General features: G+C 37.5%; 1 protein-coding gene across 2 annotated transcripts; it reads left to right on the top strand.

Annotated features, from left to right (window-relative positions):
• Nucleotides 1-56,144: 56,144 nt before the first annotated feature.
• On the top strand, nt 56,145-139,385 carry HSD17B12 (hydroxysteroid 17-beta dehydrogenase 12). 2 transcript variants are annotated; one of them, XR_015797024.1, is made up of 12 exons: nt 56,145-56,395; nt 73,721-73,767; nt 81,292-81,367; nt 99,973-100,083; nt 106,200-106,264; nt 108,148-108,192; nt 112,662-112,696; nt 124,774-124,855; nt 130,795-130,860; nt 136,366-136,405; nt 137,314-137,463; nt 137,592-139,385. XR_015797024.1 is itself a non-coding variant. In XM_007429265.4 (11 exons), the coding sequence occupies exons 1-11, from the start codon at nt 56,224-56,226 to the stop codon at nt 137,694-137,696; spliced, it is 954 nt and encodes a 317-aa protein (XP_007429327.1). In that variant the 5' UTR covers nt 56,149-56,223; the 3' UTR covers nt 137,697-139,381. The 2 variants fall into 2 exon arrangements, 1 of the variants encoding a protein (XP_007429327.1); XM_007429265.4 differs by lacking the exon at nt 136,366-136,405 and having other exon boundaries at nt 56,149-56,395; nt 137,592-139,381.
• Nucleotides 139,386-144,179: the final 4,794 nt, after the last annotated feature.

Raw genomic sequence — 144,179 nt, 5'->3', positions numbered from 1 at the left:
TACATACATACATACATACATACATATAAATAAATAAAGGCTGCTCATGGAGCAAAGGTGTTATATGTGCTGATCTTGAAGCACCTAAAATCGCCTACGCAGCCGCATTCTGGACCAGTTGAAGCTTCCGGATACTCTTCAAGGGTAGCTCCATGTAGACCAAATTACAATAGTCTATATGGGAGATGACCAGGGCATGAGTGACTGTTCGAAGGGCCTCTCGGTCCAGGAAAGGGTGTAACTGGGCATATTATGCTGAACATCAATACCAGCTATCCAGGCAACATAGGTTGCACCATTTCTTCTGGGTCCTCTGGCCAAGCCATACGTTTTACAGATAGAAACAGCATCGTGTGCATGTATGTTGCTTGTATTAGATTCTCTGCATGAGCTCATCAGATCACCTATGCCTGAAGGACATATCTCAAGAAGCCCATGACATGGGATTGAATTACTTCATTAACTCTTTCTGTGCTAGCACAGGATTCTGTTACAATTTTTATAATTGTTTAGGCCTGACCCTGAAGGGGAGAAAGAACTATACAGCCAACAATAAATCAGCACTAAATTCAGTACACATCATTCATATCAGACAATCATTCATTTTGCTTAATAAAATTCATCCATAATCTGGATAATACCATTAAACATATGGCTGCTGATTTAGCCCATGAACATTTTGACTCAAACTACTGAAACTTGTAGGCAGGCAGAGAATTAAATGTATTCATCAGTAGCCTCAGGAAAATGGAAGAGAAGGCTTTCTTAATCTGTTTTATCTTCTCATGTTTTTGATAAATCTTCTTGCCATTTAATAGGAAATGACTGGTTGGTGAATGCTTACACTCTAAAGGAAGCAAATAGGAAAATCAGTTCAGAAGTCTATCATCCAAGCTTTTATGAATAATTGTGCATATTGCTAGGTCAGATCCTATAAAGTTTAAACTCTAAGTATTGAGAAAATTCACATTTTTGGGGAGCATGGAAGGCTAAGACCATCATCTTCTGTGCCTTTAATCAGGATTAGACCCAATTGTGAGCAACTGCAGAGGGACCAGAGTGGCATAAGTGACAAAACATGTGTCATGATGCAAATATTGGGACTTATTTACCTGTGTAGACATTGAGATACAAGTATCTAAGGCTAGGATTTGTGTCATGTCACCATGTGTATGTTGTCAATTTTGCATCCTTGGTGGTTGCAATCACTACAGGAACTAATCATGTATTTATATGCTCTTGGCCCAAATGTTTTAGTTTTATACTTAATAGAGGCCTAATTTAAAGCTCCACTGTGAGATTTTAACATTTTCTATATTGTATTAGATTTCTATATATATGCTAACATTCACCATGTTTCCATGTTGTTTAGATTTTTCCCTTAGCAGGAATATTTCAATACTGATATATATATTGTCTGTCTACTATGCTACAAATATGTTCTGTGATGTACTGCAAGAAGTATATTTATTTTATATTTATTTATTTATACATCACATTTATATAGCCGCCCATCTCACACAAACTGACTCTGAGCAGTGTATATGGATATCCAATCCAGCAATCTGAAAATTATGAATGATGCCAGTGAAACCTCTCATGTTAATCTGTTTTCCTTATTGATACCTGTCTTTTAACATTAAAATTTCAAAATGCTAATCAAATTATTAATCAACTCACACTTAATGTATAACCTTGAAATATAATTGTCCATAGAAACCAAAAAATAAAAATGTTAAGGTGTGGATCAATTTAGAGCTTTCATTTTACACTATTTCTTGAAAGTTTAGAATTTGGATTAATAATGGAGACAAACAACTGTGAGGAATATATCAACATCAACTTTTGGAAGGGACATTAATAAAAGAACTTGCTGATCTAACTCCAGAACCAAGCTTTTCTTCTCCTCCTTTTCCAGATGATAGATAAACAAAACTAGATTAAAGATTAGGAGAAATAAACTGGATATATCCTAGCTGTCTTGACAAGAGAAATATTTATTTCAGGGACATATAAAAGTTCTAACATTTATAAATAAAATTTTATACTAGGAAAACTGACACAATTTGTTGTTTTTTGTCATTTTTACCGAGAAACTACATGGGAAATACAAGATGCATCATATCAAAATATTAACAAGTGTTACATCAAGGAAAGCATAAGAAATCATGTATGGTTCATTAGCTGAAATGTTATTCTGAAACACATTTCTGAAGATATAGAAGATGAACAATTCTTATTTTTACAACCCTACACACATTTAAGTGGACTTAACTTGGCAGTATCAAGTGCACTTAACAGTGTGTTGGATGGTAGAAAGTGAAGACTGGAGAATCTGGTGAAGTTAATGAAAGGCAATAAGTAACAGCTGCCAAACACAAACAGGAGGAAGGGTTGTACTTTTTGTGATTGTCAGCTGGTAGCAGGAGGGATTTAAGAAACATTTTGTAAATCTCCATTAGAACAGATTTAACATATTGTTAAATTCACATGAATGGTACACCTGTGCAGTGCATCACCATCTGGCAGAGGATGGTTGCTGGTAAGGACACATTTGGATCCTCAGCTTCATCTCCACTGAATAAGAAGATAATACAAGAACCTAGGACACAATCCAGCTCCCGCCGAGGTCAACAGTAACTCCTTTGTTGCCTTACCACTTTCTGCACAATCATAATGCTGGAATGCTCAGATGTGCATTGTTTTATTTGTCCTTGCAGTTTTCTTGGCAAGGTTTTTAGAAGTGGTTTGCCATTGCCTCCTGCCTTCCTACCTTCCTAGGGCTGAGAAAGAGTGACTGGCCCAAGGTCACCCAGCTGGCTTTGTGCCTAGGTGGGACTAGAACTCACGGTCTCCCAGTTTCTAGCCTGATGCCTTAACCACTACACCAAACTGGCTTTCTGTGCAATGTGGAAATCAGTGGAGTATATTGTCCTAAATACAACTATGCTGAACATAATAGGCTGTGACCGCATAATCCTAATATATCTAGCTATCCTCTGTAATTCCATATTGTTATAATTCTGAATTCAGTTTTACTGAGATCTATGCTCAATTAACTTCAGTCTGGATCTTGCCCAGATTTCATAGTTTTTACTGATGCAAGAGTATACGTATTACCTGTAACAGATTTTTTTAAAATGGAAAGAAAAAAAAATCAGAAAGAGTGGTCAGGAAAAAATAATAACAATCTCTACATCTTGAAAAGATATGTAGACAGCATAAAGAGGTAAAAGATCTCTACCAGCTTTCTCATTTCGGAATTGGAAGTGCTATCAGATCTAACTCACAAACCAGCTGTACTGGGACTTTAAGAGATGACTGGACGGACCTGAGGGCACAGGCAGATGACTGCATTAAAATACAATCCATTGACAGAAAAGTGTGCCTGCATAAAATTGCCTGCTTGACAGCCAAACCCCATTCTGTTTCAATAACAAGGCTGGCAAAGGATGATGTCCCTATAGCCTTAATGCAGGGACAGGTTCAGGAAAACAACTGGTGCATTCCTCCAGCTTCATTTTCCCTTCCATCATCTGACAACAGGAAAAACAACCACCAATAGCTTTTCCGAACAGGTGATGGAGTGGGGCTGGGTGAGTGTAGGTGGATGCTTTGGTTTAGCCACTGTTGAACTGATGGGTCACAAACGTGGAGGAGGTATGTGGAAGAAGCAGGAGGGAGCTCTCCTGATGCTCTGAGGAACATCAGGAGACCTTCTTCCCACTTCACCATGCATCCCTATTCCATTCCTGTGACCTGTCAGTTGGGCTAATGGGCACTTAGGTGAGGTAGGAGGAAGTGACTGGTAATGCCGAACTCTGTCCTTGACTAATGCTAGGAGAAAATGGTCCAGTGGGTTCCTAGTGGCTGTAGCCAGTAGCACCCAGAATGGGCAGAATGGCCCTGCTCACTCCACCAAAGTAATGAAAAGTAAAAGAAAGGCCACACAGAGATTCTTGTTGGCAGAAGCAGTGGGGAACCTGTAGTGCACTTATTAATAACAAAGCCAGCAACACACAGTTGTCAGAACCCTGCTCTCTTTCCTGAATCAACCTTCTCTGTACCACAGGTCTACTCCTATTTTTTAAAACATAGGTCTAGTGCTCTTTCGGAAGAGCATGAAACCTTTATTTATATAAGGAATCTGCACAATACTTGACATGTGTTTTGGAAAATGCTGGTCAGGCATTACATAAGCAGATGCCTCTATGGAAGCCAGATGTTCATCCTTTCCTTATAGCACATGCCAAAATGGCCATGGGGGCAGTGCCCAGCAGCCAGAAATGAAAAGTCAAGCCTATAAAAGCTTAAAGCAATTAATAGGAGCTCTTGATCATATCAGCAGTCACATCACTGATGAAGCCTGTTAAATCATATCCATGGCAAAAATTTCCATTGTGAGAAGAAAAAACTTCTGTTAAGCTGCCTCAGCTGTGGGCTGGGGATGAAATGAAGGCAACATCAGAGGACATGGCATATAAAAATGGTTACCAGGGCATGGTTGGGTGCAGGTAGAGGGCTGTGAGTGGGAACTCTCAGATAATTTGCACCTTATAATTATTAAATGAAACCAAAACTTTCAGACATTATCTCTGTTTCTTTGAATGCCTCCTCTGAATTTCAGTACAAGGTTGTCCCAAAACACTTTGCTCCTCCAGGCAAAGAACAAAATGATCTTGTTTCCACATTCCATATACAAGTAGCAGCTGGACCAGTAGTTCAATTTACATCAGTACTGTTGGGGGAACAGCCTCACCTGAAGCAGAGGTTAGAATAATGGGCCTCAGGTCAAATTGAGTGGCATATGTAGTTCTATCCTCCCACAGAGGGACCAGCTGGGGAGGAACAGTTTAAGAAGGCAGCACCACTGCTCCTGAGCATCTGGCATCTGAGGTAATTTCCTTCCTCTGTCCGAGAGTATGGGTGATTCCAAAATAATAGGTTTTAAGCAGATTCAAAATCAGGAGGGAATGGTATCTGTAATTCCCAAGTACAAAGTTAATTTAATGACAAAATAAACTGAAAGAAGACAGATACTGTTTTTTAAGCTTTATGCAACAAATTCATGTAATTGTAACAAGACTAGAAAGCTTGCGTTCCTTACTTATGTACGGAGACAGAAAAATCTATTTTTTGAAGTTACTGCAATCTTAGAGAATATAGCAATCACATAGTCATTCTTGAGAAGCAAATTCTCTGAATTTGAAAAAGAATTGCACTAGCATTTAAAAATTGTAAGAGTAATCTGCCCCAAAATAAACCCATGGAACACTTTTTTTCATGCACATAATGAACTTCCAAGAATATTTGAGTGGAATTGAAGCTCAATGGCTGTCTCTTAAAAGCAAGTCACTGTGGACATTGATTGCTTTGTGGCTAAAATGTATAGTGTATTATATGATGCAGAAAGAGAACTAACCTCAGAATTAATAGATACTTGCCATTTGATAATACCACAGTACATAAAAAATGCAAGGGTTTCTGTTTCTGTTTATTTTTAAAACCAAAAATAGAATTAAACTGCATAATTTGAAACGAACACATTTAAGGGGAAAATCATATGCAAACTTTCTTGAGAGGACGCTACTTCCTTTGGACAGCTGTGAAAATGATGGCAATGTAAAATACCCCAAAGTAAATATCTAATTTATATGAATCACTGGACCATTGGTAAGGTTCAAACCCTGCATCCAATTGTCTGGCAGGACTCAGTGGGGATTATTTCCCGGTAGACATCAATAGGATTGCATTCAAATGGACTTACTTCTGAACAGGTATGGATAGGATTGCCTGGGAAGACTGCAGTTTGTCTGCCTGTATCTTTGAGTCTAAGCCCTACTGAATGCACTTCTTATTTCTGAATAAGCATGCATAGGAACGTCTCGTCAAATAGCTTTTTATTTTGAGTAACACTGTCACAACCTTTTCAAAATACAGTATTTTCTGGCATTTCTTAGTGGGAATTAATTGTCCAGATTTCATAAAGCTAAAGCTCTATGCATAATGAAAGGATTTTTTTCTGAAAATTGCACAAATAATAATAATTAAAAAGGGGGGGGGGAGCTCACTTTTAACCGAATGGTTCCTATTTTTTAATTTTATATCTTTAAAAACTCCATACCTAGTTATTATAATGCTTATGTAGTAATTTGCCTCTAACTAAACAGATATCAAAAACATTTTCTCCCAAAGGACAATCCATACATTGTTCCTTAAATAGTCTTAAAGTGCAATTGATTTTTATATCAATTTGCTCAGCTTATGTCTTCATTGATAGTATTAGGCTTGTATTTGATAAAAGGATTTAGCTAGATTACTATGAAAATTTCAATTACAAAACACAATATAAAAACATTTTGAAATGGTATTTGATTTTTTTATTAAATATCATTAGCATTATATATTTTATATATGAAGTATTTTAAAGAAAAAAAAACTTTGAACTTTGACTATTACCCAATGTATAACTTGAATAGGAGTATCCTTTCCTGTTTCATTTATTCCAACCTAAATTTCTCATTAACAGTTACTTTTTAAGGCTAGTATAAGAAGCAGAATATACTATGTAAGTAACATAGTTAAATAATTTAACTCCAAAGATAGAGCTGGGTTCTATATTGGAATCAAATAAAGGATATTTCTGTAAATGCTTTTTTCAAGTATTTTCTGGGCTTTGAGTCCATCTTTTGTGTGACTTCTCAGATTTCCTTGTTTGTATCAAGAAAATGCAGTATATGCAAACCATGCTATAAAGAACAAATAAACCTGGCTGTTAAATAGATGTGTGTTTAGATTTTAGATGCCTAATCATAAGATTATAGGATGACTCTACCTACCTACCTTTTAGATAGATTATAAAACTATTTTCCTACTGGATAACTTAAACTATAACTTTACCTCTTCCATTTAAAAGTTGGCTTTATATATATATGAAGGAAAATTCTTACCACTGAAACCCAAAACACAAGCATAGTAACATATAAACATCCTTTTCTTATCTAGTTCCCCAAAACTGTATGGTATTTTTAAAATACATGTATCCATCACTGTAACACTCAGAATATAGAGAAATGTTGCTTTAATCAATTCATTTGAATCTACAGCATTATAGCAATGTCAATAATCTGTTATTGTATTTTACCTGAGCTTTAATTGTGATTAAAGCCACGTTTAAAATTTGTCTTTCCATGTAGGAAGCACTGCTATTTATAGAACGATATACTGGTACTTTTAATTATCAAAAGCTAGTGCTCACTTAAGTTTACTTACGATGGAAACATTTGTTAATGTATCTAAGAAGAACTGCCTAAATCTTTTCCAAATTAAAGACCGTACTGTTTTCCAAATTAAATGGAGCATTATAATAGCAGGACAATAATAGTATTTTGGATAGAGATCAACATTATTAATTAAAATGTAATCTATGTATTCCATGCTTGCAAATTTTACATGAGGAATGTCTGATCTATTTAAATTGTTTGCAGGATTAAGAGCAGACAATGTTGAAATTATTTCTTCAACAAATGTTAAATATTTGCTTTTGAATGAACCAAATGTATTGTTCAGATTGTATGATATATCAGATGGTAATACGATCAGATCCTGATTATGAAAATAACACTTTTTATGTTGTAAGGAAAAAAGAATAGATTTAAGAATAGATTTTCCTGCTTTTTATGAAGTCAACTTCTTTTTTGTTCATAAACTAGGGTTCTAAGGATGACCAGTGAGGTTTTTTTTCTCTTTCAGAAACATATCACTTCATACTGCAATTTGCTTCTGAAATTTCCATTCATTTCAGTAACAATTGCCTGTGATTCAAAAACAGCATTTCTAAAAATAGTAAATTTTCCAAAAACAATAAATCCTAATGCAGATAAATATTTAATTTTCATTGGAATCAAATGGATTTATGTATGAGTCATGTATTTATATCATGAAACTAGGTATAACCAAATTTAATGGGGCTGCATTAGGACCATTACTATCCGGAAGTTTCAGATGGCCCATTTTTTTTTAACATGTAGTGGCATTCAGTAGTAGAACTGGCAAAATAATGAAGGATCCTGCTCATGAATGGGTAGGCAAGTTCCATCTTATTAACTAAGTATTCCACTTGGGTGAATATTACAAAACTATCTGAAATCACTAAACTAATTCACACATCACTTGCCTCCTTTGATTTGGGCTTAGCATACAATGTAAATGCAGTTGCTTTGCATGTTGTTCTGATTTATAAACCATGAGTTATGTCTTGGCACGTCTGTGATCCTACCTAAAGTGCAGCAGCCACTCCACTCATGAAAATACATTTTACTTCCATGGGCTAAAGCAGATTTTAAGGACACAGGAAGGTCAGCAGTACATGGTGTTAATGGAACTCAATTTCCTAAAGAACTTATGATGGTTTAAGTATATTAGATTCATGAGATAATTTATACTTAAAGTTCGGCTACAGTTGCTGGGATCACACATTGTGGTTAGTCACGTATAAGCAAATTATACCAAGGTTTAGATGATGTGTGAATCCAGCCAATAATTCCAGTGAATGTGATTTGTTTGGTTTTGCATAGTATGAAGTAGGAATCCAACCACAGCATTATATGAGAACCAGGCCACCACAGTGTATTAATCAAGCTATGATTGGAACATATTATACTTAGTATTATATGCTATACCAGATTTGTACTAATGCCACACTCTTTACAAATTTTGGCAGAAGTAAATCTGCCAAAAGCAATTTAATTAGTTTTTCAGGAATCAGATTTAAGATGCTGGCATAAAATGGAAGAACTGGTCTACAAACTGAATCTTAGGACCCTAATGCTATAGCCCAGCAGATTGTTTAGTTATACATAGACTGTGGTTTCTTTAATTTTGGCTTAGGGTGTTTTATGATTTATGGCTCAGAAAACCTAGTCAATTATGTTTATTCAATAACCAAGGTTAAGCAAACTATTATTTTATTTGGTGTTTATTTGGTGAAATATAGCCAATATTTCAGTGTAGAACCAGTCTGATGATGGTTAAGGCACCTGATTGTGCCTATAGATGTAGACTTTGTATGGACATGTATAATGAAATATGGGACTCGTTTATACAAAATACAGTAGGTTAAAAAAAATGATAATCATATAAATCTATTAGAAATATACATGTACTTGAATAATATTTCCATTAGATAAGCATATATATAATTCTAATTGTTTATTGTTATAATAACATATTAACACTTTTTCTCTTTGTTGTATTTCACTTTTTTGTAAAAGCACTTTTTAGGTGTTTTTTTTCTTATTTTTGTAATTAAAAATTATAAATAAAATAAATAAACGCACCTGATTAGAAACCGGGAGACCATGAGTTCTAGTCCCACCTTAGGCACAAAGCCAGCTGGGTGACCTTGGGCCAGTCACTTCTCTCAGCCCTAGGAAGGAGGCAATAGCAAACCACTTCTGAAAAATGTTGCCAAGAAAACTGCAGGGACTTATTCAGGTAGTTGCCAGGAGTCAAGACTGACTGGAAGATATGTACACACACACAAAAATCAGTACCAAATGGAAAATAGTGCCTATGTATGGGTATGTGTGTGTACATATATGTAGGAAAGGAAGCTTGGGAATAAGATGATTTTATTGGTTGTTTTCCTTTAAATAAACCTAAACAAAAATAGTCATACAGTATTAGTTGTTTAATTCTTCACTTATTCAGGAAAAGTATGTCTAACCTTTCATTAGAAGTCTATCCTTCAGAGCTGCTCAGAGTTTAAATTCAAAATAAAATAATGTGTCAATATAAAAAGACAGATTTTATTATCTTTTATATTAACTCTACGGGACATCTCTTAATAGCGTTCTGTGATTCTAAGACTACCTGGGCTGTAAATTTATGGATGACCATTAGATAGCAGCAAAACATTAGCATTTTCTGTATCTCTTTGTTCCCATTTAAGGATGATCTGATTTTTTTGCAGCACAGATAAGTGTCGTACGCAGCCAACCAAGTGCATGCAGTTATCTAGCCTGACAGCTGCCAGACCCATACTGTATGCCACTCTACATTTTAAGTTTTTTAAACATTATTTATTTATTTATTTAAAAGATTTATATGGCCACCCATGTTGTGGCACACAACTCTGGACAGGTAAGAACAGCGATAAAAACATGCGCAATTAAAACAATGCAAGATAAAAATTAAGAATATCTTAATTTTGAAATAATTAAATTTTAAAATAATTTTGCAGTGCAAAGCCTCTGGAGCAGCATTTCTCAGACTTGGCAACTTTAAGATGTGTGGACATCAAAACTCCCAGAATCTCCCAGCCAGAATACTGGAATTGAAGTCCACACATCTTAAAATTGCCAAGTTTGAGAAACTCTGCTCTGGAAGATCTTTGTTTCCAAGAATGCCCTTGGCCTCAGAGGCATTCTGAGCAAATAAAAATAATGGATGATTGCAACCAAATGTTTTCTTTGTAAACATTAAGATCTGTCCAGGAAAAAAAAAATACATAGGTAGCTACTTGATAGTCAATATCCTGAGGTTTATTTTTTAACTAGTTCATTTTTAAAATTGGTGTTTCATGACATACCACATCCATTTTGGCAGCTAATTGATGAATGTCGGCCATGTTATTAAGTAGCAGTGATATGGTATCCCTAAAAAATTGGGGGAGGGGACTGTTCTAAGGTGTTGAATTAAAATCCACCTAGGATGCAATATATTATAGAACCTAAGCATCAGTCAATACAATTTGAGGACATTGTCTTAACCATAAATTCAGTTGTTCAACAAAATGCCCTCTCCTTCAGCATTATTATCTGACATTCGGGAATATACTACATTGGAGAGACTTGAGCCCTGTTCAGGCATCAGCTTTCCATGCCTACCATCTGGCTCTTCACTGACATCACTAATGTAACAAGGAAGTGGGAGGGGCTGTTCATTACTATTGGAAAGGTGAGTTGTATTTTTCTCAGTCAGAGCTGAATAGGGCTTAGTGCCGAACAGTGACTTACGTTGAGACATTTTTATTACACTGTGTTTTATATTTATATATTTATGACCAAGTCTGGCTCTTTACCAGTGTTTTTCAAAATTGGCATCTTTAAGATGTGTGGGCTTCAACCCCTAGAATCCCCCAGCCAGAATTCTGGGAGTTGAAGTCCACACGTCTTAAAGTTGCCAAGTTTGAAAAACACTGCAATAGATTAAGACAAAGCCAATGAACTAGATTATGGTTTAATATGATATGTTACCTAAGCTAAGGGTTATGACATAAGCTTTCATAACAGAAACGTATAGTTTATCAGATAACTAAAAAAACCCATGATCCATTTGTTAGCTTTTAAGTTGCAATAGGACTCTGTTGTTTTTTTCAGAGGAAAGAATTTGAAGTTCCATATCCCAGTAAATGTTTCTCAGCATGCAGAACAATCCTGTTTACATAGAAGTATATTATAGCATTTAATGCAACACATTTCATTATACTTCCACTGTCCCCTAATTATGAATTTTATCCTGCTCAAATCTAATAATTCCTTCATTTAATTATTACTCCTTTTAAAGAGGTTAAAGCAGCATTTTAATCTTGCAATCATGCAGTGGTGAGTAAACTAGGCTGGGAGGTAGGTGGATTCATTACTGCAGTAAAGTTTGTTTTAATTAAGTTTTGGGGAGTAAGATTCCTTTGCGATGACAGATTCATGCATAATGTAAAATGAGAAACAATGGTTTGCAAACCAAAATGGGTTTACAGATCATTCTAAGCCATAATTGTGGTTTCTTTGATTTGTCTACTATAAAGCTTTGTAAATCAGGATTTCATAGTTGGAATTCCAAGTCATGATCAAGCTTAACATTCTGACCCATTATTTTCCAATTTTATGCTCTCCATAAGTTCTTCACTATGATTCCCACAATCCCTGGCATTAATCATACTGGCTGGGCTGATGGAAGCTGCAGTCCAGAACAACTTGACAGACCCATATTAAGAAAAACTGATGTAGTGGTAGCCCAAACTGGCTGTGACACAAAAACTTTTTTAACCAGATGGCTATTCATAGGTAGGGCTATGATCCCATGTTTCTGGATTTTTTTCAGTGGACTTTTAGATTATTTTTTCCTACAGTTTTTACTATTAAGTCATTTTTAAAAAATTATTTCAAGTTACTGACTTACATTTTAAGTTAATATTATTTAAGTCACTACCACCTGCATGCAGTTTTATTTATTTATTTAGAATATTTATATGGTTGGCCATCTTAAACAAATAACCTTGGGTGGGTAACCAGCAATGCACAGAAAAAACCCTATTATAAAACCAATACAAAACAAGATAAAAATACCATTCGGAATATTTAATAATACAATAACTGAGGTGCCTCATGCCACTCCAAAAACACATATATCAGACTCCACTAACAATTTGGCTCTAATACTTGAGGAAAAAGCCACATCTTCATAGCATTCTGGAAGGCCAAACAAGGTTGGGGCCATCAAGATCAGTTTTGAGTTATCCTGCTCATTAAGAGACAGGTGGTTTTAAACCTGAAATAAGTAAAAATTATATGCACCTACTAGTATGTTTAATAGCCATTCAGTGCCAAAAAGAATGTATGTTATGTTATGTTATGTTATGTTATGTTATGTTATGTTATGTTATGTTATTGCATACTAGTCGCAAAAATCTAGGTTGTAACAATCTATTAAAATTGCAGCTGATGTAGCATTCAGGGTGGCAAGCATTTTAAATCTGCTGTTCATTATTGTTAAACATATCAAATATAGATATACAGGGAAGCTTGAGTTTATCCTTAATCCTTATATTCTTAATTTTTTCTTCTTTTTGAAACTTGGCATATCAGGGAATTCAAGCTGGCTCCTGTCTTGCTTTAGGTTTGCATCTCAAAATGCATGTCTTAGTTCATGGCAAGAGTATACAATTTCCAGGGGCTTATGAGTCCATGTTTTGTATAGCGTGCCGAGCACAACACCCTGAAAGTGGGCCCAGCAGGACTCGCTTTTTAGAAGATTTTAAGTGATTAAATGATAAAATGATGTACTGTTGGTATATGACTCCAGAAAAATTGTCTAGAATGTATAAAGGTATTTCAAATTTATGTTGGAAATGTGGACAACATGAAGGGTCATATTATTATCCCTGGTAGACTTGTAAAAAAGCCAGAAATTTCTGGGTTCAAATACATATAATGATATAAAGAATTTTAAAGCTCAACATTCAACTGAAACCAGAACTTTTCTTGCTGGGATTAATGGACAGCCAATTAGAAAAGAGCCATGGAAGATTATTTTTATATATGATTACTGCTGCAAGATTATTATATAAGCAAAAATAGAAAGACTCTGAAATACCCACAACAGAGGAATGCTTGGTGAAGATGACAGAACTAGCAGAAGTGGCAAAATTAACTTGTTTGATTAGAGAAAGATCAACAACTACATTTATCAGTCATTGAAAATCCCTCATGGACCTTTGGCTGAAAAAAAAAATGAACTTGTGATTTATGGGTTTACAGATTAGAAAGGGTAGCTTATGGAAAGAAGGAAATTATGATGTAACTTTAGAGAGAGAGAGCAAAATATAAATGTATTTATAACATCTGTCAAGAAGATCAGAAGCCACGTCTTTATAATCTTTTCCTTTTCCTTTTCCTTTTTCTATTTTCTATTTTCTTTTTTCACTATTTACTATTTTTCTTTATTATCTTTATTTTCTTTTATGGTTTTTACTTCGTTAAAAATTTCTTCAATAAAAATTCTAAAAAAAAAATCATTTCACCTTTATCATCACTGTGAAAGACGTAGATTTTTTTCCAGTAAAGATTAAGAAGTGTTCTTGGAATCCTATGTTTCTTTACAGACAAATACTAATGTTTTAATAAAATCAGTTCCAGCAAGCATTAACAGAGCAAGTCTACTTTCTTCAGTTGCACAATTTGGTCTTAGACTTGGCCTAAGAGACTGTATCTGGAGATTTACATGCAAAAACTTGTTGGAAAACAAAAAGCTTGGGAAAGGATGGTGTGGGGTTTTAACCTGTTGATATCCCAGCAGATCTCATTGCTTTAACTCTTCCTTCCTTCCTTCCTTCCTTCCTTCCTTCCTTCCTTCCTTCCTTCCTTCCTTCCTTCCTTCCTTCCTTCCTTCCTTCCTTCCTTATGGGACGGGTCATAATTTTACCTTTAGTTTGATATAGATTACGGTGTTAAGGGACTTTGGATGCAGTGAATTCAAAACTTGGCTACCATGACCCTGGAACAGCCCATTTGGGGCTTTCTCCTAGCCCTCCCAGCACAAAAACTATTGAAAGTAGCTTTACATTTTTGGAGTTAATTGGTGGAAAGAGATCTCTCCAGCGTCCTGACTCTCTCTGGCCCGTGATCTAAGAGTTAGAACTGCTCCATCGCTGTTTATTTACTGGCTTAATCAGAAAATAGAAATCCATAGAAGGAATTTTGAAACTAGAACTACTAAGTTTGTTTGTTTGTTTTTTCCTAACTTTAAAAATAAAACAAGCTGAAGCATAAAACAGGTGAAGGGAGAATAAACACAATGTGACTGAAAATGTCACAAGCCTATTTAAATCTAGTAATGATCTGTGGAATATTTTGCCTTTGTGACTTAGCACTAGTCTAAAATCATGCACATTAAACTACCATGCTTCATATATGATACATGGACATGTGCGCGAGAGAGAAACAATAGAGCCAAATAGCAATCCTCGCTCTGATTTTATAAATTAAGCTCACATTTGTGGTTGATTTTGTGCAAGAGAAAGTTTAAATACAAATTTAAAAATGGGTTCAGCTATAGGGTTTCAAAAGATAATTTAACTCACCTTAATGCCAGTGTTTTAAAGAAGTTTATAGAAAAAGGAACTTGAAATAACCAATTCTGATACAAGCTCAACACGAGTTTGTTTTAGATAAGAAGAGTCAAATGCCTAACTTTGTTTGCTAGTATTACACTGTACATTGGATAATATCTAGGTTCTAGAAATCCATCACACACAATTCTGTAACTGATTTTATTGGGACAACAATATTTGCATGTGAATAAATGAAGATGTCTTCTTCAATAGCTTTAGCATCATATAACATGTCTTTCAGAGGTTTTTTTCTTTTTAGTTCTCTTAAAAAGTATGTTTTCTTAATACTGGCAGTAGTAAGAAAATATAGCAAGTTTAAATGCAATTATTAATTTTTAGGAATATACTTAAAGCAATTTAAATAGAGATCCAGGGCTGCTACAGAGCAAAAGTAGCAAAAACAAACATTTTAGAAAGTAGAGTATTCCCACCTTTCTGTCTTAAATATGAAAGTCAAAATCCCTGGCAGATAACATTAAAATGTATATCTGATTTTCAGAATGTTCTGTAATATTAGAAAATTGAAAAAAATATTTCCAGGAACCCCAAGTCAAGAGGGAGGATTTAAACTGTACCTTAGAACGTCAAGCCTTCTGTACATTATATTTACTCTAAATTGTGAAAGTCTGAGCTTGCTTTCTCTTGGGAATGGCTGTGGGTTCCCCCAAACTCTAGCTCTGCTATAGTGTTACAACCTATATTAGCTTTGTACCAGATAAGGAGATTTTAATAAGCCAACATGAGGAGAGTAGTTGCACTGGTTTGTTGTTGCTTTTTAAGTCAGGGAATACATATTAATTCAGGTCCTGGAGGGCATTTTTCTTGTCAAAACTAAAGAAAACATGGAGATGCTGCATGAAAACCAAGCATGGTACTCATGCAGCTCATTCTTCGCAGGTTCAGGTAAAGATATAAATCAGTGTAATACTAAACTAAAATAGAAAGAAAAAATAATAATAACCAATAAGTTATGCGGCAAAAGTAAAGAAGAGAAAGAATTGGGGAAAATATTTGAGCCAGTGTTATATTTAGTTATGTTTAAAATGAGGGAGAAATGGGCCTTGTCTCAGTGCAATATAGCTGAACTTCCACTGGAAGGGTAAATATAAAGAAACAGTTATATCAACATAACTTAATCAGGATTAAAATCTGGAAAAAAGGCAGTTTCAAATCTGATTTAGTTCTTGCACTGAAATCCCAAGTTTTCCCTTTAAAAGACAAAAGGAAAAAGTACTAATTATTCCTTATAAATTGATAGCCTTTAAAGAGCCTTATTCATGCCTTTGTCTTTGGGGTATTGTGCATTCATTGCCTAAATAATATGATATTAAATGGAGAAAGAAAACAAACAAAAAAATATGAAAATAGTAGATACGCAGTGATTTTGAAAAAATAAGTAAAACGTGTGTATTACTATACCAGTATTCATACAGCATTATTGTACAATGTTATGAACCTTTTTTGAAAATGAATGAACATTTCTTCAGAAGGATAATTAGCAATATGATACTCTGTTTCACTTTTTTTCAGCAAAAACCATTAGGACTTTTTCGGCTTCATAAAAAATATCCTGTAGACTTTTTGTTTTCAAAATGCACTTCACTAATAAAGGACTTTTTTAAAAATGGAGGAAGGTGAAATCTGCATAATTTTAAAAAAAAGCTTGCATCGGTTGAATTGATGAACCGTCTTCATATGGCCTTGCACAGATACATAGATTCAAAAGAGTCATTAAACTTACTTTTTTTTTTTTTAAACACGTTCTTCCAATATCTTCTATATAGCAATCTGGTGGCTTCAATTTTTTTTCCCCTGGAAGTAGCATTCCTAAACCCTTTGTAGTCCTGATTATATTTTAACCATGTATAGGTTTCCAGGACTGTATCTAATTACCTGGCAAATTTATTGTTATATTTCTTTCAATTTATAGAAGATATTGGAGATCATCATTTCAGGCTTTGTGATGGATAAAATGTAAGCAAATTACAGATAAAACTCTATTATTATTTAAATATTTTCTTGGTTTGAAAAAATAATAGTTGTATGATACCTTTATAATGTTAAATTTGGTGCCTTTAGGATACTAAGCCATGTGCATCTATTTATTTTTTGCAAAACGTTTCAGCATTTTTCAAACTAGTTAAGGATGATAAAATTATTAAATATGTATCACAATGAAGTGAACAGTCTAATATTAAGGAAAAACAACTCAGCACTCTATTCTCAAACTGTGTTTATGTAAGTCAAATCTATTTCAGAATGCAAACATAAAATACAATGTGGAAGGTAATCTTAGATTGTTTGTTGAAAAAGGAAGTATAAACAATAATTCTTAACAGGCGAAGATGTGTTACAAATGTTTAAATATCTACTTTGATAAGGAGCACTATCAGTTATATTTCTATGTAACCTTTAATGAAATGAATGTATGCAATGCCTCTTTTTATTCATTTCTATTGGATCTGTGTACTGTATAGAAAATTCCCAGGGAGTTGAATAAAGCTTACGTTTAAAAACAGATTGATTGAAAATTGGTTATGATGTAATGATGATTTTGATATGCTGTGTTTGATGGCAGTGCTATTCCATAAAAGCTAATTTCACAATATAGAAGGCACACAATTTAACCTATATAAAAGATGGCTGTATTACAAACTTAATATTCCTGACGTGTTTTATATTACAGATTATTTTATGCCATACTAAACCCTGGGGGATAAGAAATAGTTTAAGAATAGAATATTTTGTTGCCCCTGAGTAGCTCAGCTGATTTTATAGGTTGTTTATTCCATTCTGATTATCTAGAAATATAAAATATTAAATTCTGATTAATAGAATTTGATGTTTATAGTATAGTTGTAATAGGAAAATAAATCTTAAGCAGAAGGCCCTACATGTTCATATTGTTCCAAAATCTTTTAAAGCCAGAAACAAGGCATTTTTAAAAAATAATACACTGTTTATAAATAGTTCAAAAATTATTATTTCAGTTCCTGTAAAATATACATATTCTAAAATATATTGGAAAGTGTAATTGATGCTTTCTATTATCTTACTGAATAAACAAAGAGAGTTCTAGCTGAAAATAAAGATTGTCAGGAAATCTTATCCGTATACTTATCAAATATTCACTCTCATTTTTAACCGATTTTTAAACAATTTTGACAATGAGATTGTTTGTACTTTAAAGCACATGACATGTTTTCCCCCTTTGATTCACATGGAAAATTATATGAAATCTTTGCTCTCTTATTTATGAAACTTTGGAAAAAATGTAATAGGAGTGTGCATTCTGTGTTAAAACTTTGTTATTCTACCAACCTTTAATTTTAAACCATTATATTAGTAAGAATAACACTGAAATACTAATGTTAAGATATTTTAGTCTCTGATTTTAAAAAAAAACCTTTTTACTAATAGTATAAAATACATGTAACTAATACTGATAATATAAGTATATAAAATACATGAGAAAGCTATCCATATATTGGGACAGATATATATCCCAAGAGAGAGAGGTTTTATGGATATATATTGAATATGGTACAACTAAGTCACCTATATTCCTGGTTTATTAGCACATCTTGTGTTCTGTGGACCTTTTCATGGTTGCAACCCATGTATTCAAGTGAAAATATTGTGATTCCTGTTTAAAAGAAGAAGAAAAAACCCCAAATGCTATATATCTGTAGCTGTTGAAAGGGTTTTTTTAAAATAGAAATGTTGAAGTCTTTGCTGTTGAAACTGGGTTTTTCTGTGGAAACTTTCTGAATAAAATATAACCAAAGAAATAGTACAGAAAAAAATGTCGTAAATAAGCGTACAGGTGTTATTGATAAAAAAAAAAATCACATTGGCTTTGGAGATTATATTACATATTAACAGTGTCACAAGACTAGGAATTTGGATTTTTTTCTGAACTACATATTAGCTTGAAAAAACTGCTTTAAGATTGAAAACATAATGAAAATGTTTTATTAACTTTATTAAGATGCATGACAGCACTTTATAGGCCAGCTTTGTTGAAAGGAAGGAAGGAGGGAAGGAAAAGAAATGGCCTATTCTGCTTTGCTTTCATGTCCTAAAATCAATGATAAATAGAAGAAAAAGCAGTTCTAAATTGACAGTAAATGACTATGTTTCACCTACTTGTACAAAATTAAGTGTTGTACAAAGAACAGATTGCTCTGAGAAATTTGAATTTGTTTTAGAAAGGATTGACCAATCACTTTATGGGAACTGTTAGGCAGCTAAAAGTCAAGAGAATCTCTAGCCATATGATAGTGACTATTGCAGCACAAATTATAATACAATAATTAGAATGGTTGTTTTGGGGAGGGGCAGTGTTATTTCTGGCTGTTACTTCAAATATACTGAATAAAAATCAGGGAGAAATATATTTTTCAAAATATTAAATGCCGGTTATAGTTAAGATTGATAAGGCCTCTCTAAAGACATGTTTCATGGCCTAATCTGTTTCTTTTAAAATACATACTGTTTCAGGGTTGCATTTGTTTTTAGTTTGTTGCTATTTATAAAATTAGTTTGCCAGTTCTGCAGTCTCCAAAGTCTTTCAAAAACAGTGTAAAAGCATACTAATATTTGGGATACATACTCTCCATTTATAAGGCAAAGAAATTATCGGTTTTTCTAAATCTTTATTTTTGCTATATTGGGGGATAAAAATATTCAGAACCTGAAAAGGAGAGTTGGCTATTTTAAGAACTGTAGGTTGACCAGGTTTTAATTAAGGAGTATGAATTCCATCTCTTTTCTCCAAGGTGCACAGAAGGATTGTAGTGATTATGTACAAAAACTCTCAAGACTTGCAGAAAAACAAGAAAAGCACAAACCATTCAGATTAAACTTCTGATGACTGCAGTTGCAGATTTATTATTGTTCTTGTTGATGGTGGGGGTGGTTGCACAGCCAGATGTTTAGACTGGATTTGGCATTTCTGTCCACCTATGGAGTCCTTCCCAAGGACCTGGGATAGGCAGATCTTGTTTTTTGATGGTGTTAAAGGTATCATCACAGGATGTAAGCTACTCCAAGTAAAGCTGCCTTTTGCAATTGACTGATGGTTTTTGTTGTTGTTACTATTGCTATTAGTGAGGAATGGTATATATTCTATTCTTTGCTTAAAATTCTCAGGGATTTCTTTGGAAGTTCTGTTCTCGGTGTGGGGGGCAGGGGCGGTGCGTGCTTCATTCCGGCAGGTGAATGGTTTTAAGGCATCTCCCCATGCCAGCTGTCCGCACTCAGCTGAAAGGAGAAAGGAGATAAAATGGGCTGTGGAGTTTGGTGGCAGAAAGTTCGTGTGGGTAATAAAGGGGTTAACGAGGGCGGCGAGCATGTGCAGTATGGGAGTTGTAGGCTGTCAGCATGCTGGGAGATGTCGTAAAATCGTCTCGCTTCCTCCGGCAATGGCTGCCTGCCGAAAGGATGAGGAGCGTTTTTCTCTCTGGGAAAAGCCCGTTTTTCACAAATCCTAGGGGAGCAGAGTGCACACCACTGAAGTGATATAAGTCTCAGGATAGGTTGCTGTTAATTAAGGAGAAAACAGGGTTGGCAGAAAGAGAAGAATTGCTTTAGCCGGCTCTTCGGTAGTGATGAAAATGTCGTGATCCTGCCTGCTTTGCTGGCTGGAGGTCATGTTTGTGTGTTTGCTTTGTGTCGTTAACAGAGGCTCTGTCTTTTCGTTTCGTTTTTAAGATTTTCATCTTTATCTTGTATATTTATTTTTTCGTGCTGGCTTTTTGCACTGTTTATCGTTGGTGTATAAATATATCGGTTAGTCGCGTTTCCCTTTTTTCCTTAGAGTAGAATGATTAGCTTGTCTTCTGTATCTTTCCAATGTGAGACCGTTGTGGTGGTTTTGGACGAAGCGTCTTGCTATTTCAGTTTTACAATTTCCCTTTGTTGGTAGAAGCATATTGGAAATGGCTGGTTTCTTGGGATTGCTGCTTAAAACCTGTTTAGAAATATTATAAGCTTTTTGGATGGACAAGTTCTGCCAAGTCCCCTAAAAGTTACCATTTTAACTTAAAACAGTTATAAATGTGTTTCTTTATACAACAATATATAATTGCACGAATTCATATGCAAAGTATCCATTTATGTAGAGACATGAGTTTGTAATATTTCTGATACGGTAACATAGAGGAGGTATAAATGTGCAATTCAGTGCTTTCCTTGATATTTTGGCCAGCTCCAGTAAATATATATAAAGCCCAAGCCCAATATTTGTAACTATCTACAATTTAACAACAGGAAACCAGAGTTAATGAAAATCAGGCTCTAAATAAATTGTGTCCCTGTATTGCTTCACTCATTATGCTAATCCTGGTTTTGGACCAACCATGGTATTTTGATTTATATATGGGATTCACATTTCCACTAAGCCAGACTACACCAGCCTGACACTGTCCAGTTACGTGGACTACAACTCCCAGAATTTTCATCAATGGCCACTTTGGCTGGAGAATCCTGGAAGTTGAATGTCACACATCTGAAGGACACACAGTTTAGGAAGGCTGCACTAAGCCAAACAAGACGTGTGAACCCATCCTTTGAGTTTTATTGGAGGACAATAAATTGCAAAAGTCCTTTGATAGGATCTTTTTGGTGTACTCTGGGTGTGTATTCTCTGTATCAATCTTTGGAGCCTGACTTACATTTAGGAAAGTCATGATTAGCTATGCAGATATGAATGATAAACACTTGAAGTGGCTGGAGATATGAAGCCCCAGAAACAAACTGGACAAAGTTGGGAAGGCTTTTTTTCCCCCTGATGCACTGGATCTTTTTTCTGTTGTTATTTTACATGATTCATGAAATGTTTAAGATATGAAGGAAATTAGCCTAAATTTGAAAATGCTCACCCAAATCAAGAATTAAATGAACATGTAAGAGGGTAGAGATTCTTGCTCAGAACAAGAAAACCTATTTTCAAATAAAAATTAGTAAAATTATTTTTTAAAAAAGGAACAGAAGAACTAGAAGCTGCTGATAGAGATACTTCAGATTTAGAAAATAAAACTGCCTAGACAATGTTTTATGTAGCGAAATAGTGCTTTTAATATGTATATTAAACTTTTTCTGTTTAATATAGATGAAAGCCAGAATGTGTACTTTGTTTCTTCTATTTTTATAATTAATTTTTTGCTTGCCTGCTTCTTCCAAAGTCAGAAATGAAGGATTCAGCACCTTTTAGGTCCAGTAGTAAGAACAATTAAAACCATTTAAAAATAAAGGAAATTGATGAAACCATGGATGAGCTTTTAAGATTCTTGACTGTCTATGTTGTTATTCAGAGTAGACACAAAATCCAGCATTTTGCCACTATAGATAACATGGACATATTTTCTTTGTTAATGATATTTCAGTAAATGTATTCATTTTGCTAGCTTTCTATGCAATTCCAGTTGTTGACCAACTCTGAGTGACTTACAATCCTACTGTATGTAATTGTAATGATTAAAATGTTGAAAAATATAACTCAAGTTAGTCCTGTGGCAATACTAGCGGCAAGAGATTACTCAAACTCTTGCACAACAGGACAGTTTTGGATTTAATGTCATTTCTGTTTAAGGTATTAAAATGCCTGCTACTTCACTGCTAAATAAAATCTCTAGAACATGTAGCATTAAATATCAATAAAACAAATTTATGGAAATGAAAACAAACCTTAGCAATAAATTAAACAAATAATGTTCTAATTCAGATTTTATGATAATGTTAGATTTCAGCCATGGTTTGTTGAGAAATCCATGGTGTCTAGTTAACAATTATTAGTAGATCAGAATGATTCTTCATATTATACTGTCAACACCAAAGAACTCTTTTACAGTTTAGTTAGGCCTATCATATCTGAGCTGTAAAGCTCTGAATGACCACTAGATGGCAGCAAAGAGATTTTTAAAAAACTGGTCATTTGCAGCCCAAATGTGGTAGCCCTAGTTTATATATGAAACATTAGATAGAACAATTATAAAAACTAATAGGCAAAAAAATTCAGATGAAAAGCAACTTCACTGTTCTCCTAAAGAAGAAACTTAAATCTTGGGCAATGACCATGTTCTTAATCTAGGGCCTAAATTTAAAATTGCTTTCAGTAGCTTTTAAGTAGAAAAAATAGGATAAAGCTATTTTAGACAGAATACAATAAAATAAAGCGGCACCAGATGAAGTTCTCTAGGAAAGATATTCCATACACTGAAAATCTTCACTAAAAAACCAAAAAACTATGACGCTGTTGCAATCTGCCTCTCCTCTGCTGGCAGATGTTATATTTGCTCAAATTTATGGTAGCAGGCAGCCCTCCAACTACTAAAGTCCCAAGCAGTAAAGGATTTGAAAATGCCAAACCACAAGCAGATTCATATCTGTGTACTTACGTTTTCCCTGAAGTAGGTAAATGCCATGCATGGTTTGCAATTAAAGAAAAAGAAACATGGTCTCACGTTTTACAAGAGACACAGCGTTATTGCCCTGATACAGTTGCTGATTCTTACAATTTGAGAAAGTACCCTAAGGTTTATTCCTAGGGAGGACAGAAAAGTCACCACAAGCAAGATTCACTCAGGCTGCTAGTCTGCTTGTATTACTTTCTATCAACATAAACCCATCCTAAACTCCTCACACCAATGCTGATATTCTCCAACATTTTTCTTCTTCTCTTCCACTAGGATATCTTGCCCCACTTGCTTGGATCATGTCTCTCACAGCTGCTGCTTTACCTCATAGAGAAGCCAATTTCTTTAGTGAAATTGTATGTGCTCATTGCAAAATAAAGCTCTATCTTCTTTTCTCATCTTTCTTAATCACAGCTGTCACCCTATTCCATTCCCATAGTTGGCAGACTTAGGAATCATAAAGCCATATAATTTCTCTCTTAGGATTTAGTCTTGTTTCCTGGCACTAATCTAATTGGTTGAAGCTTTCAAGTAATGACGAATCTTTCTCAGATGGTGTGTAGCTTTACCTGCTTTTGAAGGAAAAAAAGATGAAATAGAGTGTCGTCATATTGCCGCACCCTAAATCCTTTGGTAATCCATTTTACCTAGTTGTTGAACAAAGAGAGGACCTATCCCTGTAGGACATATAGTGTAGGAACCAAAGGGCCAAACAGATTATTGGTACTGATTGAAACCGACCTGTTCCAGAAAGGAATCTTGCTCAAAACATCAAGGAGTATTGACAAATTTCCGAGTGCAAGACGGATTCAGTTCAGGTAATCATTGCATTATTTTCAGAATATTACATGCTTATCTTTTTTATGATGAGATCTTCCCAAGAAATAATCTTCCCACATACAGTGTAACCTGCTTTAAACCATTTGGAGTGAACAAGAGTGTCCAATACTCGCAAATATATTTAATAGGTATTTACTGTCTATTAAATATTGCCTTTACTATAGCTGAGTTCTGTGTTATATCCAGGGGATGTACAGATGGAAATTTGATTGGCTGCATCCAAGTTTTGGTAAAGAGGGATCTATTAAATTGAGGTTTCACTGTATCAATGTCAGACTGGCTGCTCTGTAGTTTCCTGGGTTTTTCTTTTAGCTCTGCTCTGGCTATCTGGGACTTCACCTGTTCTCCAGAGTTGCTGAAAGGTGCTAGATTATCATCAGTAAGGATAGGCCAGATGTTTTAGTTGAAAAAATGGTTGTTTCTGATAGTGAAAATGGTTCTGATAGTGAAACAGAATGTGTATTTGAAGAGTTCTGTTTTGCCATTGGAACAAACACTTGTTCTAAGCATGAAGCAAAATTTGACTGTTTCAAGCAGCATTGTTCCAAATGCACTTACACCGGGCTGTTGTCTTGTGGATTGTAACTAGTTTAATTTTTTTTTTTTTTTTGGCCAACTTTTTCTAGTTTAACCAATTAACTAATACAGCAGCAGGGACCTGCTCAGAGACATCTGCTGGTTTGAAAGTTTTCATCAAAATGCAAAAGCAGCATTGTGATACAAACACTACCCTTTCAATACAGGTGTGTAATGTCACAATGCAGGTTTAATAGAGGTGGAGCTTTCATCATTCCCCTCCCCGCCGTCTCCCCATGGATGCCTCTGGACCTACGCTATTGGTTCAGACTGGATGAAAAATACTAGAATGGAATGTTGAGAAGATGCAGTTTAAATACAAGGCAGGCAGAAGACCACTCACAGCTGCATGCTATGAAACTGGTAGGGTTCATGTGGGCAGATGAGTAGGTGGTATGTGTGTTGTGTTGTTCTTTATTTTGCTTGCAGATAATGCAGAACTATTTGTATGTAAGTACAGCTGTGTTTCACCCACAAGCATTCCTAATGCTGCTGAGGAGGTCCAAATGAAAACACTGATAGTACAATGTTAGTAGTACTCGTTTAGCAACTGCCTCGTTTAGTGACTGTTCACAGTTACGACAGTGATGAAAAAGTAACTTTGTGACCAATCCTCACATTTAAAACCTTCGCAAGTCTGAAAAGCAAACGAAAGCTGAAGTAAGATCATAAGCACAGTTGCGGTTTTGCTTAATGACTGAGTTGCAGGCCCCACTTGTGGTTGCTAAACGAGGACTACCTTGTTAAACTTTGATTTACATGTCCACTCTGTATATGCTGTTGTGGCCTGAGGATAACAAACTTCAGGATGCATTTAAGAATGGAAAGATATTACATTGTTGTGAAGAGTTTGTTGTGCTTTGGTAGGGCAGCAAAAATCTGGACATCACTTGGTAGCAATAAAGAGTTTATGTCTTCTGTTCTTTTTGTTGCTATCTAGTGGTCCTCTGGATTTTTGCAGACCAAATATGGTGGCCTTAAGCTTTGACATGATTGTATATTATGTACATGCTCTTATGTCCTTGTGATGTTCATATAGTCTTGTGGTCCTTTTTATTTTTGCAGCCAGCAGCCTTCTGTATGTGCAGAACAAAGAACAACACAGTTGCTTTCTCCTAGGCTTGTGCCAGGTTGAGAAGCTGCAAGGAAAAAAGAAGGAAAAGAATGCCAGATCTACTGCTTGATCTTGCTAAGTAGTAAGTGAGGGGTCAGTGGGTACAGAAAAATTGGTCATTTAAAGAGCTAAATCTTTAAGTAAGCCTCATAGAGGATATGTACTAATTGAAAAGAATACCAAACAGATTATCTGTTTTCTTTGTCCTGTAACTGAGTGAGCCAGGGAGCTTATTAAAATTGGAAAGACCTCTGTTTGTCCTTTCTGTTGAGGAGAGGAGGCAGGGTTTTTTTATAACAGTTTCTACCTTATACTGAGTCTTCAATAGATGAAATCAGAATGGATTCTAATTGTTTCCAACAGTTGTTTTAAGGTTTTAAAAAATGTTAAAAATAATTCTTTGGGCTGAATTTTCTACAATTCATGTGATAGATTGCATACAATATCCCATCTACCCTTGTGGCCCTTGGGTAAGAAACAAAGGAACCAGAAGCTTCTCCCAAGATAATACTGTTTCTCCTAGCTAAATCACCTGAAATATTTCATATTATTCAGTACATTCCAACCATTCCAGGTTTTTTTCTGTCAATTTTTCACCAAGCTCAGAATATGTTTTATTTTTCTTTTTGTCCACATCTCAAATGGGTAGTTAGTTTCACTATCTTTGGATGTATTTCCTCTGGACCTGAAGATTGAAATTCATTCAAAGAAAATAAGTTTCCTGGAGAAAGAGGCCTAGGTGACACTCACATCCTCATCACCTCTGATATAACTTACTGGAATGCATTCTATATATGGTTTCCCAGAAGCTGCAGTTGGTACAGAAAGCAGCAGCCTGCTTGCTGGCAGGTGGGAGCCACTATTTGCATATAGCACAGGTGCTGTAGCTCTCACTGATTACTGATAGTCTTCTAGATACAGCTCAAAATGCAGATTTTAACCAGTAGAGGCCTGTGTGACTTGGTGCATAAGCAGGACTGGATTGTACCTATCTGTCAGGTCTACACATCCTGTTTCAAAATATATACCAACTGCTATATAGGCCAAGATAACAAATGTTAACATTTATTAAAGAAAAGGCAGAATTAGAAAAGGCACATGGGAGATTTGGTTCTCCATTATGATCCCAGCCCTGTCAAACAGTCTTCCTCTGGAAATCCACCAGTGCTCTTTTTCCTGACCTTTAGGAAAATTGGTGAAAACAATTGTTTAAAATAACTTTTAATATTTGAGATGAGTGTCAATTGCAGGATACCTAATGGTGATGATGATGATTGCCATTTTAATTATGCATTTTTATAGGGTTATATTGTTTTATTTTTGTTGCATATTACCATGAGTCATTTGGGAAGTGTGATGGTTAAATAAAGAAATATATATGTATTTCAGATTGTATTTGTATCAGCCTTAAGCTTTAATCCTGCTCCTTCATCCTGCCCTTCATAATTGTCCAGTGAAACATGTACCTTTCTTTGAAAAAACTTATCCAAAATAAATGAATAATATTGCCTTTTCTTTATTAAATGCAAGCATTTGCTTTCTTGGTATATAGCAGGGTGTATATATTTTGAACATGCACAAATAAGCCTTTTTTTATTATTCATCCTTTGCCAGATTAAATTCATTCTGGAAGATAATCTTTCTAATACCATCTCTACAATTCTAAGTTATCTGTATGTTACCTTAGTGACTTGTCCTTCTTTTAACTTGTATCTGTCCTTTTATTCTTTCCAGCTCCATGGAATGTTGGTAAGAAATTATGTAAACAGATTTGGGACTCTGCTTGTATGTCTGTCAGCAGGAGAATTCTCCAAACAGGACCACGTTTGGTAGAGAGGAGCAGGGGGAGAAGCCATAAACAAGAACTGTGTTTGAAAAATAAGCTGGATTTGGCTGAGAGGAAAAAAAAAAATCCCCCAATATATCTATATGGAAGAGGGCACTGGAAAAGGATTGAGAGTAGCAGAGATCATTGTACCTGTGACTAGATGGACACAGAAACAGAATCATCTTAGGGCAGAAGAAAGAGTGGTTCTAAAAACACCAAGGAATGACCCTACTATCGCAATCTTCCCAGCAGACAAAGGTTGAACAACAGTTATCATAGACAGAGTACAGTACGTCCAAAAAGCAAAAGCACTGTTGAATATCAAGGAAAGCTATCATGTCATAAATTTACAATCTCATAAACCCAGTACAGAAATTGGGCAATCAAGTCAAGAAAACCTTCAATAATCTAACCAAAACAGGGCAAATAACAAAAAAAGAACAATGGCATATGAAAAGCTGTGGACCAATCTTCCAAGACTTCTATGGATGCCTTAAAATACACAAACCTGACATACCACTTCACCCAACTGTGTCACTACCAGGGACCCCAGCGTACAATTTAGCCAATGAACTCACCAAGAAACTCAAGACACCAAGAAACTCCAATAATCCACCTCTACAGCATTCATGAAAATTGAAGATCTAACAACTGAAGATGAAATCATGCTTTCATTTGAATCATTGTGGTCTTCACTTCCATTGATTCAAAACTGGTGAAAGAATCTATTAGAGCACTCCAAACCTTAACAGAATATACAAATATTGAAATATCAAGACTTATTGAACTGATAGACATGTGCCTCACCACATGCTTGCAGTTTGACAGATGAGTATATAAACAAATTGGGGAACATCAATGGGATCAACCATCTCCAGATTCCTAGTAAAGATAGTGATACAATGTTTGGAAGTAGCACTATTCTTACACACATAACCCAAAATATGGATCTGTTACATGGATGATACTTTTGTTATAATCAAGAAAGAACAATTAAAGAACACACACAAGACAATCCATCAACACCTTTGATGGAATCAAATTCACAAGAGTAGAAGAGAAGAGTAACAAACTATGCTTCATGGATGTTATCAGCAAAGAAAACAATGATAAATTACCAATCTAGGTGCATGATGAAGAAACACATGCTAACCAAGTATTCAACTGCTACAGCAACAAACAGCACACAAAAGAAGCTACATGAGAACCCTATTCAGACAAGCAAAACTGCATTGCACTAACTCAGGACTACAGAAACCAGAAATAGATTATCTATATAACATGTTCCAATGCAGTGGAGATCCACATAACCAACCTATCAGCCTTACTAGGTAGACCAGTCCATGAAATCACCTCCACGGGATGTCTACAATTTTTATTGAGATTGGCTATAATAACAGAAGTCTGATTTTGCTGTACCTCCTCCTTATAGTTCAGTGAATTAGGAAGCTATCTGAGCTGCTTCCAAACATTATCTATATGAAACTTGTTGCCTTGGGAATGGAATCTGTATCTCCGTCAACATTGTCTTCCTTACTCTCTATACAACCGTAGCATAACCATCACAACCCACAAAATGGATAACTCGTCCATACATCAAAACATTTCAGAAAGCACCAAATGGGTTAATACAACCCCTTGGCATCACTGTAGCCTACAAAGCAACAAAATCCTTCCAAAGATCCTAAGCAAACCCAAAGACCCATTAGCCAAAGGAGGCAGAAAGGACTCCTTTACAACATACAATGTAAAGACAGCAGAAAAAAATATGTAGGACAAATAAGTCAAAGATTGGCAGAACACATCCATGAAAAGACACACACAAGGCAGGCAGAAGACATCATGGTTCCACATGCTGGTTCAGAATGTAGTGGTGCGAGCAGTGATGGGCATGCCTCAGTATGCTCATGTGACATTTCTGCTCCGCAAACTGCATTGGTTGATTGTCTGCTTCTGGTTGTGATTCAAGGTGCTGGTTATAACCTATAAAGCTCTACATAGAACCAGTTTATTTGAGGGACCACCTGGTTTCTGCCCAGCTGGTACACGTTGGCAGAGTTGGTGCACTCTGGGTTTCCTTCTCCCTCCCTCCCTGTTCATATGACCCAAGGTAGAAGGTATATAGTTTGGCCTTGTCTTCCCAGAATGCACAGGACCAACAACCACCCAGATATAACATAAGGGAAGAACAGAAACACACACTTAGAGGCAACACACACATTGTTATCCCCAGCCCTGACTCAATTCCCTTTTCATGTTCTATCCCTCTTTAAAAACTGCCAATTTGTGAATGCCAAAAGCTTAATGGAAGAGGATCCTCAATGAATCCAAAATACAAACATTTTTTGAGATGGATGGGCAAATTTCTAGTTTTCCTCAATTTTATTTTCCTAACTTCCTATTACCAGTTTGCAAGTTCAGCAATATCCATATTTCCGATGTACCTTTTATTTGTTTGTACTTTACCTTAACTTACACATTTAGTGTACCTCTGTTGATTTGAAAAGTTCATTGCAGAATTTGAAAAGTTTTAATTTTGTTGCCTGACTCATTCTAGTTGGCTTAAATAAAAATGAATAAATGTGACTCAACAAATTTCCCTTCCATTCTTAGAGAGTAAGACATATTTGGTAATAGACTATTGTATCATTCTTGAAATCAAGATGAACCTATTATTGCATTACTGTGTATATAAAAGATGAACAAATCATAAGCATGTGCAAACGATGATCTCTGAGGCACAATTGCAGCACAGAGGTTTCTTCAGTTCCTAAATTTCACAATCTGAATGTTCCTGGTTAGATTCTGCTTAAGTAACATTATTTAAAATTTCACCAAATAGTCCAAAGCTCCACATTTAGTAAGTTACTTCCAACAAGCTTAATTCATGCCAGCTCTAAACTGGCACCTAATAATTTAACAGACATTCATATGAGTCCATTCAATAGGAGTTAATTGTGATGTCACAATACTTGTATCTAAAACGGTTCTTTGCAGAACCTGGCTTTTCTGAATGTGTATCAACAATATTGGCTGTTAAGAGAAGAGACAAAAACATATGGAAAAAGCTGCTCAAGACCACCTCTTTTATTGTGTATTTGTCAGCCCCACTAGGTATACCAGATTAAGAAATCAACTCCACAGGAATATTAAAACCACTTTTATTGAGATTGGCTGTAACAACAGAATCTTGTGAGTCTGATTATGTTGTACCTACTACTACTACTAATAGTTCAGTGAATTCAGTGTCTGAGCTGCTTCTGAATATTATCTGTCTATTGTGGGCTTAAAATATATTACACCCCTTGTTGCCCTAGCATCCTTCATATCTCCATCAAAGTAATCGTCCTTACTCTACAGTATATGAGAGTTCCCTCTCACATTCTCTGATCCAAAAGGAACATTCTCAGCAGTCATTTCTGGACTTTTATTGGTGGTGGACGTAATAGGTTGCCAGAATTCTAAACAAGTTTTAGTCAGGAAGACCCAGTTTAATTATTTCAGTTACTATTTATACATTAGTTAGGGAGACTATATAATGATCATTAGAAAATGCATTCTTGTTTATATTGAGTATTTTTTAGTACTCAGAGATGTAGATGTTATTTCTATATACCCCAGGAAGCTGCTATTTAGATTAATTTTTAAATTTCTTGCATATTATCCACTTATTTATGTGAAATGTTTAAATCATTGATCATATTGACTCTGTTTAGCTTTTGTAAAAACCTTTTCCAATACCTTTAAAGCTACCAGAGTTTCAGAAAGTGTTAAGGTATTCAGATAAAACAAAGAGTGCAGCCAATACTTTAAATGAATATATTGCCATCTACCTGTTTTAGGTAAATTATATTGCTGTTGTACTCTTAGAAAAATCTTAAAAGTACCATTGAAAATCAACCAATTGTGGGTAACTGTTGCATTTTCTGCTCAAGTTTTTTTTTAAAAAATTTGCCCCACCATTTTAAAATAGGGTATTCCAAACTATCGATTTCTTGAGCAAGTGCATATCAATCTTAGTACTCAAATGTAGCTAATCACCTTAATTGTTGGAAATACCACAGAATTCATACTCTAATTGGAACTGAGTACTTGCCAGAATTCAACAGGGTCAAATAATAACTGTCCCACTTGAATAAAGTATCTATTCAGTGCCATTTTCATTCAATACCTTACAAAAGTTAACAGATATGCCAAATGATAAGTTTAAAATTGGGAGAATGTAAAGCACCATTGTCATATGAAAGCTGCAGCTTTCAAAGAGAGACCTTTGGTATTGCACCATTCCATTAAAAAATTATCACTAACATCAATTTCCATAAAATAATTGAGAGAAATCAACACAAACAGCTCTCTAAAAGTGTATGACAAACCTGAAGCCATATTCCTTTTACTACATTTATTTTCCCTCACAAACTCACAAGTAATCCATCTCTTAATATCCTCTTTTATCTGCCCTATACAGCTAGAATTAATATCCTCAGATATTTAGTAGAATCAGAACCATAAATTATTCTTAAAGTCTTACATGCTTCCACGGGTTATTATCAATTAGCAAACTACACTGTGTGCACAATTAGGCAAGTGACTATTTTGACCACATCATTTTTATGCATATTTTCCACCTCCAAGCTGCATAAACATGAATGCTTATTGGACATAAGCATATCAGGTGATGTGTATTTGTGTAATGAGGGAGAGTGTGGCCTAAGGAGATCAACACCCTATATCAGGGTGTGGATAATTATTAGGTAGCTTCTTTTCCTCAGGCAAAATGGGCCAAAAAAGAGATTTAACTGACTCTGAAAAGTCAAAAATTGTAAAAAGTATTTTGGAGGGATGCAACATGCTTGAAATTGCTAAGATATTGGGGCGTGACCACAGAACCATCAAACATTTTGTTGCAAATAGTCAACAGAGTCGCAAGAAATGTGTTGAGAAAAAAAGATGCAAATTAACTGCCAAAGATTTGAGAAGAATCAAACATGAAGCTACCAGGTGCCCATTATCCTCCAGCGCTGTCATATTCCAGAACTGCAACCTTCCTGGAGTGCCCAGAAATACAAGGTGTTCAGTGCTCAGAGATATGGCCAAGGTAAGGAAGGCTGAAACTCAACTACCACTGAACAAGACACACAAGTTGAAACGGCAAGACTGGGCCAAGAAATATCTGAAGACAGATTTTTCAAAGGTTTTATGGACTGATGAGATGAGAGTGACACTTGACGGACCAGATGGCTGGGCCCATGGCTGGATCAGTAATGGGTACAGAGCTCCACTTCGACTCAGATGCCAGCAATGTGGAGGTGGGGTACTGGTATGGGCTGGTATTATTACAGATGAGCTAGTTGGACCTTTTCGGGTTGAAGATGGACTCAACACCAACTCCCAAACCTACTGCCAGTTTTTAGAAGACACTTTCTTCAAGGAGTGGTACAGGAAGAAGTCTGCATCTTTCAAGAAGACCATGATGTTTATGCAGGACAATGCTCCATCGCATGCATCGAAGTACTCCACTATGTGGCTAGCCAGTAAAGGCCTCAAAGATGAAAGAATAATGACATGGCCCCCTTCCTCACCTGACCTAAACCCTATTGAGAACTTGTGGGCCCTTCTCAAATGGGAGATTTATGGTGAAGGAAAACAGTACACCTCTCTGAACAGTGTCAGGGAGGCTGTGGTTGCTGCTGCACAAAAAGTTGATCGTCAACAGATCAAGAAACTGACAGACTCCATGAATGGAAGGCTTATGACTGTTATTGCAAAGAAGGGTGGCTATATTGGTCACTGATTTTTTGTTTGAAATGTCAGAAATGTTTATTTGTAAATATTGAGTTGTTTGTTTGTAAGCCGGCCAGAGTCATGAATATGAGATGGGTGGCTATATAAATTGAATAGACAAACAAACCAACCTTTGGTAGGTTTACCAAGACAATCTGGTGACATTCAGGTTGTTCACGTAACAAGGACTGAATACAAGTTGTTGCTATATTAAGATGATATCTTGGGCTTTCTAACGATTATCAAAAGATCTTTGCCCAGATTTGTAGATCTTTGCTTACAATTCTCACTTTAACAGATGAAAATAAATGAGTGAGATGGGGGAATTTTCGTTTTTCATTTAGTTGCATAATAATTCTGCACACTAATAGTTGCCTAATGTGCACACAGAGATATGCTCCTAAGAAAGCCAAAACCTCACTTTTACTTTCTTAAATATTCAGGTTTGAGGTTTATTAACATTTTGGATTGACCGAGAGCACTGTAGTTGTTCAATAATGAAATTCATCCTCAAAAATACAACTTGCCTAATAATTGTGCACACAGTGTATTAAATTTATTCCAGTTTATGGGGTGCCCATCGTATGATTTACAAATCTGGGCAAAGATCTTTTGATAATCGTTAGAAAGCCCAAGATATCATCTTAATATACCAACAACTTGTATTCAGTCCTTGTTACATGAACAACCTGAATGTCATCAGATTGTCTTGGTAAACCTACCAAAGGTTGGTTGGTTTGTCTATTCAATTTATATAGCCACCCATCTCATATTCGTGACTCTGGCAGGCTTACAATGAAAACACAAACAGTACCAAAAAAATTAAACAGCCATACAAACAACACAAATATTAAAAACAATTAAAGATGTACAGTGCAATTCCCAGGAAAGCACAGCCATTCAAGGACAGTACAGCCATTTTATGATGCCCAGGCTAGATGGCAAAGCCAGGTCTTCAGCTCTTCCGGAAGGCTATCAAGGTTGGGGCCAGCCTGACCTTGGGGGAAACATTCTCTAGAGGATGGAACCTGCAACAAGCCCCTTCTGCTGGACCTGATGGAACAGGTAGATGTCACTGGGGAGGGGCAGTCCCTCAAATAACTCAGCCTCATGCCATGTTAGGCTGTATAAGTTATCACCAGTACTTTGAATTGGACCTGGGAGCAAATTGATAACTAATGCAGCTTGCAGAGCAGACGTGTAATGTGTGCAGATTTAGCCACACACATAACTGCCCGTGCTGCTGCATTTTGCATGAACTGAAGCTTCTAAATACTCTTCAAGAGTAGCCCCATGTAGAGTGCATTACAGTAATCCATATGGGAGGTGACCAGGGCATGAGCAAGTGTAGAGCCTCCTGATCCAGGAATGGGTGCAACTGGCACACAACTCAACGCTATGCAAAGGCCCTCATAGCCATGACTGCCACCTGCTCTTCAAGCAGGAGTTGTGAGTCCAGAAGGACACCCAGATTGCACACCAGGTCTGTCTAGGGAAGTGCAACCCCATCCAGAACCAAAGGTGATAAATTCCTCAATCCAGGTGGCCCAAAAACCCAAAGTCTTGCTAGGGTTGAACCGAAGCCTCTTGTTCCCCATCCAAACAGCATCCAGATACCAAGACAGGATGTTGGCAGCATTGCTTACTTCACCAGAAGCAGAGATATACAGCTGGGTATCATCAGCATACTGATGATATCTCATCCCATGGCTACGGATGACCTCACCCAGTGGCTTCATGTAGATGCTAAATAGGAGCAGAGAGAGTACCGAACCCTGCAGCACCCCACAGTTTAGGGGCCGAGGGTGGGACTTCCTGCCCCCAGTCAATACCAATTGAAACCAGCCACTGAGGAAGGAAGAGAACCAGCTTAATACAGTGCCACCCACTCCCAATTCCCTCAGCCAGACCAGAAGGATACCATGGTCGATGGTACTGAAGGCCACTGAAAGCTCAAGAGCAAGGATGGAGGCAGTACTCCTATCCTGCTCTCACCAGAGGTCATCAAAAAGCACGACCAATGCTGTCTCAGTCCCATACTGAGCCTGAAGCCTGACTGAAAAGGGTCCAGATAATCTGTTTTGTCCAGGGCCCTCTGAAGCTGTTCATGATCACCTTCTCCACAATCTTCTCTAAAAATAGGGAATTTGGATACTGGACGAAAATTGTCCAGAATGGTTGGGTCCAGCAATGGCTTCCTGAGGAGAGGGCAGACCAACGCCTCTTTAAGGTGCACTGGCATCATCCCCTCTCTCAAAGAATTTACCAGTGCTGAAACCCAACCATATGTCACCTCCCTGGTAACTTTTGCCAACCAGGAGGAGCAAGGATCTAATAAGTAGGTGACCTTGTTCACAGTAATTAAGGACCCTGTCTGCTTTTAGCGGAGCTGTCTTCAGTTCGCCATTTCTTCCCTGGAAGTCCTATCTAACAAGTTCTCAGTTTAAACAAATCTTATTTTGAAAGTAAAATATAAGAATCTTAAAATAAAAATACTGTAAGAAAGAAAAAAATGAAAGCTATAATCATGGTCATTCCACCAAAATCATCCTACAAAATAGAAAAATGAATAAAAATGAACTGAAAAAAGGTATAAAAAGTTATTTTTTAAAAAAGAAAAAAAAAAGTATGCCTACATACTTCCCATACTCTGGATTCCCAACAGAGACACGTAAGCCACAGACATATCATTCTCCTTCTCTCCCAAGCTATAAAAATCAGGGAAAGGGAAAAGAAGAAAAAACATTCCTCCATCTTCCCTGAATGAATCTCTTTCTATATCTCCATCATCTATACCTACTGTATATCTATAAATATGGTGTTTCAGTCCCTGCAGTTTAGAAAAAGTTTTTATGTCCTGTTGTCTGGCTTTGAGATGCACTTGATTAAATAAAGTAAAATAAAATTCCTTATGCTTGGAGCCAAGGAAATACTATTAATACCAAAACATTCCAGGGTAACTGCTTTCCTGGATGACTGCAAAATATTACCACATTTGGGCCTCCCAAAACACCATGACAGGATTTGGGAGAGAGTTAGTCCTACAAATATACTGATTGTGGCTTTGCATTGGAAAAAGAAGATGGAGGATTAGAACATTGGTTCAGGCTTTCAGAGTATAGTTACAGTATATACACTATTTGCTTGTTATATAGTTTGTGGTAGAACTGACATTTCCCAAATAATGTATGGTTATATGATTGTGAGTCAAACTGACTTAATAAGGAAACAAGAGAAAGAAACGACATGCACATCTGAATTCAGCAGATGGGACAGAGATTAATGTTTCGTATTTGGGATTTTTATTCTCGTAAGCTGCCCTGAGTCACTGTGAGTGAGTTGGGCAGCCATATAAATTGCTTAAATAAATATATTGCTTAAATAAACTTGAACCAAAAGGACCCAGGGATACCATTTGGACTGTCTTAGAGAGAAGCAAGAACCTTATCAGATGGACCAACCACAGTCAAGGAATATTCCAAAAGATTCCAGGTGAGCTGAAGAGAACTGACCAATCAGCAAGTTTAATCTTGTATGATGGGTTAAGTAACCCAACCATCAGGCCAATTTAGACCAATTTACAAAGGTATAAAAGATGACCTGTGTCAAAGTAAAAATTCAGAGGAACCCCACCAACATCATCACTGTTGAAATGGGATTTCTCTGTCTCATTGTTCTACTATCTGTTCCTAAAATCTTTAGGTTTCTACAGTAGTTGGACTGGCCATCTGACTAGAGCTCACAACGTGGATAAAGATCTTTATATTCAGAAATATAGGATCACTTTCTAAACTAAGACAACTAACATGGATTTTTGCTTTGTTCTTATACTGTTTCATTTGTTTTTGTTTGAAATAAAGCACTGAAACCTATTTTGAGATCTTTTGAGTCTCTTTCTCTCTGCAGAATACCAGAGCATTAAGAGGATACACGTCCAAAACAAACAACTGGAAATCAGAGAAATAGCAAGGGCATTCTTCATTTACAAGGTTTCATAGAGTGTAACTAGCTCCTCTTGAGTTAGGAGGCTCTTAGGTTTGAGGTAATTTATACATGCTAGTTTAAAAGGAATGAGGGAAAGATGTCAAGAGCTGTCAAACCATTTCATATTTAATCTTGGTATTCTGGCAGTTGTGTCTGAGTCAGAATGTTGCATACGAAGCAGAGTGCTCACTCCAGTAGTTGGTCCCTCGTTGGCTTTGCCTTCATTAAGTTTTGCCTATTCATTTGTCTCCGAGTTATTCTGGCCAGTTATGTTACATTTTTAAATTCTTTCTCTAGATGTTTTATGCCAATTTCCTTCCTTAAGTTTTCCAGTTTCAGTCTCTCAATTAGTTGGTACAGCTTTTAAAAATTAATTTTACCATTTGCTCTAGATTGTTTAGGGATCTTAATATTCCTGGCTTTTTTAACCAAATTCCCATTCTTATTAGTTCAGTTAAGCATCATGGTGTTGATACTACACTTATAATCTGTATGACTTGTTTTTTAATAGGAAAATACTGTCAAACTTCCTGGCTGAAACTCAGCTCAGCATGAGCCACCCAGATGCTCAACATGACATGGCTACATAAGAATCTTTACTGCATATTAGTGGGAAAAAAGCCATTTTAAGCAGATGATTGACAACATGGGAGTACACTTCCCTCTCATACCCTCTGCAATTTAAATATGACCTTTGTTTTTTCCTAACTTTCCCATATCTTAACAGACATCTTGCTTTGTACTTCTCAGGCTTGATGTTAGATAACAATTAACTATTGACATAATCAGCATTCTTGTTCTGGAAAATCCTCACTCCCAACATAATTCTCATGCATATGAATGCAGACAACTAATTTATTGTGCTGTTTCCTTGGAAAACAGGGAGGAAAAACAGAGGAAAAATTGAATTGGTGAAGTTTGTCAAATTTGCTGCTCCATATTTCATAAATCTATGGGTTAACTCTATAGAAAACTGAAGGGAGTGCACACTGAGGGAGGTGTTGCTATTCATATTATGATTTTTCAAAACATATTCAGGGAGGCTTATAAAAGAGAAGATATTGTAAAAATAGGAATTTCAGTTACACTTACATAGAATGGGAACTTCCAGCTCATGTTTTGAAAGAAACCCACATTTCTAGATGCAAAATGACTATGCCTCAGAAAAGTTTATCTTGGAACTGACCAACAGGGAGAAAGCTTTGGATTTAGTCCTAAATGATGATCATGAATGGATGTGAGACATAAGTGGAACCAATTGGACACAGAAACCATAATGCAATTACATCTAGCATACATGCAAGTGGGGTCTAACACAATCACATTCAACAGCAAAAAAGGGAAAGTTTATAAAATATGAGTGGACTGCTGAAAAAGATTGAAAGGAAAAGTCAAGAGGACCAAATCTCTTCATAATGCCTGGAGGTTATTTAAAACCACAATAACTGAGGCTCAGCTGGAAGATATTCCACAGTAAGAAAGGGTCAAGCAGCATGGTTCTCTAGTAGTGTCCATTAAGGTATAAAAAGAAAGGTTCCCTTCAGAAAATAGAAAGCTTGCCTTATAAGGAAACACAAGGTAAGGCAGAAAACACATAAGATGTAAATAATGTGTGTGTGTCATATATGAGATGAAGTATGGTCCAAACACAACCCATTTTCAGTAATGAACACAATAGAAAAGCAGGTCAACAAGGACCATGTCTGATGTTATGGCTCCTGGGCATCAATTGATAAATGGGCTAGAGGGCTCAGCTGGTTCTGCTAGACAATCAGGGAGGCTGACTGTAAAGTGATTGCAAGAACCAGCAAAGTGAAAGAAATAGTCAATTGAAGAAAATCAAGCAATCATGAAATGCTATTTTGAATTAAATCCTAAAATGAGAGGATTTCAAAACAGAATGTTTGGTATTTGGGAAAATAAATACTCAGACTCAGATATGGATGAAATTAATGGATCAGTGAAGATTTATACTTAGAATAAAAGCTTTTACAGATATTGAATTGAAAAAATTGGAAAAACTAGCAGAGAATGCTAATAGTATTGATAACAACATGAACGAAACTGAAGATCATTAAATGAACAAAATTTTTGAATAGCAACATCAAATGTTACCAAGACAGAGAACAAATGATGATGAAAAATATGGAAACACTGAACAAAAAATATGAATGTCAGCTCCCTGGCAGACAGATGGAAATGAAAAAAAAAAAATTGAATATATGAATAACTCAAAAATCATAGGAAAAAGCATTGAAATAATTGAAAAAGAATATCAATATGCAAACTTAGTAGCAGACAATATTGGAACAAATGTATTGTTTCATTATTGGTTGAAACCAATCAACTAATTTATAACATCATAGTAGGACTACTATGTTGCAAGGCAAAAGCTAATTTGACTGGAAAGAAAAAGCAGTAAGTTATAACTGATATCAGTGATTTGAAGAATTTGAAGGAAAGAACATTTAAAAAATAATATGAAGGAAGAGAGCCAGTTTGGTGTAATGGTTAAAGGCACCAGGCTAGAAACTGGGAGACCATGAGTTCTAGTCCTGCTTTAGGCACAAAGCCAGCTGGGTGACTGTGGGCCAGTCACTCTCTCTCAACCCTAGGAAGCAGACAATGGCAAACCACTTTTGAAATCTTGCCAAGAAAATTGCAGGGACTAGTTCAAGCAGTTGCCAGGAGTCAACACTGGCACCAAAACAAAAAAGAAATTTCCCAGAAAATTACTAAAAACAAAGACAGGTGAGGGCCAGATATATGGGTGGGAAAGATTTTATCTACCCACCTATTAAAGTACTGCAGAGAACTATATAAATAAGACGAAAGATAAGAGTAATAGGAGCCTACAAATTACACCTCTGCAATTAAAATGCTAAATATTAATAGAGGATATAATTATTCTGCAGCTTTGCTGTTGCATGATATCAAACATATTGGGATCCATTTTCAGATTTAGAAATTTGCAGAAGGCAAACTGCTGAGCTAAAGAACAAAAAGAAAGTGATTATGAAAGCAGAGAGTCCAAAACTTCTGTCATCCCTTCAAGGCAGGCCAGATCAGGAAACAAACACTGCAAAGACGACTGGCATTCCACTTTATTGTTGGAGGATATATAGGATCCTGGGCTCCTCCTAGCTTTCAGCTCTGGTTGAAAGCCTACCAGAGTTTCCCTCTGCCCCCTCTTATACCATACAGAATCTCTTTCTCCCTCCTTTCCCAGGGCACGAAGGTCATTTATTATCTCTTTTAGTTATTTATTTATTTTTATTTATTTCATTTATTTACTAATCAAATTTCCATGGCCCCCCATCTTTCCAAAGAAATTCTGGGTGGCAAACATAAAACAAATCCCAATGCATTAAAAACACCAACAAACAAAACCCAAGTTGAGGCCCCTATAAAAATATCAGTTCTCCCCATTAAACCTACAGTACATATACAGCCAGACTTTCACTACATTAGCATCCTAGTCTCAGTGCCTGGGGGAAGAGCCAGGACTTCACAGCCTTCTGTAAGGCCAATAGAGTGGGCTGTCTGCATTTCTGGAGGTAGACTGTTCCACAGAGCAGGTGCTATGACAGAAAAGGAACCATTCTAGGGCCCACCAGCTGATACCCCTTCACTGAGGGGACCTGGGATATGCCCACTCTGCCAAATCTGGTAGGATGAGATGGAGAGAAATCATCTGGGATAGGTGGTCTTGCAATGCTACGTAGTGCTTTAAAGGTGACAACAAAGCACTTCGATTTTCAGCCAGAAGCCTACTGGGAACCAGTGCGGCTTACATAACAGCAGTGTTACATGGACATACTGTTGTGCACCCAAAACTGCATATACCACTATATTCTGGATCTGCTGAAAATTCTGAATGATCTTGAAGGGCAGCCCCATGTAGAGCAGGAGGTGATTAATATGTGAGCTACCATGAGCAGTGCCTTCTGATCTAGGAATGGGTACAACTGATGCATGAGATATACTTTGGTGAAGGTTCTCATGGCACAGCTGCCATCTGCTCCTTGAGCAGGAGCTGCGAGTCCAGGAGAACCCCCAGATTGCGCGCCAATTCTGCTAGGGGAATGTAACCCCATGCAGAGTTAACAATGGAAGTTCACTAGATGCAAGGGATCTTGAAATCCACAGCCACCCAACCTTGTCAGGGTTAAGCTGAAACTGGTTCTTCCCCATCCAGACTTGTACAACCTCCAGGCACTGGCAGAGCACCTTTTATCTGCTAAAGACTCGCATCCTTTGCCAACTTGTCCTCTGTTCTCCTCTACACCCACAACCCCTTTCAAAACCAGTCTCCTTCCTTTCCTGCGGGCCAAGATGTCTCAGGCATGTTGCCATGGGAAATGATGACAGACTCATTTCCCCCACCCTTGCTTGTTAGTTTCCCAAGGTTAAAAGCCAAATCTGGCCCCTCCCTTTGCATGGCAATTAGTACTGGAGAGTGTATCATGGTGGGAAGCACTGAGTTTTCTTTGTCCTGGGGTTCACAATCTATTGATAGCAATGGTAAGTGATGAGGAAAGGGTTTGTGTGGGAATTTCAGGTGGAACTTATGTGCAAGGTGTGTGCATCAATGTTGGTTGCACTGTCCCACAACCTTTCCAATTCAGGGTAGCCCTTCCAGTGAATAAGAAATTCCAAATACCTCCTCCTGCAGCTAGCATTCAGAATGCATTCCCCTCTTGGGGATGAAAAACGTGGGTGCGGACACTGGAGATTTAGAAGAGCAAATAAAATCTTCAAATATCATCCAGAAACTCCTTCAGTGTGGCTAACTCTTGAGTAGACAAAGAGTATTGCTTCTTATTTGAGATCTGGCTCCTGACTTCAAGTTGATAGTACAGTCACATGCCTGATGAAGAGGCAATGTAGTTGCTTCCTTCTCCCCCAAAACTTCAGCAAACCCTGCATACTTTTCTAGTCAGGAAGAATATTCAGAGAGCTGAGCAGGAAAGGAAGAATGATAAGCTTGGGAAGCTTGTAAATGGTGCTGTTGACATTTTTGAGACAGAAAAGAAATAGTCTCTTACTCCCAGTTAAAATCTAGATTATGGCTTTGCAGCCAATCAATGTCCAGCACAATGGGAACATGCAAGGAAGCTGTCATGTACAGTGGCAAATGGCAAGTGGCCATTTACTGTTAGTTGCAAAAGTGTTGTGCATTGTAAAATAGAACCAGCTTGAAGCACTTGCCCATCAATCGTTTTCCAAGCATAGGTTTCTCTAATAACTGTTTTGACAATATAAACTGTTGTACCATGGTCTTATCTATGAAATTGGCTGTTGCACCTGAATCTTCAAGAGTGCAGAGTTGTATTTCTATATCTGAGGGTGTTCAAAGAGTAATAGGGATAATAACAACTGCTAATGTTGTTACATGTTGTAACAATAACTTCAGCAAGTTGTTCTATAAACATTAGAGTGACTTGAGGATCTGATTAGACTAATTAGAAAATAGTGAGGCTTTCATGATTGGTGTCAGACCTTTCAGGTAGGTCAGGTCAGGAAATAGACACCACAAGGACTACGGCAACTCCACTTTATTGTTCTAGAGTATAATAACAGAATCTTGAAAGCCTGCCAGAGTTTCCCTGTGCCCCCTCTTATACAAGACAGAATCAAGGTGGGGTTATCTTGAGTCTCTTTCTCATGCTCCCTCCTTTCCCAGGGTTGAGAGGTCATTTATGGTCTCTTTTATCTGCTAATGGCTCTTGCACTGATTGTCCTCTACAAGTTCATCCATTTAACAGAAAGCAGTAGTATAGTATACTTTACTGATTGATTAGTCATTTGACCATATCAAAACATAGGCATCAGCCAGAGTAAGATACAATAAAATGGAGTGAAGTGAGGTACAGTAAAATAGGATAAAATAGACTGCAGTGAGATAAAATAGATAAATGTAGTAAGGTAAGATAGAGTAAGGATAACAAGTAGGATAAAATAGTATAAGATAAAATAAAGTGCAGATATATATAATAAAATGAATATTAAAATTAGAAGACAGTATGTGTTTAGGTGAGTTCATCACCTTTGCATGCAACCTCGATGTGTTCTATAAAATGTGTTCTCTGTTGGACAACCCCAACTATAAATTTGACGGTTCTAGTGGCTACATATTTGTTTGTGCCCTGAAGAAAATAAGATAATCTTTTGTTAGAGTCCCAATATATAATTCTGTCAAGTAGTGTCTATAAGTACTGAGCCCTTATTGAGGCATATAATTGACAGTTGACCAGGACATGTGCAATGTCTTCTATTTCTGATGCTCCACAAATACATATTCTCTCAGGATATGGCACTTGGTGGAATTGTCCGTATTTGACCATAGAATCTAACTGCTCGAATCTTGCTCTGGTAAGAGCTGTCCTATGGTATTGAGTCAAACCCATTATCAAGTATTTTTCTGTTTGGAAGGACATTTTATTTTTGGCCAGCTATTTCAATGACCTGATGTTTGCAAGTGACTCAATATTGGTTTGGGCATTAACATCCAGAACTCTTTGTTTAAATATTGCTTTGGCCTGGTTGGCTGAGAATAGATATTGTGTTGAGAAGCCAAGATGGGAGATGATTTGGAGAAGTTGATTGATCCATGTGGTGGGTTGAAGTGTGGCCATCTGTTCTTCAAGGCACATTTTTGGTAGTCTGTCAGGTTCCGTTGAGAGGATCTTCCACCAGTAATTAAAGACTTTGATTACTGTTAGGCTATAAATGGAATGGACGCCAATTTCAGCTCTTACTGCTCCTGTCAGTCCCTAAAATAGTTCTTAGAAAGCATGCTTGATTTTGTTCCAGTAAGGAGACCTTTGATAGTCCCCACAAATCTGTACCCTATCTTAACATTGGTACAATTTTCACCTTGTGGACCTTTAGAATGGGGAGCAGAGAATGTGGGTGGCTATAACTATGTAATTTAGTTAGCTTTTTGGAGCTTGTTGTTGCCTTTATAGAACTTTGTTTGAAGTAGTTAGCCCAAGACCCTGTATCTGTAAAAACCACCCCTGAATACGAGAAGTAGTCTATTTGTTTTCTAGGCTCTCCATCCAAGTGCCAATTGTATCTGGGCCGTCTTTTTCCAAAAACCACCACTTTGGATTTAGGCTTGTTAATATTCAGAAAGTTGGAAGTGCAGTAGGCACCAAATTTCCCCATCAATCTTGAGAGTGTGCCATCAAAAGCGTGTCATCTACATACAAAAGGATGTTGATGTGTCTGTTCAGGATCTTTGGCGTGTGAACATCCATAGAACGGAGAAATTCTGGAATGTCATTGACATAAAGATTAAACAACATTGGGGCCAGAATGCATCCTTTTCTTACACCTTTGTAAGTGGGTATGCTCTGTGTAAGAGAGCCACTAACTCCAGTACAGACTTTCAGGCGTGTATTTGTATAGAGGGCCTTTATCAGGTATAAAAGTCTAGGTTCCATATTTATGAACCCAGCCTGTTCTTCCACTAGTATATTCTTCTCAATCACCCAATCCTCTATTTTTCTCAAGAGATGTTTTGCGTACATCTTAGCAGTTATATCAATGAGGCTTATGGGTCTGTAATTCTTTGGGTCTTTCTTATCTCCTTTTTTATGAACGGGAACAATGATGGAGAGTTCTCAACCTGCTGGAATATGACCAGTGTTGTCTACATATGTAAACAGCCCTCCCAGCAGTGAAGCGCACCAGTCAGTGTGTGACCTGAAAAGTTCTGGGGGTAGAAAGTCTTCACCAGGTGCCTTATTGGGTTTCAGTGACTGAATAATGTATTTAATTTCTGTCACCAACACTGGTGGCCAAGGAGGGAGATTATCAAGGGTCAGAAACTCAGTAGTCATCATTTCTGGATGTTCTTGTTTGGAATTGGCAAATAAGTTAGCATAAAAGTCCTCCCAAACTGTAGCTGGGATGGGGATATCAAGCAGAAGCTTATGCTCCTTCAGCATGCTGGATATGATATTCCAAAATATAACTGAGTTGGACCCTTTTGCTGACTTTTCTAGCTCAGACCAAACTGTAGCTGTGTGTTGAACCTTCTTTGTAGCTATTAGTTTCTTGTAATTACATCTGAGCTTTAACATCTTGGCATGATTGTTTGGTGTGGGGTTTCTTTGGACCAAACACACAGCTGCTCTTAGGATCTTTCTTGAGTGAGAGCAATCATGGTCGAACCAATTAGATCTTGTGTGCTGTTGGTTCCTAGCTGGTAATTTTTCTATTAAAAAGTTTCTTAACATGCAACACAAATTGGCATACATGGTAAATGTTTCGTTTGGGTCTTGAGTAGATATAACAACTTTTTTCACCGAGGACTGGGCCCTCTCAGAGTTCATAAAACTGGCAATTGCCTTGATGTCCACCTTAGACCATTTGAGCCTCCTAGCTTGCCTCACTTCAAGGTTAGCAAGTAGCCTCTTGTCATGTGATACAGGTTGTCTTAAATCAGAACTGCCATAAAAGTTAACTGCAATTGGTTGATGGTTGCTGTCTTCCCTCACGTAAACTTGAACATCTGAGAATAAGTCGATTTTGTCTGTTGAGGACACTGCTTGCATTCCCAGCATGGAAGGTGGAGGGATATATAAAGCAACTGTCTTGCCTTCTAGGATATGGAGATTGCATGTATAGATTAAGGAGATCAATTTAGAGCCTGCCATGTTCCTTTTAGAGTCTCTGGAGTACCAGGGTGGGCCATTTGATAGATAGTCCTCAGGTATGATGCCCAGCTGGGCATAATCATACAAGGAAGCCCCCACTCTAGAGCTGAAGTCTCCCAGTAGAATCATAATGGCTTTAGGATGTTTTATGTTTAAGACTGTTTTTCCTAATTGCACCCAGGTGTCAGGAGAGAAGCCAGGAGAGGAATATGGGGTTAGATATACATTTAACAGCACTACTTCAAATTATTTGTATTTAAATTGAATAGCTAGGAGATAAAAGGGGTCATCTCTGAGGACCAGTTCCTGCCCTTGCCAGCTCAACTCTGCCTTGGCAAGAACTCATAATCCACCTGAGGCCTGCCCTTTTGTCTTGAATTTACATGCTGGTGTAGACTAGGATCTAAAACCTGGTATGTGAGCATCTTCATCATCAGTGGTTAGCCATGTCTCTTGGACTGCTATGATGTCAGACTTGGACAGAAATTCCATCAGATCTCCATCTGACATTCGGTTCTTCCATCCAGCTATGTACCATGTCAGTAGCCAAATGGAACTTCCTTGTTTGTTGTCAGAAGGGGTAGCTGGCAGTAAGTTGGGGTCTGTGGTTGGAAGATGTGGCTCATGCAGTCATTCTACAGGTGAAATGAAGTCCAGAATTCCTTCAGTATCTAGGAAGACACACTGGTTGAAATTTGGCCTACCTTCGCTGCTCTCTTGCTGCTGTGTGGAATCAGATAAGTTTTGTAATGATTTGCACATAAAATAATGAACATTAGCAAATTGTTGTACCATGTCTATATCATTGATCAAAGGGGTTGTCTCAGCCCTGGGTGATGGTGTTCTTCCTGTCTCGTGGGCTACCTTTGTCATGATTTCCTGTGGTTCCTGAAGCACAGGTTTGCCTGGGGAGCTTATTGGATGTGTTAAGCTGCAAGTGTCCATTTCATGTTCCTGGTGTGGCCCACCACCTAGCTTTGATTGTGATTCCCAGAGCTTTAGGCAGTCGAGACCCTCCTCTTGTTGAACAAAAAGCATCCAGCTTTTTGTTCTTTGAAGTTTCTGAATGTTGTGCTGTTTAACAGGAGGCAATGTAGAGGAGTTTGGATCTGCTCCAGGGGACTCTGCACTGATGATTTGCATATCTAGATTCCACAAGTCAGAGGAGGGGGCTGGGATGTCAGCAAGTCCTCTCTCAAAGTAGTTGCAGTTGCTTTAGGTAGTTGGTAAAAACAAATCTATTAGAGGTTTGGCTATTTTACATGTTGCCACTAAGGTTTCTTTTAGATCATCCAGTCTTTTAATAATGTCAACTTGTTCCAAGTCTGACATGGCACTAAAAGAGTTAATCAGATTTTTTTCCAGGTGGCCATCTGTACACTGTCTTCTTGTAGGTAGCACCAGTTGTTTATCTGGGCAGTCATCCCTCGGGGGCAATGCTCCTAAAATGTTCTTGAGGTTATCTGAAATGGAGTGGTCGCTCCATTTGTTCTTTAAAGTGACAGTACTCTCTGGGCCAGGTTGGCCTAAGGGTGGGCTGAGTTCCTCTGAATGAAACACGTGTATTGGAAAAATTGAAAAATATGCAAAAAGGGCCTCATTTTAAACAGCATGCTGGAGATTGTGGACTGCCTGAATGTAAGTAAAATTTGCTCTCAGCCTCTGTTGGGTGGGAGCCATTCAGCCTCCTGTAAATCAATCATCTGCTTTTTGCAACATACAGGTGAAACTTGAAAAATTAGAATATCATGCAAATGTTCATTTATGTCAGTACGGCAACTCAAAAGGTGAAACCAATATATGAGATAGACGCATTACATGCAAAGCGAGATATGTCAAGCCTTATATCTCTGCTTGTAGATCCCACTCTAGAGCATCATGTCCATCGGATGGATTAGAGGGGATTAGATTACTTACAGGAGGTGGCTGCCTGCTTGTTAGGTAACTGTCAACTTGCAGCTGTTTTGTGGGCTTGGATGTAGCTTGCATGGCAGAATGTGTCCGGTGTCTCTTCCTTCTTTTCCCCATGACAATTGGTGGTGTCCTGAAGTTTTCTCTACTCTTTCTGTGTGCTGAAGGTTCCAATAGGGCAGCACGAGGCTGTCACACTAAAAGCATGGGTGGAGGGGTAATTGTAAAATAAAATAAGCTGGTATTTAAAACAATAGATTAAGAAAAAGGATGATAAAAACAATCTTTTGGAGGAGCTCTTTACAGCAGTAAAGAGCTCCTCCAAAATCATCACCTTCTTGGCTCCTCCCAACCAACAGAAAGCAAAACTTCAAATTTGCAGAAGATAAATTCTTTTTTCCATGTCTATGCCAATTAATTCACTTCTTCCAAGTTAGTTTGAATTTAACTAACTCAAATTAAAGTCAGTTGACCTAATCTCTTTTTTTACCAGTCAACTCATATCACAATTTTCTTCATCTCTCTCTCTCTTTTTTTGTGTGCCACCTGTATATTCCTCTAGTTTCCCTTTTTCTCTCTCCCATTGATGCCATATTCTATCTCATGCTTCCCTCTTTATACCATACCCTGTAATCCTGGATTCTTTTTATTCTCTAAGTCCAATGCACTCATCTTCCCTTAATATTTCTTTTAGTCCATAATAGAGCTGCCCCCAAACTTTTTGTTTCTTTCCAATCACGTATCTGATTGGTATGTAAGTGGGCATCAATGGTCCAACAAGGGCAAGCAAGCAGATAGAGAATTAGCCCATACTGGGACTAATGAGGTAAAATGGTGAGCACCATAACATTTGAAGTCTTACCCTTTGGGAAGACTTTCTGATCTTTTAAAGATAATTTTGGCACAATATAAGAAATAGCCCCCAGTTATTTTCAAATAGTATGTTCAATTCCCAACATGTTTTAAACGAGTATCCTTTATCAAGAAACACTGAAAATAAACAAATGAGAATAAACACAAAATACACTATTAACAGTTTATCAGTTATACCACAGTTTATAACTAGAATAATTCCACACACACCCCATATACAGAAAGTACTTGAAAAGGATCAAAACAGCCATATATGTAATGTGTAATATTACAAAGCAGCCTTATGTGTAATTAATTCATAATCATCCAGAAATGTACAAATATTTTTAAAATCTAGTAATCAGACTGAGACATCCTATTCTTATCCTGCTGAATGAAAGTATAAATGCAGAAATGGAGTACATCCAATAACAACTGGTGAACAACTGGTGTTCATGCAGAATATATTGCCAACCCTAGCAACAAATGATTTTTTAAATATAGAAATCTTAATTCACAGAATCTTTATCTCACCTTTCTTGTGAAGATTTCTACTCCCATTTGTTCCTATGGGAGGAAGGAACTCTGAAAGTAACAGGCCCTAGTTCATGAAACAAACTTTACAACTCAGTGAGGATATGAACTCATTCCCACATTTGTGTTTTTAAATCTTATCAAATTAATATTAGACCTTCTCAAATTAACATTGCACTTTTAAACTACTAATTAAAACCATATCAGATTTATTCATAAGGAATCACACAAGAATAGAAATATGTTTTTGGTCATTCATCTCCTGATACCTTTCAATTTAAAGAATAGGCGTAGGAAGATCTTTTCCTGAAAAGACTATGCAAATATATTGATCAATAGATCTGAAATATTTTTGATTTAGGCAGAAAAACTCATATAACCAGTTGCACGAATGAAACAATTTGGGTGTGTCCCAGACAATTCACGTGATCATTGCATATAATTATTCTGTACAGGTATTAACAGGTTCTCTTCTGCTCAGCAAGTGTACAATTGTCTCTGAAAAGTTGCTGTTTTTATTAAATGAATTAACCAATACCTTCTGTTGTTGCATTAATCAGCTTTTCTAAATAGGGCACAATCATTTATCAAGGCTGCAATGGATTATTTTCCTACTATCACCTAAATGTGGAGTCAAGCTAGAGAAATATGGACTCTGAATACAATCCCATATTCAAGACACACAAATAATTAATGCTAATCAGGGGCTGTAGAGACCAGCTTTGTGCCATGGGTAGGGGTGTGTGCAGACTAGAATTTTTTGCTTTTCAATAGGTTACTGAGCGTCATATGAAAAGAAAGTTTAGTGCATCCATCTTCCTTCCTTCCTTCCTTCCTTCCTTCCTTCCTTCCTTCCTTCCTTCCTTCCTTCCTTCCTTCCTTCCTTCCTTCCTTCCTTCCTTCCTTTTTCAAATTTAGTTACTGCCCATCTCACTGAAGAGCAACTCTGGGCAGTTTACAGTAAAACAAGAATAAATGTTAATTAAAATACAATAAAAATACAATAAAAACCCATGTTCATACATAAATAATGGTTCCAAGATACTGATGGTAAATAAAGGTTACAGGAGCATCTTCAAGGTGCCAGCTACCTCTTCTTGCCCCACACAAGTTGACAGAGCCAGGTCTTCACCTCTTTCTGGAAGGTCGGGAGAGTAGGGGCCCACCTCACCTCTTGGGGGGACAGTATTCCATAGGGTGGGGAAAACAGCAGAGAAGACTCTCCTTCCTGGCCCCACCAGTCAACATTTTTTCATTAATGGGGCCTGTAACATACAGTACCTTCTCTGCCTAACCAGTGGGACAGGCTGATGTAATGGGGATGAGAGGTAACCCGGCCCCATGCCATTTAGGGCTTTAAAGGTGATAATCAACACCTTGAATTGGACCCAGAAGCAAACTGGCACCCAATGCAGCTCCCATAGCAGAGGTGTAACATGTGCCATCCTTGGAGCACCAAGATTGCCTGCACAGCCACATTTTGAACCAGCTGTAACTTCCAGATACTCTTCAAGGGTAGCCCCACGTAGAGCACATTGCAATAGTGTATATGGGAGATGACTAGGGCATGAGTGACTGACTGGAGGGCCTCCTGATCCAGGAAAGGACATAAGTAGCGCACAACATGTAATTGAGCAAAGGCCCTCCTGGGTAGCAGAAGACCCTCAGATTACACACCAGGTCTGTCTAGAGCAGTGTAACTCCATCCAGAACCAAAGATGGTAAACTCCTGGATAGAGAGGAGCCCCCAGCCCATAGCCACTCTGTCTTACCAGGGTTCAGCTGAAGCCTGTTGTGCCCCATTCAGACCTCCACAGCTTCCAGGCATCGCAAAAGGGTAGTCACAGCATCACTCAAATCACCCAGGATGGAGATGAATAATTGGGTATCATCTGCATATTGATGATACCTCATCCCATGGTGGTGGATGATCTCACCCAGTGGTTTCATATAGATGTTAAAAAGTAGCAGGAAAGTACTGAAGCCTGTGGCACCCCACAAAGGAGGGGCTGTGGGCTGGACCTCTCACTCCCTATCAACACTGATTGGACCAGCCCTAGAGGAAGGAGGTAAACCAGCACAAAACTGTGCTACCGGCCCCCAACTCCCCAAGCCAACCCAACCCAAAAGGATACCATGGTTGATGGTATCAAAAGCTGCTGAGAGGTCAAGAAGAGCAAGGATGGATGCACTATCCCCATCCCGCTCCCACCAGAGATCATCCAAAAGTGCGACCCATGCTGTTTCCATTCCATATCTGGGCCTGAAACCCAACTGAAAAGTGTCCGATAATCCATTTCATCCAGGATCCTCTGGAGCTGCAACACCACCACTTTCACAACCACCTTCCCTAAAAAGGGGAGGTGAGAGACTGGGTGAAAATTGTCCAGTACGGTGGGATCCAGTAATGGTTTCTTGAGGAGGGGGTGCACTAGCACCTCCTTAAAGGCAACTGGAAACACTCCCTCCCTCAAGGAAGAGAAAGCTTATCACAAAATTGGTAAGCTTGATTTGAAAGTTGACTTCAAATGTGGTAAGATGTCAGGCCCAGCCCAAGAATGACGATGAGGCAGTCCAGTCCAGTATAGTTGCTTTATTAGCTTGCACTTTATAGACAGAATCTCGCCAGACTAAACCTATGCTAAAGCCTGTGGATAAACCCCATGAGACTCTAGAGTCTCAGCTTCTTCATCTTCTCATGGTCCTGCTGCGGGCCGAGAAAGTGCTTGCCCTGCAACCTCTCCTGGAATGCTCCCCCTCCCTCATGATAACCTTGATCCTCCATTCCAGTATCTTCTTTGCACATGCCTTCCATTACATAAGAGTAGTATTATGATGGAAATATGACATGTGTGAGAATAAATGGAGTACCTAACAAATGCTTCAATGTTGAGGACAAAGCATTACAAGGATGTATGCTGTCTTGCTGGATGTTTAATATTTATGGAATAAATGTATAAGGAATGTTTATGATAACATTAGAAGTGTGTTGAACAAACATGCACTTTTTATCCAGACCATGCAGTATTATTGGCTGAGTACACCAATGATTTTCAGAAGTGCTAGAAATATTGAATATTGCAACTAGTAGTTCTGAAAATTAAAATATCAGTAATCAAGATGTGTTTGTAAGGAAAAGTCAGTTCTTGCAAGTTGCACATAAATGGCATACATTTATAGCAAGTAGATGAATTTATGAGCTGTAGTAGAATGTATACTAAAGATACAGATATGTAACTGCTGATTATAATGTAGTGGGTAATATGTTGTCTGTAGCAAGGAATTAAAGTTTGTGGAAAGGAGTAAAAATCAGTATGTATGAAAGCATACTTCTACCCTCTTGATAATACCTCAGTGAAAGTTGAATATGTCAGGAGAAACAAAAGAAAGTTGAATGCAGTGGGAATGGGGGGATCACAGGGAGTTTCTGGAACCTGCATAAGATTTTAATCTTATCATAGACTGAATCAGGTGGTGGTGGTGAGGTGCCCCCGCCCTATGGAATACTCTTCCCTCAGAGGTGAGGTGGGCCACTACTCTCCAGACCTTCCGGAAAAGTTATTAAGTGTTCCCCTTTGGTCATTAAGCAAATCACCACGGTTGTTAAGCAAAACATCACGTGACCATGACTTATGATTTTACTTCCATGTTCTCCATTAACTCTACTTATCACAAGGCAGTTGCGAAGCAAACAAATGTTGATCATGTGCCTGTGGGACACTGTGACAGTCATAAGTGCACGCTGGTTGCGAAGTGCACATATGGCAATCACCTGACCGTGGGAGGTGAGGATTGGTTGCAAAGCTATTTTTGTTTTACACTGTCATAACTTCAAACAATTGTTAAATGAGGCAGTTGGTAAGCGAGTGTGTATGAATGTGAATGCATGAATATGACAATATTTTGCAGCTTTCCAGGCAAACAGCTATCTAGGAATATGCCAGCAAATATGAATGATCTTTCCTGATCTTCCTTTTAGAGTTGTAAAAAAGCATGCAATTTAATCAAATCTAGGATATTACAAATCAAGGGATAAGAACTTTTTCCTGTATCCTGCAATTTTCTTCCTATCCTTGGATAGTGGATTAAGGAAATATTATGATCCTGAAACTGCCACAAGTTTCTTAATTAATTCTTAATTTGATTTGATTATGTGCATCAAGTCAGTATCAACTTTTAGCAACCACACAGATAGATTTTCTCCATGACAATCTATCCACAAACTGGTCTTTCAGGTCTTCCAGTGGTGCACCCATCACTGTTATAATTGAATCCATCCACCTTACTGCTTTTCATCCTGTTGTCTTTCCTTCCACCTTTCCTAGCATTATAGACTTCACCAGAGAGGTAGGTCTTTGCATAATGTGCCCAAAGTATGATAATTTGAGTCTGGCCATTTATGCCTTATTGAGAACTTTGGGTTGATTTGTTCAATGATCCATATGTTTGTTTTCCTGGCTCTTCATGGTATTCCCAGGAATCTTCTCCAACACCAAAGTTCAATTCTTAAGTATTAAATTAGCTAAAACCCAATTTTTGATTGGAAATTCCAGTAGTCCTCAAAGTAAAAATCTGTTTAGAAAACTATTTAGTTCTTCTTCTGTATATATTTAAGAACTAGAATATGAAGGGGAAGGGGGTCCACTGAAGTACAACTAGATTTTCAGTTAGAAATAAGAGTGGATATCTCTTGGGTCAAGTTATTTTGCTACTAGAAGTCTCTTTAGCAATAGCTATTTTTTTGTTATCACATTTTTTTTATCCTCAGAGATTAAAAAAATTTTTTTGCCTTTCCCATTCTATGGATTTTTCCATAGCTTTTTAAACCACTATCTCTAATTTTTTAAGATTCCAATATTATGGCTTTTCTTTAAACTGACTATGCTGGTAAATGGGAACAAGATTCTTCCTCTGAATACTATATTACTATAATATTATGATATGATTTGTTGTGACCTTGACTAGGATCAGGTTGTTTTTTTCCAATATAAAATTGTTTTGTAATTTTTTGTCCTCTGTAATAATGTTGTCATTTATATTGTGGAATCTCAAAGGTTTGAGAATTATATCTGAGAGGTGAATGGTTTTTTTCTAAATTGAAGAAGTTGAAGTCTGTAATGTTTTGCTGAAAGAAAACTAATATTCTCTCAAAACTAATATTCTCTCAAAAACTATTTACTTACAAGGAATTGTGTTGATCAAATTCACAAGTGGAAATTAAAAAATGACCAGAGAAATGACTCTGTACTAATTAAAGAATCTTCAAATTTCACAGATGAACAAGAAATTTTGGATACAGTTAGTTATTATATAATATACAATGGTGATAATCAGATAGCTTTGATTATATTTTTGGATCAACTGGAGATAAACTAGGTATTTTGCATAAATATTTTGTGAACCTTTTTCATTTACAGATAATAAATATAATTGCTAGGAATTTTAATTTAGTTTTGTAGCCAGCAACCATCAACTGACTGAAATTAAGTTTCTGTGATTAGTTTCCAGAACTGAAGTGCTCTCCATTCATGGAGAAAATCTATGTGGTCGCTAGAGTCAAAAACGACTTGATGGCACATAATCATAATCAGTGCAACCCATTCAGGATTTTAATTTTGTTGATATATGGAGACAATTAAATATAATGGAAAAAATATATCTTTCAGCTCCTTAAGGCATATTTTTATGCTTGGGTTATTTTTTAATATCTTAATCTATAATGAATGTGGCCAAGATCTGTTCTGTAGGTTCTATTACTGTACAACATCAGATCATCCTCTAGTAAAAATTGGTTTGATATTCTTACTGTGGAGAGCCAGGGTCTTGGAAGAAATTTAAGATGTAAAAATGCTGCTAAGAGATATTCCAAGAATTTGGAATCTGTTTCTGAAGTTTTGGATTTACTGTGGTTGCTGTTGCCAAAAAGATGATGTTTTCCTGGAAAGACATTTGTGTGCCAAATACCAAAACTGGTTTGATGAAATGTGCCTATCCTCAGCCTTTGAAAGGGCTTTTTGGCATCAAGGAAAGACTGGACAATATAGCGAAAGGAGTAGGTTCAATTCATTGTTTTACAAACTGAGCTGCAGCAACGTCTATACGAATATGTTGTATTTGTACTGTGCATATAACTTGTTTTTCTGTTGGTTTGTTCTAATTGTATTTTAATACCTTGTTTTGTCTCACTTGCATTTATATTTTTTCCTTTTCCTATTTGTGTATGTAGGCAGTGGAGAATTTAAGAATACGTAGTAAAACAAGGGGAAGGTCAGGAATGAATGGACGATGAACGAGTGTGGGTTGAATATAAAAGACACCAACAAGATAATACTACTTTGGCTATAAAGAGACCGAATGAGGACAGATTTAGGGGGAAAAAACCTGTAAAAAAGAGAAATCCATCCCCACGCCAGTTCCACTATTTAGCCTCCACGCGATAAATTCTCTTCCGCACCGGTCTGCTCATAATTATACCCTCTAATCACAACGAGGCTCCGCATGAATGATATTAGTCTCCACCAATAGGAGCCAGAGAAACAGGCTCCACCGGAAGAGGCGTTCGCCACATGGGCGCGCGAAGCGATTTAAGGACCATTATCCTCGTCGGTGGGGGAATTTACTTCAGATTACTCCTCTTTTGAAAAGAAAACATCGCGAGATCAAGCGCCATGTGTTCCACGAAGTATCCAATAGCAATCCTACGTTGTATTAATTAGCCAATAGCTGCTCTTTGGGGCTGTTCTGTGGGAGGGTCCGACGGAAGCGAGGAGGAATCAGTCTTGCTGGCCCATCATTCCAGGTGCTGTTGGCGCAGCTTTGGGAACACCATGGAGGCTCCTGCTTCTTTTTTATTCTTCCGTGCCGATCTTTTCTATTGGATCGGAGTGTTGGTCGGTGGCTACTACGTTTATAAAGTCCTTTCTGAGTTAGTGGGTATAATCCGCCTGCGGCTGGTGGACAACTTAGCGGTACTGGGCCCGTACCTGAATACCTGGGCAGGTGAGTCTATTCTCTTCTTTCCCCGACGCTTCCCGCCCGGTTTCTGGCTTGGGTCGCTGTTTTGCGCCTTTTAATTCTGCAAGGCTGCTCCAGAGACCAACTGGCGCCTTTTCTTTTCTTGGTCTTTTTTATTCCACCAGTTTAAGTTAATTGCCGGTTTTGCCCTCGAGCAGTGTTCCTCTTTTAAATCGCACCTAAGCTTTCCTCCCTTTCCTAGGGGCCTTTGTCTTGTCTAACGCACCTGTGTGATACTTGGGGTTCCCGCTTTGGAGCTAATACTTCTTCCTGTTGCTCTTTGCCAGGAAGGACAGTGCGTGCTCAAGGTCACTGATTGTGCACTAGTTCTTCCACATGTTCCTTTTTATTGCTGTACTTTGCCTTTGGTTGCACACGAGGAGAAAGAAGGCTGCATCTTATTTGAAAACGGCTTTCCCCCTTTTTTAATTTAGTGTCTGCTTTTGGCTCCATCTTCCTTAATAGTATTGGTTATAGATGGGAGCTATAGATGTAGTGATAAAAACATAGTCTTACAATTCTGTACCATTGTATTGATTGAAAGAAATAGAAATCCAGTAGTCTTCTGAATTGCATGTCAAAGGGATACGGGCTGGCTTTCACTTTTCCTTTAATCTCTTTTCTAGAAGATCTAGTTAATTAAGCTTACATTAGGAGTATATTACCGATAGAGTGGAATTCTCAGAGCTAAATCCTTCCTGTTTTTACAGCCCGTAAGTTTGACAAAGTTAAAACTCTATATTATATCCTACTTTAATATAATTGACATGCATTCAAAATGGTGTATATGTTTTATTAAAAAATACTATGTATGATAATGGGAATATAAGCAAAAATGCTGAGTGCTACATTGTCATGAAACAGGTTCAAACTACATTGTGCAACTTTTGTACTTTCCCACAGTTGGCCTTTCTTTAAAGGAAGGTGCCTCTGTTTCAATCAGTAGCAGTATATGAACTGAGGTGTTGTAACTCACATTTTACAAAATGTTAAAACATATTGTTACATGCGGTTTTTTATCTTTAAAGTAATTTTGCTCTCATAAGAGTACTTGTAATGACTTGCTTTAATAAGAGACCACTTGTCACAACTTGAAAATGATGTTCACCATAGTTTACCATATTTGCAAAAGTTTAAATTCTTTAAATAATAAGGGTGTGACATGAATTGTTATATATTACAGGGAAACACTATTTGACTATATTTTTGTTAACACTCTGGAGGAATGCTATCATGTTAATCATGGAAAAAGCATTGTATTTCCATCTTAAACACATTTTGTTACTACTTTCTGTTTCTTTTCTATCTACATCATTTAACACTTTTTTTTATCTATGACACACTGTTTTCCTTTCTCTGTTGGTTTTTATTCTATATGTCAGTTCTTCCTGAACATATCAAAAGTCTTGACCTGTGCAATCAAAATGATAATCAAATCCAGAATTTGTTTCCCAGTTTAGTCAAAATTACTCTCAATAACACTTCCTTGCGGTATTTCCCTGATACATGATATTGAGAGGTGTACTGCTTTTCAACCATACATCTAAGTAATTCATTATTATTATAACTCTCTGTCCTATTCTCCCTTTTAAGCCTTCCAAATATTCATATTAGTTGCTCTTTTCTGTATTTTTCTACCTCTGGAATATCTTTTTGTTGAGATAAGGTGACAAGAATTTCAGGCAGTATTTCAATTATGGGTGTATGTTAAACGTATATAACATATGATATTTTGCTTTACTTTCAATTAATTTTCAAAAAGGATGTTTGCCCATTTAACTGTTACTCTGTATTTTTAAATGAATCTATCATAAATTCAAGAATTGTAGATCATATCTAATTCTTGTGAACTAGATTTTTTTGATGTGTGTGCATTTTAAATTTAAATCTTTATCTTCTATGTTCTTAATTTTTTAAAGATCTTGGCACCATGAATACCAAGGTGGCTTCCACAAAATGAGCATCCTTCATTCTTTATCCTTACTCTATCCAGATCATTATAACTATTAGTTTCCTTTCCCTCCCCCATTCTATAGTATTCACTTTTGTCTTTGCCCATCACTGGACATTTCTACATCTGAACCCTAGCATTTTTCTTTCAGTATTCATTTGCCCTTTTTCCATTTCTTTCTTCAATTTTTTTTCTTCTTCTCTTGTCATAGCAATACAGAGTCTTGGATTCAGATAGATGGCTTGCCTTCAGTAATGAGAATCTAGACTAAAATATGTAATATTCAGTCCAAAAAGATTAGGAGCAACACAGAACCTTCATACAAAAGTATCCTTGTTATTTAACATTATAATGGATCTATTTGGAAGAAGAAAATGGCATAGCACATGTGAAAATAACTTAGTGCTTCTACAAAAGATTTGTGCAATTTCAGAATACGTACTCTGTAGGAACTACTTGCATCACTGCATGTCAACTGATATCTGTTATAGTAGATTTGTGGACATTTTTAAGGGTACATTATTGACAACAAATATTTCAGTTTTCTCGACAGTGGTCTGTTGTTTTCATTAATGTACAGTATTTTTTTTTTTAAGTGAAGTTCATACATGTCTGGGCCTGCTTGCTGAGTTCTACCTAGAAGTTATAAGTACAGAACCAAAGTGGATGAATGTGAACTTTCACAGAAATTTATCACTTTGGTGATGTGCTGAAGAGATGCTTTACGTATTTGGTTTCCAGTTAAGGGAATTTGAAATTGGCAGACCATGTAGTTTGTCAGTCAAAAAATATGAATTGTGTTTAGTGCCTTAAGCAGTGTATGTAATCTCATGGTTGCCTGTAATCTGTAGCTGAGCAGTACAGAGTGAAATCAATCACTTATCTGAATTAATGGTTCCATCTCTGCTAGCTGGTAAATTAAAATACAGTGGGGATGCCCTTTGAAGTGTCTGTATTTGTCAGCAGTTTGCTGTGATTTGAGAGAGAGCAATCTTGATACAAGCACCCCAGTTATGGAATTGCCTCCTTGGTCAGCTCAAAGTATGTTTCCTATCTAAGACTTTTGATAAATTGTCTGCTGTGTTTGGTGATAATTCTCCTGCAATTCAAATGATTTACAATTTTAATGTGCAGAGATTTTTTTGCTAAACTGGGTTAGACCTGATTAATAGTTCAGTAGGAAATTACTGGAAAATACTAAGGTAGTAGATTAGAATGAGAATCAAAAAAACATCCCAGAAGAAGGCAGTGACAAATCACTTCTGTATTGAGGTAAAGAAAATTATGTGCTCATGTGGTCACCAGGAGTCAAGCTGTACTCAAAGGGGATTTTATTTTATTATTGTACTACTGTGTATCTTTAAGTTTTTGTAAACAATATTTACCTGCATGTATTTGCAACAGTATCCCCCTCCCCCAGATCTATATGACTCCTATTCCGGGGGTGTTGAAAACTTGCTCCCAGACTTTGGGGTAGGATGGTTGCTGAGCCTCTGTTAGTTTTGGTGGGGGGTATTGTGTTCTGTTTTGGGGACATTGTATTATTCCAGATGTTTATCATATTTTTCTTTTGTTTCTAATTGTTTGTGATTTTTAATATGTAAGCCACTCAGAGTTGTTTGGATTCAGGTGGCCTCTAAATCTAATAAAATACATAATTTTAATGAATTGTATTACTGCTTTCGGGTTGTTTATTGCTGAACAAAATGATTAACAAATAAGTTATTCACTCTTAGGTTATATTATCATATTTTTACCTGGCTATGCTCATTGAATGAGAGAAGATGTAGTATTCATATAGGCCTATAGTGGAGCAAATTTACTTTCTCAGAGGAGCAATTGTACAGGTATACAAAGATAAGGCTACCTCATTGATATATGGTTCATTTTGCTGCGATGGACTTAAGCTGCCTTACTTTCTATATGTTTACTGATATCAGATCTTGGTTTGCTTGTTTTTTTCTTGCTGTCTACTCTCTTGCCTTTGTAATTCTTTATTCCCAAATTTCTGGTACTATTTCTGTTCTTTTGCTGCTGCTGCTGCTGCTGCTGCTGCTGCTGCTGCTGCTGCTGCTGCTGCTGCTGCTGCTGCTGCTGCTGCTGAACCTTCTCATATGCTGTTTTCCCTTCAGATCAAGGAACAGCTGATTGGTATAACACTGACGTCATTCATTTATTGTGCCTGTTTTAGTTGGAAAAGAAACATAAGTTGAGTGTCATCATTATATCACTATTCCAGATCCCTGCTTTGCGGGCTGCCTCAGGGCTCTATTCTCTCCCCACTCCTTTTTAATATCTACATGAAGCCACTGGATGGGGGGTGAGGTATCATCAACATGCAGATGATACCTAGTTATACATCTCTGTCACTGGCTGTCCAAGTGAAGCTTTTGAAGCTTTGTCCCAGTGTCTGGATGGGGAACAACAGGTTGCAGCTTAACCCTGCCAAGACTGAGTGGTTATAGGTTTTGGGTTCCTCAGATCCAAATTCCAGGGAATTGGAATGTTTCCATCTTTGGTTCTGGATGAGGTGGCACTACCCCATTTAGATTTGGTATGCAGTCTGGGGGTTCCTTTGGACTCAGAGCTCCTGCTCAAAGAGCAGGTGGTAGCTATGGCCAGGGGACCTTTTGTGCAATGTCTGATGACCAAGTTGCATCCATTCCTAGACTGGGAGGCCCTCCTCAGGGTCACTCACACCTTAGTCACCTCCCAATTGGACTACTGCAACATGCTGCCCTTGAAAATCTTCTAGAATGCAGTGGCCCAGGAAGTTATGGGCACAACCTATTACACCCATGTAACACCACTACTCCACGAGCTGCACTAGCTCCCATTAGGCTTCCGGATGCAATTCAAGGTACTGGTTATCACCTTTAAAGCCTATATGTAAAGGGCCAGGGTACTTGTAGGGCTGCCTTTTCCCAAGGACATCTGCATGCCTTATACGCTTCCATAGGGAAGGGATGTTCCAGGTTCTCTCTTTTAAATCTTGACACCTTACAAAACCTAGGAAGCATGCCTTTGTGGTGCCTTCCCCTGTTCTCTGAAATGATTCCCCACCCCCACCCCAATTCTGTTTGTCTTTAGGAAAACTGTAAAGACCTGGCTTTCCGCCCCAGGCATTTGGGGCCAGTTGAGTAGAGTCCCCTTTTGGTTGTTTTTATTATTGTGCTTGGACACCATTATATGTTCTGTATTTTATATTTACATTCTGTGTATGTTTTAACATTTTGTGGTTGGGGTTTGTTTGCTTGTTGGTTGTTATGTGAGTCACATAGTTTAAATTGGGCAGCCTTATAAATCAGCAAATAAATAAGGCAAGAATATACCTACAAGATGACTATGTGATTTTTGCATCAAATCCTACAACTACAGTGGTACCTTGGTTCACGAACTTAATTCGTTCCGCGACTCTGGTCGCGACCCGAATCAAATTTTCCCATAAGGTTCAATGTAAATATGGTTAATCCGTTCTGACCCCTCTGAATTTTGTCGCGATCTGATTTTTGGTCGCGTCCCGAATCAAATTCCCCCATAAGGTTCAATGTAATTACGGTTAATCCGTTCTGAACCATATGTTTTTTTTTTTAAACCGCAAAAATATGAAACAAAATACAATATGAAGAGAGAGAACGCTAACCTTGCTCGACGTGACTTCTGGCGTGGAGGACAGGAAGGCGGGTGGGGAGGCAGTTATTACTTGGAGGGAGAGTCCCCCTCCCTACAGGAAGCTGCGACCACGTGTCACGGGAGGGAAAATGGCCGTGGATCCTGTTCGTCACCCGATCCGGCGTTCGCGAACGGAGGCAAAATTTTGCGAACGGAGCTGTTCGTGACCCGAATTGGTCGTAAACAGAAGTGTTCGTGAACCAAGGTACCACTGTACTTCTCAAGGTAATATTGGATTCTTGGTAAGACATTTCAAATTTCTATAGCTTATTACAACCCATACCCCATCCCAAATATTGTGCTGATGCTGTATTAAGTATCTGGCTGGATATCAGTAATGTAAATTAGATAATCTCTTTTAAGTCATAATCTTGTCTTATTTTGGTGTTGGTATTTACTACTAGCATCTCTAGAGGAGATTAAAATGGCAATCCAATCTTTGCTGGGAGCAGTATACGAATTTCTTTAAATATATTTGCTGATTGGGGTGAAACAGTATGTAATGGCCACTAACTATCTAGCGGTACTACTTTTTGAAGAGGTATTATGCCCATTCTCCTGAACCTTTTTGGTGACAACAGCAAATCTTTCTTTCTTTCTGTCAAGAAGGCAAGGTACAGATTGATCCTATGACTGGAAAATTTGAGATGTACCTGAAATGAGAGAGAAAAAAAGTTCCATGCTTGGAACAAAACAGGCTTGGTCAGAATTTTTCATTTGAATAGTTTAAAAGGGTTCTATTTCATGGGAATATTTCAAGTCTGCCTTAAGGAACAATAGAAAACTCAAAACAAGTCCCTTGCTTTCTTATTTTTTGTCTATAGCCATAAAAGTAAATGAGATATTGAGAGCTATGTATACCAAATCTGGGGGAAAAAATAAGTCATGGGGAAAAATTTTAAAAAGAAAGGTTACATATTTTTAAAGTGCCCACAATAAACAGTGGAAATAATAGTGAAGCATTCTTTTTATTCTAGCCTGCCTGAGTAGCTATAGAATTGACTCATAGAACTGACACAGCCAGAGAATTGCACAAATAATATAAAACTGAATTTAGCAATGAAATAATAGTAACAGGTTAATTTCAATACAATCCATGGACAACATTCCCCCCTGATGTTTGGATAGCTCTGACCTGCTGGACTTCTGTAAGGCCCTGCACACATGATTCTTACCCCAGGTACTGGGCTAGAACATGAGATGAACCTGTACAGAATGAAAGGGCTGTACTATGTTTGGACTTGGCTATTCTGTTTCTGTTTATTTTGTTATTCTATTATTCTGTTCCTTGGTTCCTGATCTTTGCTGAGTTTTGTTTTCAGTTCTTTTGTTTTCATGCTTCTGTACAACTGCAAGCTGCTCAGAGTTGCTTTGCAAATTGGATGGCCATGTAAATAAAAGAGGTAGATGGGTGGGGGGATGGATGGATGGATGGATAGATAGATAGATGGATAAATAGCTGTATGCTTTTCTAGTTGTTTTCTTGAGGCTTTTAATGGACATCCATGCTTTTTTTGACAACTTACTTGCCAACTCAAAAAACAAACAAAAAACCAAAGTAATTTGTGCATTTGCTAACCTGAAAGTTCAACAGCATGGCAATACATTCTGAAATGCATGTACACCATTTTGCATTTGGCAGTCTAATTGAAAACAGAATGAGGAGCACACAACCATAAATTCTAATTTCTATAATAAAGTATTTAAAACAATATTGAACTTATGTTTCTGACAGGTAGAGGTATGTATTTAATTCTCTCTCCCCATCCCCCTTTTGCTCACCAACTTTCAAGGAAGAATAGTGTGTGCACATTCAATCTTAACCAGAAGATCTAACATGTATAGTTAGTTCCCTTTTAACAGTAAACTTTTTGTATGCTCATCTAGGATGAACAAAAACTCATAGCTGGTAGGCAAAGACTGATTTCTTTTTTTAAAATTGGGTAGTGGGAGATAATACACAAGTGTTTCAAGCACTGGCAAAATGTTATTTCCAAATTAATAGCTGTAATTAAAATAACCACTGATAAGTAGTATAATTCCTCAAAGTAAAGGGCAACTCTCTTAGCCATCAGCAATAGCTAACTATCACGGCTCCTTGGTACATCCTTCCTTCCAGTACAGTTCTTGCTGACTAAACAGTGTTTCCTAATTAGTGACTAGGCTTTAAAAATATATGATGAAAAGAATCAGCAATGGCTCTAAGAATATAATTTGTGAACCTGTCTCTAATAAATGGGTGGCTATGATACTGATTTTTTAAACTATTGTTAAGTTCCCCAAAGAGATGTACAAGACAAGTGCTGTTGTCTGCTGTTTTTGTTACAAATCCATCCTCTTTCACTGTATTCTAGAAGATCCCTTAAATGACTCCTTGAACAAATTTAACTAGAAGCCGTCTTGAGGTAATGATTTTCTAAAGCTGAAATACAAATGTCATGCATATGTAATATAAATTAAGAAATGTGCATTTGCCGGTTACCTAGCAGTTCCTCTGAATCCCTTAGGCAGTTTTGATAAAGCAACATAAAGAATGACCAGTGTAATAAAGAGACTATTGTATGTCTAGTGGCAAAATATTTTGTTTTGAATTTAATTATTCCTGTAAGAGTATATATTCAGGGGTCAGCAACCTGGTGCACATGGGCATTACTCATGATACCCACATACGGCATCTGTGAGACTTCCCAAGTAAAAAAAATAAATAAATACCAGAATTTTGTGAAATGTCAAGGCTTAAATGCTGAAATATCATAATAGTTGGTCATGTTTAATTTTATTTTGATTTTTTGATGCACCCATGCAAAAACATATAGCATCCTGCATCTGAAAAAGTTGTTAACCTGTTGTAGAAAAATGCTTTTAGAGTGTATTGCTACCTCTGCTGGCTAATTTGTGAACTGACTTTACAATTTCTATCTATATAGAAGTAGTGTTCTTTAAAACTATTGCCTTCTGTGTAGATTTTCAACCAAACAGTTCAACAGAAAACTGGTATTTTTGTAACATCTCTAATTAGAAATGGCCTCTGAACAATATTGAAAAAAATCAGTATGAATTATAAAAATTATATTGTAGCTAGTTTGTGTTCTCACATAGTTTCCCACTTAATTAGCCCCAGTTGGCCAACTTGCTTTAATATTTTTATTTTTGAAATAGTTGTTTGACAGATTTCTACCCCATATGGAGGAAAATGCAAGGGAATGATTTGCTCTGCAGATGGATCTCATGTATGCTTTGGTGATAAGTAGAAATGTGAGCAAAATTTTCCTGATAGAGGCGTATAAAAAGCTTATTTTAAAGAAGAAATTATCTTTTTAAAATGCATTCTGATGTGCATTTTTGTTTAGCACTTGGGACATCAGGTTTAAATCACAGTTTACTCAGGGAACTTGCTTTTGTCCAGTAACTGTTTTTCAGCTTAGTTAATCACCAACATTTTTGGTGGGGTATATACTGTTATTTATTGTCATCTTGTCGCAATGATGACAAACTCTGCCAAAGCAATCTACGGGCCCCACAGATGCAGAGCTCATTTTGGGTCTGGACAGCTGAGTTTTAAGGAACATCCCATTTAATTTCCTCAAAATAACATACTCTCTGCATGTATATATTTGTATTGCCATGTGTGTCTAAGGTCTTTTATGATTTTTCTGATTACTTCTTTTTGGTTGGTATTTTTGTACTTAAATTTCTTAATGAAACAAGATTTTATTGTATTGGACATGAATGCACAAAAGCATACAATAAAGACAGATATTTTCCACTGCATCTGAAGTCCACTAAATCAAGGTCTGTAAAATCAAGTGTTTATTGTATGAGTAATTACTAAATGCATACACCTGGTGTGTGTGAAAGATAGGGATCTCATGCCTTGTGCTGCTTTTCTGGTGATAAGTTTAAGAAACAAAAACTGAAATAATTCTGTAGTGTCATATTATGGCCATTCAGTGTTAAGGCATGTGGCTATAGGTTTCAGCCCTTCTCCACCACACTTGGGAGACAGTCCAGTCTCATGAAAGAAGCAAAATGAAACATTATTAAAAAGTATTTTTTAAAACCCAACCTCTTTAAATATACCTTTAAATATCCAAAAATATGAATATTCAGTAGTGAGGAAGATCAGTTACAGGGCTGTTGAGATTTCATGCAAACAACAACTTGACTTAAAAAAGGAATTTACAGAAGAAAAAGTAATACCCCCAGCAGACCACAAGACACCACTGCTTTACTGCAAAGTAGTGTTCTACTAGCACCTTAAAGAAAGATATTGGAGAGATTTCCAATTTATTACAGTTCAGAAAAGATTCCACATTAAAAAAAAAAAGGGAGATATTCTCATGCCCAGCCTGAAGAATGGAAAGGCTGAAAATGCATACGGATTTGTAAGTGGTACAGGCAAATAAAAGACAGGAGTTTCAAACACAAGCACAATAAAACATAAATTAAAGTAATGTAACTTCCTGTCTACACTTATCTAATTCTACAGGAATAGCAGTTTTCTGAGACAGATATTTTCTTCTGCTTCAAATTATTTGAACTTCACCCTCAATAACTTTTATAGAAAATATGCATGGATTTTTGCACTTCTGCTTATAAAATACATAAATGGAGTACAGATAAAGGCTATGTGTAAACAAAGTATATACTCTGTATCTTGATCTTCAGCTGTCCTTTTAATGCTTTCTCCTGCTAGATGTTGGCAGCTATCAATATTATTTCTTTTCTTGTTTACTATCTGAAACAGAGATACTTTGTTTTTGCCAAACTGCATATAGATTTTTCAGACATGTGTATCTTCCATTACTGAGTTTCCCTTGAATCTTTCCTTGTATAGTTAACTGAAATAGTTGGTATTTCTGATTGAGTATCATGTGTCCCAAGCATTCCAAATACTTTCACATATTCTGTATCATTGCCTGTTCTATGGAGGACTGTTTCATTTTGTACATATTCAGCCCATGATATTTTAAAGTAATGTGTAAATCCACATTTCAAAACGTATTCTGTGGAGTCCTATTAAAACCTTTTCTCCTGATGGTAGTTTGAGTCATTGTCCATGCTTTGCTCCATATAAAAATGGTCATAATAGCAGGCAATCCACCAATGGACTTTCAGTTTTAAATCTCACCAGCAAACAAGCAAGTTTACTTATTTTTCAAAATAAGTTCAACCCTGCTCCTTATTTCCATGTATGATCCTGTTTGTCAAAATACGGCCAGAGTATTTTTATTATTGCACCCTCTGAATTTGTTTTGCATCCACATTGAACACATACATAGTTTAGATGTATTTCACTAAGGAAAAACGTACTTCTTAAATGGTCCTTTGTGTGATGTGCAAAATCTTAAATGAAATAAATCTAAAATATTCAGGATGGATGCAGAATTCATACATTTAAATTCAGCAAGGAAAAGCATCTATGATAATTTTTGCTTTGTATACAGTACTGAGGCTTTCTAAAAACCTAGTGTGCACTATGAAAATGACAAAAGCAATTTGTTTCATATAGCAAGACATTGCATAACTATATAAAGTACTTTTAATTTTACTTTTGGTAAAATTATAACTCATAGCTCTTGCATCATTTTATCTAAAAACAGAGCTACAATAAAGCTACATATTTATTCATGCAACAGTGGCTTTTTGAAGCATGAATAAATATAATCTTCACTAAAATTAAATAATTTTAGTGAAGACTTCGCATTTTCAAGTTTTTAAAAGTGATAGAGTTCCAGAAATTAGAATTTAAGCAAAATTCTGGATGGATGGGCTGAAATGTGGATTGTGTTCTTTATAATATTGATGTTATTTACAGCTTATTTCTCTTGTAAAATTTAAACTAAGCATATGCCTAATGTATTGGTATTCTAACTCATTAGTATATTCTTTCCAGTGGCAAATAAAAGTATAGAATAACCTTTTTTTCCCCCTCACCTTCACTGTACGAGTATGGGACAAGCATACTGGCAAGGAATTACATTGGTATTCTGGTAGTGTAGCCAAGCCAGACAGGTCTGCAGCACACTAGTCTATTTTTAGACTGTAGCTTGCCATTTTTATCCAGTGAAAATGCTCATCAGTGTCTAGGTGACAGGCCATCAGTTTCTGTAAATGTGTCAGAGACCACTTTTTTTTTCTTCCTATCTTTCTATTTTGCTTTGCAGTGTTCAGCTCAAGGTAGAGGGGCAGATTACTTTAGGTTTCAATTCATGCACTGAACTCCCCAATTCACAGTTCTCTAACGTCATGCATTTCATTCATCTTTTTCTATTCACAGTTGCTTACGCATCTCTGCTTATTGTCTATTATGGTTGAATTGTTCTACTGTTCAAACACTAAAGGCATGGGAGGGGCAAATTAATCAATTTAGATGCCTCTGCTATAATTCTCAATTGAATTTTTTTGCACACATGCATCAACACGTCCACAAAATATGCTGAAGTTAAATCTGTGTCAGTATCTGCAAATAAGGTGTTTTGCTTTCCCTCCAAAGCATATTTGAATGGTAGGTACTGATTAAACATCAGTATGTGCAATTGACTAAGTTGAACTGGTTGTGCTCTGTCTGTGAGACTAGATTCATATTTCTGCTTGGGAATGATATTTCAAGATAGCCCTGAGAAAACCACAACCATGGTTTCTTGCTGACCATGGTAGCGATAAATTAACCTAAATACAATATTTAGTGAATACCTGTGGCACCTTTTTGCATGCTAAATGTATATTTCATGATCCTGAGTTATTGCTTTGATCTTTCTGTGTATAAAACATAGGATGTTAAAATCAAATAATGGATTTAATCTCTAATGCGCACACATATATTAACAGGAATTCTTAGATATATACATACAGTGGTACCTCAGGTTACGCACGCCTCTGTTAACGATCTTTTCGGTTTACGACCAGCTCCGGCCGCAAAAATTTACCTCAGTTTGCGAACTCCGCCTCGGGTTACGAACCCATTTTCCCTGCTGCCACGCGGTCGCGGCTTCCTGTGGGCGAGATCGCGGTAGCAAGGAGACGTTCGGTGAGGCTTGTGGTGTGTTTTGTGGCGTTTTGGAAGGTTTTTGGTGTGCTTGTCAGCATGGCTCCAAAGAAAGTAATTTGCTTTGGGTTGCGACCAATTCGGGTTGCAACCAGAGTCACGGAACGGATTAAGTTCGTAACCCGAGGTACCACTGTATTTGGGTTAAACTTAACTTGAATACAAATTACCATTACTGAGCTTTGACATGGCCACATTTCTGTACAATATTTGATATGTGGTTAACTATAGATTGATTCATGGCTATAGTAGCTACCCTGTCAAATAAGATGAAAATGTTATGCTGCATTGAATTCCGTTTAGTTGAGTATAGGCTCATGCCATTTTTCCTATAGAGGCAGCATCCAGACATTAGTGTGTTGCACTGGTTTTCTCCATTTCACCAAGTTCTGTAATGCCTAATATATATAAGTGCATGTCTTTAAAAAATAGTCCAACTTTCCACCTTGGATTGTTGACTTGTAGCATTAGCATTGAAACACGGATAGATGGTGTTACACATCAAATGTCTCTGCCATGTATTTCCACACTGATACTCATACGTTTCAACGTAAACCATATTCCTTTAACATTGGCCGTAGAGCACCTTGACAAAGTGAGAGTCCTGCTACTTTCTTAAGAAGGAAATTGGTTTAGTTAAAACATAAAAGAATTTTAAAAATGGTCAAATGATTTACTTGACAATTAGCCAGCTAACTATAAGATAAGGGATTAGCTCAAATAATAGCAAATAAGTGCAGGTGGTACAGATTATACCTAAGCAGTGAGAAAGGTTTGACAACATTACTATTTGAATCATTGTTATACAGGCCAAGCAGTGGTCATACAGACCCTGAACTCCCTGATGGTGGACCAAACAATTTAGCAATGCCAGTGGTTAGAGTTAAGCTGATTAAGAAGGTAAGACTATTGGGAGCTGGGGAAACAGAATGAAAGATAGATTTTGTCTCCTGAGTAAGGAAGTGAAGCAGTGTGTTCCTTGTATGCTACACTATGGCTACATTAAGGTAAGGTCACAGGTTCATAAAGGAAAGCTGTTAGGAAATCAAGGGTGTCATTAGCATATACACTTTATAACAGCATTATTTTGTCTCATCCTAACTTTGTTTCATAGGTATTTATAATCTCTCTTTCACTGAGATAGTTTAGACCAAAAATGAGTAGCTCATTGCCTGTAGCATCTGCAGAACCTCACAGAGTGGGCACAGCTAGATTTTTCAACTTTTTTGCTGCAAAAATCAAAACAATCATTAGCAACAAAGAGATGCAGAAAATGAACTTTCTGCTGCCAAGCTGTCAGGTTCAAAGGGAACAGCATTATGTTTGCATTTTGCTTTCCTGGAGGTATTATTGTACTAGAGAGGTTCCCTAGTATGATCTAGCAGAGCTTTAATTAATAACATGTTATTGGTCAAGGAAGGGTGGTATATTTAGTATATTTTTCAAGTATCCTGCAGACATATTTCAGTACTAAAAAATGGAGCCATTACATGATAATTATGAAATCAATACAGGAATACAGTCTGAAGGACATTTCAAAGCATTAAAATTACACCATGCATACTTGGAAAAATAAAAAGAAAATGTCCTGACATCAAAACAACACTCTTCTCTGTACTGAAGAATGATCTGTAACTGAGGTATTGCCATCAAGAAGGCCCTATCTTTATTAGTGAGGGCAGCTTAAAGCAGCCTTCCATGAAGACTTAAAATGCATATTGGTTCATGTGGACATTTGTCCTCAGCTGAGAAAATAAAAGGTAGGCAACTTGTTTAATTTGGCCTGAAAATCTACTGAGAAATACTGCAAAGTAGAAATAATAATTACTAGTTCTGAAGCTCATGGCGTGTGTAGTTATGAACATGGAACAGGGCTATTTAAAATTGCTTTTAAAATTTCCAGTTAAACTAACCAACTAATCTGTAATGTTTCCCATTCCTCTATAATGTCCTGACATCTGTCTTTTTAGTTTTGGGTTCCACGGTGCTTTAGAGTCTTAAACCTATTTCAACCTCTATTATTCATCCAAAACTTGCATCTATAGCTTCAAGTGGGAGTGAGGAGGCAGGGGGCAACTATGAGAAATATTCCCTTATACAGGTATGATTTTGTTTGCATTTTTCTTGGTCTAGCTACATAAACTTACATACTTGTGGTCCTTTTATATAAAATCCATGATGTCGTGATTCTTTTGCACAAATTTGATGATGTCGTGATATCTTTGCATAATTTATGTGTGGGAAGCATAATGAATAAAAGAAAGATAATGTGTGAAGTCTGAAGGTGTACTGTTGCACTGTGAATGAAAAAGATGACATTTTTAAAATTCACATTTGTGTCATTTTTTGTACCAAGTTTTTTTTGGGGGGGTGTCTCTAAATGTAATGTATTAGTACTGACTTACTAACTTGCAGGCTCTGCATACTTACCTTCTTTGTTCTTACTAAAATATGACTTGGCATATATTAGACTCCATTAGCTTTTACTTCTAGGGACTTTAGTGGCTTCTAAATTTGGCACTGCTAAGCTGGTGCTGTGTTTGCTTGAATCAATCGGGGCTGCTATTTTTAGCAAGAAAGGAGAATTGAAATAGCAATTTTCTTTCCATGTAATAGATCCCAAGAGGAATATTGATGCAAGCTCTCTGTCATTGCATATATTTCCCCACCCCAAAAGCACACAGACAAAAGACAGCTGTCAAAGCTTACTGCAGTATTAATCTTTAATCAATCAAGTGTTTGTGCATTTAAGTATTAAAGGGGCAAAAAAGGGCATGAACTGAACCAGTTTCAAATAGTTTGTATAGAGGGTAATGGCAGGTAATAGGTAGAGGTGAACATTTTGCCTTCAAGCGTTCCTATAATGTGCTTTTGATTTCTTGATTTTGATAAGAATAATCAGATTATTAATAAAAGTAAATCAAGTAAGCTAAAGCCACATATATTTTAACCAGGACAAGTTAATTTTTAAAAATTCATTTATGACTGCAGAGAATCTAATTTAATGATTCTTTTACAAGCAAACATTGCTGTTGCTCATATACCACCAACTAGGAGGTACATGCAGAGCACTAACACAATCCATTGATCTTTGAGTTCTGTGTAGGGATAGGCTGTGCTTGAGGCCCAAAGCTAAATAGTGCCTCAAAACAGGCACACAGAGTGTACCTCTCAGTATCTCCTTAAAGAAGTTTCATCTTTTACTGGAGTCACAATGTAGTTGTGTAATCCCAGAAAAATAGGCAGTTAAGTTAATGAGGTGCTGATGGTATGCCTGTGTCCACTCTGAAGCACCTTGATGCAGCATGTCAGCACCCTCTTATCAAGCATGTATTCTTCTGGAATCATACAGCTCCATGAGAGCCCGGGAGAAGGGATTGCTTACTTAAAGACTTCTTTAAACATGTGCAGTATCCGTGCCCACCTTTGCTCCAGAGATCTTTTCAGCTTCAGTTCTGAACCACGGTACATTCCTGGTCATGAGCCCACCACTCTTCCACTGCATAACTTTACAAAAATTTCCTGGTCAGTGCGAAACTGACTGTGTGAAATACTGTTTTCCGAAAAGCCCCATATCTTGGCTGTTAACTACTACTGTACTAAGTTTTAATGAACTTAATTGATATTTCTCATAAGATCCCACTTTGATCTTATTTTTTGTGACATTGCTGTATATGCGTGGTTTTTTTTTCCCCAGACATAGTTGATTTTGATGGGTCACAAACAGAGAGGGCTGCTGGGAATGTGCCAATCTTTATTTTAAATGGAGGGCAAATTTTCTAACTTCAAAACCAAATTGTATCCTTCTGATCTAATCTCTACCATATACTTCTATATTGTGTGAAGTTTGAATTATGCAGAGTTTTAGCTAGAGTAGACTTTTTCCTCACAAGAACACTTACAGAGCTTGTAGAGATTTTGCCCTGACTTCATGCTGCTATACTGAATATTCCTGTGCTGTCCCATTTCACTGTCATAAATTAGTTCTGCAGAAATCCCAGAATGCAAAGAAATATCTAAGCTAATACCTGGTTCCAAAACCAAGAAATAATATATCTTATATGAGATAGGAGAGGTTAGAAGAGTGCTCATGATTCAGGCAAAGGTTGGGATATCCCAACCTTTGTTCAACAGTGATAATGCTGTTTAAGATTCAGAGACTTTAGAACAGATATTGGAGCTGCAGAGTCCAAAAATATCACTGAAGCTGGTTCTGTTTCAGCTTCCATCCCATGGTCTAAGCCCCAGGCAAAACAGTCTACCCATGTTCTACATTCTACTCCTGCTCAAAAAACCCAGTTCAGACAAGCCAGGTTACTTTGCCTATTGTGAAGCAGTGCTGACTGGCAATTTGTGTTAGGGCTATAAGGAACTTGCTATTTGATGTCAACTTGTAATGGAATAATTTGCATCCAGATATTGTTAATTCATTCACACCAGTCTTGAATTCTAATTTAGAGGGAGATGATAAGCATTACAATGCTTGAATTAGAAGAAAAAAATGGAAGAACATCCTTAAAGCCCTCTTGTAATGAGAATATTAGTATCTAGCATTTGTTTATTTATGCTATTCTGTACTTTGGAAATCTTAATTCACTCTCACAATTCTATTCTCTCCCCTGCCCTCTCTATTTTATAGTTATCACAGGAGCTACTGATGGAATTGGAAAGGCCTATGCAGAAGCGGTAAGTCTTAAGCTTTTATTTCTCAGCCCTGTCCCAAACTGTGATTCTATGCATTCTGTGTAGTGCTGGTCTGTTTTAGAAGTATTTCCCTTTATAAACAGTAATTCAAGGATAAATGTATTCTTTTATTTATATATATATATATATATATATATATATATATATATATATATATATATTAAGGTGCTACAAAATATGTTTAAAAGTCACAAGTAAATTCATAGAGAGCCAGCTGATGTAATGGTTAAGGCATCAGGCTGGAAACCAGGAGACTGTGAGTTCTAGTCCTGCCTAGGCACAAAGCCAGCTGGGTGATCTTGGGCCAGTCACTTCCTCTCAGCCCTAGGAAGGAGGCAATGGCAAACCACTTCTGAAAAACCTTGCCAAGAAAACTGCAGGGACTTATCCAGGCAGTCTCTGAGAATCAGACATGATTAAACGGATTAAAGACGTGCCTTTTCTGCTGTGGTGCCTGCCCTGTGGCGCCTGCCCTGTGGGAACATCCTCCCTCCTGAGATCAGGATGTCCCTGACCCTTTTGGCTTTTCAGAAGGCCTTGAAAACCTGGCTTTATGCCTGGGCCTGGGGCCCTGCATGTGCGAAGGGCCCCATTTCATGGTTGTGCTGGCAATGACACTTTTTAAAGATCTCTTGGCTGTATTTATACTTAGTTTTCTGTATTGTTTTAATTGTTTGATTGTTTTTATTGTTAGCTGCCCAGAGTCACTGGTCTGAGATGGGCGGCTATATAAATTGAAAAAATAAATAAAATAAATAAATAAAAAATTCATTTTGGATTAGAATGGGAAGAATGAACTCCACTTTGCAAAAGAGGGGTTGCTGTGCTTATGGTCAACTTATAGTGGCATTAAAGTTAGGTTTGTTATTCCATATGTAAACTTAATCAAGTTTATTATTCCATATGTAGAATTGGAAATTCCCTTTTAAAATTCCCTTCATGTTTATTAAATATGAGTCACTGTGAATTATTTTAATGCATTTTGTGCAGTGGTTTCAAATTCAGAAATTTCTAGAGTAATTGAAGCATTCTGTTTTGAACATAGGACAATTCATATTAAAAATATTTTGTTCATCCCTATTGTATATGGTGATATGTACACATATTTGTACACCCATATAGTGTCTGAAAAGCAAACTTTTGCAATGCAAGCTGTATGTATGTATGTATGTGTTAATTAATTAATTAAATTTATATGCTGCCCATCTCCCCCAGAGGGTGACTGGCCTATATAGGCAGTACCCTGATCGTACAAGTATTCAGTTCCAGGAATTCTTGCATACTCTATTTGTTCTATATATTAGATTTTGTGCTATGTGCACGTGCAAGAAGCCAGCTGTCATTTTTGCATCCCTTGTGTAAATTTAGGTTACATAAGTCAGTTCTTTTATAAACAGGAGACTGACTGTACACAGAAATTTGCACTCTATATAAATATGAAAGATACATGCACCTTGTTCTGTATTGCCTTTGGCCCACCTCAAGTCTGAACAGAATTGAAATCTTTTCAATTAATAATTTATTAATACCTTGAATCTACTTTGCATATAAGTTTTGAAAATGATATTCTTACTCATTGTATTCTCCCATGATCAAAATTATTTTTTTTTAATTGATTATGCACCATCAAGTTGGTGTTGACTCTTAATGACCACATAGATTTTCTCCACAGCAATCTCTCCCTAACCTGGTGTCCTGTCCCAGACCAGGTGTGTATGCACATGCACGTGCACACACACAGACACACAGGAGTTTGATTGTAAGGCTTTACTTTAAATGGTGCATGTACAGGCAGTAGCAGGCAGGAAGCGTGTGTAATCACATGCTCAGTTTTGAGCTGTCCCAAAATCCTTTGGAAACTTGCCTTAAAGAGTTTCTAGTCACCAAAGTCCAAAGCAATGGGCAAAAGCATTGTTGGGGCACAGTCCACGAATCTCAGCATTGTGGGTTAGTCGTCAGACAGTCCAGGTCCAAAGAAACAGAGTTTCCACAGGCAGGTCAGAAACAAGCATAGTTCCGAATAGCAGAGTGATTGCTCTTAAATAGAACCTAGGGAACTTAATCAAGGCTGAGAATAGCCCTGGCATGCAAGGACACACACCAAACACCATTGCTTCGCTCTCCATTGCACATGGTGCGCTCTGTAGCTCCAGTTCCTCATCCTCCAACAATGGACACAGCTACTCCTTGGTGATTGCTGGGTGGATCAGCCTCAGGTGATTGAATGGTCAAAACTTTCTCAGGTTGAAATCCACCCGGTTCTTCCAGAGCACACTCCTCTGTGTCCAACTTCTCTGAGTGAGAGCTGGCTGTGACACCTGGTCCTTCCGGCCTTCTAATGGTCCACCCATCACCACTGTACTGAGTCCACTGCTGCTTGTCATTGTCTTCTTCTATTTCCTTCCACCTTCTCTAGCATGGAGCCTTCTCCATTAAGTCTTCACATAATGTGTCTAAAGTAGGATAATTTGAGCCAGGTCATTTGTGCCTTGAGTGAGAACTCTGGGTTGATCTGTTCACTGATCTATTTGTTAGTTTTATTAGGTGTCCATGTCTCAGGAGTCTTCTCCAACACCAAAGTTCAAAGTGTCAGTACTCATCCTATGCTGCTTTTTCAAAGTCCTACTTGCTTCCATAGGATGTCACAGGAAATGTCATTGCTTGCACAATTTTGATCTTTGTAGATATAGACACATCCCAGCATCTGAAAATTTTTTCCAAGGCTTTTTTTCCAAGTGCTACTCTGCAGCGTATTTCTTGACTGCTTGTTCCTTTATTGTTGATGGTTGATCCTAAAAGGCAGAAGCTATCTACCACTCTGATACCTTCATTGTCAGTTCTAAGGCTGGTTGTTCTACCTGTTGTCATTAGTTTGGTCTTCCTATTTAATTTTAGTTCCATTTTTTTCACTGCATGCAGATCCTTTACATTTTCAGCTATGCAGAGTAATGTCATCAGCATAGCACAGGTTGTTGATATTTCTTCCTCAGCTTTTAAAACCTTCCAATCCAGCTTCCCTTAATGTATATATTCAGCATAAAAGTTGAATAAATAAGTATATAATCTTGTCCCACTCATTTGCCAGCCAGGAGCCAGTCTATTTTGCCATATTCTGCCCATACTATTGCTTCCTGACTGTATATAGGTTTTGCATGAGTATAATGAGATATTCTGGGATTCCCATTTTTGTAAGTATCTGCTATAGCTTGACATGATCAACACAAAGTCCTTTCTATAATCAATGCACCACATTCTGACTTTTTTTTTTTTTTTTGGTATTCTCTGACTTTCTCAATTATCCAGCATGCATCAGCATTAATGTTTCATGTTCCTCAGCCTTTTCTAAACCCAGCTTGAACATCTGACATCTCCTTTTCCATGTAGGGCTCTAATCCGCATTGCATGATCCTAAGCATTATTTGGTAGTGTGTGAAATTAAGGATATTCTACAATAATTTGCACACCCTGTTAAGTCTCTTTTTTTGGTATTGATATGTAGAATGATCTCTTCCAATCTGTTGGTCACTGTGTCGTTCTCCAGATTTGCTGGCATAGCTTGATTAGAACTTGCCATATTACATCAGTTCTGGCAGCTTTCCAGCTTGGTAATGACGAGCTGATCTAACTTCATCTTCTAGGATGAGAGGTTCATGTAAGCAGGGCCTATCTTCTAAGGTATCGGATGTTGACATCTCTCCTATGCAGTATTTCAATATACTCCTAACTTTGTTGATCATCTTTGAATTGGTTACTATCTGTCTATTGGTGTCCTTTAGCTTAGCGATTGAAGGTTGGAACCTCCTTCTGTGTTCAGAGACCTTTTGGAAGACTTTCTTTGTTTTTTCATATCTGTTTCCATCTTCATTGTCTGTATGGATGTTGTTGTAATACTGCTTCTTGTCGTCCAACAGCTCTCTGAAACTCTTTGTTAAGTTTCTTCCTGAGATTTTTGTCTTTCTTGACTATGGCTTCCCTTCTCATCTTGACAATTTCCATGATTTGTTCTGCCACCCAGTTTCCTTTCTTCTGTTTCTTCATCTTTGCAAGTCTCTTTTCACATTCATGGTTAATTATTTTGTTAAGTTCATTCCACAGTTGAGTTCATTTCACAATACCTCTGATTCTCTATAAATGAGACTCAGGACTTCAAAGCAATTCTTGATATTCTCCTAGAAAATAGTGGGAATATGCTCATGATCATATTGTGGAAACTGGTTGGCTTTCTTCTTCTTTAGTTTAACCTGAAACTTGCACATGAGCTGTTTGTGATCTGTTCCACAGTCAGCACCTGGCCATGTCTTTGATGCTGTAACTGAGCAAGTTCACCTCCTTTTAACAATAAGATAGTCATGTTGATTTCTGTGTATTCCATCTGGTGATGTCCATGTATACAGATGTTGTTTTGGTTGTTTGAAGACCTTGTTAGCTATGAAGAATTCATTGAAGTGCCAGAAATTAATAAATCCAGCTTCATTTCAGTTTTCTAAGCTGTATCATCCAACTACATTTTTCTCCTTAATATTTTGGCATTCCAGTCTCCAATCACAAGCAGCACGTCTTGCTTGCATGTTCTTTTGATTTCAAATTTACGTTTATCATAGTACTCATCAACCTCTTGTACACCAAATAATTGATATTATTCAGTCATTGATTGCATTGTAGCCAAGTACTGTTCTTGCTATACCTTTCCTAACTATAAAAGCAATGCCATTCTTTAGTTTTTCATGCCCTGAGTAATAAATAGTGTGACTTTCTGACTGCAAATGTCCAATCTGGGTCCATCTCAATCCACTGATGCCTAAGATGTCAATTTGTAGTTGTTTCATCTTTCACTGTGCTTTCTCATATTCACACTTCTTACATTCCATGTTCCCACTATAATTCTGTCTTTGCAGCTTCAGATTTTCTTTTCCTCTATGGCAGCATCAGCAATAGATGTCCCAAAGGCTTTAATCTAGTTACGTCATAAACACCATTAGTACTCCGAAAGATCCTCAGCATTTCCTTAGTAGCTTGTTGAATGCCATCCGACCTGAGGGGCTCATTATCTGACACTATATTATCAGTCATTTTATATATTCTATCCATGTGGTTTTCTTGGTAAAAATACAGGAGTGGTTTATGATTGCCTTCTACCATGCAGTAAGAAATGATGCCTTTGCTATCATCACTAAAGTGATCATGGAGGCCGAAGTTTTATATATAGCTGCTGCCCAATATAGGTGCCTGCTTGCTTTATAGCTGAGCAGCTGAGATGACCTTCAAACCTTAGGTGACTCTGCTGGGAATCTATACCCTTGGATACACTCCCGATATTCACTGTTCATCCCTCCCAGGAACAGCCTTCCCCCGCTCTCATGTGACAGTAAGAATATTATTGTAAGAGTGGTATAGGGGAGTTAACTACATTCTAAGTTACAATAGGTCACCATGGAGGAGTTTTTAATTATATATTTTTTACTTAAATGAATTTTAAATTCTTTAATGTGGCAGTTTTGAAATAAATTATGTCTTAAAGGATATTTTTTGTTTGTATTAGCATAGTACGCTTCCATTTTATACTGCATTTGAATAAATATAGCAATAAGATGTACTAATCACATTTAGAAACTGACACTTGAATGGTAATTCAGTAATAATAGTACTAACTTATTTTATACCTATAACTAAGCTCATTATAAAATACGGAAAGTAAATTCTTCATTGTGGATGTGAAGTTTTCCATATTTGCAAGATAAAAAACTCTAGTTATAAATACCAATTCCTATACTGCTCTAAAAAGTTCAACATGTTTACTTCTGGAGGATTTTTTTCTTTCTTACCTGATAATGTATCAGCTCCACAGGCTCTCAGACATTCTGGCCATACATTAATTTGAAAGGGGGAAATCCCAACTAAAGTGAAACAAGAGATATGGCAATATCAAATCCCAATTATTGAAGTTTTCTTGGATGAACTGTTTAATCATGGCGCTCAACATTCCATTGAATTTCTCCACTAAGCCAATTGGTGCTGGTAGGGGACTGACATGAAACTATTCCATGCCATAAGTAGCCCATAACTTCTCCATTGCCCTTTACAAGAAAGTAATTGCTATATCTGTCATGATTCCAGCAGCTATCCTATCCTGGCAAACAGATCAATCAAGGCTTGACTTAACACTCTTAGCGTTAATCCAGTTTAAAGATACTACCTCCATCCGTTCATCAAGTTAATCTAGAAGGCTGCCTAACTCTAAATGAATCTAGGCTATGTAAAACATTAAAAGGAATAGAAACCAAAGAAGGAGAAAAAAAACTGTGTGTGTCCTGGATGAAACCATTTTGCTAACAAATAAAATTGTAAAAGGTGCTTCCCACTCACCCTAACCCAAGGTCTGAGGAAGAGTCAGTTTTCAGAGGCTTTTTAAAAATAGGGTGATGGCATAGTCCCCAAGAGTCTATACATATTGCTTTCCTTAAGGTGACTGAGGCTAATAGGCCCTAAGATGTCTACTGCCACTTTCTGGACAAGCAAGAGTTGCAAAGGTGCTTTTACTCTGTTCTTGCCATTTCCCATTCTCTGCAAATATTACAGGATTTTACATATTCCATCACATCCCTGCCATATCCAGTCCAGTAAAAGTTTTGTTTTATTCTCTCTTTGGTTCTTCCCACTCCATGTGTCCATTTGGGTGTGGTTATGAAACTTGCTAAGCATAACTAACTGTCTCCAAGGCTTGTACCCCTTTCTGTGTTCTTATGGACATATTCCTGATACAACAGTTTTCTATTGATGAACCTGGAGTTCTGAACTTTGCTGAGGGGTTGAGAGTTGTGTTTAGATTTGTATGATAAGACGGATTAAAAAGCTGAGATTAAACCCTGTTTTCTAGATTATACAGAGAAGAATAGATTTGTCTCAGCTCCAGTCAGTGTAAAAAGAAATTAAAAATCTTGACATAATTTTCTAGCTAGACTTTTACCTACTTCCCTATAAAATAGCAATTTTCCCAAACAGAAGTTCCTCTGTTTCATTTACCTGAACTTCTTTCAGCGTTTTTAGGAGAATCCATTTTAATAAAGCGTTGCTTCTGGCTTCAGTTCAGCTATGGTTTGCTCTTAAACAAACATACTTTTCCTTTCTCTAACAAAGGGGGTGGGATGGGGAAATTTAACTTTGTATGTACTTGACAAAGAGCATCTGTTCATTGGTAAGTTTGGGGGGATGTCTGAGCCTGTCGCCTTGTCAGGAGAGTATATTCACAACAGCCTAGATATTCCATCTACAAATGAAAAACTGATTGATCAGTAATCATTCATCTTAGCTAAAGTTGGCATATTCACTTGGATGCTGTATAATAGGGCTTTTTTCCCGTATCTGAAACAGTTATTTGGAATTAGGTGGATACTAAAGTTTCCTTCTGGCAGAATCTTTGGATTCATCTCCATAATTGCAATCCTTAATAATGATGCTGATCTTGTATAGAATTGGAGTTAATCCTGGTGTATTATTTTCTTTTCTCAGTTAGCAAGGCGTGGAATGAAGGTGGCTCTTATCAGCAGATCTCAAGAAAAACTGGATAAGGTTGCCAGTGAAATAAGTGAGTAACTTTTTTGTTTTTTCTTGACTAATAGAAAATCTGAGTTGAATTTGACTCCTGATGACTTCAAGAACACGTCCATGTAATTTTCTTAACAACAGAAGTATTTTGCTTTTGTTTTTTTTCCCAGGATTCCTTTTTTAAGCCACTGTGGAATTTTCTGGTGGTCTTCAGTCCAAGTACTAACCAAGCCTGGCCATACTTAGATTTATGCAATCAATTCTTGGTCAGCATAAAATGGAGGTGACAGGAAGGAGTTAACTCTACCTCTTTTGGCTAGAAGGCAGGGCTTATATTTTACCAGTCAATGGCCAGAAGGGTGGGGCAAGAGAGCAAAGATGCAGTCTGGATTAGTTAGGTCTTTTGTGGCAGCTTCCTCTCCTGCTGGTCGCATCATGGGCTTCCTCCCCCAGGTGGTAGACATGGCCAAGTTATGGGTACCAGAGACAGCAGTATATTATACCCGCAGTGGCTTTTCTTCCTACACTGAGATGGCCCCAAGCAGCCTGTGCCATGGCTCAGGCAGCCCGGGTGATTATTAAATGGATTAAACTGAGGAACGTTATAATTTGGGTTGCTCCTTCTGGAATCTTTGGTTTTGAGAACCATATTCAAGGTTCTCAGAGGCAATAGGCAGCCCTAGAGTCTGAGGTGTTGCTCTTCCTTTAGGTGTTTCTTCTATTAAGGAGGCTATATAAATTGAATAAATAAGTAAATGCAAGATGATTAGAGACATCAAGAACATTTAAATCATGGAAGCATAGATATTACAATGAGTTGGTGAACGCTCTGAAGATCGTCTATTCCAACTCTACTTGAAGGAACTGTCACCAAAATTTGAGTGTCAGCCACAGTTCCTGTGGGAGCGTGTCCTTCGCATGGTCCAGCAGAGTTGCACTGATTTTGTCACTATATTTCTGTCAAGGCATCCCAGGATCACATTTGCCTTCATTACAGATGTATCCTATTATTATTTAGAAAATAGGCAAACTATATTTAGAAAATGAGCAAACTACCTCTTTGCTCCTTGATGTGAAGTCATTGTATATTTGGTTATTTCAGAAATTCTTATTCAAATAAGATATTGAGTCTGAAGGAGGGGCTCAGCAACTTTACTAGGGATTGCAAGGCGTTGCTGACTTGTTCCCTTCAAAGCCCAACTCTGCCATGAGAAGACATTTTCAAGATAACTTATCAGAGATAGCCAGCAAGGAGTGGAACCAAGCGAATTTGGGTGATCTCCTCAACAGAAAAATCACAAAGTACCAATGAGCTACAGCAAACTTCAGTTTCAAAATGTCCCCTCCCAAGTGAGGGAATAGAGGCACTGAGAGATCCAGTGAAACATAGAATAGATGGAGGGCTAAACAAGTCCATGTAATAGCACTGAATATCAGTGGAATGGTGCACTGGAATTCAGAGTACAGTGAGTCACATCTCTATCCGAGATCAAGAAGAAGCAGCACAGGTTGAAGTTGCTAAAGAAGGGTAGGACTTGAGGAGATATCCTGAGGTTCAAACCATTGAATAGGGTTCAACAGGTAATCAGTCTTCAGAGTGAAAGCATTGAAGCTCATGATAATCATCATTCCAAATGACCCTCTGATGTCAATAGACCAGTCGGAGGCCTATCCACATGTTCCCGTTGTACCTGCACATTGGACTTTTTTCTCAAGGTTGCATAGTTCCAGTTCAGAACTTTGATTTTGGTTTCAACATCATGGCACCACACATACCCATGTCTCCCAGTTCAATCTCTAGTATGTCCAAGTTTAAAAGAAGCAGGAGATGAGAAAGACTTGGAAGAGCCTCTGGCCAACCAGTGCTGAACAAGGATTGACAAATGCTTCGGCCTGACTCAGACAGTTTTCCTGCTCATATGAATCCCCCTTACTCACACCAACTTTGTAAAGCAGGCCAGGATTATACAGTTGTCCACCAAGGTGATGGCAACCTTGATAGGACACCTGAGGACTTTGGGAACATATCCTTGCTTTTAAGGGCTTCCTCAGCTAAGCAGTGAATAGTATCAGCACATCTGTCAGATGCCCTTAGGAGCATGGGTTCTTCCTGATGAACTTGATAAGGAATTTATTCATGTCTTCAGAGCAGAGTATGATCCATCAACCCAGAAGAGAGGATCTTTTTCTGTCACAGGAATACACAATGAAGCTTCAGAATGCAGTGAGGGAGACTTAATCAAGAGGCAGCTTTTCTTATGACATTAGTAAGAAGTCAAGGTTGGAATCCTGAACATGATGCCATGGACCATTTTATCCATCCCAGACAGTGACAGTAGTTCCTTCTACAAGTCCAGAACTAGATCAGACACCCCCACACGCACACATACGTTTGAATGAGGTGATCAGATTCTTATACTGATGGTTAGTTCCAATCAACCTGATCAGAAAAATATTGCTCAAGAGAAGTGTCAGGGACCAGATGACCATAGACAGCAGCCTGATGTGGGGAGTCTACTTCCAGATTTGTTTAGCCCAGGACCAATGGCCCCGGTAGGGTTCAGCATGGCCTGTTAACAAAACTAGCTTTGAAAGTATGTGGTAGGGATAGCATGAGCCTATTGAGTAGGGGCATGATATGCAATGAAATGAAGGTACATTGACAGTCTGCATCAACGGCCAGGATAAAACAAAACCAAAGGGCCTCTGGAAGGGGGCTGTATGCCTGATGAAATGATTGGAAAAGCATATCCATCTTAACTTGCAGGAGATAAAGGAGTTACTAACACAAAGAGGTTCCTAAAAAGAACTTAGCACCTATCTCATGGAGAACAGACTCCACTTACAGATGTTCAGAGAGTTGGTAAACCCCTCAGTTGATCTGCTCGTGATGACTAATTTTTTTCTAAGCTGGTGCAAAGAGTAAAATATTAATGGTATGAATAATTGTGATCACTTCTTCCTGCCCCAGGAGGCCTTGGGTTTCAGGTATAGTTGAGATGAGTGGAAAGACACTGTGACACCAATGATACACTTAGCCACAGACTGGTAAAGGACCTTGTACTCAAATAGCTACACCTTTGCACCTGGAAACTGAATTGCAACACTTCCTGAGTCCTGGGCTTATAGACTTTGTGGTAGAAGAGATCTTGGCATGCAGATGGCCAGCAACCTGAAGGAGAAACCAGATAGACTAGGGGAGTTTGAAGAATGGTACAGGAGAAGATGCTTGTGGCAATAACTGCTGGGGTTGCAGAGCTGTGGGGCTTCCTACAAGCAGGGCTCAGTAAGAGGCTAGTGGCTAATATCCTATATGGGCACATCACCACCCTGGGTTCTGCCCTGCCAGAAAGATGAGCAGCCTTCTCTCAGTACACTCCTATGTGTACTTTCTTCCTCAGGGTTGCTATTTTTATTTATCCATCATATTTATATAGCCACCCTTCTCACACAAAGCAACTCTGGATGGTGTACAACAATTAAAATAAGTGAATAAAAACAGGCATTATAAAAAGATAAGTTATTATTAGAATAATGTTATCACAGATTTTTTAAAAAATAGATTTTAAAATATACAAACCCCACAGAGAGAGCAGAATATCAATTACGGTGGAGCCATCTAAGAATGTCTCCAGTTCCCAAAGACCCCCAAGCCTGATGATACAACCAGGTCTTGAGGGACTTCCTAAACATCAGCAGGGAAGGGGCAAGCCTAACTTCAGGGGAGAGAATGTTCCACAAGGAGAGACCCATGGCAGAGAAGGCCCGCCTCCTAGGACCCACCAAATGCAAGTCCCTGGCCGATGGAATGTGTAGCATACCTTCCCTGCTAGATCTAAAGGGATGGGCTGATGTGATCTGGGAGAGGCAGTCCCTCAGATAACCCGGCCCCATGGCATGAAGGGCTTTAAAGGTCAAAACCAGCACCTTGAATTGGACCCAGAATCAAATTGGCACCCAATGCAACTCACAAAGCAGAGGTGTAACGGGTGCTCTTCTAGGAGTGCACATAACTGCCTGCACTGCTGCGTTCTGCACCAGTTGAAGCTTCTGGATATTCTTCAAGGGCAGTCCCATGTAGAGTGCATTACAGTAGTCCACTACTCTAGGGCATGAGTGGCTGTGTGAGCAGAGCCTCCCGATCCAGGAAAGGGTGCAATTGGCGCACAACACAGAGCTGTGCAAAGGCCCTCCAAGCCATGATTGTCACCTGCTCTTTGAGTCATGAGTCTAGGAGGACTGGCACTGGGTCTGTCTGGGTCAGTGCCACCCCATCCAGCACCAAAGATGGTATAGGCAGGACCCCGAACCCAAAGCTACTCAGTTTTGCCAGGGTTCAATTGAAGCAAGTTCTTCCCCATTCAGACCCTCTCAGCTTCCAGACACTGGGATAAGGTGTCCACAGCATCATTTACTTCGCCGGGGCAGAGATGTATAGTTGGGTATCCTCAGGATATTGACAATACCTCACCCCGTGGTGATGGATGAGCCACCCAGCACCCTCATGTAGATATTAAATAGAGGGGGATAGAGAGGGAATCTCTCCTCCACAACTATCACCGACTGGAATTGGCCCCAACACGGTGCCGCCCACCCCAAATCTCCTGAGCCGATCCAAAGGATACCACAGTTGATGGTATTGAAAGCCACTGAGAGGTCAAGTAGGGCAAGGATGGATGCATAACCTCCATCTGGCCCATGCCAGAGATCATCCAGAAGTGCATCCAATGCTGTTTCTATCCCATACCCAGGTCTGAATCCGGACTGAAAAGGATCCAGATAATCTGCTTCATCCAAGGCCTTCTGAAGCTGTTGCACAACCGCCTTCTCAACCACCTTATCCAAAAAAGGGAGGTTAGATACTGGATGAAATTTGTCCAGTATGGTGGGATCTAGCAATGGCTTCTTGAGGAGGGGGCACACCAGAGCCTCTTTGAGAGGCAACAGAACAACCCCCTCCCTCAAAGATGAATTAACCACTGCTAGAGCCCAATCACACAACACCCCCCAGGCCACTTTCACAAGCCAAGAGCAGCATGGATCTAGGGAATAGGTGGCTGAGCTCACAGCTGGGAGGCCCCTGTCTACTTCCTCAGATCCAGCAGCTTCAAACTGTTCCCAGATAACCAGGCAAAGCTGTACCCCAGGCATCTCCTCTGGACCCGCAGCAAAACCAGCGTCCAGTTGTGAACTAATCCAAGCGACTAACTGACAGATGCTGAGCAAATTTCTCTGCATGCTCCTGCAAAAGGTACTCCAGGCCCCCTTTACCCAAAAGGGCCCGTGTCATCTGAAACAAAGCTACAGGGCAGCAGTTTGCAGATGCAATAAAGGCGGAAAAGTATTGTCATTTTGCCGCCCTTACTGCTCTCAGGTAGGCCTTAATAGCGGCTCTAACCCATGTCCGGTCGAGTTCGTTCTTGGTTGAGCAGCAGCAACTCTCTAGATGTCTCTTCTCTCATTTCATCTCCCTCAGCTCCTCCGTAAACCACAGGGAATGACAGAATCCACGGGAGGGGACAGGTCACATGGGCACAATCCGATCCAAGGCCTTAGCCGCCCTCTTATTCCAAGCAGCAACCAAGGCTTCAGATAGACCGTGCAGCAGACCAGCAGAAGGTACCCCCAGCTCCCTCTGAAACTCATTGGGGTCCATCAGTTGCCGGGGGCAGACCAATCTACTGGGTCCAGCCTCCCTGCAGTGGGTAATGGTGCTAGAGAATCCCATGGAAATCAGGGCATGATCTAACCATGACAAAGGAGACACCAAAAGCTCCCCCAATTTCAGTTCATATAGCTACTGCTCTGACAGGAACACCAAGTCTGGAGTGTGACCGCTATCCCTCTTCAGGCTCTGGATGACCTGGCCATGAACTCCCACGCTACCTCAGACCCCACTCTGAGATCTTGTGATCCTTGGCCTTTTCTAAAGCCAGCTTGAACATCTGGCATCTCTTTTTCTGTGTAGGGCTCTAATCTGCATTGCATGACTCTAAGCATTATTTTACTAGCATGTGAAATTAAGGATATTGTATGTTAGTTTACACACTCTGTTAAGTCTCTTTTTTTGGGTATTAGAATGTAGATTGACTTCTTCCAATCTGTTGGCTACTGTGTTGTTCTCCAGATTTGCTGCCATAACTTGGTTAGAACCTTGACTAATTGTTCTTCTGTTGCTTGCCTTATTTCAATGGGTATTTCATCAGTTCCTGTAGCCTTCTAACTTGGTAATAACTGGAAGGCTGATCTAACTTCATCTTCTAATACTAGAGGTTCTTGCAAGTAGGGAATATCTTCTAAGGTACCTTGGATGTTGACATCTCTGTTGTACAGTGTTTCAGTATACTCTTTCCATCTTCAAATTATGTCTTTTGAATCGATTATCTGTTCATTGGTGTCCTTTAGCATACCAATTTGGGGCTGAAGCCTTCTGAGTTTTGAGATCTTTTGAAAGACTTTCCTTGTTTTTCCATGTCTGTTTCCATCTTCAGTGTCTTTACAAATCTTGTTGTAATAATACTGCTTCTTGAGCATTCTAACAGCTCTCTGAAACTCTTTTTTAAATTCCTTTCTGAGATCTTTGTCTTTCTTGGCTTTGACTTCTCTTCTTGGCAATTTCCAGGGTTTATTTTAATATCTAGTTTGCTTTCTTCTCTTTCTTCATTTTTGGCAGTTTCTTTTCACATTTATCCCTCATACTTTTTTACATTCATTCCATAATTCCTCTGGTTCTCTATCAGTGAGGTTCAGGACTTCAAAGTGATTCCCGATGTTCTCCTTGAAAGTAGTGGGTATATGTTCAAGATCATGTCGTGGAAACTAACAGGCTTTCTTCCTCTTTAGCTTAACTTGGAACTTGCACATAAGCATTTTGTGACCTGTTCCACAGTCAGTGCCTAGCCATGACTTTGATGCTATAATTGAGCTCTTCCCCCTCCTTTTAGCAATAATACAGTCAATTTGATATCTATATACTCCATCTGATGTCCATGTATAGAGGTGTCATTTTGGTTGTTTGAAGACAGTGTTAGCTATGAGGAATTCATTGGAGTAGCGGAAATTGGTTATGTCGGTCTCCTGATTCATTTTGGTTTTCTAAGCCATATCCAACTATATTTTCCTCTTTAATGTTTCTAACTTTGGCATTCCAGTCTCCAGTCACAAGCAACACATCCTGCTTGCATTTTCTGTCAATTTCAAATTGAACTTGATCATGAAGCTCAACCTCTTCTGCATCAGGGGTTGGAGCACATACTTGAATGATTGTCATATTAAAGGGTTGTTCATAAAGTCTAATCAATATTATTTGGTCATTGATTGCATTGTAACCAAGTACTGTTCTTGTTATACCCTCCCTAACTATAAAACCAGTGCTGTTTTTTCTTTGTTTTTCACGTCCTGAATAATAAATAGTGTGATCTTCTGACTGAAAGTGTCTGATCTGGGTCCACCTCAATTCACTGATGCCTAGGATGTCAATTTGTAGTTGCTTCATTTCATCTTTCACTGCGTTGAGCTTTCCCATGTTCATGCTTTTTACGTTCCATATTCCTACTGTAATTCTGTCTTTAAAGCTTCAGATTTTCTTTTTCTGTATGGCGATATCAGCAATAAACGTCCCAAAGGTTTTAATCTAGTCATGTCATAAACACCATTAATACACTGAAAGACCCTCAGCTCTTCCTCAGTAGTTTGTTGAGTGCCATCTGACCTGGGGGCCCATCATCCGGCAATATGTCATCAGTCATTTTATATTTTCTATCTATGTGGTTTTCTTGGTAAAAATACAGGAGTGGTTTATGAATGCCATCTCCCATTCAGTATTTCCATTGACACTAAAGCCATCATCTGCTTCCAGGATCTTCCTATATTGCTGCTGTCCAATATAGGTGCCTGCTTGCTTTAGCTGAGCAGCTGGGATGACTTTCATGCCTTAGTGGCTCTACTGGGAATGTATGCTCTTGGCATACACTCCTGATATTCTTTGCTCATCCCTCCCAGGAACACACATACACACACATGCCATGATGAGGCAGCATGGGAAGACTTGGGGTGTGTGTGGAAGCTTTAAGCTTCTAGTGTTCACATATGAGACTACCTGTGTCTATCCATTGCATTTTTCTTATTCTTGCAATCTAATAATGTAGATTTTCAGAGATGACTGAATGAGAATCTTATATTCTCCTTATTTTGAACTCTTGTTTAACATGTTCCACTTTTACTTACTAATAAATTAAAATGCACATGCATATTACAATTTAAGTTTTACCAAGAATCAGAGGTATTTGAACTGAAGTGCTTGATGAGCTGAAGTGCATGACTAGCTTTTTTTCTTTAGAGTGAGATTTCTATATGTAATTGGAAATACCTTGTATAATTTTTTCTAAATGTATTAAGACCCAACAGTTCAACAGTATGAGCTGCCTTGTATTGTCTTCTATATTAATAAAATATAATGAAGGCTCTGAATATCTGTAATCCATAAATTTGTCACGTCCAATTTGCTGAATATTAGATATCCATATATATCATGGTTATATATTTTCTTATGTTCCATCCAGAAGTTCAGCCACCATGGGGAGCAGTGGAAGGAATCAGATTGTTTGCCTGGCCTTAATGCTTTGCACATTCATGGAAAATGAGAATGGCATTTCTATGCATACAGTATCATGGATTAGAAAAAGCAGTTACCTCAGGCTATTGTATTGTATCTCCTTCTCACTTTCATTTGTTAAAAGGATGTATAGACACCTTTTAAAACCCTTTCAAGGTACTCTCGACAACACAAATGATCAAATTATTTTGAATAATTGATAAGAATTAGCGATAATAACATCCAGTCTCTAAAGTTACTAAACACCAATAAGTACAGCTAGATAAATGACATGTAAAATAATAAGTATAGGCAAATCCAATTCCTTCTGAAGAATTCACCATTTTCTTCCCTGATCAAACTCTAAGGAGACAACTGGTCTTTAAGAAGAAACTGGGTAGGCAGCTTATGGAAACAGTTGGTAGATGGGGGAATTTGATGTTAAAGCATCTTAGCTTATGTACTCTCTGTCCTTTTTTCACTCAGGTGGGCTAAGTGAGGAAGAGGTAGGTGATTTCAGTCTCATTTTTGCTTATTTGAGAATTTCCTCTCCTTCATTTCTACCAGTCTGGATCTTGCAACTAATAGACACTTGAGATGGGCTTGTCTTGCTAATTTTAAAGTGCGTGTGAAAGTAGTCTGTCAAGTAACTTGGTCCACAAACTATATAAAGCTTTAAAACCAGTATATTGTGCTTGAAAGCATTCTGGCATCAAAGGAGTATAGTGTAAATGAAGTGATATTTGGTTACATTCTTCACAGGTTTGCAGTATTTAAAATAACCCCACATAAAGCATTTTTTGGTTATCCAGCTTGAATTCCACTTCATTCTTCTCATGGCAATACCAGTTAAAATTATGAGAATTAAAATCCAATACATTTGGGGAATACCAGGTTTGCACAAGTGTATGGATAAGAAGCAAGATCACTTCTCTGACAAGGACAGAATCAGCCTAAAATGATTTCAGAAACCCAACAAGAAGACACTTCTGGAGATCATTATCTGGGCTTCCCCATAATCTGGAAGAACTGCAAAACAGTTTTTACAGCTAAAGAAGCTATACAACACTATTTGTACTTGATTCAGAGTAGTTGGCTTTCCTACCCACAGTACCTCTGAATAAGCAGATATGTTTTTATGTCAAAACTCTTTCTAGATGCAACTTCAGAAGTTCTGCTACCTTCTTGAAGTAAATAAATGTAAGCAAGAGGCAACACTGAATGTCATCCACATACTAATAATGCTTTACTTAACTGCTGGGAACTTTCTGTGTGCTTATTTTTATTTTTCAGGCACTAAGCACCAGATCCATAGAAGCAGAGGTCTACGACCCTAGACAGGATCCAAGGTGCAGACTCTGCAGAGAGGCCTCAGAGACAGTCCAACACATAGTGGCAGGGTGTAAGATGCAGGCAGGAACAGCATACACTGAATGGCACAACCAAGTAGCTGGCATTGTGTACAGGAACATCTGCACAGTGTATGAGCTAGACCATCCCAAGTCCAGATGGGAGATTCCACAGAAGGTCATGGAGAATAACAGGGCTAAGAATCCAGACTTCCAGATCCAGACGGACAGGCAGGTTCTGGCCAATCAACCAAACATTGTGAGAGTAGACAAGTGATGATAGATGTAGCAGTGCCAAGTAACAGCAACATCAGGAAGAAGGAGTATGAGAACCTGGAGAAGTATCAGGGCCTGAAGGATGTGGAAAGTAAAAGCCAAAGTGGATGTGGAAAGTAAAAGCCAAAGTGGTCCCAGTGGTAGTAGGACCACACAGGACTGTGACTCCTAAGCTGGGAGAGTGGCTCCAATAGATCCCAGGAACAACATGAAAGCTCTCTGTCCAGAAGAGTGCAGTACTAGGAACAGCTAAGATACTACACAGAACCTTCAAACTCCCAGGCCTCTGGTAGAGGACCCGAGATTGAGGGAGACACATACCATCCATAGGAGTGAGAGGGGAATTTTTTATAATCTTATGTGATGGTGTAGGCAGCTTCCTCAAAGTAGTTTTTTTTTTTTTGCCCTAAACTATAGGAGATTTAAGTGATCGCACCCCAGTATTTCATATGACCATATCTAAAATCCCATCAGAGAATGTTGAAATCTCACAACACTTGATAAATGTGCACTGTTGTAATTATAATCTATAATTAATAAATTACTATAAAGAAAACTTGATAAATGTGCATGCTTTAAGCCATTTATTTAAAATTATTTTTATGTTTTTAAAGTGTTGCTTAATTTGGGGTGTTAATAAGCACCATGTATAGGTACTTGTTTTCATCCCCTTTAGTCCAGACCTCCAATTAGCTTCCTTTTTGGTTTCATGTAGATATTAAAAAGCATGAAGAAGGCAATAAAAACATGTGGGGCATCATAAGCTAATAGCCAGCTTTGAAATGGACATCTCTCAGCACCTTTTCTGGTCAGGTCCAACTCTGGCATAAGGCAGGATGAAGCAGACATTTAGGAAGCAGGGAGGGAAAGCGGTGATCTTGAACTCTTCAAAAAATACCTGCTTTACTTGCCTTTCAGTTCCTACTGTAGCACCTACTCTTTCCCAGCACAGTGCTTTGTTCCCAGTGTGTGAGTATGTCAAAAGTCACTGTGGGGTATGAGAGAAGCAACAGCTTTGAAGTTCTCAGCATAAGCCATAATGGGGGCATCCGGATTTGTTACTGTTCCCAAACCAGTTCTGAAATCTAGTTAAAATGCTAATTGCCCAAACCGGCAAATTAAACACTGTTGATCCGTTGGATGAAAAAGCCCAGTAAAGCTGCCATACACACCTGATTCCTACCCTGTTTGGTATGAACTGGACAAATCGCAGAATGGTTGGCATTCCCACCTCTGCCTCAAAATTAATTTTAGGTCTTAGCAGCCGCATATTCTTATTGTAGTATGTATTTTACACACGGTATTAGTGATAGCCCCCATCACTTTTTAAATTCAATTGGATGGATTTCAAAAAGATAACTTGATTCAAGATAAAGCTATTAATATCTGTTAGTCATGATGACTGTATATTATTCCAATTACTGGAGGCACTTTGCCACTCAGTACCACTTGTTGGAGAATATGAGCAGTATATTGTTATACAATGTATGCATGCCCTGTTTGTGGATATCCCATAAGCATCTGGTTGATCATGATGAGAACAGAATGCTGGCCTAGATAGATCTTTGAACTGGTCCTGCACAGTTCTTGTGTACAGGTAGTCCCTACGTTAAGAACACTTGATTTAAGGACAATCCATAGTTAAGAATGGAGCCTATTGTAGCAAAATTCAAGTTAAGTACACAATGATTTGAGTTTACACAGTGGTTCGAGTTAATTGCACAATACTACTTATACAGTATTATACAATAATACTGTTCTGGCTTACATACAAATTTGACTTAACAACAGACCTTGGGAACAGAATCCTTTCTTAAACTGGGGACTATCTTTATTCCTTGTACTCCATTTCAGTAAATTTCGCAAATGTTACTAAATGGATATTCATTTGTTTCACACTTTGCTTCAGGAATAGTATTTTGAAATGTTACTTTAAAGATAACTTGTCTCATTCTAAATCAACATTTTCAAAGCTGTTACTACCAAAAAATTTTAAAAAAAAACATTACTAAAACCACTCTATGCATCCAAGCTTCAAAACAAAGCTTAGCAATCCACAAGACTGCATATGTGGTACAATCCATGCAGGAACCTCTGGGCAGGTGTCTGCCTTTCAACAAGGCTAAAAATAGTACTCATTATCATAAGCATGAGGAACACACTCAGACATGAGCAGCATCATGACAACCTTGTAGAAGAAGTTTAAAACGAATATAATCTTCCCTGTGCTAAATCATTCAAATTGATGAAAGGTTCTGTAGTGAAATTAATTTTTCCTGTAGCTCTTTTGCAGTGGATGAAAAGATAGGGGATTCCCCCACCCTTTAGATTGATAAAACATTGATTATAAAAACAGCTGTTTATCAAGCAGAATGCTCCTTTTCTTTAGCAGGTCATCTTTGGTCTCATTGAACATACTTCATGTCATTCTAGTGGCAGACCAAAATTCCCCAGCTCTCTGGTTACCACCAGTAATTTGAAAGGGTAGAACAATTCTGTACAAACCACAGATAAGATTAATGCTATACAGTCTAGTGGTATAAGTTAGACATTATATTGTAATATCAGTAGTTAAGCATGGTTCCATCTTTTCAACTGCATCATATAATGGGCAGTATGTTTTCTGTGGTGTGTATTAACAATTCCTGAAATCCAGTTTATGCTTACATAAGAAAAATGGGCCAATGGTATAAAATGTCAGGAGAAAAAAATCCCTCAAGGGAGCAAAAGGTTAATTAAGCTTGATGCTTCCCTAAGGAAAGACAGACACTCCATGTGGAAGAGCTCAATTAAAAAAACCAACCCCCCCCAAAAAAACATCTGGGATCTGTCTTTCCAGTGCAGTAATAAGTATGATTGTCTAAGGTATTCATAAGACTGTCCAGTGGTTTTACTGCAAGATACATTCAGTAGTTTTTGTGCAGTTGTAATGTTTAAACTGCAGAATTTGGGTACAGTACTACAGTACTTGTAGAAATTGGAGTAATTTTTCATATTTCAAGTAAGAAACCAAATGTGTAGTATTGATATTATAATGTGGCTCCTACATATATATATATATATATATATATATAAAAGGTAAGGTAAGGTATGTGTAAGTATATGCAGGAATAGTATACAATTGTTAAAGACTGCTCAACAAAGAATTTTATACAGAGGAATTCAGATTGGTAAACCATCCAGCTAAATTAGACTATTAGTAGAAGAACACTGAAGAACTGAAAAATCTTCAGTATTATGTTGCCTGTCCTTTTGCTCCCTAAAAGTCAAGCAGGTTGTTGGATTCCATTACCTTATGGCTTTGTGCTTTTGTGTCCATTTATCCGTCATCTTTTGTGTAGCTGCCTGGAGTTGCCTTTGTGATTGAGGTGTCATTCAAGTTTAATAAATAAACAAATCATGCCTTTTGGATATGATTCTGTACAAAGACACTAAGACTACCTAAAAGCAAGTTAGCATTCCATACTACACTAATTTGGAACAAAACATTGTCCACAGCAAATACATAGTGGATTATGCTTTCCTGATTTAAACAGATGATTGAATATAAGTAGATAGATGATTGAATACAGCAGAATGGGGCTTATGCATACTTGATGGTATTGAGATTTACCCTTACATAAATTAACTTTCTTTCCACTTGTGGAAGAAATCAGGGTCTAGTAGTGGAAGAAATAGGTAGTGATTTTCTCTGATTCTCCTGAACTCCCCTCAGTTTGTTCCTAAAGTTGAGTTGGGGAGTTGGTACTGGGAACCGAAGGGGGAAAAGTATAAGAGAAAACTACCATAGGAATTCTACTGAGCACAAATCTGGATTCAGCCCATTCTAATGTGTCATGGATATTTCCCCTTGGATGGTCTTTTTTATCTGTGACCTTAATCTTGAATTATAGAACTATCTTCAAACTACAGAAATAAACCATTACGTAATACTTTCTCATTTCAGTTTTATTAGTTGTGATCCAAATAGTGTATTCTTATTTTGTGAATTTTTATCAGGTTTAAATGTTGAATTGTTAATGGTTGTTGGTTTTATGATTGTAAATATTGTTTTATTGGCTGTAGGCCGCCCAGAAGTGGTTTTAAGATGGGCAGTTATACTGTATAAATGTAGGTAGGTAGGTAGGTAGGAAGGCTTCTCCAGACAGACTGCTTCGTGGTTTTTATAGTGCTGTTTAACAACAAAGATGTAAACAGAGGGGGTAGAAAATTACCCCATCTGTTTATACCTTTTACATATAATGATTAGTATCTTTTGCTAGGATTCTTCTTAATGATTAAAAATCCACCCACAAATTCAGATGTGAGTGAATAGCTAGTAAGGCAGTGCATCAACAATTTGCCAATGTTAATGGGCCATATAAAAATACACATGTACACATATAACATACAGCATGTAAAAGACATCTTATTTAAAAATGACAGTTGTTTGGCCATTTAATTGCAGATAATATGTGAGAAATACAAAATTAGTTTATGGTCCTTAACTAAGAATAATTAGTCAATCATTGTCACATATTGTTGCTGCTCTCCTCAGAGATTGTCCTGTGAAGAGAAGAATAATCAAACTGTCATAATTACTGCCTCTTCAAGTGGTTTATGCTTTAATGACTTGCTAACTTGGCACGGGGCAAGTTATTTGCTGGACTGGCTCTCCCTGAGGGTATCTGCCCATTCTACCAAGTCAGATATGATGGGCATGCTCCAGATCTCTTCCCATTAATGTTGCCACCTAGCAGAACCTAGGAACTGTGACTTTTCCATGGCAGTCCCTACCCTGTGGTATACCTTTCTCTTGGGATCCAGCAGGACCCCACCCTCTTAGCCTTCCAGAAGGCCATAAGACCCGGGTCTTCCCCCAAGTGCAGTGTTAGGGTGAGGTTCAAGCTCAGAGATGGTTTTGCGGGATGTGTTGGGGAAGGTTGGTTGAGATGCCAGGTTTTGGTTCTAATGATTTTTGGCTTTTATTGTTGCTGTAAGCTGCCCAGAATTGTGTTTTTTAAGATGGGTGCCATATTAGTCAAATAACTACATAAATCACCTTGTATCAATCAATATAGGAAACTTTTTGTCTGAAGAGTGAGCTAAAAATATTAAAATATTAAAGTTAAATAAATTGGAGTTTTAATTGTACAAAGTTATAGCATGACTTTTATATAAGAACCTTGCACATCCCTGATGACAATAAATTGGTAAGATGTTTGTCTTGCCATAGGACTGCTAAACTAAGGAATAATATTGTTAAATATCTTAATACAGCCTGTTGATTTCTTGCTAAAAATACAGACTTGCTGTTCTAGATTAGATTTTAAATTATTAACAGATGTCTGTATTGGCTTTAACTTGTCTTTTTATTTTTTTTTAAATGTTACTGTTTGTTTGTTGTAATCCACCTTGATAGAACAAATCAAGCAGAAAGGCTGGAAACAAATTAGTATTAATATAAGTAATAGATGAAATGTTTAGTCTTCATTTCTGTTCCATAAATAGCAGATAAGTGCATTCTGCAGATAGCATTTAATCCACTGAATCATAGTTATACACTAAATTGTATCTCTGTAATTAAAACCGTCTTCTGTGTCCATTTATTTAAAAGAAAAATGTGAAGTGGTATGCAGATCTATATATCTTGATTGTGCTCTTGTTAGATTGGTAAATACTGTATTTTAAGAGGGCAGAGCTTAATCTTGCCCTTCCCTTTTGTCATTGCAAGTGTTTGCAGATTTCCACATTTTCCCAATTAGTCACCTTGTACCTTGGGACCAAACCATATGGTATACACTTATTTTCCTTTTCCATTGTTTGTCTACTCATGGAGAATTGTCATTTGTTTTCAGTTACTTTTTCCTCCATTCCCCCCTCCTCACCCCAAATTAAATAGTCCTTATAGCAAGATACAAATGTTCACTTTGTATTTTATCTTTTGGAAACAAATGCATTATTTTAAAATCCTCAGGGAGATGCTGCTATGCAAAATGACGACGTAAATAGCATTATGTTTCTACTGCAGTAGCAATCTTGTGATCACATCAGGGGGGGAAAAAACAGGTTCAACATCTCTAGAGTGAGGTGGAGTGCTATTTTTAGCCACATCTGTTCATCTTTGAAATCCTATGGTCAGAGTTTTAGCAGAGAAGTCTATCAATGAGCACTATTTCCAGATCATATCTCTTTATTGTAAAGGCTTGTTTTTTTTACTGCTAGTAAAAATAATCCAAGATTTTGAAGGATATTGACAAAGATGAACTGCCATAAATATTTATACTCTATGTGTTTATCAGTAGCTTGTTAATGGAATATCTTAGAAATTGTAAAATCCAGTGCTATGCTAGCAGTTGCCTGAATGCCCAATAGGAATTTCATTGAATCTCATTCTTGCTGAAGGTTGCAGTGCTTGGATTAGGAGATAGCTAAAACATAAATCACTTGATAGGGTATGCTCTGCCCACAAACGTTTTACAAGAGCTTGTTAACTTATTAGAACAGCAGAAACAAACAAAATACAGCACTTGAAAATCTAATGTCCAGATACAACCAAAGTATGAAATATTTGATTAAGCTATACAATGATGATGAGCCATCAAGTTGACTCTTAGCAGCCACATAGGTAGATTTTCTCCAGGATGACCTGTCCCCAACCTGGTCTTCCAGTGATGTACCTATTACCACTATAATTGAGTCAACCGTATATTTTTATAGTGCTTGTACTGTATAGGCATGACATTCAACTTGGTAATAGACAGAATATAAAAGTCAAGTATCAGATGTAAAACAACACCACAACTTGTGAAAAATGCATAGTGAAAAGAAACATACTAGAAAATAAATTAAGTATTCAGTTATTGAGTTTTAAGCCACGATGAGCCATCCAGAGTTAAAATAGAAACTAGTCATCAGTGTATTTGTTCTAGCACCAGGTATAGGATTTGATGAGACTCAGTAGATTATAACTAAGATTACAGTCTTGTATCTGCCTAAGCTACAGATGAAGGGATAAGTAAACCCAGAATGGAAGACCGGCATATGGGCATGTGATAGGGGTCTTCCTGAATCATGCATTTTGCTAGATTGTTGTTGTTGTTCAGTCATTAAGTCATGTCCGACTCTTTGTGACCCTATGAACCACATCGCGCCAGGCCTTCCTGTCCTTCACTGCCTCCCTGAGTTTGCTCAGTTTCATGCTCATTGCTTCAGTGATGCTATCTAACCATCTCATCCTCTGCCACCCTCTTCTCCTTTTGCCTTCAATCTTTCCCAGCATCAGGGTCTTTTCCAAAGAGTCCTCTCTACACATTAGGTGACCAAAGTATCTGAGCTTGAGCTTCATTATCAATCCTTCCAATGAGCAATCAGGGTTGATTTCCTTTAAGATTGACTCGTTTGACCACCTAGCAGTCCAGGGGACTCTCAAGAGTCTTCTCCAGCACCACAGTTCAAAGGCATCAATTCTTCAGCGTTCAGCCTTCTTTATGGTCCAGCTCTCACAGCCATACATTACTACTGGAAAAACCATAGCTTTGACTATGCGGATCTTTGTCGGCAAGGTGACGTCCCTGCTTTTAAATATGCTATCTAGGTTTGCCATAGCTTTCCTCCCAAGGAGCAAGCGTCTTTTAATTTCATGGCTGCAGTCTCCATCTGCGGTGATCTTGGAGCCCAAATAAATGAAGTCTGTTACTGCTTCCATTTCTACCCCTTCTATTTGCCAGGAATTGATGGGGCCAGATGCCATGATCTTAGTTTTTTTAATGTTGAATTTCAAGCCAGCTAGATTGTAATGGGTGGCTAAATAGTGTTGTGTAAAGGAACTTTGAATTCTGTGTGATATATACTGTTATTGCTGTTATTTGGGCTAAAAAATATCAGAAAGCAACTTTGAACTGTCAGACTGATTATTTTGTTCCCAGGTTGTCATTTGGTAGTGTTTTAGTGCTATTAAGTAATGAATAAAACTATGAACTACATTCCTCCATTCATAGTTATTTATATTACCATCCAGTATATTTATATACCATCCAGTATATTTATATACCATCCAGTATATTTCTACTGGAAAATATCTGATCCAGTATTAAAGGTGGGTTGCTTACTAAGTGGGTCAGTGAGGAATGCCTAGAAAAGAACAATTTTAAATATATACTAAATAAGTGACCTGTTAGACTCTTAATAGAAGAGGCTTGGTGTACCCTAGAATAACTAAATATTATTTTTGGAAATCTTTTTTTTATTGCAAAATAGGAAAGTTAAAATTTCTTAAAAGCCTTCAAATCAAAATGAGCAAACTACAAAAATAATCTGATAAAACTGAAGCTTTATTACAATGGTATATTTCAATACCTGGCTGTTTTACTGTTTCACCTTAGTATATAATAGTAATGAGACACAGTGCTCCATAATTACCTGTTATGTGTGTGTTCTTTATTTCAGAGGACAAATTCAAGGTGGAAACAAAAACAATTGTTGCTGACTTTGGAAACCGAGAAAATATTTACAGCAATATTAAAGCAGGCTTGGAAGGCCTTGAAATTGGTATATTAGGTTTGTATCTTAAATTCAACTTCTTTAATTTTTTTAGGGGGTGGGGTGGGAGGAAACCATAGCCTTGCAACAGACAGATAAAATGCACTTTTTAATTGCATTTGTTCTCTGTGGAACAACGTTTGACCCCTTGAAGACAAAAAATAGAACGTTTGTTTCCAAAGATAATTTAATGTAATGTCATCTATCCCATATCTTCCTTACTTTACATATCTTTAGTGATATCATTACCCCATTATGTGCATCTAATAAATTTACAGACTTCTGCCCTATTCTAGCTAGGAGTAAATGGTGTTAACAAGTGGCTTAAATGTTTTTATTATTTATGTTTTAAAAGAAATACTTAACTTTCTCCCTAAATATCCAGGTTGCTCTTATCTAGTATACTTTAAACTCAGCTATTTTGGGGAAACATTTAAAATCATACAATCTCTCCTTGCTGAGCAGAATCCTATGTGGGCTATAAAAAATAAAATCACAATCTCCACATATTCCCTCTTTAGAATTACATATTTTGACAGAATTGCAAAACAAAACAAAAAAAATGAATTTAGAAATAATTTCTTCTATTAGAGTCTGGAAGTACTGAAAGCTTTTTACTAAGGAATAGAGCACTAATATACATTGTTCCACAACTTGAAGATGAAGGATTAAGAAAAAAGTTTCTTTCCTTGAATAGGAAGCATTCTATTTCTCTCTTTCTACCATGACATTCTTGAAGTGAGGAAAGAATCCTTAGATTATATCAAATGTACTTTCATAGAAGACGGCAAGGAAAAGCCAAGACTGCCGATGATATATGTAGATATCAGTAGTGGTGACTGAGGGGAAGAAGGAAAGGAAAGACACTGAGAAAGTTGGAGGTTGGTGGGATATTTCAGACTGGGACATTGATGTGGCAGCAGCCGAAAGTAAGGAAGGAAAGGGTTGTGTTTCTACCAAACTGAGGTTGATTCCTGGTTTACACAGTAGATCTTGTTTAAAGTACTTGTTGGCCATGCCATGTTCTAGAAGGGAAAATTATCGTAGCAGTTAGGATTAATTAATATATTGCATGCTGTCTCTCTGTTTCCCACCTTTTAAAGTGGTGATTAGAGGTTTCACTATCAGTAGTGAAAAGTGTAGGTTAAGTGAATTGTCAGTTACCTACCATTTGAGGTGGGCAACTTCTGTTAACTCTACAAATACAATTTTTCCAGTCATTAATAATAGCTCTTACGAGGACATTCCAATAATGTCTATAGACCCATTCATCTTGTTGTCCCCCCGTTTTACCTCAGAGTTTTTCAGACTGTGTTCCATGGGACCCTAGGCTTTCATGAGAATTTGATGAGGTTCCATGAGAGACTAGGGACAAAAAAAATGTTGGTTCAAACCCAACCAATGCCTTTTGATTAGGGGCTCTGGGGATCTCATTCATTCATTCATTCATTCAATATATTTATTTTTATTAAGAATTTTGATTATAATAGTAAAATCTAATACAAACTAAACTTAAAGAAAGGAGAATAGAGAGAAGGAATAAAAAGTGCAAGGAAAAAGAAAAAGTAAAAAGTAAAAATATAATAAAGAGAAAAGAAATATATAAAGAAGTGACTTCCAAATTCCATCACAAGTATGAACAAATTTAGTAACTCTTCACCCTCTCTAAAGGTACAAACTTTTATCTCTTCATCCCATATTCCATCTCTTATCTATAAAGAAATCCATAAAACATCATCATTATTTTATAACTAACAGGTTCTGCACCATGAGAAAGTTTGAAGAACTGTGTTCTATTTCTTTTCAGTGTTGTGAAACATAATCATTTTTTCTAGTCTATCACCTACTCACATCACATGTCCAAAGGATGTACACTTTTGCTTGTTGACCATCTGCTCAAGTGTACAGCCTTTATTTAAACTAGAACTGGTTGATTTATTCTTCTTGAGGCTCATGGTACTCTTAGTAATTGTCTCTAAATCCATAATTTGTGGGCATCTGTCTTTTTATCAGTGATCAGTTTTCACATCCATATATTACTACCATTAACTATTTTCATTTCATTTATAATTTCAATACCCTTATTCTTCATGATCTTGTTAAATTTTGTCATTGCCTTCTGTTGGAATAAGCTTCAGCATCCAGTCTATCTCTGTTCTTGAACCCAAGAAAACAAAGCTATTTACCACCCTCAGATCGATCCTACCTTTTTTTTCTGAAAAGGACTCACTTAAAGTGAGTGGTAACTCTGATAATAAAAAATACTTCATGAAAATTTTAGATTGAAATTATGTTGAATGAAAGTTCTGTCAATTGATTGGGGATGACCAGGACAGTTTCACAGATTTGAAGTGTGTGAAAAGAGTTTTTCAGAACACTTATACTTGGCTAATCTGTAAAAAATGGACCTCCTAGCAGCATGGAAACAAAAAAGAAAACATCTTAAAAACAAGAAATGGTGGCTGAAAGAAAATGTTTACAGTGGTAAAATTGTTATTAATGATACTGTTCTGCATTATTCTTATACTCCCATCTTCTTTGTCTTCCTCACTTCACTCAACTATTTTTCATTGAGTGATTTCAGCGTTTAACATATACCATGCGTTGGTTTATACTGCCATCTAATGTTCTATAGTCTGATTCAAGACCAGTTGAAGAACGTAATTTATTCTTCAACTTGCCTCTTCAGATTTAGACGTCTTGCATAAATACTGTTAATAGACAGGGCTACAAATGATATTGATGTGCAAATCATGGTCAGCAATTTGGCATATTAGGGCAAATAATCATACAGTAGTTTTGCATGCATCAGTTGTGAAATAGTTAAAAAATAACTTTATTTCTCAGAGAGAGAAATTCAAGTGAATCTTGATGACTGCCTGAACAAATTCATGTAGTTTTCCTGGCAAGATTTTCTGAAGGAGTTTATCATTGCTTTCTTCCTAGGGTTGAGAGAGAGTGACTGGCCCAAAGTCACCTAGCTGGCTTCATGCCTAAGGCAGGACTAGACTCATAGTCTCCTGGTTTCTAGCCTGGTGCCTTTAACTATTACACCAAACTGGCTCTCTCAGTATTATTAAAGGATGGTATTTGAAGTAGAAAGTAAGTAGTTAAAATTTGCATCTAAATGAAGGAAAGAGGGCTGGTGTGATAGTTAATAAACTTTACCCATTTATTTTCTGGAACCAATTTTAAAATGTCATATTCAGTTTGGTCTCAGAGTTAAGGGATCAGGCTAGAAATCAGGAGACTGTGAGTTCTAGTCCTGCCTTAGGCAGGAAAGGCAACTGGGTGACTTTGGGCCTCTCATTCTCCCTCAGCCCCTGACATTGGGCAACAAGCCAGTTGGTCAATTCTTATCGCAACCAACGGATCAACATTCGGTTGATCGGGGGGGGGGGGGGAGCATAGCCTGCATATGCGGGAAAAATGCTAGGATGAAAAAAAAAATCAGTTCTGTACAAAAGTATTTGCCTCCTTTTGGTTATTCTGAATTTCTGCATGTCTTTGCTGCTGAATATTATTAATGTAATGTAAGGCCTATTGATACATAGAGTATGAGTGAACAAATAAGATCAAAGTTTGGTTCTTGTTTAATTCATTTAATAAACAAAATCATCCAGCATGCAGTGAACCAGTATGAAAAAAGAATCACCCCATTAGATTCAATAACTGGTTGCAGTACCTTTAGCTTCAGTACCTGCAGCCAAATGCTTCCTATAATTGATGCTCAGTCTGTTATATCACTATGTAGGAATTTTGTCCCATTCTTCTATGGCATATTGCTTCAGATCAAAAACATTGGAAGATTTTCTAGCCTGAATTGCTTGTTTCAAGCCCTGCATTAATATTTCCAAGGACTTTTGCTTGGCTGTTTCAAAACACTGAATTTGTTCTTCATCTATTCTCTTGTAGACTTACTTCTTTGCTGAAAATCACTATCTTGCTGCCTTTCCCCCAGTATGCTTCAGCTTCAGCTAATGCTGCTTAGAGTCACTTGTATAGTGAGATGGGCGGTATATATAAATTTGAAAAAAATAAAGAAAGAGATCTGTATTCCTCTGTGGATTTCTCTGATACAAAGCAGAATTCATGCTTCCTTCAATAATGGCAAGTTATCCAGATCCTGAGACAATAAAGCATCCTCAAGCCATGACACAATCACCTCCAGGCTAGGCAGTGATATGAGATTCTTACTGTAGAATGCAGTTTATGGTTTCTGCTATACATAATGATATTCATGTAGCCTGGAAAATTCCACTTTTGATTCATCTGTCCACCATCCAGTCATCCAGGTGTTGGGTTTTGTTTTGGGAGAGTTTGTTTTGTTTTGTTTTTCCAAACTTAAGATGAGCATCAGTGTTTTGGGTTTTGTTCCTCTTCCATGAATTCCGTTTTTACCTGGTGCTTTTCTGATGATTAAACCAAGGTGAGAGAAGCCTGCAGATCTCTGGATGTTGTTCTGGGGTTCTTTGTGACTTCCTGGATAATTTTATGCTGTTTTCTTTTAGTGATTTTGTAGTGATTCATTGTTGGCCCAAGTCTTTTCCATTTCAGAACTCTGTCTGTGAGGATTGGTTGTGCCCTAGAGCTTTAGAAATGGTTTCTTAACCTTCCTTAGACTGATAGGCATCAGTGACTTTTTAATGGAAATCTTCAGAAATTTCTTTTAATGACATGATATACCTCTAGAATCAGTGTGAAGAGAATTTCACTGAGATAAAGGGTGCCAAAGTTTATGAGATTTACATAGGGCAGGGTTAGCCCAAATCATCCATGATGGTTTAATAAAGTACTCATACAGCTGGCCATAGTTTTGTTTTTAACTTAATTAATTGAACTAGAGGGGTGTATGCTGGATTATTTGTTTATGAATTAGTCATTCACCCAAGGTCCATTTATATGCCGCATGAAACTGTGATAATGTTCAGTGGCAAGGACATTCAGAAAAATCAGTAATCCAAAAGAAGATGAATTCTTTTTCACAGAACTGTGTTTTATCGGCAGAAAAGGCAGTACTTTTATGTTTCTTTAAGAGGTAATGAGACTAAAATTCATAATGGTATGAATTGCCTGAAAAATACAAACTCACTTGTATACTGGCATGTAATTGAGTTCAATATTAAACTACATGTTAACATGTTTGCTAGAATGCTGCTGTTTGTATTCTTTTACAGTTTAATCTCAATTGGAGTACTGCATGCATTTTAAAGTTTAAATAACTAGATTGCATTGACATACAAAGTACTTCTTCATAAGAAATGTTATATCTTACACTGATTTAGCTGATAGCATTTCTTTAGCTATATATACCAATCATAAAAACAGTTATATATGTTAGTATTTGCATACTTTTACAGTCATGCTTTTCATTGGCCTGATCCAAACTTAATTCAGTCCAATGAACCATATCTTAGCACACAGAAAATAGGATTGTTTCTGCATAGTGAAACAGAAGACTTTCTTTCTATAGCTAATCTGAGAAGCTGCATTTTAATCTGTTTTATTTAATTTATAATGATTAATCATAGTCATATACTAATTGGTAGGCCAGAATTAAACTGTGAATTTAGACTATAATTGATGGATTGAAATAGAAACATAGATTAAATCCAGACAGCTTCCTAAAACAGACATTGAAATCATGATAAGTTAAGTCCTGTTGATTTCAGTGGCAAAATTCACACATCAGACAAAACCATTGAGCTATTTGGCTTAGCTTAATGTAAGAATCATTTTGTTATAGCTTAGTGCTGTATGTGAGCCAGACCATTATGGCTTGTTAAGCTAACCATGGTAGATAATCCTGATTTTGTGTCATGTGTGAAAACAACGAGGAAGTATGGCTAAGTCTGGATCCAACCAAATTAGTCTTTCTGGTGCTTTATGGAGCTGACTTTAATAGAAGTGATTGTATTGTCTTTGCTTTTGTGTTCATTGCTATTCTGTGCCTTGATTAATAACATTTTAAGAAACTTTAATACATTCATAATCTCAGGCATCAATGCTTATAGGAACTAGAGATGTCAGTGACATGCAACTTAACTAATAGCTAAACACAATGCTACCCACAAGTTAATTTCAGAATATCATACATTCAAGGTGTGTGTTAAAAAAAATTATGTATGTTTCAGTGAACAACGTGGGTGCTTCATATGATTACCCTGAATATTTCCTTGAGATCCCAGATTTAGATAATGTAAGTATTCTTTTCCTCCCTCACCTCTCTTTTAAATTTAAGTAATATTTGTTAAAATGTGACACTGTTTTTATTAGATTTGTTCATATAATTAGCTAAAAAAGTATGAATAAGAATTTAGTAGCAATCCCCCCCCCCCAGATTTAGAGACAGTCCTATAAGCAGTTCATTAACTTAAAATAAAATTAAGATGTGTAATGATTAATCCTAATCCAAGGATTCAGGATGCTTCTATACCCTCATCCTGTGCATTAGTCTTGTTTGAATTAATGTTATATTTACACTTTTGTTTCTTACAGTTTTGTAGATGTCTTTATTTTGATTTTGTTTCACATACAAGAAAAATAATAATTGAGGCTACTATACTGACCTTTAAGAGCAGGTATTGCTTTGTGTTTAACATATCCTGATTGTCTGAGCTGCACTTTAACTTGGTAAAAATGCATCCAAGATACACATAGTTAAGCAATATCAGATAAAACATACCAAAATGAGGTTTTCAAATAAATTAGTTACAACATACTTTATATTACTACATTCTGATATGTGGAAAGTTGTGATTGTAAAAATTCCACCCAGCCTCTGAGGTTTCCTTTTAAGAAGACCTTGTCCCTCAGCTTATTCGGGAATTGCATTTGTAACTTCTCTCCCATCGAGGCTGAATCTTGGCTCCTCAGTGAATCCATCCATCCATCCATCCATCCATCCATCCATCCATCCATCCATCTATCCATCCATCCATCTAAAACATTTATATAGCTGCCCATCTTGACCCAAACTCTGGGCAGTTCACAACCCAGAAATAAAACAATATCTACTTACAATAAAATAAAAACATTTAAAACAAATATTACTGGATTTTCAGTTCAAAATGGGCACACTAGACACTTGATGAATGCCAGTGTAATTTGGGGAAATGCCAAGGGGAAAAGGGAATCATTTGAACCAGATTTTCATTCTCAAGGTAGAGTGGATAAGCTCAGGCTCACTGCATTATGATGCTTGGTATCAATTAAGTCCAGTCCTAATCCCTTTTTCTAGTGGTTTGCGATGCTGTAGAAAAGGAAGAGAAGCATTAATAATTTATATACATGTCATGTATAAGTCTGTTCTCAAAGCAAAACTGTCCTTGAAATTAAGCTCACTCCAGTTGCAGTGTCTTGCAGGGTGAAGAAATTATGGAGTGGGAGAGCCTTAATTTTACCATTTGCTCCACATGGCTATGCTCCATTGTTCCTAATAATTCATCCTGAGTGGCTGTGTGATAATATTTTATTTTTTTCATTCTGTCCATATGCCATCTGGTCTGGACGCTAGTCTAATTCAAAAATTCTGAGGACATAATTTATAGTTTTCAAAATGCTACATTTAGCAAGAATAAGGATGTGTGAATTGATTCCTTACATTTCCATCTCAATTCCCAATAATCATCTCCTCTGCATTCAGGAAGGGACATCATCCCTTTCTTCTGTAGAAAAAAACCATCTGACTGTCAGTAGTTATCACTGTAGAGATTACCATCACTGTAAATTCCATCACAATCTGTCCTAAAATGGTAATTTTAAGGCATGTTTTAAATTAAAAAGACTTTTAAAAAGCAAAGTTTGAGATGATACACTGATACCACATGCTTGTGTCAACTCTGCTAAGAAAAATTTATTAACATTTCTGATTCTTCTCTTAACTCTAGGAAAATGGAGATCTGATTCTCTGAATTCTGGATCCAGAAATCAAATCAGATCAATAAATTACCAAGATCCTAATTGGGGTTCCAAGTTTGATCCAATGATTTCTGCATAGTATACTCTAGTAATCTTAGTTGCTGTACACCTTTAAATCAAGAGTTTGTAATAATGCTGTTACACTTTTTTCCCCCTTTACAGAAAATTGACATGCTCATAAATATTAATATCATATCTATGTGCAAGGTAAGTGCCATTTTGGGAAGTTTTGATAATGCTGGAACATTAACTATTTTGCAGGTATAAATTAATAAAACATTTGTCTTAAATGATTTCTGAGGTCATTTTGATTTGGTCTCCGTAAAGCAGGTGCAATTATATACATGGCCATTTTATGCATTAAAATGGCTTCCTGTAGAGTTTCTCCATAAGTCCATTTTTCTCTACCAGCCTCTAGAAGTTATTCTGCATATATTAATAGCACAATACTTTCCTGGAGAAGAAAGGATGAAATATACTTGAAGTTATTCATACCTCAGCCTGCCAAGCCTTTTTGGTATTTATAAAAAAAAAATGTTTTCTTACTCTGGAAAAGAGGTATATAGAAGGCATAGATATACAACATCAGAAATAGCAGAAGAACTTGCAATACTTTGTAAGGAATCATGTTCCAGGCAAAAAATAGACAAAGGACATTTGGAAACATATATTGAAAACTCAGAGCCTAAAAATTTTTGCACCCTTTTTTCCAATTGTTCTTTTTCATACTGCAAATTAAATCTGAGTAGTTCCACAAGTAATTCCCTGCATATTTTTTCTTCTTAGTTTTATTCATTTCCTTTTATTCCATGTTCCATTTAAATTTTTTTCAATTATATTACATGCTTCAGGCATCTCTTCTGCCTTTCCTCTGGATACCATTTTACAAGTGTTTCATTTGGAAGCATGATGTTTCCCCCTTGATAGAGAAAGACTGTTATTTCCTCTGCTTGAGAGAATGGAATTTTGTTGCCATTTTCCCCAAACAATATTGTCAGGCATTCTCATTTCTAGAATAAGGCTTTCCCCTTCTTTCCAAAATCTCAAAGCAGTGCTTCTCTGTCTTGAAATTGAGCAAACATCTGATGTCACAAAGTTGAGGTCAAAAGAACACATAAATCTTAACTACTAAAAAGATGCTGATATGAAGGAAACAACCAGCATTCCTATCTTATTATTTCTATGTGGTATGCTAGTATTTCTGTTTAGCTTTCATCTGAGTGTAAGTATAATTACTTTCTAGAAACAGTAAATGTTGTAGGTCTCTACTGGAGAATGATGTATATATGATGCCATATAAATTTCTATTTTTATTATGTGTTTTTACATGAGATGTTTTTTTTTCCTTTTAAATTAATACATAGGAATGTAAATTGTACTCTGCTTATGGAGCACTACTAATTTTGTCATCTGCTAGCAGGGTATGTAAGAGAGGATCTGTCAGAGTGGTATTGTGCTAAGACATCCTTGAACCTGAAGTATGGCCTGCTCAAAAGCCACTCTTCAGCAATCTTTTAAACGTGCATTTTTATTAAAGTTTGGAATACAGGTAGTCCTTGTTTACCAACCACTCAATTAGTGACTGTTCAAAGTTGCGACAGCACTGAATGAGTGGTACTTACGACCAGTCCTCGAAGTTCTGGCCATTACAGCATCCCCCACGGTCACATGATCACCATTTGCGACCTTCCCTGCCAGCTTCCCACAAGCAAAGATTGTGGGGAAGCTGGCAGAGAAGGTTGGAAGTTGCTCTGGTAAGTCCCCCTGGCCTTCCTGCACTCGTGCTCTGCTATGTCTTCCATCCCCCCTGGCCTTCCTGCGCTCGGGCCCTGCCGCACCATCCATCCCCCAGCCTTCCTGCTGTGCTAGGCTTCCCAAGCCCTACCCTGGCCTCTCCCAATTTACGTGGCCTGTGTTGTTGTCCTACCCCTTATATGTAGTCCTGTATTCCTTCAGAATACCTAAAACAGTTGTTCACATTCTTCAGAATGGAAATTAGACCTTTTAAAAAGTTATAGTACCTAGAAAAGGTGGCATTAGAATAGAACTTCTGATTGTAAATGGCTGGTTAAATTTGTTCTTTGATTAAGCTTCTCTCGCTCAAATTGTTTTAATTCTCATTTTACAAATATGCTACTAGATGTGACTTGTTAAAAAAAACCACTTGGTTATTTCACAGAAGATAGCATTGTTATTTTGAGCCGAAGTCCATCTGTTGGGTCATGTTGGTACAGTATTTTGACACCATTACTGTAGTATGCAGAAATGATCATAAGAGATAGCTGACCTTAAGTACATAGGCAGACTATAGTGAAATATGTTGTTAGATGTTTAAGAGAGCAAAACAGTTCATAAGAATGAGGATTACCATCTCTGCTCACTGCTGATGCAACGAACTGTGTTCCCCTCCTTCTTCCTCCCAGAGACCATTGAAATCAATGATCAGTGAGGAAGAGCGATAGGACCATCTGCTCTGTGGTTGATGGTGATATCTGAGCCTCTGCAAGCAAATCATTTAATATCACTGCTGGCTTTTATAATACCCATAAAACATTAAGGAGTGGTGCTTGAGTTTTACTGTTGTCCTTATACTTTCCCATCCCCTTTTTTCTTTCACACCACAGAATTTTACAGTGCTAATCTGAGGGCAGGGTTTGTCTTGTTTGTATTCTGTAAATTCACTCTGGGATACTTTCAGACTAAGAGCAGAGTATAAATAAAATAAAAATAGCAATAAAAGAATTGTGGAAAATATATGGTATTGTGTAGACTATAGAGTCCGGCTATCTCTTCTTGCTTGAACTACCTTCCGTTACCACAAATTATTTACTTAGACCTCGCACGCTTCAGGAAATCAAGTATTGCATCTATATCATCCAATATATGAGAATGTAGTTTGGCCAGGGCTCACATCCACTGAAGTCATTTGTCCTGTTTTTGAACTTTTCAGGCATTCTGTGGCCACTGCTGATTGTTCTGCAAGGTGTCTCCATCCCATCTATTTTCTTTCCCTGCCTGTCCCCCCAGGATTTCCCCCCGCAAAATGTTTCCATTTATGAAAACTTTTATTTGCCATTTGTGCCATTTCTGACTCACCTGCAAAGACTGGAAATAGAGAGAATTTTGTATTCCTCATGTAAAGCATTGGGTAATCCTGTTTTTCATCAACAACTGAGGTTATAATATAACTAATTTGTACTAATATTCAGTAAGTGAAGTGAAGTATGTAGGATAACGCTGTGACAGTCTGGAAGGATGCTAGTGTTTCCTCCTCCCACCCCTTTTCTAGCCTATAAGATCCAACATTCATTCTGAATTTGTTTCAGTTCTTTAAAATGCTGAGTTCTCTCACTAAATTGCTCCCTAATATACTCTGTTACATTTTGTATCTGAAATATAATCATCTGTCACTAGTATAATCTTTTAATTTATCTAATTCAAGTAATTGCATGCTAATTTCTTGGATTTATCATAAACAATCAACATTACTTAAAAAAGCATGGTTAACAATGAAAATGCCACAGAAAATTGTGCACAGTTTACATTTTCCAGAGTTCTTTGTCAGACTGTGTATTGAGGGAGGGAGGGAGGAGCAAAAGAAGTGAAGCCCAACTTTAGGGCAGATGTTGTGGTCACAAAGCTTGCAATTTGAATTAGACTCAAGATGGAAATTGTAGATTGAATTAATGTAATGTTCTCATGATGGTGTTTGTGCTGTGAAAAAGAGCAACATATTTTTTGATAAAATATACTTTTTTTTAATGGTAACTTATTGCTATAGTACAGGCTCCTTAGATTTGGTACACTAAAATACAGATTAGGCACTGTGTCATTTTGGCTGGAGAACCAATTTTTCTGATATTATGACAATTTATTTCACAAGAAACCCATATTCTTTTAGAATCACCTTTTAATTTTAAAAGCTGGCTAAAACAATATGTTGCATAAGATAGAAGGCAGCGCTAGGTGATCTGTGGCAAAGTAAAATAATTTTACCCCTTTTAGTGCCTTGGTTTTCCAGATAATGGAAATTTTTACCTTTAAAAATCACAAAGCCGAAGCCTTAGATTTCTTTCTGTGATCAGCAGCCTGGAAAATGTTATTCATGTTTGTGGTTAGGTTGCCTATTTATGCTGTGCCTTCTGTTCACCTAAGATGGAATGGATTATGGGAAGTGCCTGGTACAACCTCCCACTTAATCATGCTGGCTGAGACTTATGGGAGTTGTAATCCATGACCAGTTGACTTTTGTTTCATATTCTTTTAAATGGTTAAGCCTGTCATTTCTGATACCCTTTGTACAATTTGCACTGTTCAGCCACTATTTTTTCCCATTTTGTTATATTAATTAAACTTGAATTCTTGCACAGTCTAGCATCAGCACTAGATTTTGATCAATCTCATACAGAAGCTCTGAAACCGTTCTGTAACAGCTCAAAATTAGACAGACTGATTAAACTGTTGTAAGTGTAGATTAGTTCATCTGATTTGCTCGACATGTTTTACTGAAGAACCAAACTGCATAAGTAGAATAAAAATATACTGCCTCCACAGATGAAGGTCTTCAATTCTTCTATAGTTCTTTGAGGTGAAGAGGGGTCAGCTGCTTTATGAGAGGGCTTTCCTCAGTCTGGTTTCTGCATATTACTCGATCACTTTCCTATTTTTTTTTTCAGATGACACAATTGGTGCTTCCTCGCATGGTGGAAAGGTGAGTCACATAAACACATCCAGACAACCATCATTATTTATAGGGGAAAATCCTTTCTTTGAAAAATTCATTACTGTGACTAATCAGCCAGGCCTCCATGTTTTATTGGCAGTGTAATGCTGTGTGAGTCATGGGATTGGGAGTGTGAATCATCAGACCGTGAAAGCCTATCTCTATTTGATTCCCTTTTTTATTTTCTTTCCACTGTTTAGTGATTTCTTTTTAAAATGGAATTAAAAAGCCTGAATGACTCATCAGTGAGAACTCAACAACAATTTATTCTGTGGGGGTGGCTATGGTTCTGGGATGTTCCTGGGAATAACCTTAAAGCCATTCCTGAGTGTCACTGGAAGGAAAACAGATAGAGAGAACAAGCTCTCCTTATATGGCAGGTACAGAAAATTTATGCACAAAAGCAAGAGACTCCGGAATAATACGTAGCTAAGAGTTGGCAGCCTTTCGGTATTAGTGTAGATCATCCTTTTGGCATTTCTCCATTTATGCCATTGTTACATGAAGTAGGTAATTCTTCTGAAAATTAAAAATTATCACTTGCTTAGTTCCTTCCAGGTTATATCCCACAAAAATGGACACAGAAAACCATGCTACCATTAGTCTCTATCTTCAGTTTGATATACTTGTTTTTGAAGAACGATATTTGGTTCTGCGTTAAAGTGTCTTGTGCTCCCTTGCAGATTATTTCCTTCTTTGCTGAGTTAAGTGATCCATTTTTTCCATCCAAGCTCATCTGTTCAGATCTCTTCATGATGGGAGAATGCCAAAAAGAGATTTTGGCCATTAAAAATATTTTTCTTTACTGAGTGTTTAAAGTATTGATTGATTGAGCAAGACGTTCCTTGCTCTCATATAAGCCCTTACTGAAATTTAAATAGGTGCTGAAATCTTTTCTTGGTGCAGTCTCCCAGATGTGATAAGTGAGCCCAAGAATAGGTCTTCCCCATAGCAGTTTCACAGTTTTGGAGTGTTTTCTGAGTTGAAACTTGTCACATTCTCACTGTCTTTCATCAGAACTAAACTTACTTCCCATTAAGCTTTTCATATTTACTATTTAACACATTATTTCTGGTTTTGCATAATGTGTAATTCCTATGTGTAATCCATTCACCTGTACAGGAATCATTGCCAGGAACTTCTAGTTGCTGAGATTGTGGTGAAAGGTACGCATGTATCCAGGGCTGAAGCTCAGTTCCTTTTCAACTGCTGTACCTATAACATTGTTAGATTCTTCCTCTGCATTTCTCTGGCAAAAATTAGGGGAATTTTTTTTGTTCTTTGTCTAATTTGTTTTTTCCTATGCTCCTTTGCATCATATTAATTTTGTTTTTGTTTTGTTTTCTTCATTCTACAATCTTGTGAAGTACCACTCACATTAATGTAAAGCCTTTGGACTTATAGCAACAGGAGCATTGTTTTGAAAGTGCTTGAAATATGAGAGCGACTTACTGCCAACAGATGGTATTCTCTAAAAATTCTGAGTCTTGGAAAACTTATTTAGTAGATAACTTGCCTGCACTGCCAAAAGTTTACTAAACTGGTTTGGTGCAGTCATTTATCTTGCCTTCAAATTCTCTTCTAGGTGAAAGTATGTTTGCCAACAAACCCTATCTTAGATAAATCTATACAATCTCTGTGACTCAGACAGTCCAATTTTATGGAGCAGTTATCAGCATCATCCACAGCATCTAACCTGTTTTCTGTTAGTTAGAACAAATGTTTTGATACTGAAGATTATAGTCTACCAACCCTGGGTTATTCCCTTGATCAGTTGTGGTCAAAGATGAAAGTGTAGAAGTGTGCTTTTAAGCATGCTTCCATATAAGCCTGAGAAAATGAATAAAGGAAGGCTTCATACCCCTCATTCTTGATATAGGCATCTCTGCCTCCACCTATATTCTGCAACACGTATCCCTACCATTCTTTTGTTGGCTTTTGCCTTACTGTGCTCCATCTGAGAAGGAGCGTAGAGATTTAGATGCAGTGGAAAGAAAGTTACGCTGGCTTTGTGATGTTCTTTTTCTTCATTGTTAGCCGCCAACATTTTCAATGGGATAAAGATGGCTACTTTCCTTCAATATGTTTCTGACAATAAAGATGTTCCAAGCATTTTCTTATCCAAGGTCTGCCATCTTACAAAACAACAAATTCAAAGCACTTTGTTGCCTCTGGTGCAGCTTTTGCAGTTAAAATTTGTTTTGGTGGGGTGCCTGCACTGTGGGACAATTCCCCCCAGGAATTCAGTTTGCCCTTATGCTGTGGGCTTTCTTCAAGCACTTAAAAATAGCTTTTATGGAAAGCCTTTTGGCATCTGTTACAGCACTGTGTATGTTAAGTTTCCTCTATGATGTTACTGTATTTTTAGTATTTGTACACTGGACATTTTATTTTGTATCGATGGATGTTGAAACCTCATTGATTGCTGAGACCTTCATCAATTGCGGCCCAGATAAATCTAATTAGTAGATGAATAAACTGTGATAATGGAGCTATGACATCCATGTGTATGGTTATGTACTTCAAGACTCTCATGGTAGGCTAGAATGTATTACGGACCTGCCATGGAAGGAAGCAGACTCCTTTAAGTTCTGAAATGATTGACACTAAAATGCTCAAAAAGTGCTTCTGTACCTCACTACTAAAGATTATTCAAGCAGAAGCCTGGAAAGAAACTAAAAATGTAGCTTTTGACTTCTTTGGGCCTATACCCCCAATTTCATTTTGGCTCATATTTGAATGGTGTCTTTCCAGCTTTGCTCACAATTATGGCCTGTGAATCCTTTTCACTGTTTATCTGGATTATGCTCTTGAGTTTCACAATGGCTGTCTTTGGCAATTTTTCATTCTTCCACTTGTTTGACAATTCTCAATTTAGAAGTGGCCATCATGTTTCACATGTATCACAAAGGGTGATAGAGAACATTCATCAAATCCAAGTGCATTCTGGTAACTTTTGTTGTTGTTGTTGTTGTTATTCTATGGTTCCCAAGGAAAATGTTATTCTATTTTAGAACTCTGGATTTGAGTTCTAAACTCTTAATTACAGTCCAGTTTTGAATAATCTTGTTGTCTGTCCTTTATTCTCCATTTCATCAAGTGATTGGCTTACATCTGTATAACTGAAAGATAGTCCCCAGGTTAAGAATGGCCAGTTAAGAACGACCCATAGTTAAGAACGGAGCCTATCATAGCAAAATTTGAGTTAAAAACACAATGGTTCGAATTAATTACACAATACTACTTACACAGTATTATACAATAATACTGTTCCAGCTTATATACAAATTCAACTTAAGGACAGACCTTGGGAACGAAACTCATGTAGTACTCCTTTTTTTTCATATTTGAATCCTTCCTTTTGGCTTCTCTAGTTCTTCATGGAATTCCTATCTTCATCTGTCTAGAGGTCATATCCACTCGTATGTAGAACAGTTTCTAGCACAGTTCTGGCCCATGCTTCCACATCACCTTTTCCTCACGCTCACTCTATTATATTACCTTGGCCTTTGTCCCAATCTAGACATCTCAATCTATCTATCATATGTTATTTTATTAGTATATATACACACAGAGAAACATATCTCCATTCCTGCATACTGGAAGACAAATCTCTTCCTTGCAAACTTGGCACCTGAAATGCATCACTGGGATTGCACTGTTGTAAGGCAGTTTCAAATTTTATTGAGATCTTTTACAGTGACCATGACATTAATGCCATTTGTTAGACTTCCCATAGAGTTTTGTCAGCACTGTTTTCTCTTAGACTTCCACCCTTATTTAGATCTAGTTTATCTTCACCTCTTCTTACCTATAATAGTCCTCCAATCCTTTTATGGCAAATGCATCTACCATATTTATTTCACCTTTCCCATCAGTCACAGTAATGACAAGTGTCTCAAGTCTTGGTTGAGAAGCTATAAAGGATTCCTTTACAACCAGGATAACCTGGGATAGTACAGTAGTAACTGTTTGATATTTGCTGCCACTACTTTATTTTCTTCTCCTCAAAAATAATTATAAAAGCAAGGTCAAAAATGGAAATAAATGCCTTTCCCTTTTGGCAGTCTGATGGCTGGATGATGGAACTGGATTTTCCACACTCTTCTTATTGTTAAGAACCTTGTTCTTCAGCATTGGAAAGATACATTTAAAGTTGTAATTACTCAGTGAATTGAAGACCTGATGTTACTTGCAACTTATGAATGAACTGATTACAGATGTAGATTATACATGAGTGATTATAGTGAAATATGGTCATTTTTCAGAGAAAAGGCATCTTTGAAGAGAACTGGATGCTTTCCTTGAGAATATTAAAAATAAAAACAAACCTTAATGCCGCTCTGCCTAATTACTTACTGTACCTAGAATTGTGTGTGGAGTAGATTCCTGCATCCTGTAAGGTTTAATACCACAGTTGGGGGGTGAGGACTTAGATTCTTCTCATTCCCACAGCCAGCTTCTGCTTCCAGGGAAAATCAAAACAACAAAAGCCTCCAACAAATTCTCTTCTCATTATTTAACCCCAGAGAAAGAGGAGTTAATTTTTAACAAAAATTTAGCCAATCAGTTCTCATAGATTTATCTTAGAGGGTAGAAAGAATTGGACTACAAGATTAATTGTGGATGAAGCCTGCCTAATAGGAATCTCTAGAACAGGCCTTCACAACTTGTAGAGGGGAAAGGGCCACATTGATAAATTAAAAATAATCACGAGACACAAAGTAATAGCTGGTGTGCTGATCAGCTGTTTGGCAGCTAGCAGAGCAGCAGCAGCAGTGGGGCTGGCAGTGTCGGCGAGGCATTGGAAGCCCTCAGCCAGCAGCACGTCTTTTGGAACAGCAGCATCATTTGGCAGTGGTGAATTTATTGAGTCTTTTTAAAATGCCAGGAAGCTGCACAAGGCTGCTTGGCATACTGCATGTTGTGCAGGCTTGCTTTGGAAGCTTGCATACTAGAAATGCCTGTTGCAGGGATTCGTCCTGCTTTGCACGCTATATCAGGCTGTTAGTCATTCTGTGGTCATTGACGACACTCGAGCTACAGTATCAACAATTCTTAAAGTTCTGAGGGCCTTCAAGCTTCTTCTCCCATATCCATATTCCAACAAATTATCTGGCCACATTTCTATTCTATCAACAAGGAGGTTGAGAGAATGATCTTTTTAGATGGCCTCAGTTGATCCCAGGATATGTGTCACAAATATATGTTACATTTGGACATTATTTCCAGCCTCTTTCATTTGCTGGGAAATGGGGATTTCTTTAATCAATCATTTCACTACTCATTCCAACATTCCTTGCTCCTGGGTATGTAGCAAAACAAGCTAAAACCAGGATTCTCTGAGGGATGCATTTCTCTATCTATGGATAGAACTATTTCTGCACGTGTTTCCCTTTTCTTGCTTATCAGCAGAATTCTGATATATTCAATCACATTCAGTCTCCCTCTATCCTGATAGCACCATGATGGTTTGGACAAGCGTGGTTCTTCATCCTTCTTATGTCAAACTGTCCCAGTTTCAAAATTTTCTATCCAATGTCACAGTCCATTCAACCTGATCCTTCTCGATATAGGTATTATCAATTCTAATAAACCATTTATTGGATGTTCTCTAAGTGTAAAAGTTTTCCTTTTTTTTTTTTTTTTTTTTGGCTAAATCAGTTTTGATCCATTTACCTGACTACTGCAGTTTTTTTTTTTAAATCTGCATTTATATAAAGCTCAGGGCCTTCCTATTGCTTTCAGAATTTGTTGGTGTTTATTCATTCTATCACTTCTGAATCTACATGACCCATGGACTTCATTTTGCCAGGATTGTCTGTCAGAAATGGTTTCTTCTGAGTTCTGCAAGTTCATGCTTATGACATCAGTAATAGTATCTAGCTGCTTTTGGCTTTTTTTTTTTTTTCAATTGCCTTCTATTTTTCCAAGTATCAGGTTCTTCTCCAGTGACTTTTGCCTTCATGTTACATGTCCAAAATATTTAAGCTTTAGCTTTGTTACTGGTGCTTCCACTTCAACATATTTCCAGCCATTTTTTTTTTTTCAACACTACAGTTCAAAGGCATCTGTTTTTCTTTGTTCATCCTTTTGGATGGGTCAGCTTTCATGATTTTCCAGATACATACTTTTGCTGTCAGTGTGATGCCTGCACTTTAGTATTTTGTCTAGATCTGTCACAACATTTCCTCCAAGTAGCAGATGTCTTTTTATTTCGTGTCATCTTTAGGATTTTTTGAGACTAAGAAGATCACCGTCTAGCAGAGTTTATCTTGCTAAAATTTCAGCAACATGTACCATGGTGGTTAATTTCTTTTCATCCAGTCATGAAACATTTCTTGAAAAGTCTTCTCAATATTCATTCTCCTGTTCAGAAACCAATCCCTACCTGAAACTTCATCATTCTTGCCACTCTCCGAACAGTTTGAATCTATATCCTCAATATACCTCTAACTCCCCAGTTGGAAGGTATTGTTCTTCGTTGTGATTATTTTTGATTACCACGCTGAAGAACTTTAGGCTCTGCAAGCAGCTGCTCCCTATTTAACAGTTCTATAAAGAAGAAGAGAATTGGGCCTTAGTTTTACATTTACTGTTACTCATTGTCAGTAACTCTCTTGTTCTGAATATTATATTTTGTCTGTGAGTAGCATTTTTCTCCCTTCTACAGTGGTTTTATTTAATAGCAAAGATTAGTGAATTTATGCCTTACACTCCCCTACCCCACCCTGTCCGACAGTATATTTTGTGAATGTCAGGCCCAATTCAGACGTTAAATCAGACTGAACTACTTCCAAAGTTATTTGGACTTGATGAGGTCATTTCTGCAACTTTAGATCAAATGCTATCTGCACCCCCTATTTTCTACTCATGTCTGTACTGAACCATATATGTGGTACAGTTTTCAGTGTGATGACATAGCCTTTGGCTTGATTTGAATGAGACAACAGTATTGTGAGAAAAATGAATCTTTGGGTGAAAAAGACAAGTTTCTAGAGGCCTCAGATGAATGGGATCGCCTCAATAAGATTGAAACATAAAGGAATGTGGAAGCATCCTTGAAGCTGATGTGAACCAGGCCAGTTGTAAACTCCTTATCACAAACATCCCCATAGCAAGCTAGGCATCTGCCCTGAGGGAGGATACCTTCTTCCTGGCATTTGGCACCTTGAACTAATTTGTTTCTTCTTTTCTGTGACACTATTGTTTTGTTAGCAGTTAACAGATAATAGAGGGGCAGAGAGTAACTTGAGAACCATTGCTTATTTAGGTATGCCTGCATCATCGTATGAATATGTATGCCTATACGTTTCTTTTCCCTTCCCCTTTTTGTAGAACTGTATAAATATCAGAGCATCCATTTTGCCTGCAGGGGAGTGCCTCCCACTAACTTCTGGTGGAGTCCCCCTCCAGTACGTACTGCTCAATAAACACTGCAGTGAAGCCTTGATTATTCTGCATTTGTGTCCTGCGTTTTGGTTCCACAGAATTATACACAAACTTGATTTTTTTTGCCCCATTCAAGCTAATTGCATGACAAAGGCAGCTTTCTTCTTATCATTTTATATTCAGTTGTGGAAACAAAGATTACTATAACAACAATGGGAGTAGTAAAGATACCATGTTTTTATAACCCTACTTTTTAAAAAAATTGATAAAATTAGGATATATCTAGTTGATCACTTTATGTATTCATGTTAGAGAAATCTAGTAAAAATATGTTAAAATTACATATGGCTATATGTTATTGTCCTGAGTGCTTCCCTGGTTACAGAGAAAATGTTGCTGTTTTGACTTGTGGCATTGAATTGGATCCTGCTGTAATTCCCCACTTTATCATGTGTTACAACAACAAAGAAAATCCTACAAAATCCTACATTCTTGGAAAATCTTAATAGCCATTGGGGATTTAATATTTAATCGAATTATTTTTTTTAAATAAACAAACTGTATTCCTAGTTAATTGGGCACTAGAGCTATGCTTTAATTCTAACACTTGTAAAAGCAACCAAGAAAAAACTTTCCCTCTTCTATGAGAGGAGAAGGATGATGCTACCAAAATACTACAAAACATGCTTTTATTATTTTTTGGGTTATTTTGTTTTGCTTTTTGTATTATGACTAATTTTGTACTTGCTTATTGTCTTTTTTCTTTTTGTTGTAGATTGAAAGCAATACAGTTTATAACAGAAAAGCATGCATCATGTAAACAGTTATTTTTCCTTTGTACTGATTATACTTATTACTCTGATTTTATGAATTGATCACTCAATCGTCTAAAAGTTATAAGACATTTGTTTCATTGTTGCCATGCTTAAAATGAATTATGTTAAGGCCGATGGCAGCTAATCTTGAAAAAGCTAACCAGGATGGGACCTGGATAATACAGGTAGTCCTCAGTTAGCAACCACAATTGGGACTGGCAACTCTGTCGCTAAGCACTGCAATCACTAAGCAGAAAATCATGTAACTGCAACAGACTTATGACATCACTTCCCCTTCAGTTATTAAGCAAGTCATCGCTTAAGTGAAACATCACATGGCCATGACCTACAATTTTACTTCCTTGTTCTCCATTAATTCTGCTTGTTGCAAGCCAGTTGGGAAGCATGCAAATGGCAATCACGTGACTGCAGGACACTGCAATGGTTGTAAATGCGTGCTGGTTGCAAAGCACCTGAATGATAATCACGTGACCTCAGAACTCTGCGACAGTTGTAAATGCGAGGATTGATCACAATGCTGGTTTTTACACTGTCATAAGTTCCAACAGTTACTAAACAAGGTAGTCGGTAAGCGAGGACTACCTGTACCTGTATGAGAAACCACCAGGAAATCTCAGGTTTGTAGCCTAGACTGGGAAGTTTTTTTTGTTTTGTTTTTTTAAAAAAGGACAGCAGGGAAGAAGGCAGTGGCAGCCAGCTTCTACAATGTTGTCCTGAAAACTGCATGGCTATTCTATGCAATCACCTATGCAGGAGTCAAGCGCAAGGGTTTTTTTTAACAAATTACCTCTGACGTTTTTATTTACATTGTATATAGACTGCATAGTTTTAATAGTATTTTCAGATATGGATCTTTTAAAATTACTACAAATTGTTTGGTCTTAAGTTTTAGCATTCCACATTTAGCCTTTTAGTCTGACTTAGTATGATGTCTGAACATTACTTGTATGTGTTTAATTAGTTTACCAATATCAGAATATTTGCTACCATAAAAACTTGTTAACAGTGTCGATAAAGCTGTATTTCATTGTTACCATCCATACATAATCTGTCTACTTGTTCATAAATCGTAAGTAATACCAGATCTTCCATCCACTGGATACTTAAGGCCATGAATTTGTCTTTCCAGTGTTGAAGAACTAATTTCTTGGCAATAATAAGGGCATGGAGAATCCTTTGCCATTGCCCAGCTGTCAATTTCTATGTAGTAGGTATGTAGTTCAAAAGAATGTATGGATTCAAGAATACTAAACTTTGTCTCAAAGTGAAATTAATATATATATATACTTCTTCCCCAAACCTAATAACTTTAGGACATTGCAAAAACATGTGTTTAATGGACTGGTATTTTGATTGCATCTCCAACAACATAAGTTACAGTTAGTCCTTGTTTAGCAACCACAATTGGGACCAGCAACTCCGTTGCTAAGCAAAGCAGTCACTAAGTGGGAAATTACATTGCAACTGTGCTTTCCTGCTCAAAATTGACAAAAGGAATCAGTTTCACTCCTTTGGCTTTTGTTTGCCTCCTAAGTACTCACCCCACCCTTTGGAATGCTCACCCCAGGGCTGGGATAATTAACAAGGGAATTGATGTTTGTATTTATATTTATTGGAGGGGAGAGGATTAGAAGACAGTAAGCAGTAAGACAGCACACAATGGGGAATACACATCAAAAGTAATGTGCAGGCACTGGCAGCTGTGAGTGTGCTGTGCAAACAGCCCAGTGTATTCCCTGTTGTGTGCCTGCTTACTCTCTTCTAATACATTCCTCTCCAATCTCTCTACTCTGCCTCCCCAGAAAATCATGTACATATTTGCATCTTAGGAACTGATAGAATAAGTCAAACCTGAAACTTCCCAACAAAGTTGGCAATGGTTCATTATGTAGATATGCAGTTCTCTTAGGCATTGGATCTCAGTCTAGGATCTTCTGTCATGCACTATTTGAGGCAAATTAGAGTAAAAAGGATGAAAATTCATCCAGGCAAGATGGGAATGGATACTGACTGGATAGTGATATAACCTGATCATGAATGGAGTTATGCCTTGCTAAATAACCAAGTGTGTAGTTGTGAATATTCCTGGACTTGTTTTTCTGTGTGAAGATGCAAGCATAATTAGTGATGAAGAGTGCTTTTTGGCTGATTTGGCAGCTGCAATCCTCTCTCTCTCTCTCACACACACACACACACACATCAACTTTATGACAGTGCATTGATCTCATCAGTCTGTTTTTAGAGATACTGGTAGCAGGAACTAGTGGTCTGATCACTTTACAGTTATTCAATATTTATTTTATTTATTTATTAAATTTGTATGTTGCCCATCTCCCCCTGCGGGTGACTCTGAGCGGCTCAGAATTAGAGTAAAACTCACAAACAGTTAAAAAATAAATACCCACATTAATTAATTAAAAAGTCAGGCTATATACAATGAACCCTATACATAAAAAACTAAAAACATTCAAGATGACCGGGGGGGGGGGTTAAAATCAATTACCCCACAAGCCACTTCCACTGGTGCGAGCCCCCATCCGGCCCCCAGGCCATCTGGCATAGCCAAGATTTCATGCTCTTCCTGAAGGCCATGAGAGTGGGGGCACACCGCACCTTGGGTGGTAAGTTGTTCCACAAAGTGGGGGCCATGGCAGAAAAAACCCTCTTCCTAGATCCCACTGGTCGAAATTCCTTGACTGGTGGGGTCTGCACTATGCCCCTTCTGCTGGACCGAGTGGGGCAGGCTGATATAACGGGGGCGAGACAGGTCCTCAGATAACCTTGTCCTGTGCCATGAAGGGCTTTAAAGGTGATAACCAACACCTTGAATTGGACCTGGAAGCAAGCTGGCAACCAATGCAGCTCGCGTAACAGCAGTGTTATATGGGCCCCCCAGGGGCCTTCAGAACTGTCTGCACTGCTGTATTCTGTGCCAGCTGTAGCTTCCGGATACTCTTCAAGGGTAGCCCCATGTAGAGCACATTGCAGCAATCCAGTTACATTGACTACCTATTCATTTCTGAGCCCATTTTCATCTGCTAGTATTAATTTTTAAAGTCCAGAATTATTTCTGATCAGGTTATCTTGGACCACCTGTGTTTGTATATATCTTCCTGAACCATTATGTTTAGAAGATGGGGTCCCACAATATTGTCAGTCACTGAGAGTATTAGGCTGATATGTATAAACCAAATGGTTTTCCCCCCCATCTCTAGAAATATTCTCAGTTCCTTTCTTATTTGCCCTTGAATTATTTATTATGCTATATATTTACCTGCTTCTGTTTGATGTTTCTTTTTAATTGGGTTTGTACATCTGATTTCATGTTTTAATGTTGTTTTGCAGTAGTTTTTACTTTAAACTTCCTTGGGAAAATAATTTACATTTGAATGGCAGTTACAAATACATTACACAATAGCTAATTATGACTTTTTAGTAGGGATTGTATGGTTTTTGTTGTTGTTGTAACAGATGAAACAGCTGCTCACCTGGGAATTATATACAGTGGGCATTTCCTTTGTGCCTGTGGAGTCCCCTATTGGTATCTGTGAATATACTTTTTTTGTGTTTCTCTGTGTGTATAAACATACCTAGACACACCTAGACCCACACACACACACTTTTTTAAAGTATATGACTATGCACATTTCATAATGAAACACGAGCTTTTACTTACCTGCCACCTTTATTCCCCAGAATGCCACAGGGTCCCACATGAACCCTCTATTTAGGTCCTTTACTGCGTTGCATGACACAAGTATCGCTAACATCTGTATATTTTGAGTGTTCTACTTTATTTCAACGATTGTTATAATTTATATTCTGTCTACTTTTTAGGTCCAAGGGAATTATAATTAATGTCAGTTCTATGTCTGGAGTAATACCATTTCCATTTTTGAATCTTTATTCAGCAAGCAAGGTACGTATATGGGGAAAACACAATTGTCTGTAATTTTTTTCATTCTTCAGCTGAACTGGATGGAAGGGCAAATGTAATATTTACAGTAGTCCTTTTAAGAGGATAAAGACTTCCTTATTTCACAGAAGTGAATACAGGGTCCTTGGAATTAGGTCTGTTTAATTCAGTTTTTAAAAAGAAATGTGCCTATAACTTTGTTGGTGTGGGACAGCCTTAACTGTATTTAAAAATATAGTTGCCTCCTTCAGCTTTGGGCAAGGAGTCTTTACAAATTTGGGTTGGCTTGAATGCTACTGTTTTAAGGAAGTATTTTGATGTGAGAGGAGTTCTTAAAACCTGCCAATTGATTTCCTATTGTAATTCTGCATGAATGTATACATTTTGATGTACATTAAGTATGTTTATAGTTTTTACTACTTGTAGGCCAATTCCAGGTTCCGGAAGCCTGGCTTCTTTCAAGTGATCATAGCGAAGATTAGTAGTAATTTACACTTCAGGCAACACCCTAAACTACAGTTATTCTAAGACCAACCTTTCTGCTATTCTGGCAGCCACATTAGAGAAAGGGATAGGGGAACATGTGAGTCTGGTGTACTAATTATATAAAGTCCATTCTTAGCCATGGAGGCTCACTAGGTAACATTGGGTCAGTCATTACCTCTCTTTCAAACCTACTTCACAGGATTATTGCGAGAAAAAAATTGGAGGAGGGAGTGCTTTGTTTTTTAACTGATATTATTGTTTAAAAAACATGAATCAAAATTATAAAATGCTAAAGTAGCATTGTATAATACATTTTTTAAAAACTGTAACCAACAAATATGGAACAAATACAAAAATACCTCAATAAACTCAGAGTTATATCATTTTTAAAAAATAGAGCTCAGTTTTAAGTAACAAATTAAACCTTGACCACACAAAATCATATTGTCCAGTCTTTCCATTACATTAGTAGACAGCCATAGGCTGAGAGTGCACACATTTCTTCCAACCAACTTCTGGCATCTGTTATACTAGCGGCTTTCCAAGAATACATTATTATCCTTTTTGCAATATTCTAGGTGCAAAAGATCCAAAGTTTTTCATAAATAAAAATATTCTGAATTTTAAGAATATAATTTAACAACACATTGACATCTTTAAATGTCATCTCCTTTGCTGAACCCTTACTGACAATATTAAGCATGTTAAACTAATATGGAACAATTAGATCACATCTAAATCAATGTGTTAATGTTCCTTCAAATTTATTATGTTCCCTACATAAAAAGGTAGATAACCGACCCTTGTTGAACATCCATTGAGGTGACAAGTAAGCCTGAAAAAAAGTTCATAAGAGACATATTTAATATTCTTAAAAACTGGAGACCTATTAAAATGGGATACGCCAATTATTTGTTCCATGTTTCCTGTAAATTAGCAGTTATTTATCTTAATAAAGTTATTCAATTGTTGATGTAGATGAATTGTGGGATCAACCTCTAAAAATCTTCTTCTAACGTATTCAGAATTATAGGGCTTTCCAAGGTCACCAAAGCATCAGCTCCGAATTGGGAGAATAACAAAAGTTTAAATGAATATATTGCTATTCAGGCGTTTTTGTAAATTCTTGTAAAAATATAATTAACAATGACTAGCTCTAGGGTATTAACCCCTTGTTCAGTCCAAGTTTAAAAACAAACAAAAAACCATTTTATCACTATTTGCAAATAAGAATTATCCCAGAGAGTCAGTTTGATGCTGGAAATGCAGTTCAATTCAAACTACAGACCTGAGCACCTGCTGATTCAAAGGAGCCAGATAATGATGTTGTGGTTATTTCAATTATGGTTCATATTCAAGCTCATTTTCATTCCTCAACCCCCACCCCAATAAAGGGACAGAGGTTAATATATATGCCATATGACACACGTAAACATCTGGAAGATTAAACTCCTGTTTTCATATGGGAATCACACTTTACAAAGAGAGAACCTTAACATCTGACTATACCATAAACTGAATAACTAACTTATCATCTTGTCTGAAATATCTAAATGGGATTAACATAGGTATCATATATACCAGTCTTGAAGTAAAATTCATATTCAGATTTATTCTTTTACCATCTGGATTTTTAACCATTGATTAATATGAGTGTTAATCTGAGTTACACAGTTTACAGTATTCATATCTACCAATAAAGATGTTTATCTTGGAATTATTCCCAAATGTTTAAGACATTCCAGTCAATAAACCAACTCCCATTTTATACATCACCTTGAGCTACTAGTCAAGGCAGGGTATAAATCTAAACAATAATAACAACAGCTGCCAAGAGTCTTGATTGTGACAAGATAGAAATATGTTTCATAAATAAATAACAATTACAGTCATTTTCACCATAGTATCTCTTCATTATATATATATATATATATATATATATATATATATATATATATATATATATATATGACTTCTTTGACTGCACAGAGCCCTTGTTGGGAACCTTCTGTAATGGATGTGATTTTTGGTGGTATGCTCAGAAGCTTTTCTCTTGCTTTCCCCTCAGTTCTTCAACTGCTATAACAGTTATTTTGTTATGAACCCTTTCCTTGCTTTGTTGAAAAATGATCCTGAGGATCTATCCTATTAATTTAATTTATTTTATCTGTTCTTATACTCTTACTGTTTTTGTTTTTGGCATTGATTTGCATATTTATATAATTTCAAAAGAAATTAGATACAAGATACATTCTTGGTTAGGAAGCTTTCTTATCCCACCCAAGTGGTTTTAATCACTGGATCCCCATTCTGCAAATGCTTCAAATGTGGCAATAAAGTTGCCACTCACAGATGAATAGTCATTCTGCTTGTTCAACTTGGAGAAGGACATTTTGTAGATTTGTGCATTCTTTGCCAAGTGCTCATAAAGACTATTTATTGTAGTTTGCACTACAAGGAGAAATTGTTCTTCTCACCTTAAGGTGCTCTTGTGGGCTACTGAGTTAATAGATACCATAGTGAGTAACTTCAGAACCATTTCTGTCAATTCCAAATAAGCTCTTACCATGGGTCAATTAACAAACCAACTGTTAATACAGGTAATCCTCACTTAATGACTTCCCTGTCTAGTGACTGTTTGAAGTTACGACAGTGCTGAAAAACTAACTTTACAACTGGTCTTCACACTTATGACGGTTGCAGCATCCCGCGGTCATGTGATCACCATTTGCACGTTTCACAGCCAGCTTCCAACAAGCAGTCAATGGAGAAGCCAGCAGTGAAATTGCAAGTCACGATCATGTGATCTTTTGCTTAACGACCATGGGGAAAAGTAAGTCCGGTGCAGTTACGTGATGTCTTGCTCAGCGATGGTGTTGCTTAGCGATGGAGTTGCCAGTGCCAATTGTGGTCACTAAGGAAGCAAGGACTACCTGTACCAGTACTGATTGCATTGCTACAGCAATCAAATTGCCTTTAGATTTTAGGCAATCAGAAAAGTTTTGCCTTCTTACATTAGGCCATTATAGGTTGGCAGATCAGGAACAGTTCTAAAATTGACATGGAGTTATGATCAGTGCCCATTTTATATGCATTATAACATTTATAAAATATAAGTTATTTTAAACATGACTCATTCATAACTTTCATCACCCCCTCCAACTGGCACAACATTATCCAGAACTTCTGTCTAACACTGCTGACGGAGGTACTCTGGAAATATAGGAGACCTTGCTGCAGATCTCCTCAATACTCTCTTTCTTTTGTCATACCAGTGACTTCCATGCTGTTGAATATCATGGTGAAAATTTCACAACCTAAAACAGAAGTGAGAATTCTGCCAGAATAGATCCCTGTATCAGTATGGAGACTGGCATATGAGTTCAGCTTGTGAGCATACTGTTTTGATGTAGAAGGTTATTGATCAGATTTGGAATCTTCAACTTGTAACCAGCTATCTATTTCTTCAGCTAATCAAAGCATAGGCAATCACTCTGGAGCATCCCCATCAGAGAATAAGTCTTATACAGGACAATTACTGAGAATTGCTAAACTTCAGGTTGTTCAGTCAACAGCATATACCCCTCTAGTTGTATCAGGTTTAGCAGCAGTTTTGAAGTCTGCCAAGCAAACATGGCAAAAACAGTTTTATTACAGGTAGTCCTCGTTTAGCAACCACAATTTGGACCAGCAACTTGGTCATTAAACAAAGTGGTCACTAGGTGAAACTGTGACTGTGCTTATGAACGTACTTCAGCTTTCCTTTGTTTTACAGACCTGCAAAGGTCATAAATGTGAGGATTGGTTGTAAACTTAATTTTTCATCACTGTTGTAACTGCAAATGGTTGCTAAATGAGATAGTACACTAAACAAGGGCTAACTTACAAAATTAGTTGCTTTGTAACTAAGCATCTGCAGTCTCTCAATAAAGCTAAAAAGGAACTATGTAAGCTCTCATTCAAGCATCCAACACCAAATTTATTAGTTGTGAAAGCATCCCAGAATTCACCCAAAGGCAAAATACATTCAAGATCATTGGATAAAAAAGGATGCAAGCTGGATTCAAAAGGAAGGAAGGCATAGGGTTGTACCAAAGTTCTGTCTAGAATTCTTAGAAGTAGAAAAAGCATTTTGTGCCTTCGAGCCTGTATTTTTAAGCTTAGTAGCATATGCTGTAATCAAGAGAATGCTCATACATCAGAATGCCTGATGAGTATTTTACTCAGAACATGGGAAAGGTGCATTAAGTCCGACGTGTCCATTATCATTTGCTTGCCTTGAAGAGCAATATCACTGACTCAGTTACTCAACAACGACACACCAATGGAAGCTCCATCCTGAGATGGTGCACTATTCTGACTTAGGAGACCATGGCCTTAGCTGTTTTTGCTGAGAAATACAACACTCATTGCCCTTAGTTTTACAGCAAATGAGGTCTCAATCCCAGAACACTGAGGGATGTATTCTCTCATACAGATAGGGAAAAACAGCGCTGTATACTCCCCATCATTACTGCTCATAACCAATGCACTGCATTGCCTGGATCCTGTGGTTATGAAATTCATTTTTATCATTCCTTGATGACTGAGGCAGTCATGATTCTGTGTTTGCCGAGGCAAAGTAACCTTTTGCAAAACAATCTCAAGACAGCATTCATACATTTGTGGTATGATATGAAGTGATGAACTATTTGAGCCCTTGGCCATTGCAAACATTTAGCTTCTAACTTGTAAAGTAGTTTTCTTAGCTGCGGTGATCAGAATCTTGAACAGGAAAGCTCTGTGCTCAGGGCCAATCCACTTTATATTGCTTCATGTAGATACTCTGTGTTTTCAAACTTGATTTTCTTTCTTCCTAAAGTAGGTACTACCATTTAGGAGGCTTGCTCTCTGTTGGTACCTACCCTGTAAGTTGCTCTAGGCTTTGAGGACTGCTACACTGATATAAGAACTGAGGGAAAAACAGGAGACAAGCTTCTGAACATGCAAACTGAAGCGTTTTGTGCCTTCGAGCCTGTGTTTGGCAAATGCAAGCTGCACATCCCAAAAACTCCTGTGTGACTGTACAGGTGATCCCTCAATCTAAAGTATTGTAATCTAATCTAATCTGCACGTTATATTCATGCTACAATACTAATCTAAAGTATTGTAGCACAAATACAACCTTGAGCTTTATGACTCTTCTGGAGTATATCTCCCTCTTCTGTTTAGGGAATATGAACAATCTACTGATGATTATGAATGTATTTAGCTGACCATGTAATACAAGATAGATACACTGGTATTATTCACATTGGATCATTTCCTTACAATACACAAAGTTCTTAGTTTGGAATGCTATTTTCCACACTAAACGGTTATCATTTCTGGCAAGATATGCAAAATTTACAGTATATAAGTTATTTGTACTTACATATTGTACATTCATAACATCATGTTTCTTTACATATATTTAGGCTTTTCAGAGTTTCTTCTCTCAAGCTCTTGGTGTGGAATATAAAGACAAAGGTATCCTTGTGCAGGTTAGTAAAATGGATCTATTTTGATACTCTTTTTGTGTAATTAACCTAAGACTAAAATCCAGTCCAAAATTCTGCCTCATCTGAAATGCAATTGTAGGTACCATTGCCAAAAGAATTTTAGTAGGCAGTTCCTTGAATCAAAGTATTTTCATTATAGTGCTGACGTTATGAAATGCCATCTTTAAAACTTTATTCTGTTACCCATCTGGCTAACAGAGAGCTTTTAGTTAATTTGGATGAGTTTTACTTGCTTTTACTGCTAGTGTTGTATGACCATTTTGGAATTCTATTACTACTTTATTTGTGGCTGCAAATGTCCTTTGAGCAGTTGTCTGAGAGTTGTAGGGTCAGTTGGTCCCTCCTTTTTTGGCTAAAAGCTGATATTGCATCTTGGAAAATGAGGTTAAAATTTAGCCCCCTCTTCTTCACCTGCCTCCACAATAGACTATTTCCATTTTCAGGATTTTCTAACATCAGAAAACTCCAAAAGAGAGTGTAGTGAAAATTTAGAAGAGTCAGAACAGCATTGGAGGCAAAGGCTCTGAAGACATGCCACATCCCCAGTTGACAACATTTTAGAGCAATTATTTACCTCTTCTAAATAAATTATTTTCCACTGCATGCAGGAAGATGTTTTTAAAAACATCCAGAAGAGGATCACTGTGGCTGGGATGCAAGCTATGTTGAAAGTGTTGGTTAAGAAACAGAGTATAAATAATATATATTTATTCCCTGTCATGGTCAGACCACTCTCTGGAAACTCTACAGTTCTCTGGTGCCACCCCCTACCACAGGGAGGCTAGACCTGTTAGATTGGTCTGCCCCAGGGGACTAATGGACCCAACTGGGTTTCAGAAGGAGCTTGGAGTTGTTCCATGGTCTGCTGCTTGGCCTGACTGATGGCCGCCTGGAATGAGAAGGCAGCTGGGGCTTTGGATTGGATTGTGCTTCAGGATCCTGAAACTCCCCTGGTATACAGAGGAGCTAATGGAGGTGAAATAGGAGAAGAGACACCTAGAGTGCTGCTGGTGAGTGACAAGGATGAACCTGCTCAAACATAAGCTAGAGCTGCTATTAGGGCCTGCCTTGTGGCAGTAAGGGCAGTGAAACACATTTCTCTGCCTTTATTACATCTACAAATAGCCGCTGATGGCCTTGTTTTGGGTAACCCAGTCACTCCTTGGTGGGAGTGATTCTATGGTTCACCTATAGATTGATGTGAAGAATATGCTAGGCATCTGGAGGATAAAGTCAATTGGATCATCTCTAAGTTGGACTCAGGTCTTGATGAGGGTCCTATGGAGGTTACTGGGCCAGGTCTGGCTCATTTACCTGCGAAGAGTTTGATCCTGTCGTCCTGAGGAAGTGGACAGGGTCCTCAGGACTGTTAGCTTGTCCACCTCTGTATTAGATCCATGCTCCTCCTGGCTGGACACAGTCACCCAGGAAAGGGCATGTGGTTGGGTTCTTGTGGTAGTTAATTCCTTTTTGAGAGAGGGAGTGGTCCTACCATCTCCTAAGGAGGCGGTGTTTTGCCCCCTCCTTAAGAGGCCATTGCTACACCCCACCATCTTGGACAATTTCTGTTCAGTTTTCAATCCTTCCTTTTTATAGAAGGGCCCAGTTGATGTTGAAGTGGGGAAGAAGTCCAGACCGCAGCCCTCCTTTGTGGGGGGCTGTAGGGCTTGATACTTTCTGCCCTCCCCTACAAAAAGCCGCTGGGTGAGGTCATTTGGTTTGGGACTTGACACCTCTACCCCAGGCCACCTGAGTGATATTATGGAGGTTCTGTCTCAGTTCTTGGAGGGGGTGCAACAGGCTTCAGCTCAACCCAAGCAAGACTGGATGGGGTGGCACTGCCCCAAACAGACCCAGTACACAATCTGGGAGTCCTCCTGGAGCAGGTTGTGCATCAGTTGCACCCATTCCTGGAGTGGACAGGGGGGCTGCTCTTGGTCACTCATGCCCTTGTGACCTCCAGATTGGACTATTGCAATGCAGTATACATGAGGCTTCCCTTGAGGAGCATTCAGAAGCTTCAGCAGGTAGCTAATGGTGTTGGGGTTTTGGTGCATGTGAAACCACTGCTCTGTGAGCTGCATTGCCTTCCAGTGTGCTTCTGGGTGCAAAAAAGGCACTCCTCCTGGGCCCCATTAAAGGATGCTGGTAGTTACCTTTAAAGTCCTTCATAGCTTGGGACCAAGCTATTTATGGTTTCTTCTCTCCCCAGTTTTTCTACCCGTCCTACCTGGTCCAGCAGGAAGGGCATGCTCTGGGTGCCATCTGCTAAGGACTGTTGGCTGGCGGGGCCCAGGAGGAGTGCCTTTTTTGCTGTGGTGTCCACCCTGTGGAACATCATTCCACCTGAGATTAGGTTCCCCCTGAACCTGCTGGCCTTTTGCAAGATGCTAAAAACTTGGTTTTATGCCTGGGCCTGGGGCCCAGAAATGTGATGGAGCCCATCTCTTGACTTTGTTGATGGTTATTTTATGAAGCTCAGCTGTCGTGTGTTTTTATTTTACATTATGCATTTTATTTGTTTTTATTTTATTGTAAGCTGCCCAGAGTCACATATGTGAGATGGGTGCTATATAAATCTAATCAAATCAAATAAATTCTCTCCCTTTTATGAGAGAATTCAGTTGTTTAATTCTAGAGTTATTGCCATTCATTTTTAAAACTAATGTTCAGTATACCAAATTAATGAAATAGACAACCTTTACTATTCTCCAAAACTCACAAGGTGTTTATATACTAAGTGGTGAAAAGGCACTGTTCAGTATAGTTGCAGACATGACTGTCACATTATCTATAACACAGTTCTGAACTGCATTATTTATACTGCAGCACACAGTTCACTATACTGCAGAAAATAAGGATCCAAAAATAACATTTATAATACAGTGATGACCTGTTCTTGAATTATTTAACAGCATTTTAAACAGGTAGTAATTTTTTTGGTTCTGATGTGACTTCAGAAACTCAAGCAAGAGAAATGCTACAAAATTAGTTGAAAACTATTTGTGCATTTACCTGTTTTTTGTCATGACCCTTGGCATTACTAACTTCAAATTCTTAGTCCTCCATCACAACCTTGCCAGATTTGAGTGTTGTAGCTTTACTATACTGAAGTACACCCTCTCCTCATTTAATGACCGCAATCTGTTCCTTAAATCGGAAGCAAAATGGTCACTAAGTAAAATGGTCACTAAGCAAAGACGTGACACAGAAAGAGAGAGAAATGCTATGAAGATCACTGGTTGCTGCATCTCATTCAGATAAAGTTCTCGCTTACAATGTCCTGTGCCTGACCCATTTTTTTCCCCCTTGCAGGGCAGAGAGATTGCTTGGACAAGCTCTCTCTTCTTGAGCTACTTTTCTCTGAACCCAGTGCTTCACTAAAAAGTGCTTACCACTCACCACAAGTTAACAAACTCAGCTCTGTGACCTTAATCAATTGATTAGAACCCTCAAGCCAGCTTGCACTGCTGACTGAAACTGACCAGACCTTAATCAATTTCACACTGAAGGCTTTTGTTGTCAGGCACACAAAATCTGGTCCTAAATGCGGCATTGCAGGGAAAATGATTTTTTAAAAATTACCATTGTATTTGCAAACGGTCAATTGCAAATTGTAATTTGCTAAATGAGGTAGCCACTAAACAGGAGTGGCTGTAAGAGATAACTTTGATTATATATAAAACTATAAAAAAAACTATCTAGATAAATATTAGTAAAGAGCAATAGATTTCTTCACCTTGGGAAAACATGAAGATCTGAAAAAATGCATCTAATTTAGATTTAGATCAATAGATTTAGATTTAGATCAAACTCTAAAACTCTTTTATTTAATTGAAAAAGGGTAATTCCGAAATATTTGCTGATATGGAATCTTGTTTAAAGTAGCATCCTGAAGACCAGTTTCTAAGTGAAAAATTGTATAATGATACCACTTGTAGCAGTATTATAGTATTTAATATTTTATCCTTTGGTGCCACCCAGTGTGGTAACTGAATGATACAATTGAAGACTAAAGCTGCATTTCAGTATACCTTAATACAATGATCCTAGTTAGTTAATCCATGATATATAAGTTTTATGTGCACTTAATATCAAATAAACTGAGTTGTGTTGAACAAAGGAGGCATAGATGATTTAATGTTGCTTCTAAATCATAATGACTTATTGTGTCCAAATAAGCCAGTGAGCTAGTTTGTTAGCTTAGAAGTCCAAATTGTTTGAGTATAATAAGCTATAATCTCAGGTTTCTATTAAAACTTATTTGATTGTTTTACCTGCTCACACTAATGGGAAGTATAACAGACTATATGCAGAAGTGTGCAGGTTGTGAACATTGTGTTTAATAAACCAGAATTCTTGACTACAGAATTATGTAGAAATACAGCTGTTTTAAACAGTTTAAAACAAGTTTTAAACATTTGACAGCATATTGGTGCGCATATCAAACTACAAATAGTCCTCACACAACAATGGAAGAATAATGAAATTCACACAGTGGAGGAATGGATTGTGAAAATGTCAGAATTTGCAGAAATGGCAAAATTGGCCTATTTGGTCAGAGGACAAACAACGAACAAAAACTTTTTGGAAAGACTGTAAACCTCATATGGACTTTTTGCTGAAAGAAGAAAAAAATGAATTGATGATTTATAGATTTGAAAATTAAGAAAGTTGCAAACTAAATGAGGGGGTGAAGGGATTTGTAAAATATTTAAGAGGGAGGAAGGACAATAAGAATGTTATCTGTTGAAAAGAAAGTTGGAAGTCATTTATATATTTTTTAACTTAGTTTTCTTTTTCTTTTTCTTTTCTTTTCTGTTCTTTCTTTTTTTCTTTAGACTTAGCTTTTATTATATCAAAATTCTTAATAAATATAAAGAAATAAATAACTACAGGTAGCCCTCATTTAGTGACCACAATTGGGACTGGCAACTCTGTCATTAAGCAAAGCAGTTGCTAAATGAGAAATTACATGACTGCGACTGTGCTTTCTTTTCCTCACTCCCCCGCCCTCTGGAATGCTCACCCCAGTACTCGGATAGCCTGCTCAAAACAGACGAGACTAATCAGTTTCACACCTTCCACTTTTGTTTGCCTCCTAACCACTCCCTGCCCTTTGGAATGCTCACCCAGCTAGTGCTGGGATAATTTATCAAGAATGGAATTAATGTTTGTATTTAAATTCATTGGAGTGGAAGGGATTACAAGAGACCAAGCAGGCACACAGTGGGGAATTCCCTGGGCTGTTTGTGTAGCACACTCATGGCTGCCAGCACCAGCGCATTACTTTCAATGTGTATTCCGCATTCTGTGCCTGCTTACTCCCTTGTAATCCCTTCCTCTCCGATCTCTCTGCTCTGCAAGGGGAGAAAAAAAAACTGACAGGAACAGGACAGTGGGTACTGACTGTATTGGCAATCATGTGATTGAGGGATGTTGCGAAGGTCATAACTGTGGACAATGATCGTAAAGTTTTTTTTTCAGCACCATTGTAACTTCAGACAGTTGCTGAATGAGGCATTTGGTAAGCAAGGACTACCTATACATTTAACCATGTGGTTCTTACCATAACAGGCTGTCACCATGGCAGTTTGCATGCTTAAATTGGTTTGTAGCACATGTATTAATCTGTTGTAAATATTAAATAAGTCTTTAAGGCAATATACAGATCCAAACTGCTAGACATAAATAAAATAAAATAAATTTAATGTTGAAAATGTGTGTTCAATCCTATGAATAATATCAAAATGTCTCCATTATTATAACTATTTCAGTGATTTTTCTAGAAATCTATAATGATAATAGTCTTTAATTACCTAAATTATTGTGTTTTCTTGATTGGAAAATGGGATCTTTTACATCTTAAACCTGCACAGATTTAAGAACTGGAATCTGAAGTACCTGTCAGCCTTACCAGGTAGACCGGACAGGAAACATGACTAGATAAGCTAATTCTACTTTATTGTAAAGCTATATTAACAGAATCTTGCAAATCTGAAAGTACAGTTCTCCCGCCATCACCTTTACAGACCAAGAACTTAGGGAGAGTCCCTTCTGAGCCTCTTGCTCTGCCCACTATAAAGCTGTGGGCTGTACTCTCTCTTATGTGACTGTTCCTTAGGCAGCATTTCGTCATCCCATCTCTCAAGGTCATTGCCACATACCGTTACAGTACCAGAATTGATTTGAAAACAATTACTGTTTCATCTCTTCCAGCCTTTTCTGAATTGCTTTGTCATCTTTCTAAAAAACAATATATATATTTGACAATCAATGGAGATTTTCAAAGTTAATCACCCATAATGATGAATCATTAATATCTATAACTGTTTGATAGCATGTAATATTTGGCATGACTTTTATTTCTTGATATATTAAAAATCCAAGTGACCAATTTCTACGAATGAGAAAACCATGTTCTTTCCTTTTCAGACTGTTCAACCATATTTCGTGGTGACAAAACTCTCTAAACTTCGTCGTACAAGCTTCTTTAAACCCAGTCCTGAACAATATGTAAAATATGCCCTCAATTCGCTTAGTCTTGAAACAGTAACTTCTGGATATCCATCTCATGCTATTGCGGTATGTATATTCAAAGAGAGGTTAAAATTTCCAAGACTGTCTATAACTTGCTTTAATTTATCAATACATTGATACCTTGGTCTTTAACAACTTAGTAACACGTCTTTTTCTCTCTCTCTGTTTCTTAGATGTTGTTTTTCAAGCATTTCCCCACATGGCTTGTAAGAAAAGCCATCATAAATACATTCTTAAAAACAAGAATGCACTTTTTAAAGAAGCTAAAGGAAAACTAAGCTAAATTGCCTTAACAAGATCCTTGGTATTTTTAAAATCTACATTCAAGCATCAAATACTTTGTCATGTGTTATATTCTTTGTATGGAATATTTTGAGGGAAACCAGAGACTGGCATGAAGAAAGAAAAAAATATATGAGAACAACTTCTAGAGTATCTGCTGCTCTGAAACCATTCTATTAAAATGTTTTGTGATACATAATTAAGTGTTAAACAATATTTTCAATTAATCATTTTACTGAAGTGCATCAGTTCATTTTGTTTCAGAAAGGTTCATTTTGAGAAAAGTGGTAGAAATTGAAATAGAACAATTTGGAATTTGTAACATATCCCCTGCCAATAATGGACTCCCATAGCTTACTGTATTTTAAACTAAAAATCTACTGTTATTTCCTCAATTTTGATATTTCAAGAAGTACCCCTTATTGAAATGTGTTTGGAATTTAAAAATTACAATAGATTGGCTGTAGGATCTTTGTCTTGTCAATGGGAGTGTTCTTTATGTGATAGTCAGCTTCAGGCATCATAATAATGCTTTTATTCTTTAACAAAGCTTAAGAAATATGGCTTAATATAATGGTAGCACTGATTTCACATGTTCAAATTTTTTTTTAACTAATGAAAATACTTTAAGTAAAATGGTACTTTGTGGGTCACGTTCTATCAAATATTAAAGAATAAGGATTGCAGCAACAGATGGGACATTCATTATCTTGATGTTGTATTAATATAAATGTCTGTGGCTTGGGCCCAGGAAGTGCTTGTGAGATTCCACTGATGCGGTGGGACTTCCCATTCTATAACAAGGTGAGGGAGCTCTTTAAGTGATATGAGATGTAGTATAGAAGACTGCAACCCAAAAGGTAATAAAACAAAGAAGGTAAGCATGTTTGGGCAACATGTCCTCTTGCATAAGAATTATTGGCTCCAGAATTAAAACGAGTCCTTGCAAATGTTGGTAATACATTTAACAGGAATTTGTTATTCCTTCATTGTAACTCAGCGAAATGAAAAATTGCCTTCTTGAGACTTAGAAATAGTTTTATCTACCTTTACATGAAAATTAAGATTTGGATTTTTAATTCCTTAAATCATATTATTATTTGTACCTTAAAAACAAATAAAATGAAAATGCTGTAACTTTCATGGGCTTCCTTCCTTTATTGAAAACTCACTTGTATCCTGAGCCTGGCAGGTATATTTATTGGAGGCTAGAGATAGCCAAGGACACAACCTTTGCCTGAGTGGAAAAAGGACAAATTGTGCACTACCATTCCATTTACTTTGCTTTATTGGGGGCAACTGCCTTTATCCGTATGCATACAAATAATCATTCTTGCAAATTAATTTGGGCATGTTTTATAGATGCTGGAGACCCTGTAATCTCAATTCTGAGTATTGTCCTGTGAGGAATAATTTAAGACTGATGTGAAAATAAATATGTGTTTAAACATGATTGCACATAGAAAATAAACAAAAACCGATGCAATGGTGCTAATTGGGAATGAGAAACAAGTTTTGTCCCAGAATGGGTGTATTTTTTAGTGGAGAGTTGTTGAAAGATAAATTGTGGCAATATACTCTGTGTCTATGGAATATCTGAAAGTAGGTGAAATATATGCTGGCATGCTTGTATAACAGTACATATTTATAATGAAATCTATAAACTTTTATAATTAAAATAAAAGATTTCTCTGAAGGGTTTTCTGTTGTTTACTTAGAAAACTGTTTTTATATTATTGATTCACAGTATAATAGTGATTGCAAAAGATATCTAAAGGACTTGGGAAGAAAAATGGGAAAATTAGAATTGGGTTTTTTTCTGTGTTTTTCTTTAGAATTGAAGGCAAGTTTTATTTTAATTGATAAATACAATGGTTAACATATGAAAGAATTGGTCTGTGTTTAGAAATATACCAAAATTAGAAAGTAGCAATAAAAGAGTAGAGAACCTTATTTTAATCCAGGCAAATTATCAGTTTCAGTCCATGAAAATTATATAACAATAAAGGATCAGAAAAGAAAGTGCTGATTGTAATAGTACTTTGGAGTCACAAAACGAGATTAGACATTTTGTGTGGCAAAAATGTGTATCTTGGGCCTTGGGATTTATATCCTCCCTTTTTGCCCATAAGGGTTTTTTATGAAAAAATTGAGGGAGATTCGGCCAGGCAGTAAGCTTTCCACTTGCCTGTTTGGTCCCCTGCCTTCTGCCAGAATGGACTGACTGCTGAGATCTTTGGCTCTTCATTACCAACATCTTGGCTTCCTAGCCTGACTGGATTTTTTTTCTCTTCCCCATCTTCTTGGCTCCCAGCAGCTTATTCTTGGCAGTGGAGTAAGGGGAGTGATAATGTCTTTCAAAACAATAAAAGGCTACTTAGATCAGAATAGACATGAAATCTCACAAGGGAAATGAATTCATTATAAAACTGATGATGGACAGATGACATGGGATGCAGGCAGTGAGAGGAAAAATGACACGATTCTACATTCCAGCTCTCCTAGCTCATCTCTGGTTTCAATATTTCTCTTAGTTTTGTTACAGTCACACTATACAAGCCCATTCTTTTGGTGAACGTCAGTAAATTAATAACAGGGCATCTATTTGGATCCTGGAAAAATGGACAGCCTGGCTTGCATCTCTTGAAATTTGGCTAGATGAAGGGTAACGTGTAAATTTTCACTTCATGTATGACCATCTCTAGCAGCACCAAACATACAGTACTGTGCAAAGGTTTTAGGTAGGTGTGAAAAAATGCTGTAAAGTAAGAATGCTTTCAAAAATATATATTGTAATTGTTTGTTTATCAATTTACAAAATGCAAAGTGAGTGAACAAAAGAAAAATCCAAATCAAATCAATATTTGGTGTGACCACCCTTTGCCTTCAAAACAGCATCAATTCTTCTAGGTACGCTTGCAGACAGTTTTTGAAGGAACTTGGCAGGTAGGTTGTTCCAAGCATCTTGGAGAACTAACCACAGATCTCCTGTGGACGTAGGCTGCCTCAGATCCTTCTGTTTCTTCATGTAATCCCAGACAGACTCGATGATGTTGAGATCAGGGCTCTTTGGGGGCCAAACCATCACTTCCAGGACTCCTTGCTCTTTATGCTGAAAGTAGTTCTTAATGGCATTGGCTGTATGTTTGGGGTCGTTGTCCTGCTGCGGAATAAAATTGGGGCCAATCACACACCTCCCTGATGGTATGGCATGATGGATAAGTATCTACCTGAATTTCTCAGCATTGAGGACACCATTGATCCTGACCAAATCTCCAAATCCATTTGCAGAAATGCAGCCCCAGACTTGCAAGGAACCTCCACCATGCTTCACTGTTGCCAGCAGACACTCTTTATTGTACCACTCTCCAGCCCTTCAGTGAACAAACTGCCTCCTGCTACAGCCAAATATTTCAGATGTTGACTCATCAGTCCAGAGCACCTGCTGCCATTTTTCTGCACCCCAGTCCCTATGTTTTCATGCAGAGTCGAGTCGCTTAGCCTTGTTTCCATGTCAGAGGTATGGCTTTTTGGCCTCAATTCTTCTATGAAGAGCACTTCTGGCCAGACGTCTCCGGACAGTAGATGGGTGTACCTGGGTCCCACTGGTTTCTGCCAGTTCTGTGCTGATGGCACTGCTGGACATCTTCTGATATCAAAGGGAAGCAAACATGATGTGTCTTCCATCTGCTACATTAAGTTTCCTTGGCCAACCACTACATCTACGGTCCTCAGCATTGCCTGTTTCTTTGTGCTTCTTCAAAAGAGCTTGAACAGCACATCTTGAAACCCCAGTCTGCTTTGAAATGTTTGCCTGGGAGGGACCTTGCTGATGCAGCATAACTACCTTGTGTCTTGTTGTGTGCTCAGTCTTGCCATGGTGTATGACCTGTGACATGCAACTGTCCTCCACAACCTCACCTTAGTAGCAGAGTTTGGCTGTTCCTCACCCAGTTTTAAGCCGCCTACGCAGCTGTTCCTGTTTCAGTTATGACTGTTTCAACCTATATATGAAAGTGATGACCATTAGTGCCTGCTTGGTATAATTGGTTAATCATACACCTGACTCTAATTCTACAAGATCCCTGACTTTGTGCAAGTGTACAAAGTGTGCAAGTGTAAGAATTGATGCTAGTTTGAAGCCAAAGGGTAGTCACACCAAATATTGATTTGCTTTAGGTTTTTCTTCTGTTTGCTCACTTTGCATTTTGTAAATTGATAAACATAAATGATTACAATATATATTTTAGAAAGCATTCTTACTTTACAGCATTTTTCCACACCTGCCTAAAACTTTTGCACAGTACTGTAGTTTGAGTAAAGAAGAACTATCAGACACGTCTCATACAATATGAGAGATTCTGTTGCTATACCTCCCATCCTATTGAAGTATTCCCATTAGAACTGATGGATATGGTCTCTATGTCTACATTTCTATAATGGAATAGGACTCCCTTTGCTGTAGTCATGCTGGCTGGGGATTATGGGTTTTGATGTTCAACACACCAGAAGGGAAAATTAACTTTGTAGTGCAGGGGTGGATATCCTGGGACCCCCAGGACCCATTAAACTGAGTGAGTCTGTCTGTCTGTCTGTCTGTCTCCTTCCTTCCTTCCTTCCTTCCTTCCTTCCTTCCTTCCTTCCTTCCTTCCTTCCTTCCATGCAGCCCTTAGAACCCCCTCTGCGCATAATGGGACCCATTCAGTGGCTCTTTCCCACGGTTCTGAGGCAGGATATACAATCCTTGTTATTCACAGATTCTGTATTTGCAAATTCGTCTACTCAGTAACATTTATTTGTAACTGCAAAATCAATACCTGCAGTGCTTTTATGGTCCTTTGTGGCCACGTAGAGTGGTGAAAATTGTGAGTTGTCTGATGCATGTTCCCAGCTGTTTCAGTATTTGGTAACTCAGTGTTTGTGGTGACTATAGAATGTAACTACCACGAATAATGAGAATCCTCCACACATGAAAAATAAGTACAACTTTACCAAACAAACACTGTCCCAACTTTCTTGCATCATAAGAAAACCTCTAAAATCCTGGCCTGGCCCATGTGAGAGAATAGTCACGGTGCATAGAGGATCCAGTGGGAATCTGCCACTGTCTGCAAGCAGGGAGAACCAGAAAACAATGACCCGTGCTAATAACTAGTGTGTCTCTTAACACACAAGGTATACATTTCTTTATATATTTCCCTCCCACAATTCTTTGGAGGGCTGCTTCAATAAAAGATTGGACAGTATAATTCTAGTGCTTGGAGAGAAAGGGTAGTATAACATAGTGGCTTTATTGTTTAGTTTCGACTTAGTGCAGGCATTCTAAGACTGTTGGTTTCAACCTGGTAAGAGGTCACAAGCAACTTATAAAAAACAGGTCAGACTTGCACATGCAAAATAGGAACGCTTTTCAACACTTGCTCAGGATTTGTTCCCCGCTTTGGCTGCAAAAGCCCACTGTGGGTTTGCACAAGGAAAGTAGAAGTGTCATAACTCTAGCTCAGGCAAAATAGAGGTATCTTAACTCTAGCTCCTGGCTTTGCCTGCACTGGGAAGTTATAATAGTGCAGAGTTTTAGAACCCTGTGACATAGATAGATGATTTGCTTTACAGTAGCACCACAAACAACACATCTACTTAGGGTTTCTCTTCCTTTTCTTTCTTTCCTATCCTGACAAGTGCCAACTTCCATATTCCTGTGGGCTCTTTATGGGAAGCATGGTGGGGGGCGGGGGGGATTTTCCTCATTCCAGGGGTATGCTATTTCAGCCTTGCAGTAAGGGCCACAGTACTGCTAGGTGCTGTGCAATTCTGATAGCCCGCAGGCACAGTGTTGCTGTCTCCACCTCTTTAGGGAAACTGCATGGTGGCTGGTGAGGCTGGAACCTAGAAGAAGAGGGAGAGGGGGTTGCCCACATCCTCTTCAAACAATCCACAAGCACTGCTCTGATCCTATATCTGCTGGTCACCTGATTTCATTTCCAGGCTAATGGCTTGGCAAAGTGTAACTGATTGTATGAGCCCAGCTTAGGACAATTTAAGTCTAACTCATGAAGTGAGTCTGAAATGAAGGCAGCTTCACAGAGACATGGCAAAAGAAAGATGTTGCCAGGGTGTGTCTTCTACAAACACGCAACAGTAACTCCGCAACAAGGAGTTTGTGTCTTAGGTTAATGCCCCAGGTGCACACACATTTTCTCCCCTTAACACCAGGGCTGTTTGTTAGGTTTGGATTGCCAAAATCCAGATGGCCACTAGCCCACTGCAAAGAGAGGCTTTTCTCTTTGCTGCTTGCTTCTGAGTAAATGTGCATCAAAATGAACTGTAAGAAAGTGAACACAAGGGTAAAAAGATAGCAAAAATATTTAAATCAGATAACCAGAATAAATCCTTTAGATTTATCCAGTTTCCCTCTCTCAGTAATAAGCACCAGAGTCTTGTTTTTGAGTAAACAATTACAGGTTCAGGTTGTAAAACAG

This window comes from Python bivittatus, unplaced genomic scaffold (genome assembly GCF_059951505.1).
Source record: "Python bivittatus isolate LINGU-HERP-01145 unplaced genomic scaffold, Pbiv_v1 ctg000480_np1212, whole genome shotgun sequence".
NCBI classification, from domain to species: domain Eukaryota; kingdom Metazoa; phylum Chordata; class Lepidosauria; order Squamata; family Pythonidae; genus Python; species Python bivittatus.
The sequence above is the reverse complement of the archived record's forward strand: the minus strand, read 5'-3'. Positions and strand labels throughout refer to the sequence as shown.

Coding starts and splice junctions, on each gene's coding strand:
- HSD17B12 (XM_007429265.4), top strand. CDS start 56,224: ATGGAGGCTCCTGCTTCTTTTTTATTCTTCCGTGCCGATCTTTTCTAT. Junction 108,193..112,661: donor ATATCATATCTATGTGCAAG/GTAAGTGCCATT, acceptor TTTTTTTTTCAG/ATGACACAATTGGTGCTTCC. Junction 130,861..137,313: donor ACAAAGGTATCCTTGTGCAG/GTTAGTAAAATG, acceptor TTTCCTTTTCAG/ACTGTTCAACCATATTTCGT.